The following is a 121,896-nucleotide window of genomic DNA, read 5'->3' as shown; positions in this document are numbered from 1 at the left end:
TCTGTACGCAACTTTGCATGCTCTCTATGTAAGTTTACCAACTCTATAGGCAACTTTGCATGCTCTCTATGTATGTTTACCAACTCTGTACGCAACTTTACATGCTCTCTATGTAAGTTTACCAACTCTGTACGTAACTTTGCATGCTCTCTATGTAAGTTTACCAACTCTGTACGCAACTTTGCATGCTCTCTATGTAAGTTTACCAACTCTATAGGCAACTTTGCATGCTCTCTATGTATGTTTACCAACTCTGTACGCAACTTTACATGCTCTCTATGTAAGTTTACCAACTCTGTACGCAACATTGCATGCTCTCTATGTAAGTTTACCAACTCTGTACGTAACTTTGCATGCTCTCTATGTAAGTTTACCAACTCTGTACGTAACTTTGCATGCTCTCTATGTAAGTTTACCAACTCTGTACGTAACTTTGCATGCTCTCTATGTAAGTTTACCAACTCTGTACGCAACTTTACATGCTCTCTATGTAAGTTTACCAACTCTGTACGCAACATTGCATGCTCTCTATGTAAGTTTACCAACTCTATACGCAACTTTGCATGCTCTCTATGTAAGTTTACCAACTCTGTACGCAACTTTGCATGCTCTCTATGTAAGTTTACCAACTCTATACGCAACTTTGCATGCTCTCTATGTAAGTTTACCAACTCTGAACGCAACTTTGCATGCTCTCTATGTAAGTTTCCCAACTCTGTACGCAACTTTACATGCTCTCTATGTAAGTTTACTAACTCTGTACGTAACTTTGCATGCTCTCTATGTAAGTTTACCAACTCTGTACGCAACTTTACATGCTCTCTATGTAAGTTTACCAACTCTGTACGCAGCTTTGCATGCTCTCTATGAAAGTTTACCAACTCTGTACGCAACTTTGCATGCTCTCTATGAAAGTTTACCAACTCTGTACGTAACTTTGCATGCTCTCTATGTAAGTTTACTAACTCTGTACGTAACTTTACATGCTCTCTATGTAAGTTTACCAACTCTGTACGCAACTTTGCATGCTCTCTATGTAAGTTTACCAACTCTGTACGTAACTTTGCATGCTCTCTATGTAAGTTTACTAACTCTGTACGCAACTTTGCATGCTCTCTATGTAAGTTTACCAACTCTGTACGCAACTTTGCATGCTCACTATGTAAGTTTACCAACGCTGTACGCAACTTTGCCTGCTCACTATTTAAGTTTACCAACTCTGTACGCAACTTTGCATGCTCTCTGTGTAAGTTTACCAACTCTGTACGCAACATTGCATGCTCTCTATGTACGTTTACCAACTATGTACGCAACTTTGCATGCTCTCTATGTAAGTTTCCCAACTCTGTACGCAATTTTCAATGCTCTCTATGTAAGTTTCCCAACTCTGTACGCAACTTTGCATGCTCTCTATGTAAGTTTCCCAACTCTGTACGCAACTTTGCATGCTCTCTATGTAAGTTTACCAACTCTGTACGCAACTTTGCATGCTCTCTATGTAAGTTTACTAACTCTGTACACAACTTTGCATGCTCTCTATGTACGTTTACCAACTCTATACGCAACATTGCATGCTCTCTTTGTATGTTTACCAACTCTGTACGTAACTTTGCATGCTCTCTATGTAAGTTTACCAACTCAGTACGCAACTTTGCATGCTCTCTATGTAAGTTTACCAACTCTGTATGCAACTTGCCATGCTCTCTTTGTATGTTTACCAACTCTGCACAAAACTTTGAATGCTGACTATGTATGTTTACCAACGCTGTACGCAACTTTGCATGCTCTCTATGTAAGTTTACCAACTCTATATGCAACTTTGCATGCTCTCTGTGTAAGTTTACCAACTCTGTACGCAACTTTGCATGCTCTCTATGTAAGTTTACCAACTCTGTACGTAACTTTGCATGCTCTCTATGTAAGTTTACCAACTCTGTATGCAACTTGCCATGCTCTCTTTGTATGTTTACCAACTCTGCACAAAACTTTGAATGCTGACTATGTATGTTTACCAACTCTGTACGCAACTTTGCATGCTCTCTATGTAAGTTTACCAACTCTGTACGCAACTTTGCATGCTCTCTATGTAAGTTTACCAACTCTGTATGTAACTTTGCATGCTCTCTATGTAAGTTTACCAACTCTGTACGCAACTTTGCATGCTATATATGTAAGTTTACCAACTGTGTACACAACGTTGCATGCTCTCTATGTAAGTTTACAAAATCTGTATGCAACTTACCATGCTCTCTATGTATGTTTACAAACTCTGTATGCAACTTGCCATGCTCTCTTTCTATGTTTACCAACTATGCACAAAACTTTGAATGCTGACTATGTATGTTTACCTACTCTGTACGCAACTTTGCATGCTCTCTATGTAAGTTTACCTACTCTGTACGCAACTTTACATGCTCCCTATGTAAGTTTACCAACTCTGTACGCAACTTTGCATGCTCTCTATGTAAGTTTACCAACTCTGTACGCAACTTTGCATGCTCTCTATGTACGTTTCCCAACTCTGTACACAAAATTGCATGCTCTCTATGTAAGTTTACCAACTCTGTACACAACTTTGCATGCTCTCTATGTAAGTTTACCAACTCTGTATGCAACTTTGCATGCTCTCTATGTAAGTTTACCAACTCTGTACGTAACTTTACATGCTGCTCTCTATGTAAGTTTCCCAACTCTGTACACAAAATTGCATGCTCTCTATGTAAGTTTACCAACTCTGTATGCAACTTTGCATGCTCTCTATGTAAGTTTACCAAATCTGTACGCAATTTTCAATGCTCTCTATGTAAGTTTACCAACTCTGTACGTAACTTTGCATGCTCTCTATGTAAGTTTACCAACTCTGTACGCAACTTGCCATGCTCTCTTTGTATGTTTACCTACTCTATACGCAACTTTGCATGCTCTCTATGTAAGTTTACCAACTCTGTACGCAACTTTGCATGCTCTCTATGTAAGTTTACCAACTCTATAGGCAACTTTGCATGCTCTCTATGTATGTTTACCAACTCTGTACGCAACTTTACATGCTCTCTATGTAAGTTTACCAACTCTGTACGTAACTTTGCATGCTCTCTATGTAAGTTTACCAACTCTGTACGCAACTTTGCATGCTCTCTATGTAAGTTTACCAACTCTATAGGCAACTTTGCATGCTCTCTATGTATGTTTACCAACTCTGTACGCAACTTTACATGCTCTCTATGTAAGTTTACCAACTCTGTACGCAACATTGCATGCTCTCTATGTAAGTTTACCAACTCTGTACGTAACTTTGCATGCTCTCTATGTAAGTTTACCAACTCTGTACGCAACATTGCATGCTCTCTATGTAAGTTTACCAACTCTATACGCAACTTTGCATGCTCTCTATGTAAGTTTACCAACTCTGTACGCAACTTTGCATGCTCTCTATGTAAGTTTACCAACTCTATACGCAACTTTGCATGCTCTCTATGTAAGTTTACCAACTCTGAACGCAACTTTGCATGCTCTCTATGTAAGTTTCCCAACTCTGTACGCAACTTTACATGCTCTCTATGTAAGTTTACTAACTCTGTACGTAACTTTGCATGCTCTCTATGTAAGTTTACCAACTCTGTACGCAACTTTACATGCTCTCTATGTAAGTTTACCAACTCTGTACGCAGCTTTGCATGCTCTCTATGAAAGTTTACCAACTCTGTACGCAACTTTGCATGCTCTCTATGAAAGTTTACCAACTCTGTACGCAGCTTTGCATGCTCTCTATGAAAGTTTACCAACTCTATATGCAACTTTGGCTGCTCTCTGTGTAAGTTTACCAACTCTGTACGCAACTTTCAATGCTCTCTATGTATGTTTACCAACTCTGTACGCAACTTTGCATGCTCTCTATGTAAGTTTACCAACTCTGTACGCAGCTTTGAATGCTCTCTATGTAAGTTTACCAACTCTGTACGCAACTTAGCATGCTCTCTATTTAAGTTTACCAACTGTATACGCAACATTGTATGCTCTCTGTGTAAGTTTACCAACTCTGTACGTAACTTTGCATGCTGTCTGCGTGCGTTTACCAAATCTGTACACAACTTTGCATGCTCTCTATGTAAGTTTCCGAACTCTGCACACAACTTTGCATGCTGTCTACGTGAGTTTACCAACTCTGTACACAACTTTGCATGCTCTCTATGTATGTTTACCAACACTGTACGCAACTTTGCATGCTCTCTATGTAAGGTTACTAACTCTGGACACAACTTTCACAAAACTTTGCAGGCTTTTCACATGAATTTACCAACTTTGCACGCAGGTATGGAACCATGCCATATAATTTTACCAACTTTGCCGCAGGTATGGAACCATGCCATATAATTTTACCAACTTTGCATACAAGTATGGAGCCATGCCATATAATTTTACCAACTTTGCACACGAGTATGAAACTAACTTTGCATGCAAGTATGGAGCCATGCAATTAATTTTACCAACTTTGCACGCAAGTATGGAGCCATGCCATATAATTTTACCAACTTTGCACGCAAGTATAGGGCCATGCCATATAATTTTACCAACTTTGCACGCAAGTATGGAGCCATGCCATATAATTTTACCAACTTTGCACACAAGTATGGGGCCATGCCATATAATTTTACCAACTTTGGACACGAGTATGAAGCCATGCCATATAATTTTACCAACTTTGCACGCAAGTATGAAGCCATGCCATATAATTTTACCAACTTTGCACACAAGTATGGGGCCATGCCATACAATTTTACCAACTTTGCACGCAAGTATGGAGCCATGTCATATAATTTTACCAACTTTGGACACGAGCATGAAGCCATGCCATATAATTTTACCAACTTTGCACGCAAGTATGAAGCCATGCCATATAATTTTACCAACTTTGCACACAAGTATGGGGCCATGCCATACAATTTTACCAACTTTGCACGCAAGTATGGAGCCATGTCATTAATTTTACCAACTTTGCACGCAACTATGGAGCCATGCCATATAATTTTACCAACTTTGCACGCAAGTATGAAGCCATGCCATATAATTTTACCAACTTTGCACGCAAGTATGGGGCCATGCCATATAATTTTACCAACTTTGCACACGAGTATGAAGCCATGCCATATAATTTTACCAACTTTGCACGTAAGTATGGGGCCATGCCATATAATTTTACCAACTTTGCACGCAAGTATGGAGCCATGCCATATAATTTTACCAACTTTGCACGTAAGTATGGGGCCATGCCATATAATTTTACCAACTTTGCACGCAAGTATGGAGCCATGCCATATAATTTTACCAACTTTGCACGCAAGTATGAAGCCATGCCATATAATTTTACCAACTTTGCACGCAAGTATGGGCCATGCCATATAATTTTACCAACTTTGCACGCAAGTATGGAGCCATGCCATATAATTTTAGTAACTTTGCACGCAAGTATGAAGCCAGGCCATATAATTTTACTAACTTTGCAGACTTGTCACATAGCAATAAAGACTTTCCTCATAAGATTTTCCATAAAATTTGCAAGTAGCTTTGCAGGCTTTCGAAGTAATTTGACCAACTTTGCATTCAAATCTAAAATTCACTTTGTGCCTTTCTCTGTGTGGCCAAGTCTGTCTTGGTGTTTGCAAAATGTGTATGGAGAGGTGTATGTGGCAGATAGTGTGAATAATTGGCAGTGATAAACTCAGTGAATTGTCTGCATATGCATATTTAATCTGTAAAATTATCCACATAAAGACATTGATAAAAAGGTTTTCAATGGACAGCAGTTACTGCTAAGACCTCTGAAATATAAATTAAAGAGATGCATTTCTTACTCTATACTATCTATTGTAATACATTGTTAATTCTATTGCAGTATGTACATGCTACATTAGTTATTTATATAACATACAATTTATTTGTTTATGTAATTAGTAATTCCTCAGTGTTAGCGTTTGTTATGATATACCATCAATAAATGTTAATCCATTGTACAAGGCCCTGAAACATGTATATTCATACTGCATCACAGACAAAATCCTGAACTATATAATTGATATATAAACAGATATACATGTATTCTTTATGTAAAATGTTTTACTTAAGGTTTACTTAATATTATTCTGCTTTAATTTTCATACATGATTGCCTTGACAACTACCATTACGTACAATTGTTTGCTAATGACGCACCATACTAGTTTGCAATGTATAGCAGTGACCCCCACAGACTACAAATATAGACAATGTTATATTGGATAATTATTACCCCTTCCCCCAAAAAAACAAAACAAACAAGCCATGCATGCATGGCAGTCCCTGTTAGTTATCAAATTTGAGATATTTAGTTTTGTTTATAGTAATATAGCTGGAATATAACCATGTCAGGAATATGATTTTTTTAACATTAAAATGATTGACATTTGTATTTGATCATCAAACAGGTACTTGTCCATATTGAGAGATATTGCTCTGGAACAGCATTCAAAATCAGCCATTTTGAATACATGTATATATATATATATATATCGTACTCGACCGCGTTAGCGCCCAGGGGCCTCAACTCAGAAAATCACGATTTTTTAGGGGTGGGCGCTTACCCGAGCACCCCCCTCGAAAAAGAGTGCAAATGAAAAATGTTATTCATCAAGTGACAGATTACGTCTTTGAGGGAAATCAAATTACGAAATTAGTTGAGTCGTCATTGATTTTCACAATGAAGGAACAGAAATGGTCACAAAAAATATGCACATTTTATTACAATATTAATTACGTACCACCAGAATTTACGAAATTAAAAACATTTGAGTCTGTTGGAACACAGTCGAAGTCAAAATTGTCATATTATCCCCACTGACGAAAGTGTTGGATCGTACGCAAACTCTTGATGAAAATCACTTTCCGCCATGATGCATTTGCAGATTTCACCTGCAGCGGCGTCCTTTGACCTAATGGGTCAAGTTGGTTATTAACCAATCACAATGCTGTGTTGTACTGACGCAATTCTTCGGAAATTCCCGAAGACTTTCCGGTAAAGCAATGCGGAAGTGAATTATCGATGTCGAAGTACGATCTGTTGGAATTGATTTCAGCAAATAAACGACATAGTTTTTCCAAAAAACTAGTAACTAGCCATTTTTGAGAGGTAAACTGAATATAGCATGAAATATTTACCGCATTTTACTTGTATTAACAGGTCATTGTCGAAGCGTAGGTTACGCACGGTTATCGTGTTCTATTCATTCACAACATGTTCGCAGCGATCGATATCCACGCTGTATCATATAAAAACGATTACCAAGATTCGTTACGCAAGACCAAGTTTTAAATTAGTTGCATTTTGAAGGGGTGGGCGATTTGCCGAATGTGACCCCAAATAACGCGGTCGAGTACGGTATATATATAACATGATGTATAACGAATATATAAAATTTGAATATAATCAGTCAAAGCATTTAAGAGTTATGGCTCTAGAAGCCCATTCATTAAAACAAAATGGCCGCCAGACAGCCATTTTGAATCTGATCTGAAAAATAAAATGACGTGCATCAGGAACCCGTAATGTCTAATGTATGTACCAAGTTTGAACGAAATCCGTCCATAAATGCTTGATATTTGATGATTATTTTAGCACAAAAATGGCCACTATTTGGCCATTTTGAATATGATCGTCTATCATTGACATGATGTATAATGAATATATAAAATTTGAAAATTATCAGTGAAAGCAAGTCAGAGATATGGCACGAGAGCCACATTCATTAAAACAAAATGGCCGCCAGTCGACCATTTTGAATCTTATCTGAAAAACAAAATTATTTGTATCAAGGTCCCATAATTTCTAATGTATATACCAAGTTTGAACAAAATCCATCTGTAAACAGCCGAGAAATGCTTTATTTTTAGGATTTTTTAGCACAAAAATGGCCACCATTCGGCCATCTTGAATCAGATCGTGAAACAAATTGACGTGCATATGTATAATATCATGTATGATGTATGTGTAAAGTTTGATTGTGATTGGTTGAGGCATTTCTAAGATACAGGTCCAGACACACGGACAGGCACACACACGCACGGACACACGGAGGTCAAAACATAAGTCCCCGTTTTCGAACTGCGTCCGAACAGAGACTAAAAACATGGCTGAACAATAAAATAGCAATAAATGAGGCAGCATTTGCTAAAAGTGGTTTCTTCAATGAGTGCACTTATGCTGTGTATTAGTTTAAAAAATGCACATTGACTAAATATATTTACAAGCTTTCATCATTGCCATTTGGTAAGAATGAATTATAAAAACAGATATAATAATAATATATAATGAATTCTTCCATAAAAATTATTCTATTTTGATTATGAAAATATAATATTAAAATATGAAACTTTCTCACGCAGTTATTAAAATAAGGGTATTTAAAGTTGGTTTTACAAATTCATTAATAATAAAACATACTGAAAAATACTTTATTTTAGCTGGAATAAATTTTCGCTGAATAGACTTTTTGGGTGTTTTGTAGGGAATTTATTTTCACTGATTTTTGACAAGTTGAATGTAAAATATAGGAACAACGGTATATTCTCGCTGGATTTTATTTTCACTGAATCATTCCTTCTGTGAAAATTAATTCCAAGTGAATATAAGGTATTCTACAGTAAGAGATCAATGATGATCTGGTGTATTTTGATTCAGTACTAATATAGTATGTACACATGGAATGGCGGTAATATTATTATAAGACCATCACAGCTCAACTCATCTCAGCAGGTACAAATCGTTGAATTTTCACGTTAGATAGACATCTGTGAGCAGTATTCATAACTTGACTAAGTTATACATACCAGTTTTCAATCCCTAAATCATACAAAATACAACACATTTATCAATGTAAGCACTTTCATTTTTCATTGGCTTTTAATTTTACTATTCTCACTGAAAAGTAAAATCTACTAAATTAACATTAATAGAATGCAATTAAAATAAACTTGGAATATGCTTGAATTAACAATACACCCGATAGTGCAAATCAATGCTTGGAATATGCTTGAATTAACAATACACCCGATAGTGCAAATCAATGCTTGGAATATGCTTGAATTAACAATACACCCGATAGTGCAAATCAATGCTTGGAATATGCTTGAATTAACAATACACCCGATAGTGCAAATCAATGCTTGGAATATGCTTGAATTAACAATACACCCGATAGTGCAAATCAATGCTTGGAATATGCTTGAATTAACAATACACTCGATAGTGCAAATCAATGCTTGGAATATGCTTGAATTAACAATACACCCGATAGTGCAAATCAATGCTTGGAATATGCTTGAATTAACAATACACCCGATAGTGCAAATCAATGCTTGGAATATGCTTGAATTAACAATACACTCGATAGTGCAAATCAATGCTTGGAATATGCTTGAATTAACAATACACCCGATAGTGCAAATCAATGCTTGGAATATGCTTGAATTAACAATACACCCGATAGTGCAAATCAATGCTTGGAATATGCTTGAATTAACAATACACTCGATAGTGCAAATCAATGCTTGGAATATGCTTGAATTAACAATACACTCGATAGTGCAAATCAATGCTTGGAATATGCTTGAATTAACAATACACCCGATAGTGCAAATCAATGCTTGGAATATGCTTGAATTAACAATACACCCGATAGTGCAAATCAATGCTTGGAATATGCTTGAATTAACAATACACCCGATAGTGCAAATCAATGCTTGGAATCTGCTTGAATTAACAATACACCCGATAGTGCAAATCAATGCTTGGAATATGCTTGAATTAACAATACACCCGATAGTGCAAATCAATGCTTCTATACTACTATACTATACTATACTATATATATACTATACTATACTATAATAGATATATTGTAAAGAATACTCCCACAAACTGAATGTATGCTTCAGTTAATACATTACAAGTCTTGCATGTCACTTAAAAATTATTTAATCCAGTGAGGAACAAGATGCTTTTGAATAACAAATATCTGATAAAAAAAGCCCAGATGTGTACCGAATATCAAAGCAGTGCAAGATGTATAAACTAAGGTACGGATAATATGCTGCCTAGAAGAAAACTAAAAAATTAGATTGTTGTTCCTTATCTAAGTACAAACCTGCTTCCATGCAAAGAAGTGCATACTGGTCAGTTTTCCATAGTTTGGCTCTGCAATATGAATGTTCAATGACTGACTTTGATCAATGAATGCTCCTCTATCTGCAGCCATGATCAAAATATTCTTCTGAGAGATTTCCCACACAGTTCTGTACAGTTTCTTGATATGATCTGGAATTCCATCGATGCTCTGAAAAAAAAAAAAAAAATGGTTGATCCAATTAATATAGAGTAAGCATTTACAAGCAAAATCAAGTTCCAGGAAAGAGACAGGCAAAAAAGAATAAGCAAACAAATGCTGAAAATAAGTAGTTTCTGACAATAGCTCAAATCAATCAATCTTTTTGTCTCCAATTAATGAAAAATCAATGTGGACATTAAAAAAATAGCATACATGTTATATATCAACATTGTGCATTAAATTACTTCCAAGTGGGAAAAGATGGCTGCAGGGTAGCGTCTGGGTTACTGGAGAGTGCCAGTGTTTTGTCAAGTGAGAAATCTCCTACAGCTTTCTGGAACTAAATGCAAATGACAATTTTAACAGTGATAAGATTGAACTATTGAGTAGCATTCATACCTGAATAGAGCCATTGTTAGCAATCAACAAATTCTTCATATCATCATTCCAGAGACCCATCTCAGTCAAGTCTTTCAGTAGATGGTGATTCACAACCTGAAAAGATAATCAGTTAATTCTGAGAAAGTCTTGAATGAAGACAGACTACAGGTGGTCATGGGAAAAGGCTTAGAATACCAGCACAATGGACAGTTTGGCAACAGATTGCTATGAGAAAGGTTTATTAATAACACATCTTATTGAGCTTATTACTTATAATAATCAGTAGTACAAATGTTTTCACATATTTCTATGTCTAAAAAGTGTTTTATTTTCTCTGAATTATAACCCAGAGCGACTAATTATTCCAAAATCAATGTTGGCAGACATTTTTTATAATTAATAAGATTTCAAAGTTTGAAGATGATCGAATAAAAATTTGTTGAGTCATTGCAACTACAAAGTTCATTCCAGAGATGGCAACGAAAACAAGGACAGACATTTTCCCTCCTATATGTTTTTTCTTTTAATGATTATGAGCCAAGGTAAAGAGATGGACAACTGCATGAGTGAGGTCAAATAAAATGGCAGTTACAAACTTGATAACAAAATACAAACCTGAAATTCTTTTGATAAAACCCTTCTTGAATAGATATTGGTTGTATAAGGCTCAACTGATTCATTGTTACCCAGTATCTGTGCAGTTGAAGCTGTTGGCATAGGTGCTAATAATAAACTATTACGTAAACCATGTGTAGCAATGTCTTTCTTCAGTGCATCCCAATCATGTAAATCGGTTGGAGTTACATCCCACATATCGTACTGTAAGATCTGTTGACACAAAATGACATTGTATAAAAGAACGTATTGATTTGTCATCTTATGAACCAGTGCCAAAGTGTTTGTAAAAGTGAGCAATGACAAGTAATCTAAAATATCATAGAATGGTTTCATAATATACTTCACATGAATTCAACAAAGGCCAAACAGATGGAATATCTTTCTAGTAATTGTTTAACAATCAGAAAATAGAATACAAAATCAAAGAAAGCTTAGAAAGAACTCCCGTGTGCTGAGAGTTTTGGAGGCAAGAGACAATGTAACAGACCATCTATGTACCAAGTTTCATTGAAATGTAATTAGAACAAAAAAATAATTATGGAAATAATAGATTTTAACCCAAACTAATCAGGTTTGCACATTGACCTAGAGCATCTATGTACCAAGTTTCATTGAAATGGAATAATTAGTACTGTAGATATCAGTGTGAAAGCTTAAAATTGATTTAATTATGCAAATTAGATAATAATTTACCCCAAAACTAAATCAGGTGTCGGCATAGTCCTACGTGATCCATGTCCCAAGTTTCATTGAAATGTGATGATTCACACTTGATATATCAGTGTAAAAGCTGAATATTAACTAATTATGCAAATTTGGTGATTAATGCACAAATATTCACCCAAAAACTGATCGAGACTCTGCATATGCTAGAGAATTCATGTACCAAGTTTCATTGAAATGTGATGATTAGTTGTCGAGATATCATTGGAAGAACTGAAAATCAACTAATTATGCAAATTAGGTGATTAATATGCACAAATATTTAATCGAAAACAATGGATCTCTGCATAGTCCTAGAGTATCTATGTTCAAAATTTCATTGAAATGTGATGATTACTACTTGAAATATCAAGGGCTGATTATGCAAATTGGTAATTAATATGTACTGATATTACCCTAAAAACATGACATCTATGTACCAAGTTTTATTGAAATTGAGTTATTATGCAAATTAGCTAATTAATAGGCACAGATTTTTACCTAAAATTAATCAAAGCTGTGTGTTAGTTCAGAGCATCTATGTACTAAGTTACATCAAAATCCAATGACTGGTTCTTTAGTTATCAGTGGAACAGTCATGAAACAGCTAAAAATTAGCTAATTATCATGCAAATTAGGTAATTAATATGCGTATATTTTTACCAAAATCTAATCAAATCTGCGCATTGGCCCAGAGCATCTATGTACCAAGTTTCAACGAAATTTGATGAGTGGTTCTTGGGTTAACGGTGGAACAAAAAAAGTTGAAACAGCGATTTTTGTAGTCAATAAACTACAATATTAAATAATAAAAAATGTCAAATGTTCGATGATTTAAAACTCTGAAGCATTATACAATATAAAAATAGACGATATAAAAACAAAGTCATGAAATGACAGTACATTATTAATCATAATATAAAATGTTCCAGAAAACGATACGGAGTCTGTGTGATATTTCCCTGGTTGTTGCACAACAGTGTCGATCGGTTGTTCATATCAAATAATCCGGGAACTGCAAAGACTTTCCATTAACCATAGCAACAGCGTTGTTGATGCAGAAAAATGCTTCAGATTCATCAAGTGCGTGGGTAAAGAGATGGTACCTAAATTCATTTGATATTCTAAACTTGACCCTTGTTTTAAAGCACTGCAGAACATCAGTTCGTGATGCCAGATCTTTAATCTTAACCAATTCGTGTAACATGAATTGATGCCTTCATTGTAATCAGTATGTAACAAGACATGACATGTCATGTCATAGCCCCCGCTCAGAAAAAAATTTAAAAACTTATATTGAACTTAGTTTGTGTCAGAGTGAATTAATTCATTATGAGCTGTATTAAAATTCTGTTCAGAATTGATGTGTTACAATTTTAGGGGGTGGGGTAAAAATTTATTCATTTGGCTTTTCTGAGACAATTTATAACTTGTTAAACATATAATGCGATGTGCACTTGTAAACAATTATTACCTGTCCCTGTACCAACTTTGAACAAAACTGGATGACACGCATCTGAGAACAAGCTGTTAACAGCTAGAAAAAGCTTGTTTTTTTTTAGATTTTTGAGGGAAAAAATGGCCTCCAAGTCGTAAAACTTTATCCAATCAAACAGGTCATGAATGACAATCCTTGGTGTACATTACCTGTGTCAACAACTTTACTTCCCATGTACTTCATGTACAGATCTACATGTAGTTTGTGGCCCTGAATTAGTTTCAATATCTCTAAATAAGGACAAGAGTACTTCTCATATGACAATGATACAAATAAAGTGCAAGAATCCAGAACAATATTATCAAGTTTTTATTATCATACATTAATATTAACAAATCGTGTGAAATTGAACTTTTATGTACAGAGAAACACACATTTATGCTTTGGTTGACAGCACTTCTCAAAAAAAAAAAAGACGACCTGCAAAACTTTATACAATTGTCAGACATGCAGCGAATAGTATGCTTTTGTAATATATGCAGTTTCAGTGGCTTTGCTTTCCGAGAAAAAAATTCTGGCTCTGCACCTGAAAAAAACAAAAAAAACATTTAGTCAAAAGTAAGCAGAGGTTGTAGTATATATGCTCCCATTAGCTGTTAAATTTAATTAAAAAAGATATTTGTGTACTCTTTTCAGTACGAAAACATATTACTTAATATATTTATAACCAGCCAGAAAGAAATTGCAAGTTTTCACTGAGCAATTAGGAATATACATGGACAACAATTGATGCATGTCTAGCAATATACTGTTTGAAAGGCTGCAAGATGTAATGAAGTAGCAAACCAATCACTACTCGAGTCTGACTGGCTGGGAAACTGCACAATACATACAAAAATGTATGCAGATGATATATGAGCAGCTCCACCAAATATAAAAATATTCTTTCCATAGTTATGACTCTAATGTGATCGTACAAGTTTATTGTGATTCTATATGTGTTTGTAATATTATTTAGCTTTATTAAGCATTCTGTTTAGTTGGTTAACTTTACTGTATCTTAATGTAGTTTATTTTATTTTTATACGACCATAGAACAACTCACTGTAGTTTGTTTTAATGTTGAATAAAAATTAAATCAGTCACTGTATAGTGGTGACGTATTGCGCGAAATTGTTGCAAGGACAATACTTTTCTCGATTTGTGTGTCGTCGTGCGTCGATAAAAAATGCATGGAATGGTCGGCAGTATCGATCAAGTTCGTCTAGTGTGACATTCGTGGCTGGCGACAAGATGCCGTATAATCGTTTAAATAGACCTCAAGGAGGAGTGAAAGGCCATAATTTGGTGCTACAATAGACGTCATGAAATGTTGGAAAATTACAGTCTATCAAAAAAACTGTTCACATGACAACAACAAATATTCACGGTACGGTAGCTTACTTGTTTTCGAAGTGTTGTAATTGTTGATTAGTACTCAGTAGTGATTATATTAACGTACAAAAAATAAATTCGTTGAATTGTTATGAAATGCAAGTAAAATTCAACTTAGTTTTATCGTAAGCAAATGTTTTCGGTTACATGTTAATGCTCGATGAGACAATATCCGCCAAGTTATCCATGCCCACGACGCTTGTTTATTGACCAGATAGGTCAAGTCGCTAATCAACCAATCAAAATGCTGGATGGTGCCCATGTGCTCAAATTCAGCGACCTCATGGTGAAAGCAACACGAAAGACCAGATTTACCGATGTTTTAGTGCGATCTTTTGGCTTCGTTTCTCATGGGGAAAAAGGCATGATTTTTTTAATCGGATTTAGAAAAATAAATAAACGTACCGTCCCAAATAAAAATGTGCCGGGTGGAATTTTTCTGTGGAAAAAATAAACGTACCGGTACGTTTATATTGGGACATTTAGCGTTGTGGGCAAGCTCTCCTGAGTAGCGACATATTTTTAACTTCGCCTATTGCGTGATCAGTGGATTACGTAAATAAACCAACACTTTCAATGAGTACATGCCGACCCAACTAAACTTGTTTATGGCTGTTTATGAACAGCGAGGACGCATCTCATAGAACAATAGCTGTGGAAATCATAAACAAATGTAAATGTTGCGGAAATCAAGCATGGCGATAATGATTTTGAGCGAGGCAGAGTCTGGCAAGCATCTCAGAGCAGCATTGCGCCGACACCACCACGACGTTTGAATCCCGGTGAGAGCACTGCAAACCTCTTAAGTCACGAGGTAAACTTTCAATTTACACAATACATAATCAGTTCCTACAACCATAATAAAAAGGCAGTTTTTCTGGCGAAACTCTCGACAGGTTAGCAATAGCGAGACACAAACGATAATACAAAGTGTATAAATACCATAACAAGCACAGTTTCTTACCTTTGAAATTGACGAGACACAATTTTGTCCATAGAAGCGTTGCGCAAATAAAGATACAATTCCGGGATACAATATCCTCACAAAATTGACTGATTTCCACCGAGACGAGAACTGCATAAGCGTCATCAAAACTCGGATTAAACTCGGGTAATTTCGGAAAAAGTCGGATTTTGAAGAGAAAATGTTAAAAATCAAGGAAAAACACAGTGAAACTTTGAAGAATCGAAAAAATAACTTGATGTGCACCATAGCACCATCAATTTCTGTCTCTGTACCAACTCTGAACTGAATTGGATCACACATGAGTGAGAAAAAGCTGGTAACATGAAAATGTGCACACACATTGCACAGACACGACCCAAATTAAACCGGGCGATGTGTATTGGTAATGATATGCCTCCTTGGAAGGCGAAATATATGCCAGGATAGGGGGACTGGACCTTGGTCACACAATGTCAGTCGAGGACACTCAATAAAAATGTGCACCAAATCATTTTTTTCATCACAGAAAATGCATGCATCTGAATTTCTGATTTTAGATTTCAAGTAAAATCCACCAGTTGGGTAAGTGTCATGTAAAAGGTGCCATTGCAAATCGTCGTCTTTTTTGGTGACTGGCGTAATATAGCAGTCACGAAAGTTTGGCTTAATATCTTAATATCCATCCAAACTGTTTCATAAAGAACATTTTCTTTAGAGAGTTTATTGGTAAGTACAAGAAACTTATACAGCTCTCCTCCCTCATCGATCTTCTAGAGGGGATAGTTCAGCAGGATATCATTCCCGTCATTCCTGTACTAAGCAGTAATTAGTGTCACGTGACCCAGTTTTATTTATATGACTGGACTTATTTATTATACCATGCCACTCATAGCACATTTTATTACATCTAGTGCCATAGTGAGAAGGCGTTTAGAATATATGGGCACTAAACCATACAATGTGTCAACATGAAGCCAATTGTGGTTATTATCGAGCAGATTCCCGATTTTAGTAAGACCGGCTTGATGGAAGTGCAACATGTTTAATGGAATATTACGAACATAGTGTATTATAAATGGGTTAAAAAACAAAGGTTCATTACACACGTCATCAATGGTTGATGGCCTACTTTTGATGGACCACATTTTCAGAAGCTCCTGATAAAATACATACATACAGACATACAGACAGACAGGGTAGCTGCAAAGACTCCCTTTTGTGCTTCACACACGGGAATCAATTACTTACTCCTTTACTAACAGGACATCCATCTCCAAATTTATAAGATTCATATACTCCATCTCGTTCAGCCAATTCACAACTGGCTTTCAAGGCACCGTAATATATAGTTTCAAAAATTTGTTTATTCAATAACATTGCTTCATCACTGTCAAAGGGAAACCTCATTAATATAAATGCATCAGCAAGACCCTGAACACCAATACCAATGGGACGATGTCGCATATTGCTATTTCTTGCCTGCAAAAAAAGATTTTATAAACCATGATTGAACAAATCATTAACATGACACAGACATGCAATAGAAAACAAAACTTAAACCAGTCAGTCATTTTAAATTAGAACTTGAATGATGGATAAATAATGTGTTTTTGGCAGATATGCATGATTATTAGCTTTAAAATGCACCTTTTGGATTTATTTAATTGGAATGAGAACAAAAATCTATGGGTGACATTAATTATAACATATTTGTTTTAACATGATCGGACAAAGCATGTCAGAGATATGGTTCAGGATCAGAGTTCATTTGAAATCTGATTATTCCAAAGGGCTTCATGACAAACCAGTACTATCGGTATACTGAGCTACTGCAATGGACACAAACTTAGGCAGAGGTTTCTTCGAACCCGCCTATTCACATAGTTCATACCCACCATAGACTCGAGTCAGTCAAAATGACTATTTTTAACTGTAGGCATTAATCAGCGATTCTGCCAATGACGGAGAGATAAAATTTAGGTCAGGGGAAGCCACATGACCCCAAGATTTTTTTCCCCTTCATCACGAACCACATAACCGAGGCAATGTGGCGGCGCCATCATACCCTGGTATTCACTCTAGTTTCTTTCTCTCCACACCGAGGACTAGACCAACGCTGCGGAAAGAGTGGGGTGGTTGGGGAGACCCGGAGTCTATGGTGGGTATGAACTATGTGAATAGACTGGTTCGGAGAACCCTCTGCCTAAATTCACTACGTTCAGTTATCCACCATAGACTCCAGTCAGTCAAAATGACTGTAGGCAGAGTCAGATGCAGATAGGTGGTGGGTTTTCCCAGCAAACAAAAAATGATGAAAGTCTTTTTTCCCAGTCCGGGGTGATACACTCTACAACTACCACTCATCACCTAGCTAAGACCCCAAAAGAGGGTGGTGTCTTACCTTGCCTGAGCTGTCCCTGGAGAAAAAAGCCAAAAAAGCTGCTACGATGACAGGGTTCGGTGTGCCCGAAAAAGCTAGACCCAAACCCAATTCAGGGGGTAGAGTATGCTTTGGAAGTAAAAACCGAAACAGTTCTGCATGAGGACATAGGCCTAAAAGCGAGACCTGGAAACTTGCCAGGAGAGCTGACAGTAAAGAAATATGTCTGCAAAGAAGCTGAGACCGAATTTTTGCCTATGCGCAGGGACCCTTGTGGTCGTTCGGGCTGGGTCCTACGCAGGAGGGAGGCAGTATGGCGCCCTTTTCCAGCAAACTGTCTAACTCTTGTCCAAAAAATACTGGTACCTCCATCGTCGTGCCTCCTACTCGATGGCTCAGTACACAAAGCATCGGTAGCCGAGCATTAGGACTTTCCACTCATGCCAACACACAACTCACTTTAACCGAGTTTTACTGGACGCACAACCTTGCTGTGAAATACGAGTGATGCAGTCAGTCTCAGCGATTTGCATGGCTCTGGAAAACATCCCAGGCCTCAGAAGTCCAGTGAAAACACATGCCTTCAAGGCAAAAACCCTGAGCCCCGCACGCAGTCATGGCAAAAATAGCATTTCGGATGCGGGTTCTATGCTGGTAAATACTGATTATAACCACTGCACAGTCACCTTGAAAAAAGAGGAGACAAAACCGGCGGCGAGCCTCTGGTGTTACATCTATCCATTTCTAAATACATTGGTGAAACATAACATGAACACGACATGCATGAGGGAAGCGAAATACAGTTGGAAAAGGTGACGCAAAGAAACCAACAACGTGGTTAAATGGCGTCGCCGGGTTTTATTTTCTTTGTTTGAAAAATTATGCACACAAAGGGGGGAAACGACACGGGGTAAAAATAATAAGAAAAATTTATCCTACCAGCCACAGTGTCGGCACAGAAACCTGGACAGGAAAAGGCAGGCTTTCCAGGCAGAGTCGCTAGACTTCATCCCCATCGGTGCAGAGATAAAAAAAGAGTGAATATCAGGGTATGATGGCACCGCCACATTGCCCCGGTTACATGGTTGGTGACATAAGAAAAAAAATCTTGGGGTCATGGGGCTCCCCCTGACCTAGATTTTATCTCTCCATTGGCAGAATCGCTGATTAATGCCTACAGTTCAAAATAGTCAATTTGACTGACCGGAGTCTATGGTTGGTAATTGAACATAGTGAATTGATGTATTTGTCAGCATTTACTTTGATGCAGTTTTGTGAAATATCTCTATGCATATGAATGCAGACTTGTACAAAGTTGGCCATGCACTAGACTATGCATATGAATGCAGACTTGTACAAAGTTGGTCTCACACTAGACTATGCATATGAATGCAGACTTGTACAAAGTTGGCCATGTACTGGACTATGCATATGAATGCAGACTTGTACAAAGTTGGCCATGCACTAAACTATGCATATGAATGCAGACTTGCACAAAGTTGGCCATGTACTGGACTATGCATATGAATGCAGACTTGTACAAAGTTGGCCATGCACTGCACTATGTATATGAATGCAGACTTGCACAAAGTTGGCCATGCACTAAACTATGCATATGAATGCAGACTTGCACAAAGTTGGCCATGTACTGGACTATGCATATGAATGCAGACTTGTACAAAGTTGGCCATGCACTGCACTATGTATATGAATGCAGACTTGCACAAAGTTGGCCATGCACTAAACTATGCATATGAATGCAGACTTGTACAAAGTTGGCCATGCACTAGACTATGCATATGACTGCAGACTTGTACAAAGTTGGCCATGCACTGGACTATGCATATGAATGCAGACTTGTACAAAGTTGGCCATGCACTAGACTATGCATATGAATGCAGACTTGTACAAAGTTGGTCTCACACTAGACTATGCATATGAATGCAGACTTGTACAAAGTTGGCCATGCACTAGACTATGCATATGAATGCAGACTTGTACAAAGTTGGCCATGCACTAGACTATGCATATGAATGCAGACTTGTACAAAGTTGGTCTCACACTAGACTATGCATATGAATGCAGACTTGTACAAAGTTGGCCATGCACTAAACTATGCATATGAATGCAGACTTGCACAAAGTTGGCCATGTACTGGACTATGCATATGAATGCAGACTTGTACAAAGTTGGCCATGCACTAGACTATGCATATGAATGCAGACTTGTACAAAGTTGGCCATGCACTAAACTATGCATATGAATGCAGACTTGCACAAAGTTGGCCATGTACTGGACTATGCATATGAATGCAGACTTGTACAAAGTTGGCCATGCACTGCACTATGTATATGAATGCAGACTTGTACAAAGTTGGTCTCACACTAGACTATGCATATGAATGCAGACTTGTACAAAGTTGGCCATGCACTAAACTATGCATATGAATGCAGGCTTGCACAAAGTTGGCCATGTACTGGACTATGCATATGAATGCAGACTTGTACAAAGTTGGCCATGCACTAGACTATGCATATGACTGCAGACTTGTACAAAGTTGGCCATGCACTGCACTATGCATATGAATGCAGACTTGTACAAAGTTGGTCTCACACTAGACTATGCATATGAATGCAGACTTGTACAAAGTTGGCCATGCACTAAACTATGCATATGAATGCAGACTTGCACAAAGTTGGCCATGTACTGGACTATGCATATGAATGCAGACTTGTACAAAGTTGGCCATGCACTAGACTATGCATATGAATGCAGACTTGTACAAAGTTGGCCATGCACTGCACTATGCATATGAATGCAGACTTGTACCAAGTTGGCCATGCACTATGCATATGAATGCAGACTTGTACAAAGTTGGCCATGCACTAGACTATGCATATGAATGCAGACTTGTACAAAGTTGGCCATGCACTGCACTATGTATATGAATGCAGACTTGTACAAAGTTGGTCTCACACTAGACTATGCATATGAATGCAGACTTGTACAAAGTTGGCCATGCACTAAACTATGCATATGAATGCAGACTTGCACAAAGTTGGCCATGTACTGCACTATGCATATGAATGCAGACTTGTACAAAGTTGGCCATGCACTAGACTATGCATATGACTGCAGACTTGTACAAAGTTGGCCATGCACTGGACTATGCATATGAATGCAGACTTGGACTAAGTTGGCCATGCACTAGACTATGCATATGAATGCAGACTTGTACAAAGTTGGCCATGCACTGCACTATGCATATGAATGCAGACTTGCACCAAGTTGGCCATGCACTATGCATATGAATGCAGACTTGTACAAAGTTGGCCATGCACTAGACTATGCATATGAATGCAGACTTGTACAAAGTTGGCCATGCACTAGACTATGCATATGAATGCAGACTTGTACAAAGTTGGCCATGCACTGGACTATGCATATGAATGCAGACTTGTACAAAGTTGGCCATGCACGAGACGATGCATATGAATGCAGACTTGTACAAAGTTGGCCATGCACTAGACTATGCATATGAATGCAGACTTGTACAAAGTTGGCCATGCACTAGACTATGTATATGAATGCAGACTTGTACAAAGTTGGCCATGCACTATGCATATGAATGCAGACTTGTACAAAGTTGGCCATGCACTAGACTATGTATATGAATGCAGACTTGTACAAAGTTGGCCATGCACTGCACTATGCATATGAATGCAGACTTGTACAAAGTTGGCCATGCACTATGCATATGAATGCAGACTTGTACAAAGTTGGCCATGCACTGCACTATGTATATGAAAGCAGACTTGTACAAAGTTGGCCATGCACTAGACTATGCATATGAATGCAGACTTGTACAAAGTTGGCCATGCACGAGACGATGCATATGAATGCAGACTTGTACAAAGTTGGCCATGCACTAGACTATGTATATGAATGCAGACTTGTACAAAGTTGGCCATGCATTAGACTATGCATATGAATGCAGACTTGTACAAAGTTGGCCATGCACTGGACTATGCATATGAATGCAGACTTGTACAAAGTTGGCCATGTACTAGACTATGCATGTGAATGCAGACTTTACAAAGTTGGCCATGCACTGGACTATGCATATGTATGCAGACTTGTACAAAGTTGGCCATGCACTATGCATATGAATACAGACTTGCACAAAGTTGGCCATGCACTAGACTATGCATATGAATGCAGACTTGTACAAAGTTGGCCATGCACTGGACTATGCATATGAATGCAGACTTGTACAAAGTTGACCATGCACTGGACTATGCATATGAATGCAGACTTGCACAAAGTTGGCCATGCACTGGACTATGCATATGAATGCAGACTTGCACAAAGTTGGCCATGCACTGGACTATGCATATGAATGCAGACTTGCACAAAGTTGGCCATGCACTAGACTATGCATATGAATGCAGACTTGCACAAAGTTGGCCATGCACTGGACTATGCATATGAATGCAGACTTGTACAAAGTTGGCCATGCACTAAACTATGCATATGAATGCAGACTTGCACAAAGTTGGCCATGCACTGGACTATGCATATGAATGCAGACTTGTACAAAGCTGGCCATGCACTAAACTATGCATATGAATGCAGACTTGCACAAAGTTGGCCATGCACTGGACTATGCATATGAATGCAGACTTGCACAAAGTTGGTCTCACACTGGACTATGCATATGAATGCAGACTTGCACAAAGTTGGCCATGCACTAGACTATGCATATGAATGCAGACTTGCACAAAGTTGGCCATGCACTGGACTATGCATATGAATGCAGACTTGCACAAAGTTGGCCATGCACTGGACTATGCATATGAATGCAGACTTGTACAAAGTTGGCCATGCACTAAACTATGCATATGAATGCAGACTTGCACAAAGTTGGCCATGCACTGGACTATGCATATGAATGCAGACTTGCACAAAGTTGGTCTCACACTGGACTATGCATATGAATGCAGACTTGCACAAAGTTGGCCATGCACTAGACTATGCATATGTATGCAGACTTGTACAAAGTTGGCCATGCACTAGACTATGCATATGTATGCAGACTTGTACAAAGTTGGCCATGCACTGGACTATGCATATGAATGCAGACTTGTACAAAGTTGGCCATGCACTAGACTATGCATATGAATGCAGACTTGTACAAAGTTGGCCATGCACTAAACTATGCATATGAATGCAGACTTGTACAAAGTTGGCTATGCACTAGACTATGCATATGTATGCAGACTTGCACAAAGTTGGCCATGCACTAAACTATGCATATGAATGCAGACTTGTACAAAGTTGGCTATGCACTAGACTATGCATATGTATGCAGACTTGCACAAAGTTGGCCATGCACTAGACTATGCATATGAATGCAGACTTTCACAAAGTTGGCCATGCACTAAACTATGCATATGAATGCAGACTTTCACAAAGTTGGCCATGCACTAAACTATGCATATGAATGCAGACTTTCACAAAGTTGGCCATGCACTAAACTATGCATATGAATGCAGACTTTCACAAAGTTGGCTATGCACTGCACTATGCATATGAATACAGACTTGCACAAAGTTGGCCATGCATTAGACTATGCATATGAATGCAGACTTGCACAAAGTTGGCCATGCACTAGACTATGCATATGAATGCAGACTTGTACAAAGTTGGCCATGCACTGGACTATGCATATGAATGCAGACTTGTACAAAGTTGACCATGCACTGGACTATGCATATGAATGCAGACTTGCACAAAGTTGGCCATGCACTAGACTATGCATATGAATGCAGACTTGCACAAAGTTGGCCATGCACTAGACTATGCATATGAATGCAGACTTGTACAAAGTTGGCCATGCACTAGACTATGCATATGAATGCAGACTTGTACAAAGTTGGCCATGCACTGGACTATGCATATGAATGCAGACTTGCACAAAGTTGGCCATGCACTGGACTATGCATATGAATGCAGACTTGCACAAAGTTGGCCATGCACTGGACTATGCATATGAATGCAGACTTGCACAAAGTTGGCCATGCACTAGACTATGCATATGAATGCAGACTTGCACAAAGTTGGCCATGCACTGGACTATGCATATGAATGCAGACTTGTACAAAGTTGGCCATGCACTAAACTATGCATATGAATGCAGACTTGCACAAAGTTGGCCATGCACTGGACTATGCATATGAATGCAGACTTGTACAAAGCTGGCCATGCACTAAACTATGCATATGAATGCAGACTTGCACAAAGTTGGCCATGCACTGGACTATGCATATGAATGCAGACTTGCACAAAGTTGGTCTCACACTGGACTATGCATATGAATGCAGACTTGCACAAAGTTGGCCATGCACTAGACTATGCATATGAATGCAGACTTGCACAAAGTTGGCCATGCACTGGACTATGCATATGAATGCAGACTTGCACAAAGTTGGCCATGCACTGGACTATGCATATGAATGCAGACTTGTACAAAGTTGGCCATGTACTAAACTATGCATATGAATGCAGACTTGCACAAAGTTGGCCATGCACTGGACTATGCATATGAATGCAGACTTGCACAAAGTTGGTCTCACACTGGACTATGCATATGAATGCAGACTTGCACAAAGTTGGCCATGCACTAGACTATGCATATGTATGCAGACTTGTACAAAGTTGGCCATGCACTAGACTATGCATATGTATGCAGACTTGTACAAAGTTGGCCATGCACTGGACTATGCATATGAATGCAGACTTGTACAAAGTTGGCCATGCACTAGACTATGCATATGAATGCAGACTTGTACAAAGTTGGCCATGCACTAAACTATGCATATGAATGCAGACTTGTACAAAGTTGGCTATGCACTAGACTATGCATATGTATGCAGACTTGCACAAAGTTGGCCATGCACTAAACTATGCATATGAATGCAGACTTGTACAAAGTTGGCTATGCACTAGACTATGCATATGTATGCAGACTTGCACAAAGTTGGCCATGCACTAGACTATGCATATGAATGCAGACTTTCACAAAGTTGGCCATGCACTAAACTATGCATATGAATGCAGACTTTCACAAAGTTGGCCATGCACTAAACTATGCATATGAATGCAGACTTTCACAAAGTTGGCTATGCACTAAACTATGCATATGAATGCAGACTTGTACAAAGTTGGCCATGCACTGGACTATGCATATGAATGCAGACTTGTACAAAGTTGGCCATGCACTGGACTATGCATATGATTGCAGACTTGTACAAAGTTGGCCATGCACTATGCATATGAATGCAGACTTGTACAAAGTTGGCCATGCACTGGACTATGCATATGAATGCAGACTTGTACAAAGTTGGCTATGCACGAGACGATGCATATGAATGCAGACTTGTACAAAGTTGGCCATGCACGATGCATATGAATGCAGACTTGTACAAAGTTGGCCATGCACTGCACTATGCATATGAATGCAGACTTGTACAAAGTTGGCCATGCACTAGACTATGCATATGAATGCAGACTTGTACAAAGTTGGCCATGCACTGCACTATGCATATGAATGCAGACTTGTACAAAGTTGGCCATGCACTGCACTATGCATATGAATGCAGACTTGTACAAAGTTGGCCATGCACTAGACTATGCATATGAATGCAGACTTGTACAAAGTTGGCCATGCACTGGACTATGCATATGAATGCAGACTTGTACAAAGTTGGCCATGCACTGGACTATGCATATGAATGCAGACTTGTACAAAGTTGGCCATGCACTAGACTATGCATATGAATGCAGACTTGTACAAAGTTGGCCATGCACTGGACTATGCATATGAATGCAGACTTGTACAAAGTTGGCCATGCACTGGACTATGCATATGAATGCAGACTTGTACAAAGTTGGCCATGCACTGGACTATGCATATGAATGCAGACTTGTACAAAGTTGGCCATGCACTGGACTATGCATATGAATGCAGACTTGTACAAAGTTGGCCATGCACTGGACTATGCATATGAATGCAGACTTGTACAAAGTTGGCCATGCACTGGACTATGCATATGAATGCAGACTTGTACAAAGTTGGCCATGCACTATGCATATGAATGCAGACTTGTACAAAGTTGGCCATGCACTGCACTATGCATATGAATGCAGACTTGTACAAAGTTGGCCATGCACTGGACTATGCATATGAATGCAGACTTGTACAAAGTTGGCCATGCACTGGACTATGCATATGAATGCAGACTTGTACAAAGTTGGCCATGCACTGGACTATGCATATGAATGCAGACTTGTACAAAGTTGGCCATGCACTATGCATATGAATGCAGACTTGTACAAAGTTGGCCATGCACTGCACTATGCATATGAATGCAGACTTGTACAAAGTTGGCCATGCACTGCACTATGCATATGAATGCAGACTTGCACAAAGTTGGCCATGCACTGGACTATGCATATGAATGCAGACTTGTACAAAGCTGGCCATGCACTAAACTATGCATATGAATGCAGACTTGCACAAAGTTGGCCATGCACTGGACTATGCATATGAATGCAGACTTGCACAAAGTTGGTCTCACACTGGACTATGCATATGAATGCAGACTTGCACAAAGTTGGCCATGCACTAGACTATGCATATGAATGCAGACTTGCACAAAGTTGGCCATGCACTGGACTATGCATATGAATGCAGACTTGCACAAAGTTGGCCATGCACTGGACTATGCATATGAATGCAGACTTGTACAAAGTTGGCCATGCACTAAACTATGCATATGAATGCAGACTTGCACAAAGTTGGCCATGCACTGGACTATGCATATGAATGCAGACTTGCACAAAGTTGGTCTCACACTGGACTATGCATATGAATGCAGACTTGCACAAAGTTGGCCATGCACTAGACTATGCATATGTATGCAGACTTGTACAAAGTTGGCCATGCACTAGACTATGCATATGTATGCAGACTTGTACAAAGTTGGCCATGCACTGGACTATGCATATGAATGCAGACTTGTACAAAGTTGGCCATGCACTAGACTATGCATATGAATGCAGACTTGTACAAAGTTGGCTATGCACTAGACTATGCATATGTATGCAGACTTGCACAAAGTTGGCCATGCACTAAACTATGCATATGAATGCAGACTTGTACAAAGTTGGCTATGCACTAGACTATGCATATGTATGCAGACTTGCACAAAGTTGGCCATGCACTAGACTATGCATATGAATGCAGACTTTCACAAAGTTGGCCATGCACTAAACTATGCATATGAATGCAGACTTTCACAAAGTTGGCCATGCACTAAACTATGCATATGAATGCAGACTTTCACAAAGTTGGCTATGCACTAAACTATGCATATGAATGCAGACTTGTACAAAGTTGGCCATGCACTGGACTATGCATATGAATGCAGACTTGTACAAAGTTGGCCATGCACTGGACTATGCATATGATTGCAGACTTGTACAAAGTTGGCCATGCACTATGCATATGAATGCAGACTTGTACAAAGTTGGCCATGCACTGGACTGTGCATATGAATGCAGACTTGTACAAAGTTGGCTATGCACGAGACGATGCATATGAATGCAGACTTGTACAAAGTTGGCCATGCACGATGCATATGAATGCAGACTTGTACAAAGTTGGCCATGCACTGCACTATGCATATGAATGCAGACTTGTACAAAGTTGGCCATGCACTAGACTATGCATATGAATGCAGACTTGTACAAAGTTGGCCATGCACTGCACTATGCATATGAATGCAGACTTGTACAAAGTTGGCCATGCACTAGACTATGCATATGAATGCAGACTTGCACAAAGTTGGCCATGCACTGGACTATGCATATGAATGCAGACTTGCACAAAGTTGGCCATGCACTAGACTATGCATATGAATGCAGACTTGCACAAAGTTGGCCATGCACTAGACTATGCATATGTATGCAGACTTGTACAAAGTTGGCCATGCACTAGACTATGCATATGAATGCAGACTTGTACAAAGTTGGCCATGCACTAGACTATGCATATGAATGCAGACTTGTACAAAGTTGGCCATGCACTAGACTATGCATATGAATGCAGACTTGTACAAAGTTGGCTATGCACTGGACTATGCATATGAATGCAGACTTGTACAAAGTTGGCCATGCACTGCACTATGCATATGAATGCAGACTTGTACAAAGTTGGCCATGCACTATGCATATGAATGCAGACTTGTACAAAGTTGGCCATGCACTAAACTATGTATATGAATGCAGACTTGTACAAAGTTGGCCATGCACTGGACTATGCATATGAATGCAGACTTGTACAAAGTTGGCCATGCACTAGACTATGCATATGAATGCAGACTTGTACAAAGTTGGCTATGCACTGGACTATGCATATGAATGCAGACTTGTACAAAGTTGGCCATGCACTGCACTATGCATATGAATGCAGACTTGTACAAAGTTGGCCATGCACTATGCATATGAATGCAGACTTGTACAAAGTTGGCCATGCACTAAACTATGTATATGAATGCAGACTTGTACAAAGTTGGCCATGCACTGGACTATACATATGAATGCAGACTTGTACAAAGTTGGCCATGCACTATGCATATGAATGCAGACTTGTACAAAGTTGGCCATGCACTAGACTATGCATATGAATGCAGACTTGTACAAAGTTGGCCATGCACTGGACTATGCATATGAATGCAGACTTGTACAAAGTTGGCCATGCACTAGACTATGCATATGAATGCAGACTTGTACAAAGTTGGCCATGCACTGCACTATGCATATGAATGCAGACTTGTACAAAGTTGGCCATGCACTGCACTATGCATATGAATGCAGACTTGTACAAAGTTGGCCATGCACTAGACTATGCATATGAATGCAGACTTGTACAAAGTTGGCCATGCACTGGACTATGCATATGAATGCAGACTTGTACAAAGTTGGCCATGCACTGGACTATGCATATGAATGCAGACTTGTACAAAGTTGGCCATGCACTAGACTATGCATATGAATGCAGACTTGTACAAAGTTGGCCATGCACTGGACTATGCATATGAATGCAGACTTGTACAAAGTTGGCCATGCACTGGACTATGCATATGAATGCAGACTTGTACAAAGTTGGCCATGCACTGGACTATGCATATGAATGCAGACTTGTACAAAGTTGGCCATGCACTGGACTATGCATATGAATGCAGACTTGTACAAAGTTGGCCATGCACTGGACTATGCATATGAATGCAGACTTGTACAAAGTTGGCCATGCACTGGACTATGCATATGAATGCAGACTTGTACAAAGTTGGCCATGCACTATGCATATGAATGCAGACTTGTACAAAGTTGGCCATGCACTGCACTATGCATATGAATGCAGACTTGTACAAAGTTGGCCATGCACTGGACTATGCATATGAATGCAGACTTGTACAAAGTTGGCCATGCACTGGACTATGCATATGAATGCAGACTTGTACAAAGTTGGCCATGCACTGGACTATGCATATGAATGCAGACTTGTACAAAGTTGGCCATGCACTATGCATATGAATGCAGACTTGTACAAAGTTGGCCATGCACTGCACTATGCATGTGAATGCAGACTTGTACAAAGTTGGCCATGCACTGCACTATGCATATGAATGCAGACTTGCACAAAGTTGGCCATGCACTGGACTATGCATATGAATGCAGACTTGTACAAAGCTGGCCATGCACTAAACTATGCATATGAATGCAGACTTGCACAAAGTTGGCCATGCACTGGACTATGCATATGAATGCAGACTTGCACAAAGTTGGTCTCACACTGGACTATGCATATGAATGCAGACTTGCACAAAGTTGGCCATGCACTAGACTATGCATATGAATGCAGACTTGCACAAAGTTGGCCATGCACTGGACTATGCATATGAATGCAGACTTGCACAAAGTTGGCCATGCACTGGACTATGCATATGAATGCAGACTTGTACAAAGTTGGCCATGCACTAAACTATGCATATGAATGCAGACTTGCACAAAGTTGGCCATGCACTGGACTATGCATATGAATGCAGACTTGCACAAAGTTGGTCTCACACTGGACTATGCATATGAATGCAGACTTGCACAAAGTTGGCCATGCACTAGACTATGCATATGTATGCAGACTTGTACAAAGTTGGCCATGCACTAGACTATGCATATGTATGCAGACTTGTACAAAGTTGGCCATGCACTGGACTATGCATATGAATGCAGACTTGTACAAAGTTGGCCATGCACTAGACTATGCATATGAATGCAGACTTGTACAAAGTTGGCTATGCACTAGACTATGCATATGTATGCAGACTTGCACAAAGTTGGCCATGCACTAAACTATGCATATGAATGCAGACTTGAACAAAGTTGGCTATGCACTAGACTATGCATATGTATGCAGACTTGCACAAAGTTGGCCATGCACTAGACTATGCATATGAATGCAGACTTTCACAAAGTTGGCCATGCACTAAACTATGCATATGAATGCAGACTTTCACAAAGTTGGCCATGCACTAAACTATGCATATGAATGCAGACTTTCACAAAGTTGGCTATGCACTAAACTATGCATATGAATGCAGACTTGTACAAAGTTGGCCATGCACTGGACTATGCATATGAATGCAGACTTGTACAAAGTTGGCCATGCACTGGACTATGCATATGATTGCAGACTTGTACAAAGTTGGCCATGCACTATGCATATGAATGCAGACTTGTACAAAGTTGGCCATGCACTGGACTGTGCATATGAATGCAGACTTGTACAAAGTTGGCTATGCACGAGACGATGCATATGAATGCAGACTTGTACAAAGTTGGCCATGCACGATGCATATGAATGCAGACTTGTACAAAGTTGGCCATGCACTGCACTATGCATATGAATGCAGACTTGTACAAAGTTGGCCATGCACTAGACTATGCATATGAATGCAGACTTGTACAAAGTTGGCCATGCACTGCACTATGCATATGAATGCAGACTTGTACAAAGTTGGCCATGCACTAGACTATGCATATGAATGCAGACTTGCACAAAGTTGGCCATGCACTGGACTATGCATATGAATGCAGACTTGCACAAAGTTGGCCATGCACTAGACTATGCATATGAATGCAGACTTGCACAAAGTTGGCCATGCACTAGACTATGCATATGTATGCAGACTTGTACAAAGTTGGCCATGCACTAGACTATGCATATGAATGCAGACTTGTACAAAGTTGGCCATGCACTAGACTATGCATATGAATGCAGACTTGTACAAAGTTGGCCATGCACTAGACTATGCATATGAATGCAGACTTGTACAAAGTTGGCTATGCACTGGACTATGCATATGAATGCAGACTTGTACAAAGTTGGCCATGCACTGCACTATGCATATGAATGCAGACTTGTACAAAGTTGGCCATGCACTATGCATATGAATGCAGACTTGTACAAAGTTGGCCATGCACTAAACTATGTATATGAATGCAGACTTGTACAAAGTTGGCCATGCACTGGACTATGCATATGAATGCAGACTTGTACAAAGTTGGCCATGCACTAGACTATGCATATGAATGCAGACTTGTACAAAGTTGGCTATGCACTGGACTATGCATATGAATGCAGACTTGTACAAAGTTGGCCATGCACTGCACTATGCATATGAATGCAGACTTGTACAAAGTTGGCCATGCACTATGCATATGAATGCAGACTTGTACAAAGTTGGCCATGCACTAAACTATGTATATGAATGCAGACTTGTACAAAGTTGGCCATGCACTGGACTATACATATGAATGCAGACTTGTACAAAGTTGGCCATGCACTATGCATATGAATGCAGACTTGTACAAAGTTGGCCATGCACTAGACTATGCATATGAATGCAGACTTGTACAAAGTTGGCCATGCACTGGACTATGCATATGAATGCAGACTTGTACAAAGTTGGCCATGCACTAGACTATGCATATGAATGCAGACTTGTACAAAGTTGGCCATGCACTGGACTATGCATATGAATGCAGACTTGTACAAAGTCGGACATGCACTAGACTATGTATATGAATGCAGACTTGTACAAAGTTGGCCATGCACTAAACTATGCATATGAATGCAGACTTGTACAAAGTTGGCCATGCACTAAACTATGCATATGAATGCAGACTTGTACAAAGTTGGCCATGCACTAGACTATGCATATGAATGCAGACTTGTACAAAGTTGGCCATGCACTAGACTATGCATATGAATGCAGACTTGTACAAAGTTGGCCATGCACTAAACTATGCATATGAATGCAGACTTGTACAAAGTTGGCCATGCACTAGACTATGCATATGAATGCAGACTTGTACAAAGTTGGCCATGCACTGGACTATGCATATGAATGCAGACTTGTACAAAGTCGGACATGCACTAGACTATGTATATGAATGCAGACTTGTACAAAGTTGGCCATGCACTAAACTATGCATATGAATGCAGACTTGTACAAAGTTGGCCATGCACTAAACTATGCATATGAATGCAGACTTGTACAAAGTTGGCCATGCACTAGACTATGCATATGAATGCAGACTTGTACAAAGTTGGCCATGCACTAGACTATGCATATGAATGCAGACTTGTACAAAGTTGGCCATGCACTAAACTATGCATATGAATGCAGACTTGTACAAAGTTGGCCATGCACTAAACTATGCATATGAATGCAGACTTGTACAAAGTTGGCCATGCACTGGACTATGCATATGAATGCAGACTTGTACAAAGTTGGCCATGCACTAGACTATGCATATGAATGCAGACTTGTACAAAGTTGGCCATGCACTGGACTATGCATATGAATGCAGACTTGTACAAAGTTGGCCATGCACTAGACTATGCATATGAATGCAGACTTGTACAAAGTTGGCCATGCACTAGACTATGCATATGAATGCAGACTTGTACAAAGTTGGCCATGCACTAGACTATGCATATGAATGCAGACTTGTACAAAGTTGGCCATGCACTAGACTATGCATATGAATGCAGACTTGTACAAAGTTGGCCATGCACTAAACTATGCATATGAATGCAGACTTGTACAAAGTTGGCCATGCACTGGACTATGCATATGAATGCAGACTTGTACAAAGTTGGCCATGCACTAGACTATGCATATGAATGCAGACTTGTACAAAGTTGGCCATGCACTGGACTATGCATATGAATGCAGACTTGTACAAAGTTGGCCATGCACTAGACTATGCATATGAATGCAGACTTGTACAAAGTTGGCCATGCACTAGACTATGCATATGAATGCAGACTTGTACAAAGTTGGCCATGCACTAGACTATGCATATGAATGCAGACTTGTACAAAGTTGGCCATGCACTAGACTATGCATATGAATGCAGACTTGTACAAAGTTGGCCATGCACTAGACTATGCATATGAATGCAGACTTGTACAAAGTTGGCCATGCACTAGACTATGCATATGAATGCAGACTTGTACAAAGTTGGCCATGCACTAGACTATGCATATGTATGCAGACTTGTACAAAGTTGGCCATGCACTGCACTATGCATATGAATGCAGACTTGTACAAAGTTGGCCATGCACTAGACTATGCATATGAATGCAGACTTGTACAAAGTTGGCCATGCACTAGACTATGCATATGAATGCAGACTTGTACAAAGTTGGCCATGCACTAGACTATGCATATGAATGCAGACTTGTACAAAGTTGGCCATGCACTAGACTATGCATATGAATGCAGACTTGTACAAAGTTGGCCATGCACTGGACTATGCATATGAATGCAGACTTGTACAAAGTTGGCCATGCACTAGACTATGCATATGAATGCAGACTTGTACAAAGTTGGCCATGCACTAGACTATGCATATGAATGCAGACTTGTACAAAGTTGGGCATGCACTGGACTATGCATATGAATGCAGACTTGTACAAAGTTGGCCATGCACTAGACTATGCATATGAATGCAGACTTGTACAAAGTTGGCCATGCACTGCACTATGCATATGAATGCAGACTTGTACAAAGTTGGCCATGCACTAGACTATGCATATGAATGCAGACTTGTACAAAGTTGGCCATGCACTAGACTATGCATATGTATGCAGACTTGTACAAAGTTGGCCATGCACTAGACTATGCATATGTATGCAGACTTGTACAAAGTTGGCCATGCACTAGACTATGCATATGAATGCAGACTTGTACAAAGTTGGCCATGCACTAGACTATGCATATGAATGCAGACTTGTACAAAGTTGGCCATGCACTAAACTATGCATATGAATGCAGACTTGTACAAAGTTGGCCATGCACTAAACTATGCATATGTATGCAGACTTGTACAAAGTTGGCCATGCACTAGACTATGCATATGAATGCAGACTTGTACAAAGTTGGCCATGCACTAAACTATGCATATGAATGCAGACTTGTACAAAGTTGGCCATGCACTAAACTATGCATATGTATGCAGACTTGTACAAAGTTGGCCATGCACTGGACTATGCATATGAATGCAGACTTGTACAAAGTTGGCCATGCACTAAACTATGCATATGAATGCAGACTTGTACAAAGTTGGCCATGCACTAAACTATGCATATGTATGCAGACTTGTACAAAGTTGGCCATGCACTGGACTATGCATATGAATGCAGACTTGTACAAAGTTGGCCATGCACTGGACTATGCATATGAATGCAGACTTGTACAAAGTTGGCCATGCACTAGACTATGCATATGAATGCAGACTTGTACAAAGTTGGCCATGCACTAGACTATGCATATGAATGCAGACTTGTACAAAGTTGGCCATGCACTGGACTATGCATATGAATGCAGACTTGTACAAAGTTGGCCATGCACTGGACTATGCATATGAATGCAGACTTGTACAAAGTTGGCCATGCACTGGACTATGCATATGAATGCAGACTTGTACAAAGTTGGCCATGCACTAGACTATGCATATGAATGCAGACTTGTACAAAGTTGGCCATGCACTGGACTATGCATATGAATGCAGACTTGTACAAAGTTGGCCATGCACTGGACTATGCATATGAATGCAGACTTGTACAAAGTTGGCCATGCACTAAACTATGCATATGAATGCAGACTTGTACAAAGTTGGCCATGCACTAAACTATGCATATGTATGCAGACTTGTACAAAGTTGGCCATGCACTGGACTATGCATATGAATGCAGACTTGTACAAAGTTGGCCATGCACTAAACTATGCATATGAATGCAGACTTGTACAAAGTTGGCCATGCACTAAACTATGCATATGTATGCAGACTTGTACAAAGTTGGCCATGCACTGGACTATGCATATGAATGCAGACTTGTACAAAGTTGGCCATGCACTGGACTATGCATATGAATGCAGACTTGTACAAAGTTGGCCATGCACTAGACTATGCATATGAATGCAGACTTGTACAAAGTTGGCCATGCACTAGACTATGCATATGAATGCAGACTTGTACAAAGTTGGCCATGCACTGGACTATGCATATGAATGCAGACTTGTACAAAGTTGGCCATGCACTGGACTATGCATATGAATGCAGACTTGTACAAAGTTGGCCATGCACTAGACTATGCATATGAATGCAGACTTGTACAAAGTTGGCCATGCACTGGACTATGCATATGTATGCAGACTTGTACAAAGTTGGCCATGCACTAGACTATGCATATGAATGCAGACTTGTACAAAGTTGGCCATGCACTAGACTATGCATATGAATGCAGACTTGTACAAAGTTGGCCATACACTAGACTATGCATATGAATGCAGACTTGTACAAAGTTGGCCATGCACTGGACTATGCATATGTATGCAGACTTGTACAAAGTTGGCCATGCACTAGACTATGCATATGAATGCAGACTTGTACAAAGTTGGCCATGCACTAGACTATGCATATGAATGCAGACTTGTACAAAGTTGGCCATGCACTAGACTATGCATATGAATGCAGACTTGTACAAAGTTGGCCATGCACTAGACTATGCATATGAATGCAGACTTGTACAAAGTTGGCCATGCACTGGACTATGCATATGAATGCAGACTTGTACAAAGTTGGCCATGCACTGGACTATGCATATGAATGCAGACTTGTACAAAGTTGGCCATGCACTAAACTATGCATATGAATGCAGACTTGTACAAAGTTGGCCATGCACTAGACTATGCATATGAATGCAGACTTGTACAAAGTTGGCCATGCACTAGACTATGCATATGAATGCAGACTTGTACAAAGTTGGCCATGCACTAGACTATGCATATGAATGCAGACTTGTACAAAGTTGGCCATGCACTAGACTATGCATATGAATGCAGACTTGTACAAAGTTGGCCATGCACTAGACTATGCATATGAATGCAGACTTGTACAAAGTTGGCCATGCACTAGACTATGCATATGAATGCAGACTTGTACAAAGTTGGCCATGCACTAGACTATGCATATGAATGCAGACTTGTACAAAGTTGGCCATGCACTAGACTATGCATATGAATGCAGACTTGTACAAAGTTGGCCATGCACTAGACTATGCATATGAATGCAGACTTGTACAAAGTTGGCCATGCACTAGACTATGCATATGAATGCAGACTTGTACAAAGTTGGCCATGCACTAGACTATGCATATGAATGCAGACTTGTACAAAGTTGGCCATGCACTAAACTATGCATATGAATGCAGACTTGTACAAAGTTGGCCATGCACTAAACTATGCATATGAATGCAGACTTGTACAAAGTTGGCCATGCACTAGACTATGCATATGAATGCAGACTTGTACAAAGTTGGCCATGCACTAGACTATGCATATGAATGCAGACTTGTACAAAGTTGGCCATGCACTAGACTATGCATATGAATGCAGACTTGTACAAAGTTGGCCATGCACTAGACTATGCATATGAATGCAGACTTGTACAAAGTTGGCCATGCACTAGACTATGCATATGAATGCAGACTTGTACAAAGTTGGCCATGCACTAGACTATGCATATGAATGCAGACTTGTACAAAGTTGGCCATGCACTAGACTATGCATATGAATGCAGACTTGTACAAAGTTGGCCATGCACTAGACTATGCATATGAATGCAGACTTGTACAAAGTTGGCCATGCACTAGACTATGCATATGAATGCAGACTTGTACAAAGTTGGCCATGCACTAGACTATGCATATGAATGCAGACTTGTACAAAGTTGGCCATGCACTAGACTATGCATATGAATGCAGACTTGTACAAAGTTGGCCATGCACTAAACTATGCATATGAATGCAGACTTGTACAAAGTTGGCCATGCACTAAACTATGCATATGAATGCAGACTTGTACAAAGTTGGCCATGCACTAGACTATGCATATGAATGCAGACTTGTACAAAGTTGGCCATGCACTAGACTATGCATATGAATGCAGACTTGTACAAAGTTGGCCATGCACTAGACTATGCATATGAATGCAGACTTGTACAAAGTTGGCCATGCACTAGACTATGCATATGAATGCAGACTTGTACAAAGTTGGCCATGCACTGGACTATGCATATGAATGCAGACTTGTACAAAGTTGGCTATGCACTGGACTATGCATATGAATGCAGACTTGTACAAAGTTGGCCATGCACAGGACTATGCATATGAATGCAGACTTGTACAAAGTTGGCCATGCACTAAACTATGCATATGAATGCAGACTTGTACAAAGTTGGCCATGCACTAGACTATGCATATGAATGCAGACTTGTACAAAGTTGGCCATGCACTAGACTATGCATATGAATGCAGACTTGTACAAAGTTGGCCATGCACTAGACTATGCATATGAATGCAGACTTGTACAAAGTTGGCCATGCACTAGACTATGCATATGAATGCAGACTTGTACAAAGTTGGCCATGCACTAAACTATGCATATGAATGCAGACTTGTACAAAGTTGGCCATGCACTAAACTATGCATATGAATGCAGACTTGTACAAAGTTGGCCATGCACTAGACTATGCATATGAATGCAGACTTGTACAAAGTTGGCCATGCACTAGACTATGCATATGAATGCAGACTTGTACAAAGTTGGCCATGCACTAGACTATGCATATGAATGCAGACTTGTACAAAGTTGGCCATGCACTAGACTATGCATATGAATGCAGACTTGTACAAAGTTGGCCATGCACTAGACTATGCATATGAATGCAGACTTGTACAAAGTTGGCCATGCACTAGACTATGCATATGAATGCAGACTTGTACAAAGTTGGCCATGCACTAAACTATGCATATGAATGCAGACTTGTACAAAGTTGGCCATGCACTAAACTATGCATATGAATGCAGACTTGTACAAAGTTGGCCATGCACTAGACTATGCATATGAATGCAGACTTGTACAAAGTTGGCCATGCACTAGACTATGCATATGAATGCAGACTTGTACAAAGTTGGCCATGCACTAGACTATGCATATGAATGCAGACTTGTACAAAGTTGGCCATGCACTAGACTATGCATATGAATGCAGACTTGTACAAAGTTGGCCATGCACTAGACTATGCATATGAATGCAGACTTGTACAAAGTTGGCCATGCACTAGACTATGCATATGAATGCAGACTTGTACAAAGTTGGCCATGCACTAGACTATGCATATGAATGCAGACTTGTACAAAGTTGGCCATGCACTAGACTATGCATATGAATGCAGACTTGTACAAAGTTGGCCATGCACTAGACTATGCATATGAATGCAGACTTGTACAAAGTTGGCCATGCACTAGACTATGCATATGAATGCAGACTTGTACAAAGTTGGCCATGCACTAGACTATGCATATGAATGCAGACTTGTACAAAGTTGGCCATGCACTAGACTATGCATATGAATGCAGACTTGTACAAAGTTGGCCATGCACTAGACTATGCATATGAATGCAGACTTGTACAAAGTTGGCCATGCACTAAACTATGCATATGAATGCAGACTTGTACAAAGTTGGCCATGCACTAAACTATGCATATGAATGCAGACTTGTACAAAGTTGGCCATGCACTAGACTATGCATATGAATGCAGACTTGTACAAAGTTGGCCATGCACTAGACTATGCATATGAATGCAGACTTGTACAAAGTTGGCCATGCACTAGACTATGCATATGAATGCAGACTTGTACAAAGTTGGCCATGCACTAGACTATGCATATGAATGCAGACTTGTACAAAGTTGGCCATGCACTAGACTATGCATATGAATGCAGACTTGTACAAAGTTGGCCATGCACTAGACTATGCATATGAATGCAGACTTGTACAAAGTTGGCCATGCACTAGACTATGCATATGAATGCAGACTTGTACAAAGTTGGCCATGCACTAGACTATGCATATGAATGCAGACTTGTACAAAGTTGGCCATGCACTAGACTATGCATATGAATGCAGACTTGTACAAAGTTGGCCATGCACTAGACTATGCATATGAATGCAGACTTGTACAAAGTTGGCCATGCACTAGACTATGCATATGAATGCAGACTTGTACAAAGTTGGCCATGCACTAAACTATGCATATGAATGCAGACTTGTACAAAGTTGGCCATGCACTAAACTATGCATATGAATGCAGACTTGTACAAAGTTGGCCATGCACTAGACTATGCATATGAATGCAGACTTGTACAAAGTTGGCCATGCACTAGACTATGCATATGAATGCAGACTTGTACAAAGTTGGCCATGCACTAGACTATGCATATGAATGCAGACTTGTACAAAGTTGGCCATGCACTAGACTATGCATATGAATGCAGACTTGTACAAAGTTGGCCATGCACTGGACTATGCATATGAATGCAGACTTGTACAAAGTTGGCTATGCACTGGACTATGCATATGAATGCAGACTTGTACAAAGTTGGCCATGCACTAGACTATGCATATGAATGCAGACTTGTACAAAGTTGGCTATGCACTGGACTATGCATATGAATGCAGACTTGTACAAAGTTGGTCTCACACTAGACTATGCATATGAATGCAGACTTGTACAAAGTTGGCCATGCACTAGACTATGCATATGAATGCAGACTTGCACCAAGTTGACCATGCACTAGACTATGCATATGAATGCAGACTTGTACAAAGTTGGCCATGCACTAGACTATGCACAGGGCTGTATAGGTTGGTAACTGGAGTAAAATACTTGCCTCTTTCACTGGATAAAAGTTGACATCAATAATTTTATTCAGATTTCTAACAATAACTCCTGTAACTTGTTCCAGTTTCTTGAAATCATACGTCTTGTCTGGTTTAACAAACATATTCAGAGCAATGGAAGCCAGATTACACACAGCAACCTTTAAGCAATAAAAATTGAGAAATGTCTTTATAGATACTGAAAAAAACCCATGTCTCTTGGCCAAAACTTGGGTACCCAACCTTGAAAATGGGGCTCACATTTTACACTTAGGTGTTTTTCTTAACTTAAAGGTAGTTGGTTACCATTAAAACATAAACAAATCATTTAAAATGCAAGTCATTCATATTTAAATTTTTCTGGAGAAAAAAGATAAATGCAAAATAACTGAAAAAGTTGCCATTTTGGAACATTTTGCATAAGAAACCATGCAAACACATTATTCTATGGATAACTTACACTAATATTCAAAAAGCTCCAATTTTTCATGACAGCTATACGTGTATGTACGCTCATAACACTACATATAATTTTTTGCATTGTCAGCATCCTTTATTCTATGTTTTTGTTAAATTGCCTCAAACACTGTAAATAGAAGTGTGCATGGAATTATGAGAAGAAACGATTTGCATTGCCGTGTGATAACTGTCATGAAGGTGTTTGACAGATCATATTTGATTTCAACTCTGGAAGGACAATTGGAATCTACCAGGTGTGCTTTTATTTGAATAACAAAAAGTGTTTAGGATCTACTGAGTTGCTACGTGACACAGCTACTAGCAAGATCACATTATGATTGGCTCATGTGGAAACCCAGGTGGTGTCACTGAATCTGGGCTATTTATGCCTATAAATTTGACAGACCGAGGACAGTTGGGGTCCATCATTTCTACTGCGTATCTACTGCAATATTGCGATAAGTGATACAGGCTTCAACCATCATTCTGTGAGACTTGCATGAACTGCTTTGCGATCTCCTGCTTTCAGCAGCGCCCTCCAGAATAACAGCGTTCCTCTGCAAGCAAGACTCCTGTATTTCTTCGTTGTTGTGTTGCAGAAGTCATTGACTGTCATCTATTTCTACATCCTGGAACTGTGAGTTATCACCAATGCACACTTCCCTTAGCAATACCCTATTTTAGTGAATTTACTCAATGTATTATTCTGTGCTTAATTTCTTGTAATTATTTTGAGAAGTATTAAAGCCAGGAGCTTTAACTCGATATTTTGGTGTATGTTTATTTCATTTCCAGTACTATAGTCTTGTCGGCACGGTTCTAGAAGCCGTACCTACACACAAATTGGTGACGTCACAAAATAGATGACCTTCACTCGGGGTCGTTTCCTCGGTATATACGAATTGGTATATACAAATTACAATAAAGATACTTTAGACATTACACATAAGGTAACACAAATCACGTGACAATATAATGATAATAACGGTAATAAATCCTAGCTTAACAGTTGAACAGAACAATCATATAGTCAGTCGGGTCACGCCGAGGGTCACGCACTTTGTTGCAAAATGGCCGTGTGGTTGAAACTGGTTCATGGCGTGACGGGTGAGGAAGACATCATTAAACACTCTCAAAATCACAATAAAACGGAGAAGTGGATGCATATTACGGCGTAGCCAATATGGGAAAGAAAAAAAACGCCCAATACAAACGACATGGGTTCGAATCACACTAGATACACACTCACCAGAACCGAAGCAATCAGAAACCAGCAATCGTTTTGGCTTTCCCTTTCAACTCTTCGGAACACTGGAGTAGTTAGAAAATAAACACCAAAAAATAAATGTTGTGGCGTGGTACACAAGTGTGCCATCTAAATAAAAAAAATTAGCTTGAAAAGACAGTGGGTTCGAGTCCCACTCAGAGCTACCGTAAAAACGTAAATCAAATAAACTGAAATCCCACAAACCGTAACAAGAAAACAAAGAACGTCGCAAAAAAATAATAAACCTCACAAAACTTCACCATGCAAAACTGAATGAATAAATAATAAAATAACTTGCATCTTAAACTGGACGACGCGCAATTTGTTCAACAGTTTCCAGATTGTGACAAGAGATAAACAAGACCCAAGTCAAGGTAAGTTTTGTTAAAGTGTCGATGGTGTTCCCTATATTACGAAAACAATTCAGGCAACAGACGAATATCTTCTGTGGTGTTTATTCTCTCAATTTAACAACTTGTAATTGTGGGAATTAATCAAACGCGAGTTATTTACACCAAACTAAGTATTAAATATTTGTTAAGACATTTATTCTCTCAATTTAACAGCTTGTAATTGTGGGAATTAAGGTAGAGATGCAGTTTACCTGACAGGTATTTTAATTAGTTAATTAGGAAACCAAAATGACCTCCCTTGTCCACAAAACTATATATTTTCGAAAAGCTTATTGTATGAATTTTAAAATTTTTTTAGTATTTTTTTTATGGACACTGTAGTTTGAAATACTGTAAAATGACTAATTTTCACTGGGTTTAAATTTCACTGATTTGACATTTCAGGCATATTCAGTGGGTTTTAAATTCACGGTTTTATCATTTAGATAATGTGTTCTATGCTAAATTTTACATATTCACTGGGTTTTAATTAGCGCATTTTCCAGTCAGCGAAATAAGCTAAATTAAAACCCAGTGAATAATTACCCCCTTTACAGTATGCACAAAAATGTGCTTTTTTGGTCAAATGTGATTTAAAAAAAATTAGCTTCTAAACCATGGTTCTGTTTTCTGTCAAAATTGGTTTATGGATACATCTGTTTACTATGAAGAAAGCGCCGTCTTGAAAACTGTCTACCAGTTGTCAATTTTGCAGGGCAGCAGCTCAAATTTCACTACTTCAAGTTTATGCATAAATTAACACCCAGGCTAGTTGTCTATACGATTATGGTAACACTGTTCAATCAAAAACAATGCCCCAACTGCGTTTTGAAGATAAACACATTGTCAATCATTTGTGAAAATTTCAAAACAAAAGGTCAAAGCGTCTAGGAGCTATTTTTTTTTAAAGTTCTGGGATGTGCACTAAAAAGAAGCTGAGATAATTGCTAATTTGCATAAAAATTCACTCAGTAAGAAGTTTGCTAATGCTCATAATTAAAATGGCTGTAACAGTTCCAAATTTAAATGTATTATCGTTTTCGTCATTTCTTTTTTTCACCATGTTTCTTTTTTATTATTTATGTACAGCCCTGCTAAATCTTTCTAAGCATTCAAAAGAGAGAATGTTTGCACCTGTTATCTATATTTTAAAATCGTGTTTTGAGTATGTTCCACTATTCACAATTCCACAAAATTTTAACAGTCTATAGCCAAGACTGTTTGGATAATAAAAAGCAAAAAAATATAATTTCACTGCCAAGTGCCCACAAACATGCATCTCTACCTTAAACAAACATGAGTTGTTTACACCAAAATAAGTATTAAATATAAGTCCATACGTTTATTCTCTCAATTTAACAACTTGTAGTGGTGTAAAATTATTAAATTAGAGTAGTCTGCACCAAAATAAGGCTCAAATATTTGTTAAGACATTTATTCTCTAAATTTAACAACTTGTAATTGTGGGAATTAATCAAACATGAGTTGTTTACACCAAACTGAGTATTAAATATTTGTCCACACATTTATTCTCTCAATTTAACAACTTGTAATTGTGGAAATTAATCAAACGCGAGTTGTTTACACCAAACTAAGTATTAAATATAAGTCCATACGTTTATTCTCTCAATTTAACAACTTGTAATTGTGGGAATTAATCAAACATGAGTTGTTTACACCAAATATTTGTTGAGACATTTATTCTCTCAATGTAACAACTTGTAGTGGTGTAAAATTATTAAATGAGAGTTGTCTGCACCAAAATAAGTCTCAAATATTTGTCCACACATTTATTCTCTCAATTTAACAACTTGTAATTGTGGGAATTAATCAAACATGAGTTGTTTACACCAAAATAAGTATTAAATATTTGTTGAGACATTTATTCTCTCAATTTAACAACTTGTAATTGTGGGAATTAATCAAACATGAGTTGTTTACACCAAACTGAGTATTAAATATTTGTCCACACATTTATTCTCTCAATTTAACAACTTGTAATTGTGGGAATTAATCAAACATGAGTTGTTTACACCAAAATAAGTATTAAATATTAGTTCATACATTTATTCTCTCAATTTAACAACTTGTAATGGTGTAAAGTAATTAAACGAACGTTGTCTACACCAAAATAAATCTCAAATATTTGTCCACACATTTATTGTCACAATTTAACCATTTATTAATAGTGGAAATTACTTAAATGCAACTTGTTTAATCAGTTGACATCAATGCAACTAACCCGCAGACAGTGCACAACAGAGTATCATTGTTGAGCAATTATTAGCAGGAACATGTCTTGGCATTAGGGTTAGGGTCGGGTCAGGTATGGGCAACAGAATTATTAACAGGAACGTGTCTTGGCATTAGGGTTAGGGTCGGGTCAGGTATAGGCAACGGAATTATTAACAGGAACGTGTCTTGGCATTGGGGTTAGGGTCAGGTCAGGTATGGGCAACGGAATTATTAACAGGAACGTGTCTTGGCATTAGGGTTAGGGTCGGGTCAGGTATAGGCAACGGAATTATTAACAGGAACGTGTCTTGGCATTGGGGTTAGGGTCAGGTCAGGTATGGGCAACAGAATTATTAACAGGAACGTGTCTTGGCATTGGGGTTAGGGTCGGGTCAGGTATAGGCAACGGAATTATTAACAGGAACGTGTCTTGGCATTGGGGTTAGGGTCAGGTCAGGTATGGGCAACGGAATTATTAACAGGAACGTGTCTTGGCATTGGGGTTAGGGTCGGGTCAGGTATGGGCAACGGAATTATTAACAGGAACGTGTCTTGGCATTGGGGTTAGGGTCGGGTCAGGTATAGGCAACGGAATTATTAACAGGAACGTGTCTTGGCATTGGGGTTAGGGTCGGGTCAGGTATAGGCAACGGAATTATTAACAGGAACGTGTCTTGGCATTGGGGTTAGGGTCGGGTCAGGTATAGGCAACGGAATTATTAACAGGAACGTGTCTTGGCATTGGGGTTAGGGTCAGGTCAGGTATTGGCAACGGAATTATTAACAGGAACGTGTCTTGGCATTGGGGTTAGGGTCGGGTCAGGTATAGGCAACGGAATTATTAACAGGAACGTGTCTTGGCATTAGGGTTAGGGTCGGGTCAGGTATAGGCAACGGAATTATTAACAGGAACGTGTCTTGGCATTGGGGTTAGGGTCGGGTCAGGTATAGGCAACGGAATTATTAACAGGAACGTGTCTTGGCATTGGGGTTAGGGTCGGGTCAGGTATAGGCAACGGAATTATTAACAGGAACGTGTCTTGGCATTGGGGTTAGGGTCGGGTCAGGTATGGGCAACGGGATTATTAACAGGAATGTGTCTTGGCATTAGGGTTAGGGTCGGGTCAGGTATGGGCAACAGAATTATTAACAGGAACGTGTCTTGGCATTAGGGTTAGGGTCGGGTCAGGTATAGGCAACGGGATTATTAACAGGAATGTGTCTTGGCATTAGGGTTAGGGTCGGGTTAGGTATGGGCAACGGAATTATTAACAGGAACGTGTCTTGGCATTGGGGTTAGGGTCAGGTCAGGTATGGGCAACGGAATTATTAACAGGAACATGTCTTGGCATTGGGGTTAGGGTCAGGTCAGGTATGGGCAACGGAATTATTAACAGGAATGTGTCTTGGCATTAGGGTTAGGGTCGGGTCAGGTATGGGCAACAGAATTATTAACAGGAACGTGTCTTGGCATTAGGGTTAGGGTCGGGTCAGGTATAGGCAACGGGATTATTAACAGGAATGTGTCTTGGCATTAGGGTTAGGGTCGGGTCAGGTATAGGCAATGGAATTATTAACAGGAACGTGTCTTGGCATTAGGGTTAGGATCGGGTTAGGTATGGGCAACGGAATTATTAACAGGAACATGTCTTGGCATTAGGGTTAGGGTCAGGCCAGGTATAGGCAACGAAATTATTAACAGGAACGTGTCTTGGCATTAGGGTTAAGGTCAGGTCAGGTATAGGCAACGAAACTATTAACAGGAACATGTCTTGGCATTATGGTTAGGGTCAGGTCAGGTATTGGCAACGGAATTATTAACAGGAACGTGTCTTGGCATTAAGGTTAGGGTCGGGTCAGGAATGGGCAACGGAATTATTAACAGGAACGTGTCTTGGCATTAGGGTTAGGGTCAGGCCAGGTATAGGCAACGGAATTATTAACAGGAACGTGTCTTGGCATTAAGGTTAGGGTCGGGTCAGGAATGGGCAACGGAATTATTAACAGGAACGTGTCTTGGCATTAGGGTTAGGGTCAGGTCAGGTATAGGCAACGGAATTATTAACAGGAACGTGTCTTGGCATTAGGGTAAGGGTCGGGTCAGGTATGGGCAACGGAATTATTAACAGGAACGTGTCTTGGCATTAGGGTAAGGGTCGGGTCAGGAATGGGCAACGGAATTATTAACAGGAACGTGTCTTGGCATTAGGGTTAGGGTCAGGTCAGGTATAGGCAACGGAATTATTAACAGGAACGTGTCTTGGCATTAGGGTTAGGGTCAGGTCAGGTATAGGCAACGGAATTATTAACAGGAACATGTCTTGGCATTGGGGTTAGGGTCGGGTCAGGTATGGGCAACGGAATTATTAACAGGAACGTGTCTTGGCATTAGGGTTAGGGTCAGGTCAGGTATGGGCAACGGAATTATTAACAGGAACATGTCTTGGCATTGGGGTTAGGGTCAGGTCAGGTATGGGCAACGGAATTATTAACAGGAACATGTCTTGGCATTGGGGTTAGGGTCAGGTCAGGTATGGGCAACGGAATTATTAACAGGAATGTGTCTTGGCATTGGGGTTAGGGTCAGGTCAGGTATAGACAATGGAATTATTAACAGGAACGTGTCTTGGCATTAGGGTTAGGGTCAGGTCAGGTATGGGCAACGGAATTATTAACAGGAACGTGTCTTGGCATTAGGGTTAGGGTCGGGTCAGGTATAGACAATGGAATTATTAACAGGAACGTGTCTTGGCATTAGGGTTAGGGTCAGGTCAGGTATAGGCAACGGAATTATTAACAGGAACGTGTCTTGGCATTAGGGTTAGGGTCGGGTCAGGTATAGACAATGGAATTATTAACAGGAACGTGTCTTGGCATTGGGGTTAGGGTCAGGTCAGGTATAGACAATGGAATTATTAACAGGAACGTGTCTTGGCATTAGGGTTAGGGTCAGGTCAGGTATGGGCAACGGAATTATTAACAGGAACATGTCTTGGCATTGGGGTTAGGGTCAGGTCAGGTATGGGCAACGGAATTATTAACAGGAACATGTCTTGGCATTGGGGTTAGGGTCAGGTCAGGTATGGGCATCGGAATTATTAACAGGAACGTGTCTTGGCATTGGGGTTAGGGTCAGGTCAGGTATAGACAATGGAATTATTAACAGGAACGTGTCTTGGCATTAGGGTAAGGGTCGGGTCAGGTATAGGCAACGGAATTATTAACAGGAACGTGTCTTGGCATTAGGGTTAGGGTTAGGTCAGGTATAGGCAACGGAATTATTAACAGGAACATGTCTTGGCATTGGGGTTAGGGTCAGGTCAGGTATAGACAATGGAATTATTAACAGGAACGTGTCTTGGCATTAGGGTAAGGGTCGGGTCAGGTATAGGCAACGGAATTATTAACAGGAACGTGTCTTGGCATTAGGGTAAGGGTCGGGTCAGGTATAGGCAACGGAATTATTAACAGGAACGTGTCTTGGCATTGGGGTTAGGGTCGGGTCAGGTATGGGCAACGGAATTATTAACAGGAACATGTCTTGGCATTGGGGTTAGGGTCGGGTCAGGTATAGGCAACGGAATTATTAACAGGAACGTGTCTTGGCATTGGGGTTAGGGTCAGGTCAGGTATGGGCAACGGAATTATTAACAGGAACGTGTCTTGGCATTGGGGTTAGGGTCAGGTCAGGTATGGGCAACGGAATTATTAACAGGAACGCGTCTTGGCATTAGGGTTAGGGTGGGGTCAGGTATGGCAACGGAATTATTAACAGGAACATGTCTTGGCATTGGGGTTAGGGTCGGGTCAGGTATGGGCAACGGAATTATTAACAGGAACGTGTCTTGGCATTAGGGTTAGGGTCAGGTCAGGTATGGGCAACAGAATTATTAACAGGAACATGTCTTGGCATTGGGGTTAGGGTCGGGTCAGGTATGGGCAACGGAATTATTAACAGGAACGTGTCTTGGCATTGGGGTTAGGGTCAGGTCAGGTATAGACAATGGAATTATTAACAGGAACGTGTCTTGGCATTAGGGTTAGGGTCGGGTCAGGTATGGGCAACGGAATTATTAACAGGAACGTGTCTTGGCATTGGGGTTAGGGTCAGGTCAGGTATGGGCAACGGAATTATTAACAGGAACGTGTCTTGGCATTAGGGTTAAGGTCGGGTCAGGTATGGGCAACGGAATTATTAACAGGAACGTGTCTTGGCATTGGGGTTAGGGTCAGGTCAGGTATGGGCAACGGAATTATTAACAGGAACGTGTCTTGGCATTGGGGTTAGGGTCGGGTCAGGTATAGACAATGGAATTATTAACAGGAACGTGTCTTGGCATTAGGGTTAGGGTCAGGTCAGGTATGGGCAACGGAATTATTAACAGGAACGTGTCTTGGCATTGGGGTTAGGGTCGGGTCAGGTATAGACAATGGAATTATTAACAGGAACGTGTCTTGGCATTAGGGTTAGGGTCAGGTCAGGTATGGGCAACGGAATTATTAACAGGAACGTGTCTTGGCATTGGGGTTAGGGTCGGGTCAGGTATAGACAATGGAATTATTAACAGGAACATGTCTTGGCATTAGGGTTAAGGTCGGGTCAGGTATGGGCAACGGAATTATTAACAGGAACGTGTCTTGGCATTGGGGTTAGGGTCAGGTCAGGTATGGGCAACGGAATTATTAACAGGAACGTGTCTTGGCATTGGGGTTAGGGTCGGGTCAGGTATAGACAATGGAATTATTAACAGGAACATGTCTTGGCATTAGGGTTAGGGTCAGGTCAGGTATGGGCAACGGAATTATTAACAGGAACAGCTGCAGGTCACGTGCAACAACAACAGACACGAGGGCTAATGCTGCCCTCTAAATGGGTCCCTTCTTTTGTATTGATCCCCTACTAATACCCTTTCGAATCCCCCTTTCTAACTCTCCCCCCCAAAATAATATATCGCCCCTTTTAGAATGTATTGACCCACAAATTAATGAATATTCATGAGCACAGAAACTGCTACGTCATGAATAAATTAGCATAATTTTTAAAAATTTGCATAAAGTGTAGGTACGTCTTCTAGAGTCCTGCAGTCTTGTCTACCCCATTCTAGCAGTGAAAAAAACCCCTGTCCAGTGCGAGTTCTGTGGGTGTCCCTCTCAATTGTGATAAGCAGGTCACTATAACAAATACTACATATAATTTTTTGCATTGGTCACCAAACAAAATTTTGAGATATGGGTCACTATAACAAATACTACATATAATTTTTTGCATTGGTCACCAAACAAAATTTTGAGATATGATGAAATGTTTCTGCTATAGGAACCAATTATAAACTACTCAAAAACACGCATTTTTTTATCAATTTTTGAGGTCGTTTTGTAGAAAATATAGTTTAGGGACCCTATATTTTTATTTCAGAATTTTGAAAAATAAAGTAACCCAACCCCTCATGCTCGATTTCAAGATTTTCTATTTCTTAATGGTAGCAAACTAACATAAATGTAAAATAACTGCCCAGTTGATTTAAAATTCATGGTTGGATCAAAGTGTGCAGCTCGATGAATGACATAACTATATAAAACATGCTGTGGTCTTTTCAGCCTAGTTTCTCACAGTATGTTAGAATATTAAATATGACTATACCCCTGAACATGCAAGGTGTCTAACCAATATATTTACTCCTAATTGCTTTAATTATGCTGCAGCAAGAAGAGACAAACAAATTTGACTAACCTCATCTGGAGAACTGAATTCCACAATCTCAGTACAAAGGTTACTGCATTTTATTGTTCCTAAATTCTGATGGTTGGATTTTCTGTTACAAGCATCTTTATACAGCATGTATGGTGTACCAGTTTCTGTCTGTGCTTCAATGATACGCTTCCACAGTTCTTGTGCTTTAATTGTATTTCTACAACAGTTATCACTCTCATATCTGTGAGAAAAAAAAGAAATATATAATAATAATACATATACATTATAAAGAAAGGATATTAAATTATTATTTCAACTTTGAGTTGGTCGCAAACACAAAATAAAACTGTGTAGAAACAGGAGACCCAAAACCCCAATTGAAGAAAAATTCAAGTTTCTAGAGGATGAAATCCACTTTCCATCCTCTTGTGAATTCAGCAATAATCTTCTGAATTATAATAGCACTGATAGAACACATCATGAATAAAACTTCAATTAATTTACTCAGACATGTTATTTCCAGATAAGTTCACAGGCACTCAGTATTACAAGACATAAATGTCACAGTCCCCGTTAATTAATTATAAAAAACTCATGTTAAAATAATACATGGAACATCTGCAAACAAATGAATTAATATGTACTCTATATGGGTGCAACTCATCATAAAGTGATTTCCCTTAATCTAGTTATACTGATAACTGAAAACTTTCATTGACCCCCTTCCAAAATCTCAGAGTACACAAGTGCAACCTAACTATGTCTGCATTCATAAATCTGAGTAAACCTTGATGTACCTTTAATAACAACTTGACTTCTTTGTTAATTCAGGTCTTTGTTGATTATCAGGACCTAGGTTTGTTTCATTATCACCACTATAATTCCCATCAAAATGTAGCCCTGACATGCCTCAACTGATTCAGATCAAGGTCATGACCAGATCATAACATCACTAAAAAAAAATAGCATTACAATCTAATCTTAGACTAATTATTTACTCTGAGCATGCTCAGTTGCTCTGTCAGTGCAGTAGGGAAAGGTAATTTTGGATGAAAAGATTTTGAAAAAGACCCACATTTTCAGATCTGGAAAAAAAAATTATGTTTTTCGAAATAAAAAGTTTTTATTATTTTAAACAGTACATAATATGTAATAATAATTTTAAATTCATGATTATAAGGCATGCTGTATCGTCATACTTTTTGTGAATATTTTCTGTAACACAAATTCTTAGTCTTTTTTATGTATAGTGCAAACTGAGTTTCTGTTTCATTTAGCTAGGTTCGAATACATTAGGTAAAAACTTGTAAATCAGAAATCAGGAATTTCTGAATCTGAATTTAACAGAATCAACTATTCAGAGCATGCTCAGTTGCTCTGGCAGTGTAGTAGAGAGAGGTAATTTTGGATGAAAATCATGAAAAAGACCCACTTAGGATTTAAGATCTGGAGAAAAAAAATTACGTGCATATGTAACACAGACTTGTTCATCAACCGGCCAAGTTTCATTGACATCTACTTCACAGTCCCTGAGAAAATGTGCGAGATAACTTGAAAATTAGAAAGAAAGTAAATCTAGTACTAATTATCCCTGGTTACTGCGTTGTATGAATCAATTCGTAAACCATCCTTAACTCCCTGGGGAGCACAGACACAGCTGCTCAAAACACCTCAGAGATAAGCACACACATAGCAATTACTGTTCTACAGGGTAGGCAGTTACTCCTGCATAGAAAGAAACACAAACATAAAGTGTCTTGCCCAAAGACACAACATTATGAACTGGCAAGATTCAAACCCTCTGATTGAGAGAGAGGTATAGCCATTGTACCACAATGCCTTCTTGTTTTAGCAGCGGAACATTTCTTGTATCACAACTGAAATTCTATATCTTATTCTTACTTCAGATAGAGGTCTTCAAATTCTTTCCCCCAGACTTCATCAAGACCAGGACATTCATTCGGACACATCAATGTCCAATCTTGGTTGGTTTCAACACGTTTCATGAATAGATCAGGAATCCACAGAGCATAGTCTAAGTTATGAGCTCTTAATTCTTCCTTTCCTGATTGTTTCTTAGCATCCAAATAATCACAGATATCCGCATGCCACGGTTCTATGTACACTGTAACTCTGCCATGGATCTGTTGACGGATACACAACAATCAAATATGTACTGATATTCCATGAAACACATTCTACAAAGATTCAAAGATGAGTACATGCTTACATTAACATGACTTACCTGTCTACCATCACTGTCTACACCAATGTGTACATGACATACCATTACATCAACATATAACTTACCTGTCTACCACCACTGTCTACACCAGTGTGTACATGACATACCATTACATCAACATATAACTTACCTGTCTACCACCACTGTCTACACCAGTGTGTACATGACATACCATTACATCAACATATAACTTACCTCTCTACCACCACTGTCTACACCAGTGTGTACATGACATACCATTACATCAACATATAACTTACCTCTCTACCACCACTGTCTACACCAGTGTGTACATGACATACCATTACATCAACATATAACTTACCTCTCTACCACCACTGTCTACACCAGTGTATACATGACATACTATTACATTAACATACAGACCCGCCAGAAAGTATTTAAGCACCTGTCATTTGATCGTTTTCGTAACTAAAAATAACAATTCCGGGTAACATGATGTGTTGACTTTAAAATATACTAAATTCAAGAAGAACTAGTGCATTTTAGTCAAAATAAAATGGTTGATTTGTATTTAGTTTTTTTGTATGTAGACGTTTTTTCAGTGAGCGAAAATCCCAATGGTTAACTCTATGGGAGCGCGCTCATTTGCATATCATTTGCATCTCATTAAAACTTTGCGCCATAAAACATGTGCAATAGTCATGTCCTTTCTCATGCAAATTTGAACCAATTGGGAAGCTGAAATTATTTCAACACGCGCTTCTGGGCAGGAATACCTGTCTGTTATAGTTCATGAATATTCCTATCGAGGTCATAGTGTCAGATACGTAATTTTTATTTACAAACATTGAGCCATGCCGAAAGTTAGGGAATTGTCAGAATTTACTAAAGGGAACATTGAAGCACTGTATACAGAAGGAGTTTCTAATATGGAAATAGCAAGAAGACAGGGAATTTTTGAAGGCTCCATACATTTCAACCTGCGAAAACTTCGTCTGCGAGGTAGTATGGGCAATTGTTGTCGATCAGGTCGACCAAGGCGTACAACGCAACGCGAAGACCGGCTACTCATCAGGTCTAGTTTAGCGAATCGGTTTCACACCGCCAGTGATTTGCGTGCCAATTTTAATCAACTTACTGGGAAAAGATTGAGTTTGAGCACTATAAAATCAAGGCTATATAAGAATGGTAATCTTCGCGGCTGTGTTGCTAAAAAGAAACCAAAACTACAACCTCGACACAATGCAGCGCGGTTGCAATTTGCCAGACAACACATCGACTGATCTCAGGCACAGTGGGCTCAACTTATCTGGTCAGACGAATCCAATTTTACGGTGTTTCGTAGCCGTGGAAGACTATTTGTACGTCGGAGACCAGGTGAAGAGTACGACCTGAAATGCATTAAATCTACAATAAAATTTGGTGGTGGTAGCGTCATGGTGTGGGGATGTTTTTCGGCTACCGGCTTAGGGTCGCTAGTCCGTGTACCGATGACCATGAACCGATGGAAATATTTGGATATCCTGCAAAATGAAATGATACCGCCGACACTAAGACTCGTTGGACCCAAGTTTCATTTCCAACAGGATAATGCCCCCATTCACACAGCATTGGCAGTGAGGGATATCCTAAATAATCCACAAGAGTACGGATATCTTTTCGTCAACTTACCACTTTGAATTGGCCTGCACAGTCTCCAGATTTGAATCCTATTGAAAACCTTTGGGAGTTGATCGATTTAGAGGTGCATTCCTGACCAGTCGCTAACATCGAGGATTTATTCGCGAGTATAATGGAAGCTTGGGGACAGTTCCAGGTGAACATGTGTCGGAAATTCGTCGGTACCATGCCAAAACGGCTTAGAGAAGTCATCCAGCGAAGAGGTGGACACGCGCATTATTGACAATCGCCGCGTTCTATTTCTTCATGAATATTCATGAGCTTGCGTTTACACGGTATTCTCCGTAGAGAATTCAAACGTTTTTTCACTGTTTCGTTCAGACTGCCGTTTTTATCCAATCTTGCATGACAATGAAAATTTGGTTGTTTTTATTGTGTGTAAAAACGCATATTTTATTAGATATAAAAATATATTTATTCAAACCGTTATTGAGTTTATTTTGTATGATATCGTAGGTAGTAACTGCGTGTAGTGTGGTGTGTAAATACTTTCTGGCGGGTCTGTATAACTTACCTGTCTAGCACCACTGTCTACACCAGTGTGTACATGACATACTGTTAACATTAACATATAACTTACCTGTCTACCACTACTGTCTACACCAGTGTGTACATGACATAATGTTAACATTAACATATAACTTACCTGTCTACCACTACTGTCTACATGACATACCATTATATTAACATATAACTTACCTGTCTACCACCACTGTCTACATGACATACCATTATATTAACATATAACTTACCTGTCTACCACCACTGTCTACACCACTGTCTACATGACATACCATTGCGTTAAAGATGCGCAAATTCTGAATGATACTCTTCGCATCGCTATTCGTCTATAAACATAAAAGGAGGATATAAATATTCATGCATGACAATTTTGTTCTAATTGATTGTACACATATTTTGCCCTGAATGTGGCAGATGATGGGTTAAAGTCACATAACATATAAGAACACTGAATTTAACAGAGGTTAACAAATCTGTTAAAATTCTGCTATAAAATGAGTAAGCAAACAAATGCAACCTACCCCTGATATATAACTACCTAAAGCTCTAATATTCTGTACACCTAGTCCAATGTTTCCGCTGTGTTTACAAATCAATGCACATCGTTTCACAGTGTCATATATTTCAGTGACACTGTCTGATACAGGAAGGCAAAATGAACTGAAATAAAAAAGATTGAGGAATTCTGATATAAAATATACCGCTAAACAAATATAACAATTCAAACAACTCTATCCCAACCAGATCATTTATAAATATAGGGGACTACTTCAAACACCAATCTATTTTGAGTTTGGTCAATATTTCTCAATCAGTCACATTTGATATTCCAGATTTCTGGTTACTGGACTATTTGAAAGTTTAGTGAAATACAAAATTGTTCAAAGCCTCTGTTAGTCTGTCTGTACGCCAGAAATCATATTTCAGAACTTACTGAACGGATTTCATTCATTCATTGCATGTGCTTAGTACTATATGTGGGACATATGCACATGCAACTATTCATAAAAAAATTGTACATACATTATAAATGTTCATGACAATTTAAATTAACTTAGTCTGGTTGGAAATAAATTCATATTTCCTCCTGAGATGCCTAATTTAAAACTCATACAACAGATTACAACTAAATATGTGTAAATAACTAAAAATCCAAGTTGTATATTTTCAAATATACGATGTATGTTAATCACATGGCACATCTTCATGTTTGAATTGTGCTTTGTTCTCATTAAATTGTACAGTGCCTTAATTTTCTGCCATGAAAACATTGTGTAATTGGGTAATAAAATCAAAGAAAGCTTAGAAAGAACTCCTGTGTGCTGAGAGTATTGAAGACACATTAAAAATTAATTCAAAATTACTTGTACATGAGATATTGATGGAAAAGCTGAAAGCTAATTATGTAAATCAGGTAACTAATATGAACAGAACAGAACAAAAAAATTATGAATTATTATGCTAATTAGAGAATTAATATTAATCAAAATTAATCAGGCCTGTCTATTGTCCTAGAGCATTTATGTACCAAATTTTATTCAAATGTGATGATCAGTAATTGAGATATCGGTGTTAATTAATTATGTTAATTAGGTGATTAATAAGCTTAAATATTTACCAAAAACTAATTGAGTTTCTGCGTTCTCTTTAAAAGTTTCATTAAAATCCAATTTGTGGTTCTTTATATATCAGTGGAACATTATGCAAATTAGGTAATTAATATCCAATTAAAACTAATCAGGTGTCTGCATAATCCTAGAAGATCTATGTAGCAAGTTTCATTGAAATATGATGATTACTACTTGATATATCAAAAGCTGAAAATTCATTAATTATGCAAATTAGGTAATTAATATGTACTCATATTACCCTAAAAACTATCAGATCTGTGCAGTGTCCTATGACATCTATGTACCAAGTGTCATTGAAATGTGATGATTACTACTTGAAATATCAAAAGCTGAAAATTAATTAATTATGCAAATTAGGTAATTATTATGTACTGATATTACCCTAAAAACTATCAGGTCTGTGCAGTGTCCTATGACATCTATGTACCAAATTTCATTGAAATGTGATTACGACTCGAAATATCAAAAGCTGAAAATTAATTAATTATGCAAATTAGGTAATTATTATGTACTCATATTACCCTAAAAACTATCAGGTCTGTGCAGTGTCCTATGACATCTATGTACTAAGTGTCATTGAAATGTGATGATTACTACTTGAAATATCAAAAGCTGAAAATTAATTAATTATGCAAATTAGGTAATTACTCATATTACCCTAAAAATTATCAGGTCTGTGCAGTGTCCTATGACATTTATGTACCAAGTGTCATTGAAATGTGATGATTACTACTTGAAATATCAAAAGCTGAAAATTAATTAATTATGCAAATTAGCTAATTAATATATACTGATATTACCCTAAAAACTATCAGGTTTGTGCAGTGTCCTATGACATCTATGTACCAAGTTTTATTGAAATGTGATGATTAGTACTTGAGATATCAGTGGAAAAGCCGAAAATTGATTAATCATTATGAAAATTAGGTAATTAATATTGCACAGATTTTTACCCAAACTAATCAAATATGCCCATTAGTTTGGAGCATCTGTGTGCTAATTTCATCAAAATCCAATGAGTGGTTCTGTAGATATCAGTGGAACAGTCATGGAACAGCTAAAAATCAGCTAATTATCATGCAAATTAGGTAATTAATATGCATGGATTTTTACCAAAACCTAATCAAATCTGTGCATTGGCTCAGAGCATCAAAAACACACACATACACACACACACACACACACACTAACTGCAAAGACTCCCTTTTTGTGCTTCGCACACGGGAGTCAAAAAGCTGGCACATACTATTATTCACTGGTGACATGTAATTTACTTGAGTTTGGATACAAAGAAGTAGCAAATATAAAGTTTGTGACCATATATTCACTATCAATTACTGACCAGACACTACAAAATCATTCAGAAACAATTTACCTGGTCACATGAGTTACCTGCCATGGTGACATGAGCCATAAGTCATAAGTATATGACAGATAAAATTAAAATGTTACTGACCTTGCAAGTTGTGGTTTACATGTACCAGCATTGATCAATGTACTTGGAGCATGCAGGAACCAATTATCTGACATTAGTTGGTATGTCTGTAAACAAAATGAATGTAAACAATTAAACAAACCAATTTACAGGTAAACCACACCAGACAATCATTACTCTATAGCGATGGACATTGTTGCCATACTAGGCCACCGGCCCATCACAATCTCAAGTTTACATTTCTTGAAAACAATAATAATACATAAATACACAAGCCATGCATGGCACAGTCCCCGTTATTTATCAAATTTAAGATATATAGTTTTGTTTATAGTAATATAGCTGGAATATAACCATGTCAGGTATATGATTTTTTAACATTAAAATGATTGACATTTGTATCTGATCGTCAAACAAGTACTTGTCCATATTGAGAGATATTGCTCTGGAACAGCATTCAAAATCAGCTATTTTGAATACATGTATATATATAACATGATGTATAACGAATATATAAAATTTGAACATAATTTGAAGCCCAATCATTAAAACAAAATGGCTGCCAGTCAGCAATTTTAAATCCAATCTGAATCAAAGAAAGCTTAGAAAGAATTCCCATGTGCTGAGAGTATTGGAGACACATTAAATATAATTTGAAATTACTTAGCTGAAAACTAATTATGCAAATCAGAAAATTAACATGAACAGATTTGATTGTAAAACTAATGAGGTCTGCGCAATGTAACAAAAACTCTATGTACCAAGTTTAATTGAAATGCGATTAGAACCAAAAAATTATGAATTATTATGCTAATTAGAGAAATAATATGAACAGAGTGTTACCCCAAACTAATTAGGTTTGTACATTGTCCTAGAGCATCTTTGTACTCAGTTTCATTAAAATGAAAATTAGTACTTTAGATATCAGTGTGAAAGCTTATAATTGGTTAATTATGCAAATTGGGTAATTAATATGTACAGATTTTAACCCACAATTATCCAGGTTTGTCTATTGTCCTACAGCATCCATGTATAAACATTCATTGATATGTGATGATTAGTACCTGAGATATCAGTGTGAAAGTTGGAAATTGGTTAATTATGCAAATTAGGTGATTAATATGCAAAAATATTTACCAAAAACTAATTGGGTCTCTGCATAATTCTAGATTCATTGAAATGTGATGACTAGTACTTAAGATATCAGTAGAAAAGCTGAAAATTAATTATGCAAATTAGGTAATTAATATGCACAATTATTTACCCTGAAACTAATCAGGTCTCTGCATAGTCCTAAAGGATCTATGTACCTAGTTTCATTGAAATGCGATGATTAGTACTTGAGATACCTGTGGAAAAGCTGAAAATTAACTAATTATGCAAATTAGGTGATTAATATGCACAAATATTTATCCGAAACAATCAATCTCTGCATAGTCCTTGAGTATGTAAGTACCAAGTTTCATTGAAATGTAATGCTCACTACTTATATCAAAAGCTGAAAATTAATTAATTATGCAAATTAGGTAATTATATGTACTGATATTACCATAAAAACTATCAGGTCTGTGCAGTGTCATATGACATCTATGTACCAAGTTTCATTGAAATGTGATGATTAGTACTTGAGATATCAGTGGAAAAACCGAAAATTGACTAATCATTATGCAAATTAGGTAATTAGTATCCACGGATTATTACCAAAAACTAATCAAAACCTAGCATTAGTTCAGAGCAACTATGTACCAAGTTTCATCAAAATCCAATGAGTGGTTGTTTAGATATCAGTGGAACAGTCATGGAACCACTAAAAAATAGCTAATTATCATGCAAATTAGGTAATTAATATGAACGGATTTTTACCAAAAACTAATCAAATCTGCGCATATGTTCAGAGCATCTATGTACCAAGTTTCATCAAAATCCAATGAGTGGTTCTTTAGATATCAGTGGAACAGTCATAGAAACAGCTAAAAATTAGCTAATTATCATGCAAATTAGGTAATTAACGAGCATGGATTTTTACCGAAACCTAATCAAATCTGCGCATTGGCCCAGAGCATCTATGCACCAAGTTTCATCAAAAACCGATGTATGGTTCTTGAGATAGCAGTGGAACAGTCGGACACACATACACACACACACACACACATACCCACACACACACACCCACCCACCCACACACACACACACACACACACACATACAGAGACACTAACTGCAAAGACTCCCATTTTGTGCTTCGCACATGGGAGTCAAAAATAAAATGACGAGCATCAGGAACCCGTAATGTCTAATTTATGTAACAAGTTTGAACAAAATCCAACCATAAATGCTTGATATTTGATGATTTTTCAGCACAAAAATGACCACCATTCGGCCATTTTGAATAGGATAGTTAAACCAATATATCTGTTTATCTGTGACATGATGTATAATGAATATTTAAAATTTGAAAATATTATCAGTCAAAACAAGTCGAAGATATGGGTCTAGAAGCCCATTCATTAAAACAAAATGGCCGCCAGACAGCCATTTTGAATCCGATCTGAAAAATAAATGATGTGCATCAGGAACCTGTAATGTCTAATATATGTACCAAGTTTGAACGAAATCCACCCATAAATGCCAGAAATGCTTGATATTTGATGATTGTTTAGCACAAAAAAGGTCACCATTTGGCCATTTTGAATAGGATCGTCAAACCAATATATCTGTCTATCTATGACATGATATATAATGAATATTTAAAATTTGAACATAATCAGTGAAAGCAGTACAGTGGTGGATCTAGCAAAATGTTTTGGGGGGGGGGGTCCAAGCTTTGGTTAAGATATACAGAGTGTAAATTGCAGTGAAGTTATGCGTAATCCAGATCATATGAATCGTCATGCGTTTGGGGGGGCATGGCGCCCCTCCAACCCCCGGATCTGCCACTGATATGGCACGAGAACCACATTCCTTAATACAAATCTTATCTGAAAAACAAAATTATTTGCATCAAGGTCCCATAATGTCTAATGTATATACCAAATTTGAACAAAATCCATCTGTAAACAGCTGAGAAATGGTTGATTTTTAGGATTTTTAAGCACAAAAATGGCCGCCATTCGGCCATCTTGAATCAGATCGTGAAATAAATTGACGTGCATATGTATAATATCATGTATGATGTATGTGTGAAGTTTGATTGTGATTGGTCCAGGCATTTGTAAGATAAAGGTCCGGACGCACACACGCACGGACACACGGAGGTCAAAACATAAGTCCCCGTTTTCGGACTGCATCCGAACGGGGACTAATAAATTAACTGTAATATATAAAATACTGTCAATCAAGAGGTTATTAATTTTATGAAAATGTGGTGTCCCTGGTCATGTAATGAATGACCAACATGGTAATAGCTCATCTCTGTAGGCCTGGTAAATGGGGCATTTGAAAATTAGGTGTAATCTTCAATTATTCCGCTATTGCATAATACACATTTCCTTTCAAAATGATCAATATTATGCATACGGCCAGATTCTATTGCTAATTTGTGACTCGAGCAACAAAGCTTTGAAACCGATTTTCACACTTATACTGATAATATATTTTTAAATAGTATAGTGTTGTTTTACCTGGCAGAACAAATTTAGGTGGCTCATAGTTGAGCATTCTTCCCACCATTTCTGTTGCCACATGTCCCTAATTCTTTGCGCAAAAATTTGCAAGGAATGCAATTTCATTTCCCACCCCTTGATTGATCCACACTATCCCAAATCCATACCTATTCAAAATATCTTGAATATGCGTTACCCAGTTAACTTTACCACGTTTGTCTTCCCGTACTAAAAGATAAGATTGCTTAGCAATCCTATTTTCTTCCATACATAATAATTTTAACCACCATTTGATACATTTAATATATGTAGTAGTAAAAACTGGGTAACGTTATAGTTCACCTAATGTTTTCATATGTTAACATTATGGAGAGCTTTACTTGCTTGGTCTGATAATGTTTCTGTAGCTTTGTGCCAAACATTCCTACTGGAGAAAACGATACCTAAATACTTATAATAATAAGGGTCCACTTCTAAAATTAGGCCATTATATGACCATTTCTCAGTTTTCTTAACAATACCCCCATTTATGAAAACAATGATTTTGGTTTTTGATAGATTAACCTTCATTTCCTATTTTTCATTAAATAGACTGAGGACGTTTAGCAGTCTCTGTAGACCTGTTACAGTATCAGAAAATAACACAATATCATCTGCATAAAACAGAATAATAAACAGGTCTTTCAATTCCTGTGTTATTTGAATACCCATGTGAACAGCGTTTTCAAGCATTACTTGCAATTCATTTATAAACATAGCAAAAGCTAGGGGCTTAATACACAGCCTTGCCTGACCCCTACTGGACAACTGAACTGTTCTGTGTCATATATTCCCACTCTAGCACATGCTTTAACATCAGCGTATATACTATTAATACACAGCCTTGCCTGACCCCTACTGGACAACTGAACTGTTCTGTGTCATATATTCCCACTCTAACACATGCTTTAACATCAGCGTATATACTCTTAATACACAGCCTTGCCTGACCCCTACTGGACAACTGAACTGTTCTGTGTCATATATTCCCACTCTAACACATGCTTTAACATCAGCGTATATACTCTTAATACACAGCCTTGCCTGACCCCTACTGGACAACTGAACTGTTCTGTGTCATATATTCCCACTCTAGCACATGCTTTAACATCAGCGTATATACTCTTAATACACAGCCTTGCCTGACCCCTACTGGACAACTGAACTGTTCTGTGTCATATATTCCCACTCTAACACATGCTTTAACATCAGCGTATATACTCTTAATACACAGCCTTGCCTGACCCCTACTGGACAACTGAACTGTTCTGTGTCATATATTCCCACTCTAACACATGCTTTAACATCAGCGTATATACTCTTAATACACAGCCTTGCCTGACCCCTACTGGACAACTGAACTGTTCTGTGTCATATATTCCCACTCTAACACATGCTTTAACATCAGCGTATATACTCTTAATACACAGCCTTGCCTGACCCCTACTGGACAACTGAACTGTTATGTGTCATATATTCCCACTCTAACACATGCTTTAACATCAGCGTATATACTCTTAATACACAGCCTTGCCTGACCCCTACTGGACAACTGAACTGTTCTGTGTCATATATTCCCACTCTAACACATGCTTTAACATCAGCGTATATACTCTTAATACACAGCCTTGCCTGACCCCTACTGGACAACTGAACTGTTCTGTGTCATATATTCCCACTCTAACACATGCTTTAACATCAGCGTATATACTCTTAATACACAGCCTTGCCTGACCTTTACTGGACAACTGAACTGTTCTGTGTCATATATTCCCACTCTAGCACATGCTTTAACATCAGCGTATATACTCTTAATACACAGCCTTGCCTGACCCCTACTGGACAACTGAACTGTTCTGTGTCATATATTCCCACTCTAGCACATGCTTTAACATCAGCGTATATACTCTTAATACACAGCCTTGCCTGACCCCTACTGGACAACTGAACTGTTCTGTGTCATATATTCCCACTCTAGCACATGCTTTAACATCAGCGTATATACTCTTAATACACAGCCTTGCCTGACCCCTACTGGACAACTGAACTGTTCTGTGTCATATATTCCCACTCTAGCACATGCTTTAACATCAGCGTATATACTCTTAATACACAGCCTTGCCTGACCCCTACTGGACAACTGAACTGTTCTGTGTCATATATTCCCACTCTAACACATGCTTTAACATCAGCGTATATACTCTTAATACACAGCCTTGCCTGACCCCTACTGGACAACTGAACTGTTCTGTGTCATATATTCCCACTCTAACACATGCTTTAACATCAGCGTATATACTCTTAATACACAGCCTTGCCTGACCCCTACTGGACAACTGAACTGTTCTGTGTCATATATTCCCACTCTAACACATGCTTTAACATCAGCGTATATACTCTTAATACACAGCCTTGCCTGACCCCTACTGGACAACTGAACTGTTCTGTGTCATATATTCCCACTCTAACACATGCTTTAACATCAGCGTATATACTCTTAATACACAGCCTTGCCTGACCCCTACTGGACAACTGAACTGTTCTGTGTCATATATTCCCACTCTAACACATGCTTTAACATCAGCGTATATACTCTTAATACACAGCCTTGCCTGACCCCTACTGGACAACTGAACTGTTCTGTGTCATATATTCCCACTCTAACACATGCTTTAACATCAGCGTATATACTCTTAATACACAGCCTTGCCTGACCCCTACTGGACAACTGAACTGTTCTGTGTTCTGTTTAGTTATCTGGAAAAAGATATTTTACAATTTTCATCCAAAGGTGATGTTCTTCTCATAGGGGATTTCAATGCTAGAATTGGTAGCCTTGATGATAGAATTGATGATAGCAGAAATATGCATCTACCCTTACCATCCTACTATATTAATGACAATTTTGGCAACAGAAATACTATGGATGTTAATTCATCATGCTGTATTAACAAATTTGTTAAAAAATTAATTCAGTTGTGTATTGATTGCAACCTCATCATTCTGAATGGTAGAACTATTGGTGACTCTACAGGAAAATACACATGTCACACTCCCCGGGGTAGCAGTACAATCGATTACGGGATAACTTCAAAGAATTTATGCGACTCGTTACAATGTTTTAAAGTAGCCGATTTGTCTCATTTATCAGACCACTGTGCTTTAACTTTATCTATGAAGACTAATATTAACATGTGTCTAAATGAAAATAATAAAAGCAATGATAAATTAGATCCTTTACCATCAAAATATATGTGGAATGACCAGGCTAAGGACAATTATCAAACAAACCTTGAAAAGTTAAATAATAATGAAATTAAGAATTTTATGAGCAAACCTTATAGCATTTATGAGTCAGAAACTGCAGTCACAGATTTTGAAAATTTAATTACAAATATTGCAGACAAATGTCTAAAGAAAATTACTCCTAAACTTAAAAAAAATAAACGCAAAAGTAAACAAAAAAATTGGTTTGACCAGGATTGTTGGTCCCTTCGTAAGGAGTTAAGGAGCCTATCACGTTTATTACAAAAGTATCCTCAAGATCCATATATCCGAGGGAAATTCTTTCAAACCCGTAAACAGTATAAAAAACTAATCAAACATAAAAGTAATCAGAAAATGATTGCACAACTCAAAGAATTGGAAAATTCTAAATCAGACACATCTAAATTTTGGAAGATTCTTCGTGATATGAATGGCGAGAACCCCAGTAATAATAATGGGAATGTTCAACCTGGTGATTGGTTGGTTTACTTTAAGAACCTACTTAATACTGATAGCAGTACATCAAACTCTGAGATTGCGAATGAACTGGAGAATAGTGAAAAGAGTGCAAGTAGCAACCCCTATTTAGACAGACCAATCTTAAAAAATGAAATAACTAAAGCCATTAGACTTCTTAAAAGTAACAAGGCTTCGGCAGAAGATAGAATTTGCAATGAATTGTTAAAATACGGTGAACATCACTTATTAGATGCAATACATAAACTCTTTAATATTGTTTATAGTTCAAATAACTATCCACATTCTTGGAGCACTGGCCTGTTGGTACCAATCCACAAATCTGGGTCGAAAAATAACCCTGCCAACTACAGGGGAATTGCCATCTCTAGCTGTCTTGGCAAGTTATTCAATAGTATTCTAAATATTAGGCTGACATCATTTTTAGACTCTAATAACATTCTTTCCGGTCGACAGTTCGGATTCAGGCATGATTGTCGAACTACAGACAATCTTTTCATACTAAAAACCCTGGTAAATAAATATCTCTACAGTGGTAAGTCAGAGTGCGCCAATAAACAAAATAACACAAATATTAAAAAATCAAAAAAATTATATGCCTGCTTTATTGACCTTAGAAAGGCCTTTGACAGTGTCTGGCATGATGGTCTATTCAAAAAATTAATCAAATATGGTATAACTGGAAAAATGTATAAAACTATCAAAAACATGTACAGTAAAGTAAAATATAAAGTTAAATGTAAAGAAGGCTTAACAAAACAATTTCAGTCCAATATTGGTGTTAAACAGGGATGTAATCTTAGTCCAACTCAACAACGATGATAATGTGATACTTTCTAAAACTAAACAGGGATTACAGACATGTCTTGATAGTTTGGCATTGTATACTAAAATGTGGAAGCTCTCTGTCAACACTGACAAAACCAAAATTTTAATTTTCAATAAATCAAACAGACGTTTGAATAATGATACATTTTTTCTTGGAGGTATCGAACTTGATACAGTTAAATCTTATAACTATCTGGGATTAGTCATTAGTGCCAATGGTAAATTTAAGGATGGCCTAAAAAACCTTAAACGTAAGGCTCAAAAAGCTCTGTTTTCAATGAAAGCAAAGCTTGGCTCAATACAAAACATAAGTATAAAAGTTTCAATTTCCCTTTTTGACAAACTCATCAGACCTATCCTCATTTATGGTTGTGATGTTTGGGGTGATGAGTTCTCCACTAAATCACCTATTGAAGACGTTCAATTAAGTTATTGTCGGTATCTACTGGGGGTGTCACAACACATACCAATTATGGCCATGTATAGCGAGTTAGGCAGATACCCCCTAGACGTATTTATAAAAATACAAATAATTAAATATTACAGTCGGGCCATGAATTCTAATAATGCGTTACTCAAGGAAGCTTTTGTGGTTAACCAAAGCATTAAAAGTAAATGGTATCTAGAAGTGACATCATTATTAAACAATATCCAACAATATCATTCAGTTAACAACTGTGATAAATTAACCTCGGCACAAATGAAACAAATTGATTTGGGCATCAAGGATTTATTTCTAACAAGATGGAAAGGTGAGGTCTATAATGATAACCGCACCAAAGCAAATGAGAAAAACAAATTAAGAACATATCGGCTAATCAAATCAGATTTAAAACTTGAGCCATATTTAGTCAAGCTAAAAAACTTTGAACTGCGTAGTGTGCTTACCAAATTTCGTCTTAGTGACCATAGTCTCAAAATTGAAATGGGTCGTCATAAAAAAATCCCACTAAACAACAGGGTTTGTGACATGTGAAACAAAGGTCTAATTGAGGATGAAATGCATTTTCTGCTGGAATGCAACAAATATAATGAGTTGCGGGCCAAACTGTTCAATAAAGCTAAGGATACGATCCCAGCATTTGAAAATAAACCTGCAGAGAAAAAATTCATGGAATTGTTACAGAATGAAAACATTATTATACCAGTAGCACAGTTCATAAGTAAAAGCTTTGAAGTCAGGAAGCAGGGTCTTACTTGACATCTTAATGCCTGCTGTCAATTTTGTAATTTTATATTAGATTGTATTTTAGAGATTTTGTATTATTTAGTAATTTAGTGATTGTATTTGTTATTTAGTATATTGTGTTTTTGTTTTGTTTTTTTATATATATATTTCTCCTTGTACTTTGTGACCATTTTCTTTCCCTCCGGGGATTGTGTAAGAGTCAATAAGTAAATAAATAAACAAGCCCTGGACAACTGAACTGTTCTGTGTCATATATTCCCACTCTAACACATGCTTTAACATCAGCGTATATACTCTTAATACACAGCCTTGCCTGACCCCTACTGGACAACTGAACTGTTCTGTGTCATATATTCCCACTCTAACACATGCTTTAACATCAGCGTATATACTCTTAATACACAGCCTTGCCTGACCCCTACTGGACAACTGAACTGTTCTGTGTCATATATTCCCACTCTAGCACATGCTTTAACATCAGCGTATATACTCTTAATACACAGCCTTGCCTGACCCCTACTGGACAACTGAACTGTTCGGTGTCATATATTCCCACTCTAGCACATGCTTTAACATCAGCGTATATACTCTTAATACACAGCCTTGCCTGACCCCTACTGGACAACTGAACTGTTCTGTGTCATATATTCCCACTCTAGCACATGCTTTAACATCAGCGTATATACTCTTAATACACAGCCTTGCCTGACCCCTACTGGACAACTGAACTGTTCTGTGTCATATATTCCCACTCTAACACATGCTTTAACATCAGCGTATATACTCTTAATACACAGCCTTGCCTGACCCCTACTGGACAACTGAACTGTTCTGTGTCATATATTCCCACTCTAACACATGCTTTAACATCAGCGTATATACTCTTAATACACAGCCTTGCCTGACCCCTACTGGACAACTGAACTGTTCTGTGTCATATATTCCCACTCTAACACATGCTTTAACATCAGCGTATATACTCTTAATACACAGCCTTGCCTGACCCCTACTGGACAACTGAACTGTTCTGTGTCATATATTCCCACTCTAACACATGCTTTAACATCAGCGTATATACTCTTAATACACAGCCTTGCCTGACCCCTACTGGACAACTGAACTGTTCTGTGTCATATATTCCCACTCTAACACATGCTTTAACATCAGCGTATATACTCTTAATACACAGCCTTGCCTGACCCCTACTGGACAACTGAACTGTTCTGTGTCATATATTCCCACTCTAACACATGCTTTAACATCAGCGTATATACTCTTAATACACAGCCTTGCCTGACCCCTACTGGACAACTGAACTGTTCTGTGTCATATATTCCCACTCTAGCACATGCTTTAACATCAGCGTATATACTCTTAATACACAGCCTTGCCTGACCCCTACTGGACAACTGAACTGTTCTGTGTCATATATTCCCACTCTAACACATGCTTTAACATCAGCGTATATACTCTTAATACACAGCCTTGCCTGACCCCTACTGGACAACTGAACTGTTCTGTGTCATATATTCCCACTCTAACACATGCTTTAACATCAGCGTATATACTCTTAATACACAGCCTTGCCTGACCCCTACTGGACAACTGAACTGTTCTGTGTCATATATTCCCACTCTAACACATGCTTTAACATCAGCGTATATACTCTTAATACACAGCCTTGCCTGACCCCTACTGGACAACTGAACTGTTCTGTGTCATATATTCCCACTCTAACACATGCTTTAACATCAGCGTATATACTCTTAATACACAGCCTTGCCTGACCCCTACTGGACAACTGAACTGTTCTGTGTCATATATTCCCACTCTAACACATGCTTTAACATCAGCGTATATACTCTTAATACACAGCCTTGCCTGACCCCTACTGGACAACTGAACTGTTCTGTGTCATATATTCCCACTCTAACACATGCTTTAACATCAGCGTATATACTCTTAATTACACAGCCTTGCCTGACCCCTACTGGACAACTGAACTGTTCTGTGTCATATATTCCCACTCTAACACATGCTTTAACATCAGCGTATATACTCTTAATACACAGCCTTGCCTGACCCCTACTGGACAACTGAACTGTTCTGTGTCATATATTCCCACTCTAACACATGCTTTAACATCAGCGTATATACTATTAATCGTTGTAAGCATTTTATCTCGTATACCATTTTCTAGCAACGACACAAACAAGGGGTGGTTAACGGTGTCAAACGCTTTTACGAAATCCACAAAAAACACAATAAAATCTGCCACCTTTTCCCCCAAATATTTTTGAATGATCACGTACAGGGTGAAAACATTAGTCATGGTGGAAAATTCTTTCCTGAATCCAGCTTGACATTCCGACAATTTATTATCCACCGCCCACCCAATATACAAGTCGTTCATTCATTACAATAGTGAACACTTTACTAAATTGTTGCACAGTGGAAAATGTTGGGCAGTGGTTGATACAGGGTGGAGGTAAATGACAGGCAGTGGATTGTGGGCATTGTTGAGCTTTGAAGATGTACGTGTTATCTCAACTGAACAAGATTCGAGTAAGAAGCCATACAATGTATAAACAAGCAGCCTATCGGCTGAGATAGCTCCGCTATTAGCAATGCACATTTGACAGTTAAAGAACTGAAGACATCATTAGAAAATGAACAATATGAATAGTATCAAAGCAATCGGACTTACAGTTTTTAAAAAAGAAGTCGAAAATATCACTTTTTACCAAAAATTACAAAAATATTCACCAAAATAAATAGAGAATTGAAGATATCATCACAAAACAAACAAATCTGAGAGAGGTCCACATGTAGTACCTATATATGTAATATCAAAGCAATCGGACTTACAGTTTTCAACAAGAAGTCGAAAATATCACTTTTTACCAAAAATGACAAAAATATTCACCAAAATTAGAGAACTAAAGATATCATCACAAAATGAACAAATCTGAGAAAGGTCTACATGTAATATCTATATATGTAATATCAAAGCAATTGAACTATTGGTTTTTAACAAGAAGTCGAAAATATCACTTTTTACCAAAAATTACAAAAATATTTACCAAAATTAGAGAATTGAAGATATCATCACGAAATGAACAAATCTGAGAGAGGTCCACATGTAGTACCTATATGTGTAGTATCAAATCAATTGGACTTGCAGTTTTTAACAAGAAGTCGAAAATATCACTTTTTACCAAAAATGACAAAAATATTCACCAAAATTAGAGAACTAAAGATATCATCACAAAATGAACAAATCTGAGAAAGGTCTACATGTAGTATCTATATATGTAATATCAAAGCAATTGAACTATTGGTTTTTAACAAGAAGTCGAAAATATCACTTTTTACCAAAAATTACAAAAATATTTACCAAAATTAGAGAATTGAAGATATCATCACGAAATGAACAAATCTGAGAGAGGTCCACATGTAGTACCTATATGTGTAGTATCAAATCAATCGGACTTGCGGTTTTTAACAAGAAGTCGAAAATATCACTTTTTACCAAAAATGACAAAAATATTCACCAAAATTAGAGAATTGAAGATATCATCACGAAATGAACAAATCTGAGAGAGGTCCACATGTAGTACCTATATGTGTAGTATCAAATCAATTGGACTTGCAGTTTTTAACAAGAAGTCGAAAATATCACTTTTTACCAAAAATGACAAAAATATTCACCAAAATTAGAGAATTGAAGATATCAACATGAAATGAACAAACTTAAGAGAGGTCTACCCAAGGTACATATACACCAAGTATCAAAGCATTCAGGCTTGTAGTTTTCAAGAAGAAGTCGTAAAAGTAAAACATTGACACGGACGACGGACAATCACTCATATGATAAGCTCCGCTCGACAAAGTCGACAGCGGAGCTAAAAAATGAAATGGAAAGTCCTGTATGTATGTCATACAACCTTTGAACTTGGATCAGCGTATGCTATCAGAATGTGTGCAAGCACATTGTTCCTCTTACAGTTACCAAGCCAACAGTAAACATCAAAGTATATTAAAACCTTTACCAGTATATTCTAGCTCAAGCCAGATATGACTAGTTATGGGTAACTATACTGATATGAAATACAAATTTGTTCTTACCTCAATAGCGCCTTCAATATCGCTGTGATGAATTCCAACAGAGACTCTCATTAACATGTGTTGAGGACGTTCAGCAACTTTACCATTTATTTTCAACAAATATGACCTTTCAAGAGTCTATGCATATACAAATATGACCAGTAATATACATTTAGGTTTGACTATGATAACACACAGTACAGACGCTTTTTCCAATTTTTCCCTTGCATTCATTGTTATGTAAGCAGTGTCTTCATGTACATATTATTTAGTTATTGATATATATTATCACTTGCCAGTGTGTTTACTATAAAATGGGTCACTAACCGGACTAGTTCAGTAGAACTATTTCAGTGATCCCCACCACAAATTCCTTTTTTTTAATAGTAATGTAGTAATGTAAGACTGACTTTGTAATTGTTTGTTTGTGGTGAAATAAATTCAATTCAATATAACCACAGAATGTTGTTCAAAACATGAAACACATCAAATATGGAAATCCATGCATATTTCGACCCTAACCACTGTGGCTTTTCAGTGATATTTTGTGAATTCAAATGTAATTCATTGCTGTAAAGCCCTTATTGCAAAATAATTTGAATCCCACAATTGTTTTAAAAAATGACAGTACATGTACATGTATACATGCCGATATTTTAGTGTTTTGCTTTAAGCATCTTTATGTGATAATTAATCACATTACATAATGACAGTGATTGATTTTTTTCTGAATCATTAAACCAACTTTGCAGGAATTCTGAAACACCATTGTGCAGCCCGCTAGATTGCGACCATTTTGGTCGCCATGGTGATTAAATTTAATGAATGGTGATATAAAATAATATGTAGGTTGGCAAAAGTTTCTGTTCCATGAAACATACTTTACAGCCTGTCAGCTCTTGGTGCCTCAATTCAAAACTTTGCACATGTGCATTTTATTATCTGCCATATTTAATTTTTTTCGTAAATGTGTTCGTAAATAATCAATATTTTCAGTACTCACCATTAAACCAAAGTAATTCAAGTTGTTATCTTTGCTGTTGTCAATAACCGAATTCAGTCGCTGAAATAAGAAAATAAATCAAGTCAGGCCAAGGTTTGTTACAGCAAAAAATTACACCTGAACTTCATAATATACCAGTAAAAATGCCAGTAATGCCCTATCAAAATACCAGTAATGCCCTATCAAAATACCATTAATGCCCTATCAAAATACCAGTAATGCCCTATCAAAATACCAGTAATGCCCTGTCAAAATACCAGTAATGTCCTGGCAAATACCAGTAATGCCCCATCAAAATACCAGTAATATCCTGGCAAATACCAGTAATGCCCTATCAAAATACCAGTAATGCACTATCAAAATACCATTAATGTCCTATAAAAATACCAATAATGTCCAATCAATCACCAGTAATGCCCTATAAAAATACCAGTAATGCCCTATCAAAATACCAGTAATGCCCTATCAAAATACCAGTACTGCCCTATAAAAATCCAGTAATGACCTATCAAATTCCAGTAATGCCCTATCAAATTCCAGTAATGCCCTATCAAATTCCAGTAATGCCCTTATCAAAATCCAGTAATGCCCTATCAAAATACCAGTAATGCCCTATCAAAATACCAGTAATGCCCTGTCAAAATACCAGTAATGCACTATCAAAATACCAGTAATGCCCTATCAAAATACCATTAATGTCCTATAAAAATACCAATAATGTCCAATCAATCACCAGTAATGCCCTATAAAAATACCAGTAATGCCCTATAAAAAATACCAGTACTGCCCTATAAAAATCCAGTAATGCCCTATCAAATTCCACTAATGTCCTTATCAAAATACCAGTAATGCCCTATAAAAATACCAGTAATGCCCTAGCAAAATCCAGGTAATGCTCTATCAAAAATTAAGACAAAATTAAAAGACAACCAGATATTTCTAGAAATACTAACGAAATGAGAAATTTTATGAAAGAACTGGTTATTGTGCACGTCAGGCTGTTTCTGTTATTGTCCTTTATTATTTTCAAAACATGAATATTGGCTTTATCAAACATTTGTTTGATTGATTGATGCACACTATATCACCACACTAGATATCAAAATAGCATACCCTTATCTTATGAATTTATATTAATCATTTTTGAAAGGATCATTTTTTTGCATCTGAATGATGTGAAATAGTGTACACAAGTCAGTTCAGCAACTACGGGTGGTAGACAGCAATTCATAACTGATAACATTTTGTTTTTCAAATGTAGGAAACACTATGGATGATAGAGAACTCAAGTAAGCAATACAGTGACAAACCTGTGAGAATTGTTTGTTAAGATCTTGCTAATAAAGAAGTCTTTTCTGACGAATTTGTTGAAATCTCAAAGTCAGTTTTGCAAATCAGTTACAATATCATATTTTATCAACATTACCTGTGCATTATTTGAGATTATATCATAGATTTCTTTAGAAATAAGAGGAGTATGTTTCAGACTTCTTGGGTTGATGTACCTGTACAAGTCGTCAACTACATCTGAAAATATAACATGGATATGGAATGTTTATTACCCTCATAAATGATAGTTCATTTGATTGGCTAATACATGATCACATGATTGTTGATAACTAGTTATCTTGGACATAGAGCTGATATTGGACTCTTGTATCTCATCATTGCGATGATAGCTTCAGACATCATAGCATCCTAAACTAAATATCAGATGAAAACAATATGGTTACTGAATTCATACCCCCAAGTACAATCCTGTAGGTACAGTCCTCCTACCACTAATCATTCCCCTGATCATTCGGCCATCACAGTCCTGACAAGTCGTATAGACCGGGGATTAAACACTATGTGAAGGGCTGCATCGGGCGATTTAAGAGGCATTCAGCTTTGCATCTAAAAAATAAGCATGTTGATATGTTTAACTATTCAAAATAACAACTGGAAGCAAAATTACAGAAGATTTCCCACTAGGGTCGATCAAATCAACATTTTCCAACGTCAACAGAAAATATACGCCGCCATCTTGTTCTTGACGTATTTATAAACAAAACGTTGTTTTGTTGCATTAATGCTTCAATAAATGACACAAGACACAAGGTTTTGGCAAAAGTGGAAGGGGGAGCGAATTGCAGACGCAGGCGTCGCAGCGAACAGCTCCATGATGCGACTCGCCTGTGAATTGCATCATGACGCCGAGCGCGTGGTACCTGGTTGCAACCTTCCACCAGCAGAGACTGTACAGGCGGGCGTCATGGCTGGCGTCCCCCTGGCGGGAGCCTGCAGATAGACTCACAACCCCAGGGGGATGGACAGCGTGGGTACCCGTGTAAAGTCTGCTTGGTCTGTGGTGGAAACCCCCTTTCCTGTTTATTGCTAAGGTTGTTCATGAGCAGATAAACATGAGTTACACTTGAGTGAGATCGGTAATGGTATAGAAATTGGTATATAGAGACCTTTGCATGAATGGGTGGGTGGGAGGTCTGCTGAGACGATGTGTATCGTACGGTGCGGCAAAATGAACTGATGCTTGAAGAGGATGCGAGCACGGATAAGCGAATGAACAGTCTGGTGTTAATTAATGTAAATCCGACTGAAGGACGAAATGTGAGCAAATATTGCATGAAGTACAATGTGGCATGGGAGGTGTCAAAATATGAAAGGGGGATGTCAGCTTGGTCAATGCATGTCATAATTGAGCATTAACACAGATTATAAATTATATTCATAATCATACTATTAATGCTTCAATAAATGACACAAGACACAAGGTTTTGGCAAAAGTGGAAGGGGGAGCGAATTGCAGACGCAGGCGTCGCAGCGAACAGCTCCATGATGCGACTCGCCTGTGAATTGCATCATGACGCCGAGCGCGTGGTACCTGGTTGCAACCTTCCACCAGCAGAGACTGTACAGGCGGGCGTCATGGCTGGCGTCCCCCTGGCGGGAGCCTGCAGATAGACTCACAACCCCAGGGGGATGGACAGCGTGGGTACCCGTGTAAAGTCTGCTTGGTCTGTGGTGGAAACCCCCAAATTAAAGGCAGGATGATGTGTTACAAAGTCTATCGCGATAGGATAAAACAAAGCATGGTTAGACCGATGAAACATTAAACTAAATACACTGCAAATACATGCAACGAAAACGAAATGAAATCTCAAGACAAATGTTGAAATTACAGTTAAGGAAGAGCAAGTGACAAGTGACCCGGAACTGAGCGGATGATGCTGGGGGGTGTGCGAATGTACGTCTGGTAGGCGTCGCTGCGCCACCTGCCCAGTGCCTTGATCAACCAGTCCGGAAGATTTGCGTCGACAGCTGTCGTGGCTGCACCACTGCGGAAACTGTGAGTAGTGTAACGGTTAACATCTGGTACAGATGCGCGAGTGAGAAGGTCTCGAACGTGGTTGCTAACAGCTTGCCGCGTGAGGAAATTACTGTTGGCGAACTGGAATGCGGGTAGGTGAGCGACGGAACTATGTAGTGCTTTGTACGCCTGGTATGCCTGCACGGCGCAGACCGATGACTGTGAGGGTGCGATGATGATGTTACATCCCCGGCGGAATGGGTCTGTCTTAGACGCCTTGAGCGCAATGACGAGGTCTGTGTTGCACGTGATGTCTGCCGTCAGTAAAGTGCGTTGTGGATCGAAGGTCATTGACGTGGGTGCGACAAATTCACTGACTCTCAAGAAGCCGAAGAACGCCAGTGTAAAGGCAGACCACAACATAGCTTTGTCATGGTCGCAAATAGTGGGATGGTTTGCGACGGTGTTCTTAAGCATTCGCATTAGTGCAATGGTGATTGGGAGTTTTACACGATTTGGCACGCCGTGATGTCTTTTAATGCCTTGCATAGTGAAGTGAAGCAGGAGGTCGTCGCATATTGATGAGGTGAAGCCAGCTTCGATGTGTGCACGGATGATAGCTGCGAGGTAAACTTTTAGCGTGCCATAGGTAAGTGACGATGTTGCGAGATGTGTCATAAACAGAATCGTTGAGCGTTGCGTTAGTGGATAAGGATTCATTCCATACATGCGACAGAAGAGAAGATAGCGAGTTTGTCCCGCATGATATGTCCGTCGTGTACCTGGTGCAATGCTCAGGTTGATGTAGTGGCAGGCTTGTTGTGTGAGGTTGACGGGACTACGTCGCACATCGGAGCCGTTAAGAGGGTGCACAGGTCCGGAGTTTTGGTTGGGACCCTGTCTGCCTGAGGTGCCAGTCGTTGAAACCGCAATATCTGTTGGCGAGAGAGAGAGTCAGCGATATCGTTATTAAACCCTGAGATATGTGAGATCATGACGTGAAAGTTATTAGATGCTGCAGTGAAGAACAGCAGTCGGACAAGTTGCATGATCCGTGGACATGATGAGGAGCCTTTTTTCCATATTTGAACAACTGATATGTTATCGCAGTGAAACCGTATTCGAAGACCATACCACAAGTGGCCCCAAATTAAGGAAGATAGTAGAATTGGTAGAAGTTCCTTGCAGGCAATAGAGTATAAAGGGTCATTTGTAATGAATGTAGGCCAGGTGTTTGCGAACCAATGACCCTTGTAGAATGCCCCGTAGCCAAGTGTTGCTGAGGCGTCTGTAAACAGTTCGAATTCTGGGGACGGTATCCAGTTTGGGTTGAGGAGGGATGCTGTGCCGTTCCAAGATGGCAAGAAGTCACACCACCATTGAACGTCGTGCCAGAATTCGTCAGTGAGTGTTATGACTTGAGAAAGACTGGTGGCTGTCATGCTGATATCAATCATGCGCCTCAGGAAGATGCGGCCGGCTGGTATGCACTTACATGCGAAACTGAGGCATCCAATGAGGGAGAGCAATTCACGTTTCGAGCATGTATGGCGGGTCAACCAGCTTGGCAGCTTGACAAGTAGATCCGCAAGCTTGTCCTTAGGTAGTCTAATAACCATGTTGACAGTGTCAAGCTCCACCCCTAGAAAGGTGATGACAGAGCAGGGACCCTCAACCTTTTCTGTAGCAATGGGTACCCCCAAGTGGTGACAACTTTGCAGCATAACATCCATATTGTGCTGGCAGGCGTTAGTGTTTGCCGGTCCAACTGTCAGGAAATCGTCTAGGTAGTGTAGAAAATCCGTATTCCTTGCGCGATGACTAACGATCCAGTGAATGGCATCAGCAATGCGGTTGAAGAGGTATGGTGCTGAGCGAAGCCCAAATGGCAGCACACGGTCGAAGAAATAGCATCCTTCCCAAAAAAACCCGAGCAGGTGCCAGTCTTCCTTCCGAACTGGGCATAAGCGAAATGCGTGTTTAACATCGATTTTTGCGAGTAAGGAGCCATGGCCATGCTTGTGAATGAAGGCTACAGCATCATCGATGCGTGAGTAGACCAATGAATGATCTTCTTTTGAGATATTGTCATTGACGCTGTCAAGTGTAGGTTGGGAGAGATCCATGATAATGCGAAAACCCCCACTTTTCTTAGGCCGTAGGCCAAGAGAATTACAGACAAAGTTTTTGAGGGGAGGACGTTTAAATGGTCCGATAGTGTGACCAAGTTTGAGTTCTTTTTGGATTGATTCTGTGATGATAGAGGGGTTGATGCGAGCAGACTTGGCATTGCGTGTAGATCTTGGGTAGTGCTTGCCGCGAAATCCAAGGTTAGCCCCATGAGAAATGTCAAATAAAATGGCTGCTACGAATGATTTGTCCGGGTGATCGTGCAGTTCTTGCGCAAAGGAATCGAGCTTAAGAGGTGTGCTTGGGTGCATATTTTCGACCACGTGAGCTGGCATGATCATTGGCGTGAAAGGGTCGTGGTGTGTAGCCACGAAAAAGCTGGTTTTTCGTCTCGGTATCGCGGTGGCTAGTGGCAGTGTGGCCTGCAGAGTGGCAAGACGAACAAATGTGGAGACGATTATACCGGCATGGAGTTTCGCAGCGATCTTGATTGAAATTACGGCACACTGTATTGTTATAATTGTCAGCAGATTCGTTCACCCATGTATAAGGATTCCTGCTTCGTTGGCATTCCTGTTTGGTATGACCTTTCTGATGACAGTCAGGACATGTTGGAATGAGCAGATGGAGTTTTTGTTGACAGAATTTGTAGTCAAGTTGGTTGTTAGGCAAACTCCAGTTCCGTAGGCCAGGGTAACGTGAGTAATCCAGACGGAATTCTTTGTCATAGGTGACCCATGCTTCTGGCTTGAACTCAAGAGCTCGGCTGGCGATGTGACGTACGGTGCGGCAAAATGAACTGATGCTTGAAGAGGATGCGAGCACGGATAAGCGAATGAACAGTCTGGTGTTAATTAATGTAAATCCGACTGAAGGACGAAATGTGAGCAAATATTGCATGAAGTACAATGTGGCATGGGAGGTGTCAAAATATGAAAGGGGGATGTCAGCTTGGTCAATGCATGTCATAATTGAGCATTAACACAGATTATAAATTATATTCATAATCATACTATAAAACTGTGCTGTAGGTCCATTTTTCGGTCACAAGAAAGGTATTTATGAACGGCATATCTTTGAAGCCGAGTGTCAAATCCCTGGTCAATACGACTTCTCAGGACTGTGGGGACCGAATGATCGGGGGAATGATCAGTGGTAAGAGGCCAACCTAAAGAGCAGTATTCAGGGCTACTGCGTTCAATGCACACTTTTATTCATTGGTAACAGAGGTCAATTTTAGCCTACCTACCAAGCATTATCATCCAAAAGTAGATGTTGTAGACCTAACCCTTCATTTTTGTCTCAATAACAGACACTTGGAGAGAATAATTTAATGAGTCAATAATGCTTGACAATGACCTCGGCCAAAGCCACTTCACACTTCACTTTAAAGTCAAATGAGTAACCTGTGATATCAGATTTATTAAATGACTATATACATGTACATGTAGAATTTTCACATTGTTAATAATTTTACCTAAATTATAAGTATTAAATTCCATGTGCAATCTTCACATACCTCCTGAGAATGACAAGTGGTACACTGGGGAATATGTTTAGTTATAAGTTAGGCGAATTAGAAATGGTGACGATATACAAGCACAGGACAGGCGAGGTCAGCCAAAGCACCTAAGCATTTCAAATCTAGATTGAAGATACTCTACAACGAACAGACAACTATGTTTATGCTTGTTGCCAAGTACACAAGATTACACACAGTTACACTGAAATAAATAACATTCTCACCGCTGAATGTTTCCTTTGTTTCCTGGTATAATTTAGTGATAGCCTCTTTCAGAGCTGATTCTGAATCTAAAACACCTTGGATTGTTACCATAGCAGCAACTGGATCAGTCTCATCAGGCATTATAGTTGTCATAGTTACACTGATTTATTGACTCTGAAAGAATCCATAAAAATTAGAATTATTAATAAAGCACAGACTATTTTATTTATATCATTTGAAAAGATAAAATCATTTTCAGAAAGTTGTCAAAAGTTTCATATAATTTTACAATTTGTCAAACAAATTAGTATGAATACCATAGAATGATCATGGTTACCTGCTGCAATATAACTATATATAGTAAATGTATGAATAATGTAGTTAGGGACGACGTCAAAAGATCGATGTCAGATAAAAAACTAAATTCTTTTAGTTTTTTCCCCAAACCCCCCACCCGCACTGATAAATATTAATCATGGCGTCAGACTGCATTCACCATTGAATTCAAATTGATAATCTGACAGTAGTATGGCTTAGCAGTTGGTTGTAATAATGAAGTGGAATATGCGCATTCGCAAACTACTATTCTGGGTTTTGCGCATACTCTGCCCTGAAATATTCACACTCGGACCAAACCATTTTCTCGTCTTGGATGTTGTTGTTTTTTTTCATTTTCTGTTATTTTTGTCTATGATTGGATAGAAAAAAAACAATCTACAAATACTTCAAGGTTTTTTTGACTTCATTAAAAAATAAAATCGTTTTTGTAGGATGGAAACTTTTTGAGGTCAAACCGCACCCCTCCCCTACCCCCAAACTAAAGCAAATAAGTTTTTTATCCGACATCGATCTTTTGATGTCATCCCTTACTTGTACTATATATATTACTTGTACTAATCAAAATAATATTCTGTGAACAAATAATTTGGAATCCATGCACAGTGTAAATTGGGCATCAGTGAGGGAAATACGCACACACTCATGGGAAACAAGAGCTTCAATGCCAATGAGCTCCTCCCAAGTAATAATGACAGTGATAATAATAATTGTGTTTACTTGTTCTATGTGGGGGTTTGAATAAAACTTATACAAATTCAAAATGGTTGTTTGATTTCCAATTGACAAATCAGCAAAGATATTGTGACAACATGCAAGTTTAATTAATGCGTTAATTCAATGTCATCTAATCAAAAAAAATCTTTTGTACGTAACATAAATTTCAGAGGTGTGTCTATGGTCAAAGTGTGTAATATTTCAATGTTTCAGTCGACAACAAATGTAATTATGAGGTTATTATATGATTCTCATATTGGCTAACACACTTGTTGACATTTGACATGCATGCACATGATCAGTGAAGATAAAATAAAGGTGTTGTTTGCTATTTCTGTTATCTGTTCATTTTAATAAAACAACTTAGGGGGAATGTTATCACAGCAGATTGCAAGCTAGTTCTGATCAGTGAGTGACATTTATTGTCACTCATCCACATGCTGGCTGCAAAAAAATATTAAATAAACGATGTCACAGTGCAATGGTCTGTAGAAGCACTTCAAATATGGTATTACACAATCCATCTCTAATGTGAAGTATTTTCCACTAAGACTAGTCTGAGATGCATGTCCTAGTTTATTTGTCTATAGAATATCAGAATTCAGATTTAACTTTTAGCTGAGTTAAATTACACAAGATTGAAAATGTTTCTGAGTTACCTACAATAGAACTTTAATAACAATTTTAGGGTTGGCAGTACAAATTTGGGTAGGTCAAGTTATAGGAATCACACAATTTTTTTCTTGGCTAGTAGGCCTTTGAATAGATGTACATGTACCCTGCTTTGCTGAAAATGGGCTTGTTAAATGTAAAATACTGTAAAAGGATTAATTATTCACTGGGCTTTAATTTTGCTTATTTCACTGACTGGAAAATGTGCTAAATTAAAACCCAGTGAATATGTAAAATTTAGCATAGAACACATTATCTAAATGATGAAACTGTGAATTTAAAACCCACTGAATATGCCTGAAACGGTAAATCAGTGAAATTTAAACCCAGTGAAAATTAGTCATTTTACAGTAAATTATGAAGTTCATTTTATGTCAAGAAAGAATGCTATCAACATTGATCATGTGAACAAATAAACAATTGATTTGTTTGATGTGATAGAAGAGCAGGGCATGAAGTATATTAAAGAACGTAACTGGAGAACACTGCTGTCATTTCATTTTAGCTATATATAGAAAAGCCAGAAAAGAAATGTTTTACAAAGATTCCTCCTGATGAGCATGTTAGATATTTGAATGCACCAATATATACCCCTAAACACTTATGGTAACGTGCCCAGCCAAAATATTTACCCTTAATTACTAAAAATTAATTACTAATTACTAATTTTTTTCTTCAATGTTGTGTACAGTACCTGATGTTCAGAATACTCGTGAATTGTAAGGTTTTCAAAGAAATAAAATTAGAGATTGGAAAGAATTATTATTTTTATTATTGTATCCCTAGTCTACATAAGAACTTTTATATTGACATTAAGGTAATAAAATAGATCCTTAAAATGGAAAATATGTTGATTTCACAGCTGCAGAGTTTCATAACTTGATTTTTTTAGAGAAAAATAGCTAGGAAAAACAGAAGAAAAAGAATAATAAATAGTACTGATCAATTTATTTGTATGTTCAGCACATAGAAATAACTGTGGTTCAGAAGCAGTTACAATAAAACAACTGTGTTGTACTTTGCCCTTCTTTTTACAACACAGGGGTGGACCATTAGGTAATAATGGAAAAAAATTCTGCAGTGATCAATAAAAAAAATCAGCTTGCCTATTTCTTACGGAAAAAATATTACAGAGAAAGTAAAAATATTTCAGCGAAATCATCATTAAAAAAAATATCACAAAACTAAATAAAGGAGTTTTTAATGCCCACTCTAACCCAATAAAAACGTACACGTACATATCGCCATAGTCATTGTATGGAGCAGTTTTCAAAATGGTATGGTATGGATGATACAGCCGGTTAATACTTACTACGAGTAATAAATGGTATGGTAAGGATGATACAGCCGGTTAATATTTACTATGAGTAATAAATGGTATGGTATGGATGATACAGCCGGTTAATACTTACTACGAGTAATAAATGGTATGGTATGGATGATACAGCCGGTTAATACTTACTACGAGTAATAAATGGTATGGTATGGAAGATACAGCCGGTTAATATTTACTACGAGTAATAAACTCTCGCAGAAAGAAGATGGCGGGAATTTCAAATATTAATTTAACATATATTGTCTGTGAATAGGCGTCCAGCAGATAGAAATCCAACAATGTAGTGTAGTGTAAGTGAAAAATATTTGAATTTTAACTTTGAATAAAGTGAGAATTTAACGAAAACTGCTGTTTCGTTCCGACCAGTCCGACATAAATGACCACGGTCTTCTCTGAGACAGTCGAGAACAACAAAGCCCTGATCATTCAAGGCGGGGAATTACTTCGCTTTTGCAGCGAGACAAAACAGCAGAAATACTCGAGTAAGTTTACTTACCAGTCGCAGATAATAACTAATAATATACGATGGACACCAATATCGCTAACGAACCATCTAAATAACTATTCTTATGATCATACTAGTAAACCGTTTCCTCGAACCCCTCTAATAATTCTGGTAGCCAATGACTGTCAGGTCAAACCGTCGGTCAAACCAGGTCAAAGTTTTAAACTGGCGCCCTCTATCAGGTTTGTTTGAGAATAGCATACTTACTCGTACATCAAATCAAATAAATAGGTATTCACTGCCGGCCATTAATAAGTTCTTTTTAGTTATCCATGCGTTAATTATCAATTAATTTTTTTCACCGGTATTAGTCTGAGCATATTCACTTAGTTTTAAATTCAAAAATATTTTAATTTTACATGTTCAAGTGGATGGATTCAAAATATAATCGAAAATGTGAAATTTAGTGAAATATATAGTATTGTCAGTTTTATGACATCATGTATATCAAGTGTAAATAAGCACTGCGTCACCAAATGGTCACTGCGCATATTCGTAGTGCATTAATATCACTTTCAACACTCATTAAATTGAAATGTTTCAACAATGTATATACATCGTGTATCCTCGGGGGCGTAGCTACGTCACAGACGTTCCACGTTGCTTTGCTAAGACGTATACACTGAACCGAGGTATGTGTGAGGCTCGAAATCAGTACTCTGCGCCACCGGAATGCGCCACCGGAATGCGCCACCGGAACGCGCCACCGGAACGCGCCACCGGAATGCGCCACCGCATTTCCCAAAATAAGCAATGTGCGCCATCTACACAGCTGCTGATTGAAAACGTAATTATAGCGTTATCATATGAAACGTAATTATGATATAATTATTTACGTAATTATACTGTTATTTATTGTTATGGTAAAAATACGTTTTTTGAAAACGTCATTATGACATTTACAACTATAATTATGCAACGTATTTTAGAGACGTCATAAAAACCATCTGAAAAATCATGACATCGAAACATTTTCTAATTACATCATTATAACGTAATTTTCTACAATGTATTTATTATGTTATTAAATATCAGTATTGGACTATCATTAAATAATTTCCTATCAATGTTTTTATATAACGTATTTATATTATTTTTATTTCAAACGTTATGATAACGTAATAAAACGAGGCTCAATATGGACTATTTTAAAACAATGATAATGCAATTTTATATACTGCTATTATACTGGTCCAAAACAGAAACGTTATTACAGCATAATTTTATTACGTATTAAGTATTAGTGTTTTGTAATGACTTGCCATTTTCAAAATTAAAGTATATTGAAATCATGTTTTATTTCATAATTCTAAAATTCTAAAACGTTATTATAACGTATTTTATTAGCAGCTATTCACTGTGTTGTGTAGACACATAAGTTTTAAGAGAACCAAGTCAAGTCAATCACACTTACATGTATATTATATTTTAAAGATGTAATTGTTAAATAATATTATTATTTTTCTTATGAAAACGTTATTATAGCCTAATTTAATTGCGGATAAATACTAGTACTGTTTTTATCTTTGCACCCCTATACAAAAAATGGTATGGACCATAAGCTCAGTACTGAGCATGCTCAATCCGCTGGCTTTCCCGCAACGATAAAGCTTGTGGATATAACTGTTGCCGGCGTTATCTCCATTCTTCGCACAGTAAGTGGTTAAATAGTTGTATAATCTATACAAGTTGTTCTCTAATATTAATATATATGATTCAGACAAAGATTTTACTCAGAAAACTATGATTATTCAAGCTTATCAATCAGAAAGATGGTTGCTACGCAGGCAGAGACCGGCCATTTTGAACTTGCTGGCAAATTTGAATTTTGTTCTCTCCTGTGTTGGTGGTTCGGGGACAAATTGTATTTAAATGAACTTACTTTCGTAACATTTCTTGCTTTGTTTGTGTTTCAGAATAATGTTGTTGGAAAAGGAAATTAAATGATAATATGTCTGAGTGTTGTTGCTTGTTGCCGGAAAATCAAGATTTTGTTTTTTTAATTACACAAGTATACAACTCGTATTTTAGTATTCCGTCCCAATTATATTACAATGTAATTTTGTGTGTAAATGGCGATATTGTATTGTTAAATAAAGTACGTATATTACTATCATATCAGTTTATTTTTAATAACGGTATACAACGTATTTTATGCATCACTGAAAAACGTAATTATGGCATTATGACAATTTACGTAAATAAATCACATGAAAAGGACTATTTTTCTGTTATAAAATACCATTCTTATGTTTTTGACTCCCATGTGCGAAGCACAAAATGGGAGTCTTTGCAGTTAGTGTGTCTGTATGTGTGTGTGTGTATGTGTGTCCGACTGTTCCACTGCTATCTCAAGAACCATACATCGGTTTTTGATGAAACTTGGTGCATAGATGCTCTGGGCCAATGCGCAGATTTGATTAGGTTTTGGTAAAAATCCATGCTCGTTAATTACCTAATTTGCATGATAATTAGCTAATTTTTAGCTGTTCTATGACTTCCACTGATATCTAAAGAACCACTCATTGGATTTTGATGAAACTTGGTACATAGATGCTCTGAACATATGCGCAGATTTGATTAATTTTTGGTAAAAATCCGTGCATATTAATTACCTAATTTGCATGATAATTAGCTATTTTTTAGTGGTTCCATGACTGTTCCACTGATATCTAAACAACCACTCATTGGATTTTGATGAAACTTGGTACATAGATGCTCTGAACTAATGCTAGGTTTTGATTAGTTTTTGGTAATAATCCGTGGATACTAATTACCTAATTTGCATAATGATTAGTCAATTTTCGGTTTTTCCACTGATATCTCAAGTACTAATCATCACATTTCAATGGAACTTGGTACATAGATGTCATAGGACACTGCACAGACCTGATAGTTTTTATGGTAATATCAGTACATATTAATTACCTAATTTGCATAATTAATTAATTTTCAGCATTTGATATAAGTAGTTAGCATTACATTTCAATGAAACTTGGTACTTACATACTCAAGGACTATGCAGAGATTGATTGTTTTCGATAAATATTTGTGCATATTAATCACCTAAATTGCATAATTAGTTAATTTTCAGCTTTTCCACGGGTATCTCAAGTACTAATCATCGCATTTCAATGAAACTTGGTACATAGATCCTTTAGGACTATGCAGAGACCTGATTAGTTTTAGGGTAAATAATTGTGCATATTAATTACCTAATTTGCATAATTAATTTTCAGCTTTTCTACTGATATCTAAAGTACTAATCATCACATTTCAATGAATCTAGAATTATGCAGACCCAATTAGTTTCCGGTAAATATTTGTGCATATTAATCACCTAATTTGCATAATTAACCAACTTTCACACTGATATCTCAGGTACTATACATCACATATCAATGAATGTACATGGATGCTGTAGGACAATAGACAGACCTGAATAATTGTGGGTTAAAATCTGTACATATTAATTACCTAATTTGCATAATTAACCAATTTTAAGCTTTCACACTGATATCTAAAGTACCGTAAAAACTCCAAAATTTCGACCGGTTTTAAATAATTGATGTTAGAAATGTGACGTGTTTTTAGAGTCAAAATTAAGGTGCATTTTCGGACGGTCGAATTTTTCAGAATAGAAATCAGCAAATGAAAAAATGGGGATGATAGACAGTGTGCTTCATTAGTTTTTAAAAAAATGCAATGTCCGTCAATTGACGTAAACTTCCTCATGTTTCACGGTAAAAGCAAAGGTCGTGGCCGAGTTGTAACTCAAAATCTAAACAAAGTCATCAATCAGTGAGTATTATGACAAGCAAAACAAAACATCAAGACGCGGAGAAGAGGTCAGCACAAAACTAATAGGTCAAAAGACAAAGCTGTCTCGCACTACCTAGGAAAACTTGCGAATGTTCGAAGTACAGGTACCCATTGGACAAAAGATACATGGAAGTTTAGCAAACTATCTCCCCGACCCAGTGCAATGTATCCGGTTAGAATCAAAGCTCACGTGTCCCTTATTTGAGGGACCAAATTCTGCCGTAAATTCGCCCTTGGATTAAAAAATAAAATGGAATTTAAGAAAATAAAATGGGACTTTTAAGGTGTATTTTGGCGTCATTTTTCGGACATTTCAATCAATCCTGCCGGCTAAAATAGAGTAAGTTTTACCGTAGTCATTGACGTCTGTCTATTCAAGAGTACACGTGTATGATTTTTATCGTGACTAGCGTGAGCGGGTAAGCTTCCTTTCGAGAATGAGCTGTTATCACTGTGAACAATGTTAAATTATTCTTCAGATGACCAGTTTATTTTTTAAAAACAACTAATTTTTTTATTTAAAAAAAATCATGCCGTTTTCGCATCAAAATCCAAGCCAAAATATCGTACTACAACATCAATCTCTTCCGCATTGCGTTCAATAACATTAACATATTTAAATAAGCTATGGTAATTTGAACACGTTGGCATCATCCAGCTTTTTGATTGGTTAATTAGCGATTTGACCTATTTGACCTAAGAGAACATGGCGGATATCCTACAGCATCAAACGTTTATACGAGACCGGAATCATTCGCTTACGATGAAACTAAGTTGACTTTTATTTGTATTTCATAACCATTCAACAAATTTATTTTGTGTACATTATTATAATCACTACTGAGTACAGTAATAATCAACAATTCAGAAACGCAGCATGCCGAGATTTTTGTGTTCGTTTTTATTTGAAACTTCGTTTATTTAGAATATATTTTCGTTACCAATAAAATAAAAATCTCTCAGTCAATCAGAAACCCGGATTCATGCCTTCGAGGAAGGTCCCGTTTGAACGCTCACATCGGTTTTTTTTTCGTTTGGGGGAAAACTAAAACTGGTCGCAATTTTCGAATAAGAATGAGTCGGCAATTTTTAGTGGAGTCGAAAATTTGGAGGTAAATAAAACACCGAAACCCGGCAAATAAATAGGTGGACGAATTTTTAGAGGAGTCGAAATTTTGGAGTTTTCACGGTACTAATTATTCCATTTCAATGAAACGTACCCAGGGAAGATACATATGTGGCATTTAAAAATAACAGTATTATAACGTTATAAAATTACGTTATAATAACGTTTTAAAAAACGTTATTAGTATGATATTGCAAAGCATAATTATGCTATTTTTTTTGTAAATGTCATTATAACATAATTATTTACATTGTAAATGCATCATTTATTAATGTTATAAAGTTGGACTCATTTTTTTGGTTATTATAACGTTTTTTAAAAATGTAATTTTGATCTATCTTATAACGCTATAATTACGTTTTCGATCAGCAGCTGTGTAGCGTTCTGGCGTTCGTGTAGGCACCTCACGGTGTTAAGGGACGGTGGTTTAGGTTTGTGTGGCGAACGACAATCACCCAACGACCGACGCTCACAACTTGGATCCCAACATTTACAAAAAGCAATATTATAGTTATATAACTTTTCAGATGTTTTTAATTCACTATTTTTTCAATATTCTTCTAAAATTCAACCACTATATTTCCCTAAAAATCAAATAATACCGGTTTTATGTATTTCCGTATTAAACCTGTAGTCAATTCATGTTCCAGGGCCACTTGGTTTAGCAGTGCATTATCAGCCAATATACCATGGATTGCATATGCAAATTTTGTGTTTGGACCAATCAAATCAATGGATTAACACCAGCAATATACTGGTATAATATAATGTTATATAACATTTCTGGGAAATAAGTACGAAGCTATTGGAAACAAGTAAATTAAAGTAATCGGCTAGCAAATTTCCAAAGGGGTAGCGCATGGAATAAAATAAAAGATCTTTTTTTTTAGCTCCATGGGTAGCGTAATATTGAGTCGGACATATTGATACGCAAATGAATAATCTGTGAAACAAACAGGGCGGAGACTAACTATTGTAATCGGCTAGCTATAATTAGGCAAATTTCCAAAGGGGTAGCGCATGGAGCTTAAAAAAGATCTTTTTTCTAGCTCCGTGGTTAGCGTAATATTGAGTCGGACATATTGATACGCAAATGAATAATCTGTGAAACAAACAGGGCGGAGACTAACTATTGTAATCGGCTAGCTATAATTAGGCAAATTTCCAAAGGGGTAGCGCATGGAGCTAAAATAAAAGATCTTTTTTTTAGCTCCATGGGTAACGTAATATTGAGTCGGACATATTGATACGCAAATGAATAATCTGTGAAACAAACAGGGCGGAGATTAACTATTGTAATCGGCTAGCTATAATTAGGCAAATTTCCAAAGGGGTAGCGCATGGAGCTAAAATAAAAGATCTTTTTTTTAGCTCCATGGGTAACGTAATATTGAGTCGGACATATTGATACGCAAATGAATAATCTGTGAAACAAACAGGGCGGAGACTACTATTTAACCACTGTAATCGGCTAGCTATAATTAGGCAAATTTCCAAAGGGGTAGCGCATGGAGATAAAATAAAAGATCTTTTTTTTAGCTCCATGGGTAGCGTAATATTGAGTCGGACATATTGATACGCAAATGAATAATCTGTGAAACAAACAGGGCGGAGACTAACCACTGTAATCGGCTAGCTATAATTAGGCGAATTTCCAAAGGGGTAGCGCATGGAACTTAAAAAAGATCTTTTTTCTAGCTCCATGGTTAGCGTAAAATAATCGGTACTCACTAAAACGAAGGACCGCGAAGGACCGAAGGACCCAACCGAAGGACCGAAGGAATTAAACGGGTGTAATGACTATAAAACCTGATACAAATTACGTTGTTATACGTTGCATTTGTACACAAATTATGCAGTAGCGATTACATTTACAAACATACCTTGATAAATACATTACATGAAAAATATAAAAGCGAAGGACCACAATTATATTATAAATATGAGCGAAGGACCTCGTTTTTATTGGAAATATGAGCGAATGACCGTGATTACGTGGCTAATATGAGCGAAGGACCACGAATATATTATGAATATAAGCGAAGGACCGTGATTACGTGACAAATATGAGCGAAGGACCATGAGTACGTTATAAATATGAATGAAGGACCATGTTTATATTATAAATATGAGCGACGGGCCACGTTTGTATTATAAATATAAGCGAAGGACCACGATTACGTGATAAATATGAGCGAAGGACCACGTTTATATTATAAATAAGAGCGAAGGACCACGTTTATATTATTAGTATGAGCGAAGGACAACGTTTATATTATAAATAAGAGCGAAGGACCACGATTATATTATAAATATGAGCGAAGGACCGTGATTACGTGACAAATATGAGCGAAGGACCACGTTTATATCATAAATATGAGCGAAGGACCACGATTACGTGATAAATATGAGCGAAGGACCACGTTTATATTATAAATAAGAGCGAAGGACCACGTTTATATTATTAGTATGAGCGAAGGACAACGTTTATATTATAAATATGAGCGAAGGACCATGAGTACGTGATAAATATGAGCGAAGAACCACGTTTATCTTATAAATATGAGCGAAGGACCACGTTTATATTATAAATATGAGCGAAGGACCATGATTACGTGACACGTATGAGCGAAGGACCACGTGTATATTATAAATATGAGCGAAGGTGCATGTTTATATTATAAATATGAGCGAAGGATCACGTCTATATTATAAATATGAGCAAAGGACCACGTTCGTATTATAAATATGAGTGAAGGACCATGATTACGTGACAAGTATGAGCGAAGGACCACGTGTATAATATAAATATGAGCGAAGGACCACGTTTATATTATAAATATGAGCAAAAGACCACGTTTATATTATAAATATGAGCGAAGGACCACGTTCGTATTATAAATATGAGCGAAGGACCATGAGTACGTTATAAATATGAGCAAAGGACCACGTTTATATTATAAATATGAGAGAAGGACCACGTTTATATAATACATATGAGCCGGCGAAGGACCACGTTTATATTATAAATATGAGCAAAGGACCACGTTTATATTATAAATATGAGCGAAGGACCACGTGTATATTATAAATATGAGCGAAGGACCATGTTTATATTATAAATATGAGCAAAGGACCACGTTTATATTATAAATATGAGCAAAGGACCACGTGTATATTATAAATATGAGCGAAGGACCATGTTTATATTATAAATATGAGCGAAGGACCACGTTTATATTATAAATATGAGCAAAGGACCACGTTCGTATTATAAATATGAGTGAAGGACCATGATTACGTGACAAATATGAGCGAAGGACCACGTGTATAATATAAATATGAGCGAAGGACCACGTTTATATTATAAATATGAGCAAAGGACCACGTTTATATTATAAATATGAGCGAAGGACCTCGTTTTTATTGGAAATATGAGCGAATGACCGTGATTACGTGGCTAATATGAGCGAAGGACCACGAATATATTATGAATATAAGCGAAGGACCGTGATTACGTGACAAATATGAGCGAAGGACCATGAGTACGTTATAAATATGAATGAAGGACCATGTTTATATTATAAATATGAGCGACGGGCCACGTTTGTATTATAAATATAAGCGAAGGACCACGATTACGTGATAAATATGAGCGAAGGACCACGTTTATATTATAAATAAGAGCGAAGGACCACGTTTATATTATTAGTATGAGCGAAGGACAACGTTTATATTATAAATAAGAGCGAAGGACCACGATTATATTATAAATATGAGCGAAGGACCGTGATTACGTGACAAATATGAGCGAAGGACCACGTTTATATCATAAATATGAGCGAAGGACCACGATTACGTGATAAATATGAGCGAAGGACCACGTTTATATTATAAATAAGAGCGAAGGACCACGTTTATATTATTAGTATGAGCGAAGGACAACGTTTATATTATAAATATGAGCGAAGGACCATGAGTACGTGATAAATATGAGCGAAGAACCACGTTTATCTTATAAATATGAGCGAAGGACCACGTTTATATTATAAATATGAGCGAAGGACCATGATTACGTGACACATATGAGCGAAGGACCACGTGTATATTATAAATATGAGCGAAGGTGCATGTTTATATTATAAATATGAGCGAAGGATCACGTCTATATTATAAATATGAGCAAATGACCACGTTCGTATTATAAATATGAGTGAAGGACCATGATTACGTGACAAGTATGAGCGAAGGACCACGTGTATAATATAAATATGAGCGAAGGACCACGTTTATATTATAAATATGAGCAAAAGACCACGTTTATATTATAAATATGAGCGAAGGACCACGTTCGTATTATAAATATGAGCGAAGGACCATGAGTACGTTATAAATATGAGCAAAGGACCACGTTTATATTATAAATATGAGAGAAGGACCACGTTTATATAATACATATGAGGCGGCGAAGGACCACGTTTATATTATAAATATGAGCAAAGGACCACGTTTATATTATAAATATGAGCAAAGGACCACGTGTATATTATAAATATGAGCGAAGGACCATGTTTATATTATAAATATGAGCGAAGGACCACGTTTATATTATAAATATGAGCAAAGGACCACGTTCGTATTATAAATATGAGTGAAGGACCATGATTACGTGACAAATATGAGCGAAGGACCACGTGTATAATATAAATATGAGCGAAGGACCACGTTTATATTATAAATATGAGCAAAGGACCACGTTTATATTATAAATATGAGCAAAGGACCACGTTCGTATTATAAATATGAGCGAAGGACCACGAGTACGTTATAAATATGAGCAAAGGACCACGTTTATATTATAAATATGAGCGAAGGACCACGTTTATATAATACATATGAGCCGGCGAAGGACCACGTTTATATTATAAATATGAGCAAAGGACCACGTTTATATTATAAATATGAGCGAAGGACTATGTTTATATTATAAATATGAGCGAAGGACCATGAGTACGTTATAAATATGAGCAAAGGACCACGTTTATATTATACATATGAGCGAAGGAGCACGTTTATATTATAAATATGAGCGAAGGACCACGTTTATATAATACATATGAGCCGGCAAAGGACCACGTTTATATTATAAATATGAGCAAAGGACCACGTTTATATTATAAATATTAGCGAAGGACCACGTGTATATTATGAATATGAGCGAAGGACCATGTTTATATTATAAATATGAGCGAAGGACCACGTTTATATTATAAATATGAGCAAAGGACCACGTTCGTATTATAAATATGAGTGAAGGACCATGATTACGTGACAAATATGAGCGAAGGACCACGTGTATATTATAAATATGAGCGAAAGACCATGTTTATATTATAAATATGAGCGAAGGACCACGTTTATATTATAAATAAGAGCGAAGGACCACGATTACGTGATAAATATGAGCGAAGGACCACATTTATATTATAAATATGAGCAAAGGACCACGTTTATATTATAAATATGAGCGAAGGACCACGTTTATATTATAAATATGAGCGAAGGACCACGTTTATATTATAAATATGAGCGAAGGACCACGTTTATATTATAAATATGAGCGAAGGATCACGTCTATATCATAAATTTGAGCGAAGAACCACGTTTATATTATAAATATGAGCGAAGGATCATGATTAGGTGATAAATATGAGCGAAGGACCACGTTTATATTATAAATATGAGCGAAGGACCACGTTTATATTATAAATAAGAGCGAAGGACCACGTTTATATTATAAATAAGAGCGAAGGACCACGTTTACATTATAAATAAGAGCGAAGGACCACGTTTATATTATAAATATGAGCGAAGGACCACGTTTATATCATAAATATGAGCGAAGGACCACGTTTATATTACAAATAAGAGCGAAGGACCACGATTATATTATAAATATGAGCGAAGGACCGTGATCATGTGACAAATATGAGCGAAGGACCACGTTTATATCATAAATATGAGCGAAGGACCACGATTACGTGATAAATATGAGCGAAGGACCACGTTTATATTATAAATAAGAGCGAAGGACCACGTTTATATTATTAGTATGAGCGAAGGACAACGTTTATATTATAAATATGAGCGAAGGACCATGAGTACGTGATAAATATGAGCGAAGAACAACGTTTATCTTATAAATATGAGCGAAGAACCACATTTATATTATAAATATGAGCAAAGGACCACGTTTATATTATAAATATGAGCGAAGGACCACGTTTATATTATAAATATGAGCGAAGGACCACGTTTATGTTATAAATATGAGCAAAAGACCACGTTTATATTATAAATATGAGCAAAGGACCACGTTCGTATTATAAATATGAGCGAAGGACCATGAGTACGTTATAAATATGAGCAAAGGACCACGTTTATATTATAAATATGAGCGAAGGACCACGTTTATATTATAAATATGAGCGAAGGACCACGTTTATGTTATAAATATGAGCAAAAGACCACGTTTATATTATAAATATGAGCAAAGGACCACGTTCGTATTATAAATATGAGCGAAGGACCATGAGTACGTTATAAATATGAGCAAAGGACCACGTTTATATTATAAATATGAGCGAAGGACCACGTTTATATAATACATATGAGCCGGCGAAGGACCACGTTTATATTATAAATATGAGCAAAGGACCACGTGTATATTATAAATATGAGCGCAGGACCATGTTTATATTATAAATATGAGCGAAGGACCACGTTTATATTATAAATATGAGCAAAGGACCACGTTCCTATTATAAATATGAGTGAAGGACCATGATTACGTGACAAATATGAGCGAAGGACCACGTGTATAATATAAATATGAGCGAAGGACCACGTTTATATTATAAATATGAGCAAAGGACCACGTTTATATTATAAATATGAGCAAAGGACCACGTTCGTATTATAAATATGAGCGAAGGACCACGAGTACGTTATAAATATGAGCAAAGGACCACGTTTATATTATAAATATGAGCAAAAGACCACGTTTATATTATAAATATGAGCGAAGGACCACGTTTATATTAGAAATATGAGCGAAGGACCATGAGTACGTTATAAATATGAGCAAAGAACCACGTTTATATTATACATATGAGCGAAGGAGCACGTTTATATTATAAATATGAGCAAAGGACCACGTTTATATTATAAATATGAGCGAAGGACCACGTTTATATTATAAACATGAGCGAAGGACCACGTTTATATTATAAATATGAGCGAAGGACCACGTTTATATTATAAATAAGAGCGAAAGACCACGATTACGTGATAAATATGAGCGAAGGACCACATTTATATTATAAATATGAGCAAAGGACCACGTTTATATTATAAATATGAGCGAAGGACCACGTTTATATTATAAATATGAGCGAAGGACCACGTTTATATTATAAATATGAGCGAAGGACCACGTTTATATTATAAATATGAGCGAAGGACCATGATTAGGTGATAAATATGAGCGAAAGACCACGTTTATATTATAAATATGAGCGAAGGACCACGTTTATATTATAAATAAGAGCGAAGGACCACGTTTATATTATAAATAAGAGCGAAGGACCAGGTTTATATTATAAATATGAGCGAAGGACCACGTTTATATCATAAATATGAGCGAAGGACCACGTTTATATTATAAATAAGAGCGAAGGACCACGATTATATTATAAATATGAGCGAAGGACCACGTTTATATTATAAATATGAGCGAAGGACCACGTTTATATTATAAATAAGAGTGAAGGACCAGGTTTATATTATAAATATGAGCGAAGGACCACGTTTATATCATAAATATGAGCGAAGGACCACGTTTATATTATAAATATGAGCGAAGGACCACGTTTATATTATAAATATGAGCGAAGGACCACGTTTATATTATAAATATGAGCGAAGGACCACGTTTATATTATAAATAAGAGCGAAGGACCAGGTTTATATTATAAATATGAGCGAAGGACCACGTTTATATCATAAATATGAGCGAAGGACCACGTTTATATTATAAATATGAGCGAAGGACCACGTTTATATTATAAATAAGAGCGAAGGACCAGGTTTATATTATAAATATGAGCGAAGGACCACGTTTATATCATAAATATGAGCGAAGGACCACGTTTATATTATAAATAAGAGCGAAGGACCACGATTATATTATAAATATGAGCGAAGGACCGTGATTACGTGACAAATATGAGCGAAGGACCACGTTTATATCATAAATATGAGCGAAGGACCACGATTACGTGATAAATATGAGCGAAGGACCACGTTTATATTATAAATAAGAGCGAAGGACCACGTTTATATTATTAGTATGAGCGAAGGACAACGTTTATATTATAAATATGAGCGAAGGACCATGAGTACGTGATAAATATGAGCGAAGAACCACGTTTATCTTATAAATATGAGCGAAGAACCACGTTTATCTTATAAATATGAGCGAAGGACGACGTTTATATTATAAATATGAGCGAAGGACCATGATTACGTGACAAATATGAGCGAAGGACCACGTGTATATTATAAATATGAGCGAAGGACCATGTTTATATTATAAATATGAGCGAAGTACCACGTTTATATTATAAATATGAGCTAAGGACCACGTTCGTATTATAAATATGAGTGAAGGACCATGATTACGTGACAAATATGAGCGAAGGACCACGTGTATAATATAAATATGAGCGAAGGACCACGTTTATATTATAAATATGAGCAAAAGACCACGTTTATATTATAAATATGAGCAAAAGACCACGTTTATATTATAAATATGAGCAAAGGACCACGTTTATATTATACATATGAGCGAAGGAGCACGTTTATATTATAAATATGAGCAAAGGACCACGTTTATATTATAAATATGAGCGAAGGACCACGTTTATATTATAAACATGAGCGAAGGACCACGTTTATATTATAAATATGAGTGAAGGACCACGTTTATATTATAAATAAGAGCGAAAGACCACGATTACGTGATAAATATGAGCGAAGGACCACATTTATATTATAAATATGAGCAAAGGACCACGTTTATATTATAAATATGAGCGAAGGACGACGTTTATATTATAAATATGAGCGAAGGACCACATTTATATTATAAATATGAGCGAAGGACCACGTTTATATTATAAATATGAGCGAAGGACCACGTTTATATCATAAATATGCGCGAAGGACCACGTTTATATTATAAATATGAGCGAAGGACCATGATTAGGTGATAAATATGAGCGAAGTACCACGTTTATATTATAAATATGAGCAAAGGACCACGTTCGTATTATAAATATGAGTGAAGGACCATGATTACGTGACAAATATGAGCGAAGGACCACGTGTATAATATAAATATGAGCGAAGGACCACGTTTATATTATAAATATGAGCGAAGGACCACGTTTATATTATAAACATGAGCGAAGGACCACGTTTATATTATAAATATGAGCGAAGGACCACGTTTATATTATAAATAAGAGCGAAGGACCACGATTACGTGATAAATATGAGCGAAGGACCACATTTATATTATAAATATGAGCAAAGGACCACGTTTATATTATAAATATGAGCGAAGGACCACGTTTATATTATAAATATGAGCGAAGGACCACGTTTATATCATAAATATGAGCGAAGGACCACGTTTATATTATAAATATGAGCGAAGGACCATGATTAGGTGATAAATATGAGCGAAGGACCACGTTTATATTATAAATATGAGCGAAGGACCACGTTTATATTATAAGTAAGAGCGAAGGACCACGTTTATATTATAAATAAGAGCGAAGGACCACGTTTATATTATAAATAAGAGCGAAGGACCAGGTTTATATTATAAATATGAGCGAAGGACCACGTTTATATCATAAATATGAGCGAAGGACCACGTTTATATTATAAATAAGAGCGAAGGACCACGTTTATATCATAAATATGAGCGAAGGACCACGATTACGTGATAAATATGAGCGAAGGACCACGTTTATATTATAAATAAGAGCGAAGGACCACGTTTATATTATTAGTATGAGCGAAGGACAACGTTTATATTATAAATATGAGCGAAGGACCATGAGTACGTGATAAATATGAGCGAAGAACCACGTTTATCTTATAAATATGAGCGAAGAACCACGTTTATCTTATAAATATGAGCGAAGGACCACGTTTATATTATAAATATGAGCGAAGGACCATGATTACGTGACAAATATGAGCGAAGGACCACGTGTATATTATAAATATGAGCGAAGGACCATGTCTATATTATAAATATGAGCGAAGGACCACGTTTATATTATAAATATGAGCAAAGGACCACGTTCGTATTATAAATATGAGTGAAGGACCATGATTACGTGACAAATATGTGCGAAGGACCACGTGTATAATATAAATATGAGCGAAGGACCACGTTTATATTATAAATATGAGCAAAAGACCACGTTTATATTATAAATATGAGCAAAGGACCACGTTCGTATTATAAATATGAGCGAAGGGCCATGAGTACGTTATAAATATGAGCAAAGGACCACGTTTATATTATAAATATGAGCGAAGGACCACGTTTATATAATACATATGAGCCGGCGAAGGACCACGTTTATATTATAAATATAAGCAAAGGACGACGTTTATACTATAAATATGAGCGAAGGACCACGTGTATATTATGAATATGAGCGAAGGACCATGTTTATATTACAAATATGAGCGAAGGACCACGTTTATATTATAAATATGAGCAAAGGACCACGTTCGTATTATAAATATGAGTGAAGGACCATGATTACGTGACAAATATGAGCGAAGGACCACGTGTATATTATAAATATGAGCGAAGGATCACGTTTATATTATAAATATGAGCGAAGTACCACGTTTATATTATAAATATGAGCAAAGGACCACGTTCGTATTATAAATATGAGTGAAGGACCATGATTACGTGACAAATATGAGCGAAGGACCACGTGTATAATATAAATATGAGCGAAGGACCACGTTTATATTATAAATATGAGCGAAGGACCACGTTTATATTATAAACATGAGCGAAGGACCACGTTTATATTATAAATATGAGCGAAGGACCACGTTTATATTATAAATAAGAGCGAAGGACCACGATTACGTGATAAATATGAGCGAAGGACCACATTTATATTATAAATATGAGCAAAGGACCACGTTTATATTATAAATATGAGCGAAGGACCACGTTTATATTATAAATATGAGCGAAGGACCACGTTTATATCATAAATATGAGCGAAGGACCACGTTTATATTATAAATATGAGCGAAGGACCATGATTAGGTGATAAATATGAGCGAAGGACCACGTTTATATTATAAATATGAGCGAAGGACCACGTTTATATTATAAGTAAGAGCGAAGGACCACGTTTATATTATAAATAAGAGCGAAGGACCACGTTTATATTATAAATAAGAGCGAAGGACCAGGTTTATATTATAAATATGAGCGAAGGACCACGTTTATATCATAAATATGAGCGAAGGACCACGTTTATATTATAAATAAGAGCGAAGGACCACGTTTATATCATAAATATGAGCGAAGGACCACGATTACGTGATAAATATGAGCGAAGGACCACGTTTATATTATAAATAAGAGCGAAGGACCACGTTTATATTATTAGTATGAGCGAAGGACAACGTTTATATTATAAATATGAGCGAAGGACCATGAGTACGTGATAAATATGAGCGAAGAACCACGTTTATCTTATAAATATGAGCGAAGAACCACGTTTATCTTATAAATATGAGCGAAGGACCACGTTTATATTATAAATATGAGCGAAGGACCATGATTACGTGACAAATATGAGCGAAGGACCACGTGTATATTATAAATATGAGCGAAGGACCATGTCTATATTATAAATATGAGCGAAGGACCACGTTTATATTATAAATATGAGCAAAGGACCACGTTCGTATTATAAATATGAGTGAAGGACCATGATTACGTGACAAATATGTGCGAAGGACCACGTGTATAATATAAATATGAGCGAAGGACCACGTTTATATTATAAATATGAGCAAAAGACCACGTTTATATTATAAATATGAGCAAAGGACCACGTTCGTATTATAAATATGAGCGAAGGGCCATGAGTACGTTATAAATATGAGCAAAGGACCACGTTTATATTATAAATATGAGCGAAGGACCACGTTTATATAATACATATGAGCCGGCGAAGGACCACGTTTATATTATAAATATAAGCAAAGGACGACGTTTATACTATAAATATGAGCGAAGGACCACGTGTATATTATGAATATGAGCGAAGGACCATGTTTATATTACAAATATGAGCGAAGGACCACGTTTATATTATAAATATGAGCAAAGGACCACGTTCGTATTATAAATATGAGTGAAGGACCATGATTACGTGACAAATATGAGCGAAGGACCACGTGTATATTATAAATATGAGCGAAGGATCACGTTTATATTATAAATAAGAGCGAAGGACCACGTTTATATTATAAATAAGAGCGAAGGACCACGTTTATATTATACATAAGAGCGAAGGACCAGGTTTATATTATAAATATGAGCGAAGGACCACGTTTATATCATAAATATGAGCGAAGGACCACGTTTATATTATAAATAAGAGCGAAGGACCACGATTATATTATAAATATGAGCGAAGGACCACGTTTATATCATAAATATGAGCGAAGGACCACGATTACGTGATAAATATGAGCGAAGGACCACGTTTATATTATAAATAAGAGCGAAGGACCACGTTTATATTATTAGTATGAGCGAAGGACAACGTTTATATTATAAATATGAGCGAAGGACCATGAGTACGTGATAAATATGAGCGAAGAACCACGTTTATCTTATAAATATGAGCGAAGAACCACGTTTATCTTATAAATATGAGCGAAGGACCACATTTATATTATAAATATGAGCGAAGGACCATGATTACGTGACAAATATGAGCGAAGGACCACGTGTATATTATAAATATGAGCGAAGGACCATGTTTATATTATAAATATGAGCGAAGGACCACGTTTATATTATAAATATGAGCAAAGGACCACGTTCGTATTATAAATATGAGTGAAGGACCATGATTACGTGACAAATATGAGCGAAGGACCACGTGTATAATATAAATATGAGCGAAGGACCACGTTTATATTATAAATATGAGCAAAAGATCACGTTTATATTATAAATATGAGCGAAGGACCACGTTTATATTATAAATATGAGTGAAGGACCATGAGTACGTTATAAATATGAGCAAAGGACCACGTTTATATTATACATATGAGCGAAGGAGCACGTTTATATTATAAATATGAGCAAAGGACCACGTTTATTTTATAAATATGAGCGAAGGACCACGTTTATATTATAAACGTGAGCGAAGAACCACGTTTATATTATAAATATGAGCGAAGGACCACGTTTATATTATAAATAAGAGCGAAAGACCACGATTACGTGATAAATATGAGCGAAGGACCACATTTATATTATAAATATGAGCAAAGGACCACGTTTATATTATAAATATGAGCGAAGGACCACGTTTATATTATAAATATGAGCGAAGGACCACGTTTATGTTATAAATATGAGCAAAAGACCACGTTTATATTATAAATATGAGCAAAGGACCACGTTCGTATTATAAATATGAGCGAAGGACCATGAGTACGTTATAAATATGAGCAAAGGACCACGTTTATATTATAAATATGAGCGAAGGACCACGTTTATATAATACATAAGAGCCGGCGAAGGACCACGTTTATATTATAAATATGAGCAAAGGACCACGTGTATATTATAAATATGAGCGCAGGACCATGTTTATATTATAAATATGAGCGAAGGACCACGTTTATATTATAAATATGAGCAAAGGACCACGTTCCTATTATAAATATGAGTGAAGGACCATGATTACGTGACAAATATGAGCGAAGGACCACGTGTATAATATAAATATGAGCGAAGGACCACGTTTATATTATAAATATGAGCAAAGGACCACGTTTATATTATAAATATGAGCAAAGGACCACGTTCGTATTATAAATATGAGCGAAGGACCACGAGTACGTTATAAATATGAGCAAAGGACCACGTTTATATTATAAATATGAGCAAAAGACCACGTTTATATTATAAATATGAGCGAAGGACCACGTTTATATTAGAAATATGAGCGAAGGACCATGAGTACGTTATAAATATGAGCAAAGAACCACGTTTATATTATACATATGAGCGAAGGAGCACGTTTATATTATAAATATGAGCAAAGGACCACGTTTATATTATAAATATGAGCGAAGGACCACGTTTATATTATAAACATGAGCGAAGGACCACGTTTATATTATAAATATGAGCGAAGGACCACGTTTATATTATAAATAAGAGCGAAAGACCACGATTACGTGATAAATATGAGCGAAGGACCACATTTATATTATAAATATGAGCAAAGGACCACGTTTATATAATACATATGAGCCGGCGAAGGACCACGTTTATATTATAAATATGAGCAAAGGACCACGTTTATATTATAAATATTAGCGAAGGACCACGTGTATATTATGAATATGAGCGAAGGACCATGTTTATATTATAAATATGAGCGAAGGACCACGTTTATATTATAAATATGAGCGAAGGACCACGTTTATATAATACATAAGAGCCGGCGAAGGACCACGTTTATATTATAAATATGAGCAAAGGACCACGTGTATATTATAAATATGAGCGCAGGACCATGTTTATATTATAAATATGAGCGAAGGACCACGTTTATATTATAAATATGAGCAAAGGACCACGTTCCTATTATAAATATGAGTGAAGGACCATGATTACGTGACAAATATGAGCGAAGGACCACGTGTATAATATAAATATGAGCGAAGGACCACGTTTATATTATAAATATGAGCAAAGGACCACGTTTATATTATAAATATGAGCAAAGGACCACGTTCGTATTATAAATATGAGCGAAGGACCACGAGTACGTTATAAATATGAGCAAAGGACCACGTTTATATTATAAATATGAGCAAAAGACCACGTTTATATTATAAATATGAGCGAAGGACCACGTTTATATTAGAAATATGAGCGAAGGACCATGAGTACGTTATAAATATGAGCAAAGAACCACGTTTATATTATAAATATGAGCGAAGGACCATGATTACGTGACAAATATGAGCGAAGGACCACGTGTATATTATAAATATGAGCGAAGGAGCACGTTTATATTATAAATATGAGCAAAGGACCACGTTTATATTATAAATATGAGCGAAGGACCACGTTTATATTATAAACATGAGCGAAGGACCACGTTTATATTATAAATATGAGCGAAGGACCACGTTTATATTATAAATAAGAGCGAAAGACCACGATTACGTGATAAATATGAGCGAAGGACCACATTTATATTATAAATATGAGCAAAGGACCACGTTTATATTATAAATATGAGCGAAGGACCACGTTTATATTATAAATATGAGCGAAGGACCACGTTTATATTATAAATATGAGCGAAGGACCACGTTTATATTATAAATATGAGCGAAGGACCACGTTTATATTATAAATATGAGCGAAGGACCATGATTAGGTGATAAATATGAGCGAAAGACCACGTTTATATTATAAATATGAGCGAAGGACCACGTTTATATTATAAATAAGAGCGAAGGACCACGTTTATATTATAAATAAGAGCGAAGGACCAGGTTTATATTATAAATATGAGCGAAGGGCCACGTTTATATCATAAATATGAGCGAAGGACCACGTTTATATTATAAATAAGAGCGAAGGACCACGATTATATTATAAATATGAGCGAAGGACCACGTTTATATTATAAATATGAGCGAAGGACCACGTTTATATTATAAATAAGAGTGAAGGACGACGTTTATATTATAAATATGAGCGAAGGACCACGTTTATATCATAAATATGAGCGAAGGACCACGTTTATATTATAAATATGAGCGAAGGACCACGTTTATATTATAAACGTGAGCGAAGAACCACGTTTATATTATAAATATGAGCGAAGGACCACGTTTATATTATAAATAAGAGCGAAAGACCACGATTACGTGATAAATATGAGCGAAGGACCACATTTATATTATAAATATGAGCAAAGGACCACGTTTATATTATAAATATGAGCGAAGGACCACGTTTATATTATAAATATGAGCGAAGGACCACGTTTATGTTATAAATATGAGCAAAAGACCACGTTTATATTATAAATATGAGCAAAGGACCACGTTCGTATTATAAATATGAGCGAAGGACCATGAGTACGTTATAAATATGAGCAAAGGACCACGTTTATATTATAAATATGAGCGAAGGACCACGTTTATATAATACATAAGAGCCGGCGAAGGACCACGTTTATATTATAAATATGAGCAAAGGACCACGTGTATATTATAAATATGAGCGCAGGACCATGTTTATATTATAAATATGAGCGAAGGACCACGTTTATATTATAAATATGAGCAAAGGACCACGTTCCTATTATAAATATGAGTGAAGGACCATGATTACGTGACAAATATGAGCGAAGGACCACGTGTATAATATAAATATGAGCGAAGGACCACGTTTATATTATAAATATGAGCAAAGGACCACGTTTATATTATAAATATGAGCAAAGGACCACGTTCGTATTATAAATATGAGCGAAGGACCACGAGTACGTTATAAATATGAGCAAAGGACCACGTTTATATTATAAATATGAGCAAAAGACCACGTTTATATTATAAATATGAGCGAAGGACCACGTTTATATTAGAAATATGAGCGAAGGACCATGAGTACGTTATAAATATGAGCAAAGAACCACGTTTATATTATACATATGAGCGAAGGAGCACGTTTATATTATAAATATGAGCAAAGGACCACGTTTATATTATAAATATGAGCGAAGGACCACGTTTATATTATAAACATGAGCGAAGGACCACGTTTATATTATAAATATGAGCGAAGGACCACGTTTATATTATAAATAAGAGCGAAAGACCACGATTACGTGATAAATATGAGCGAAGGACCACATTTATATTATAAATATGAGCAAAGGACCACGTTTATATAATACATATGAGCCGGCGAAGGACCACGTTTATATTATAAATATGAGCAAAGGACCACGTTTATATTATAAATATTAGCGAAGGACCACGTGTATATTATGAATATGAGCGAAGGACCATGTTTATATTATAAATATGAGCGAAGGACCACGTTTATATTATAAATATGAGCGAAGGACCACGTTTATATAATACATAAGAGCCGGCGAAGGACCACGTTTATATTATAAATATGAGCAAAGGACCACGTGTATATTATAAATATGAGCGCAGGACCATGTTTATATTATAAATATGAGCGAAGGACCACGTTTATATTATAAATATGAGCAAAGGACCACGTTCCTATTATAAATATGAGTGAAGGACCATGATTACGTGACAAATATGAGCGAAGGACCACGTGTATAATATAAATATGAGCGAAGGACCACGTTTATATTATAAATATGAGCAAAGGACCACGTTTATATTATAAATATGAGCAAAGGACCACGTTCGTATTATAAATATGAGCGAAGGACCACGAGTACGTTATAAATATGAGCAAAGGACCACGTTTATATTATAAATATGAGCAAAAGACCACGTTTATATTATAAATATGAGCGAAGGACCACGTTTATATTAGAAATATGAGCGAAGGACCATGAGTACGTTATAAATATGAGCAAAGAACCACGTTTATATTATAAATATGAGCGAAGGACCATGATTACGTGACAAATATGAGCGAAGGACCACGTGTATATTATAAATATGAGCGAAGGAGCACGTTTATATTATAAATATGAGCAAAGGACCACGTTTATATTATAAATATGAGCGAAGGACCACGTTTATATTATAAACATGAGCGAAGGACCACGTTTATATTATAAATATGAGCGAAGGACCACGTTTATATTATAAATAAGAGCGAAAGACCACGATTACGTGATAAATATGAGCGAAGGACCACATTTATATTATAAATATGAGCAAAGGACCACGTTTATATTATAAATATGAGCGAAGGACCACGTTTATATTATAAATATGAGCGAAGGACCACGTTTATATTATAAATATGAGCGAAGGACCACGTTTATATTATAAATATGAGCGAAGGACCACGTTTATATTATAAATATGAGCGAAGGACCATGATTAGGTGATAAATATGAGCGAAAGACCACGTTTATATTATAAATATGAGCGAAGGACCACGTTTATATTATAAATAAGAGCGAAGGACCACGTTTATATTATAAATAAGAGCGAAGGACCAGGTTTATATTATAAATATGAGCGAAGGACCACGTTTATATCATAAATATGAGCGAAGGACCACGTTTATATTATAAATAAGAGCGAAGGACCACGATTATATTATAAATATGAGCGAAGGACCACGTTTATATTATAAATATGAGCGAAGGACCACGTTTATATTATAAATAAGAGTGAAGGACGACGTTTATATTATAAATATGAGCGAAGGACCACGTTTATATCATAAATATGAGCGAAGGACCACGTTTATATTATAAATATGAGCGAAGGACCACGTTTATATTATAAATATGAGCGAAGGACCACGTTTATATTATAAATATGAGCGAAGGACCACGTTTATATTATAAATAAGAGCGAAGGACCAGGTTTATATTATAAATATGAGCGAAGGACCACGTTTATATCATAAATATGAGCGAAGGACCACGTTTATATTATAAATATGAGCGAAGGACCACGTTTATATTATAAATAAGAGCGAAGGACCAGGTTTATATTATAAATATGAGCGAAGGACCACGTTTATATCATAAATATGAGCGAAGGACCACGTTTATATTATAAATAAGAGCGAAGGACCACGATTATATTATAAATATGAGCGAAGGACCGTGATTACGTGACAAATATGAGCGAAGGACCACGTTTATATCATAAATATGAGCGAAGGACCACGATTACGTGATAAATATGAGCGAAGGACCACGTTTATATTATAAATAAGAGCGAAGGACCACGTTTATATTATTAGTATGAGCGAAGGACAACGTTTATATTATAAATATGAGCGAAGGACCATGAGTACGTGATAAATATGAGCGAAGAACCACGTTTATCTTATAAATATGAGCGAAGAACCACGTTTATCTTATAAATATGAGCGAAGGACGACGTTTATATTATAAATATGAGCGAAGGACCATGATTACGTGACAAATATGAGCGAAGGACCACGTGTATATTATAAATATGAGCGAAGGACCATGTTTATATTATAAATATGAGCGAAGTACCACGTTTATATTATAAATATGAGCAAAGGACCACGTTCGTATTATAAATATGAGTGAAGGACCATGATTACGTGACAAATATGAGCGAAGGACCACGTGTATAATATAAATATGAGCGAAGGACCACGTTTATATTATAAATATGAGCAAAAGACCACGTTTATATTATAAATATGAGCAAAAGACCACGTTTATATTATAAATATGAGCAAAGGACCACGTTTATATTATACATATGAGCGAAGGAGCACGTTTATATTATAAATATGAGCAAAGGACCACGTTTATATTATAAATATGAGCGAAGGACCACGTTTATATTATAAACATGAGCGAAGGACCACGTTTATATTATAAATATGAGTGAAGGACCACGTTTATATTATAAATAAGAGCGAAAGACCACGATTACGTGATAAATATGAGCGAAGGACCACATTTATATTATAAATATGAGCAAAGGACCACGTTTATATTATAAATATGAGCGAAGGACGACGTTTATATTATAAATATGAGCGAAGGACCACATTTATATTATAAATATGAGCGAAGGACCACGTTTATATTATAAATATGAGCGAAGGACCACGTTTATATCATAAATATGCGCGAAGGACCACGTTTATATTATAAATATGAGCGAAGGACCATGATTAGGTGATAAATATGAGCGAAGTACCACGTTTATATTATAAATATGAGCAAAGGACCACGTTCGTATTATAAATATGAGTGAAGGACCATGATTACGTGACAAATATGAGCGAAGGACCACGTGTATAATATAAATATGAGCGAAGGACCACGTTTATATTATAAATATGAGCGAAGGACCACGTTTATATTATAAACATGAGCGAAGGACCACGTTTATATTATAAATATGAGCGAAGGACCACGTTTATATTATAAATAAGAGCGAAGGACCACGATTACGTGATAAATATGAGCGAAGGACCACATTTATATTATAAATATGAGCAAAGGACCACGTTTATATTATAAATATGAGCGAAGGACCACGTTTATATTATAAATATGAGCGAAGGACCACGTTTATATCATAAATATGAGCGAAGGACCACGTTTATATTATAAATATGAGCGAAGGACCATGATTAGGTGATAAATATGAGCGAAGGACCACGTTTATATTATAAATATGAGCGAAGGACCACGTTTATATTATAAGTAAGAGCGAAGGACCACGTTTATATTATAAATAAGAGCGAAGGACCACGTTTATATTATAAATAAGAGCGAAGGACCAGGTTTATATTATAAATATGAGCGAAGGACCACGTTTATATCATAAATATGAGCGAAGGACCACGTTTATATTATAAATAAGAGCGAAGGACCACGTTTATATCATAAATATGAGCGAAGGACCACGATTACGTGATAAATATGAGCGAAGGACCACGTTTATATTATAAATAAGAGCGAAGGACCACGTTTATATTATTAGTATGAGCGAAGGACAACGTTTATATTATAAATATGAGCGAAGGACCATGAGTACGTGATAAATATGAGCGAAGAACCACGTTTATCTTATAAATATGAGCGAAGAACCACGTTTATCTTATAAATATGAGCGAAGGACCACGTTTATATTATAAATATGAGCGAAGGACCATGATTACGTGACAAATATGAGCGAAGGACCACGTGTATATTATAAATATGAGCGAAGGACCATGTCTATATTATAAATATGAGCGAAGGACCACGTTTATATTATAAATATGAGCAAAGGACCACGTTCGTATTATAAATATGAGTGAAGGACCATGATTACGTGACAAATATGAGCGAAGGACCACGTGTATAATATAAATATGAGCGAAGGACCACGTTTATATTATAAATATGAGCAAAAGACCACGTTTATATTATAAATATGAGCAAAGGACCACGTTCGTATTATAAATATGAGCGAAGGGCCATGAGTACGTTATAAATATGAGCAAAGGACCACGTTTATATTATAAATATGAGCAAAAGACCACGTTTATATTATAAATATGAGCGAAGGACCACGTTTATATTAGAAATATGAGCGAAGGACCATGAGTACGTTATAAATATGAGCAAAGAACCACGTTTATATTATAAATATGAGCGAAGGACCACGTTTATATTATAAATAAGAGTGAAGGACGACGTTTATATTATAAATATGAGCGAAGGACCACGTTTATATCATAAATATGAGCGAAGGACCACGTTTATATTATAAATATGAGCGAAGGACCACGTTTATATTATAAATATGAGCGAAGGACCACGTTTATATTATAAATATGAGCGAAGGACCACGTTTATATTATAAATAAGAGCGAAGGACCAGGTTTATATTATAAATATGAGCGAAGGACCACGTTTATATCATAAATATGAGCGAAGGACCACGTTTATATTATAAATATGAGCGAAGGACCACGTTTATATTATAAATAAGAGCGAAGGACCAGGTTTATATTATAAATATGAGCGAAGGACCACGTTTATATCATAAATATGAGCGAAGGACCACGTTTATATTATAAATAAGAGCGAAGGACCACGATTATATTATAAATATGAGCGAAGGACCGTGATTACGTGACAAATATGAGCGAAGGACCACGTTTATATCATAAATATGAGCGAAGGACCACGATTACGTGATAAATATGAGCGAAGGACCACGTTTATATTATAAATAAGAGCGAAGGACCACGTTTATATTATTAGTATGAGCGAAGGACAACGTTTATATTATAAATATGAGCGAAGGACCATGAGTACGTGATAAATATGAGCGAATAACCACGTTTATCTTATAAATATGAGCGAAGAACCACGTTTATCTTATAAATATGAGCGAAGGACGACGTTTATATTATAAATATGAGCGAAGGACCATGATTACGTGACAAATATGAGCGAAGGACCACGTGTATATTATAAATATGAGCGAAGGACCATGTTTATATTATAAATATGAGCGAAGTACCACGTTTATATTATAAATATGAGCAAAGGACCACGTTCGTATTATAAATATGAGTGAAGGACCATGATTACGTGACAAATATGAGCGAAGGACCACGTGTATAATATAAATATGAGCGAAGGACCACGTTTATATTATAAATATGAGCAAAAGACCACGTTTATATTATAAATATGAGCAAAAGACCACGTTTATATTATAAATATGAGCAAAGGACCACGTTTATATTATACATATGAGCGAAGGAGCACGTTTATATTATAAATATGAGCAAAGGACCACGTTTATATTATAAATATGAGCGAAGGACCACGTTTATATTATAAACATGAGCGAAGGACCACGTTTATATTATAAATATGAGTGAAGGACCACGTTTATATTATAAATAAGAGCGAAAGACCACGATTACGTGATAAATATGAGCGAAGGACCACATTTATATTATAAATATGAGCAAAGGACCACGTTTATATTATAAATATGAGCGAAGGACGACGTTTATATTATAAATATGAGCGAAGGACCACATTTATATTATAAATATGAGCGAAGGACCACGTTTATATTATAAATATGAGCGAAGGACCACGTTTATATCATAAATATGCGCGAAGGACCACGTTTATATTATAAATATGAGCGAAGGACCATGATTAGGTGATAAATATGAGCGAAGTACCACGTTTATATTATAAATATGAGCAAAGGACCACGTTCGTATTATAAATATGAGTGAAGGACCATGATTACGTGACAAATATGAGCGAAGGACCACGTGTATAATATAAATATGAGCGAAGGACCACGTTTATATTATAAATATGAGCGAAGGACCACGTTTATATTATAAACATGAGCGAAGGACCACGTTTATATTATAAATATGAGCGAAGGACCACGTTTATATTATAAATAAGAGCGAAGGACCACGATTACGTGATAAATATGAGCGAAGGACCACATTTATATTATAAATATGAGCAAAGGACCACGTTTATATTATAAATATGAGCGAAGGACCACGTTTATATTATAAATATGAGCGAAGGACCACGTTTATATCATAAATATGAGCGAAGGACCACGTTTATATTATAAATATGAGCGAAGGACCATGATTAGGTGATAAATATGAGCGAAGGACCACGTTTATATTATAAATATGAGCGAAGGACCACGTTTATATTATAAGTAAGAGCGAAGGACCACGTTTATATTATAAATAAGAGCGAAGGACCACGTTTATATTATAAATAAGAGCGAAGGACCAGGTTTATATTATAAATATGAGCGAAGGACCACGTTTATATCATAAATATGAGCGAAGGACCACGTTTATATTATAAATAAGAGCGAAGGACCACGTTTATATCATAAATATGAGCGAAGGACCACGATTACGTGATAAATATGAGCGAAGGACCACGTTTATATTATAAATAAGAGCGAAGGACCACGTTTATATTATTAGTATGAGCGAAGGACAACGTTTATATTATAAATATGAGCGAAGGACCATGAGTACGTGATAAATATGAGCGAAGAACCACGTTTATCTTATAAATATGAGCGAAGAACCACGTTTATCTTATAAATATGAGCGAAGGACCACGTTTATATTATAAATATGAGCGAAGGACCATGATTACGTGACAAATATGAGCGAAGGACCACGTGTATATTATAAATATGAGCGAAGGACCATGTCTATATTATAAATATGAGCGAAGGACCACGTTTATATTATAAATATGAGCAAAGGACCACGTTCGTATTATAAATATGAGTGAAGGACCATGATTACGTGACAAATATGAGCGAAGGACCACGTGTATAATATAAATATGAGCGAAGGACCACGTTTATATTATAAATATGAGCAAAAGACCACGTTTATATTATAAATATGAGCAAAGGACCACGTTCGTATTATAAATATGAGCGAAGGGCCATGAGTACGTTATAAATATGAGCAAAGGACCACGTTTATATTATAAATATAAGCAAAGGACGACGTTTATACTATAAATATGAGCGAAGGACCACGTGTATATTATGAATATGAGCGAAGGACCATGTTTATATTACAAATATGAGCGAAGGACCACGTTTATATTATAAATATGAGCAAAGGACCACGTTCGTATTATAAATATGAGTGAAGGACCATGATTACGTGACAAATATGAGCGAAGGACCACGTGTATATTATAAATATGAGCGAAGGACCACGTTTATATTATAAATAAGAGCGAAGGACCACGTTTATATTATAAATAAGAGCGAAGGACCACGTTTATATTATACATAAGAGCGAAGGACCAGGTTTATATTATAAATATGAGCGAAGGACCACGTTTATATCATAAATATGAGCGAAGGACCACGTTTATATTATAAATAAGAGCGAAGGACCACGATTATATTATAAATATGAGCGAAGGACCACGTTTATATCATAAATATGAGCGAAGGACCACGATTACGTGATAAATATGAGCGAAGGACCACGTTTATATTATAAATAAGAGCGAAGGACCACGTTTATATTATTAGTATGAGCGAAGTACAACGTTTATATTATAAATATGAGCGAAGGACCATGAGTACGTGATAAATATGAGCGAAGAACCACGTTTATCTTATAAATATGAGCGAAGAACCACGTTTATCTTATAAATATGAGCGAAGGACCACGTTTATATTATAAATATGAGCGAAGGACCATGATTACGTGACAAATATGAGCGAAGGACCACGTGTATATTATAAATATGAGCGAAGGACCATGTTTATATTATAAATATGAGCGAAGGACCACGTTTATATTATAAATATGAGCAAAGGACCACGTTCGTATTATAAATATGAGTGAAGGACCATGATTACGTGACAAATATGAGCGAAGGACCACGTGTATAATATAAATATGAGCGAAGGACCACGTTTATATTATAAATATGAGCAAAAGATCACGTTTATATTATAAATATGAGCGAAGGACCACGTTTATATTATAAATATGAGTGAAGGACCATGAGTACGTTATAAATATGAGCAAAGGACCACGTTTATATTATACATATGAGCGAAGGAGCACGTTTATATTATAAATATGAGCAAAGGACCACGTTTATTTTATAAATATGAGCGAAGGACCACGTTTATATTATAAACATGAGCGAAGAACCACGTTTATATTATAAATATGAGAGAAGGACCACGTTTATATTATAAATAAGAGCGAAAGACCACGATTACGTGATAAATATGAGCGAAGGACCACATTTATATTATAAATATGAGCAAAGGACCACGTTTATATTATAAATATGAGCGAAGGACCACGTTTATATTATAAATATGAGCGAAGGACCACGTTTATGTTATAAATATGAGCAAAAGACCACGTTTATATTATAAATATGAGCAAAGGACCACGTTCGTATTATAAATATGAGCGAAGGACCATGAGTACGTTATAAATATGAGCAAAGGACCACGTTTATATTATAAATATGAGCGAAGGACCACGTTTATATAATACATAAGAGCCGGCGAAGGACCACGTTTATATTATAAATATGAGCAAAGGACCACGTGTATATTATAAATATGAGCGCAGGACCATGTTTATATTATAAATATGAGCGAAGGACCACGTTTATATTATAAATATGAGCAAAGGACCACGTTCCTATTATAAATATGAGTGAAGGACCATGATTACGTGACAAATATGAGCGAAGGACCACGTGTATAATATAAATATGAGCGAAGGACCACGTTTATATTATAAATATGAGCAAAGGACCACGTTTATATTATAAATATGAGCAAAGGACCACGTTCGTATTATAAATATGAGCGAAGGACCACGATTACGTGATAAATATGAGCGAAGGACCACATTTATATTATAAATATGAGCAAAGGACCACGTTTATATTATAAATATGAGCGAAGGACCACGTTTATATTATAAATATGAGCGAAGGACCACGTTTATATTATAAATATGAGCGAAGGACCACGTTTATATTATAAATATGAGCGAAGGATCACGTCTATATCATAAATATGAGCGAAGAACCACGTTTATATTATAAATATGAGCGAAGGACCATGATTAGGTGATAAATATGAGCGAAGGACCACGTTTATATTATAAATATGAGCGAAGGACCACGTTTATATTATAAATAAGAGCGAAGGACCACGTTTATATTATAAATAAGAGCGAAGGACCACGTTTACATTATAAATAAGAGCGAAGGACCACGTTTATATTATAAATATGAGCGAAGGACCACGTTTATATCATAAATATGAGCGAAGGACCACGTTTATATTACAAATAAGAGCGAAGGACCACGATTATATTATAAATATGAGCGAAGGACCGTGATTATGTGACAAATATGAGCGAAGGACCACGTTTATATCATAAATATGAGCGAAGGACCACGATTACGTGATAAATATGAGCGAAGGACCACGTTTATATTATAAATAAGAGCGAAGGACCACGTTTATATTATTAGTATGAGCGAAGGACAACGTTTATATTATAAATATGAGCGAAGGACCATGAGTACGTGATAAATATGAGCGAAGAACCACGTTTATCTTATAAATATGAGCGAAGAACCACGTTTATCTTATAAATATGAGCGAAGGAACACGTTTATATTATAAATATGAGCGAAGGACCATGATTACGTGACAAATATGAGCGAAGGATCACATGTATATTATAAATATGAGCGAAGGACCATGTTTATATTATAAATATGAGCGAAGGACCAGGTTTATATTATAAATATGAGCGAAGGACCACGTTTATATCATAAATATGAGCGAAGGACCACGTTTGTATTATAAATAAGAGCGAAGGACCACGATTATATTATAAATATGAGCGAAGGACCGTGATTACGTGACAAATATGAGCGAAGGACCACGTTTATATCATAAATATGAGCGAAGGACCACGATTACGTGATAAATATGAGCGAAGGACCACGTTTATATTATAAATAAGAGCGAAGGACCACGTTCATATTATTAGTATGAGCGAAGGACAACGTTTATATTATAAATATGAGCGAAGGACCATGAGTACGTGATAAATATGAGCGAAGAACAACGTTTATCTTATAAATATGAGCGAAGAACCACGTTTATCTTATAAATATGAGCGAAGGACGACGTTTATATTATAAATATGAGCGAAGGACCATGATTACGTGACAAATATGAGCGAAGGACCACGTGTATATTATAAATATGAGCGAAGGACCATGTTTATATTATAAATATGAGCGAAGTACCACGTTTATATTATAAATATGAGCAAAGGACCACGTTCGTATTATAAATATGAGTGAAGGACCATGATTACGTGACAAATATGAGCGAAGGACCACGTGTATAATATAAATATGAGCGAAGGACCACGTTTATATTATAAATATGAGCAAAAGACCACGTTTATATTATAAATATGAGCAAAAGACCACGTTTATATTATAAATATGAGCAAAGGACCACGTTTATATTATACATATGAGCGAAGGAGCACGTTTATATTATAAATATGAGCAAAGGACCACGTTTATATTATAAATATGAGCGAAGGACCACGTTTATATTATAAACATGAGCGAAGGACCACGTTTATATTATAAATATGAGCGAAGGACCACGTTTATATTATAAATAAGAGCGAAGGACCATGATTACGTGACAAATATGAGCGAAGGACCACGTGTATATTATAAATATGAGCGAAGGACCATGTCTATATTATAAATATGAGCGAAGGACCACGTTTATATTATAAATATGAGCAAAGGACCACATTCGTATTATAAATATGAGTGAAGGACCATGATTACGTGACAAATATGAGCGAAGGACCACGTGTATAATATAAATATGAGCGAAGGACCACGTTTATATTATAAATATGAGCAAAAGACCACGTTTATATTATAAATATGAGCAAAGGACCACGTTCGTATTATAAATATGAGCGAAGGGCCATGAGTACGTTATAAATATGAGCAAAGGACCACGTTTATATTATAAATATGAGCGAAGGACCACGTTTATATAATACATATGAGCCGGCGAAGGACCACGTTTATATTATAAATATGAGCAAAGGACCACGTTTATACTATAAATATGAGCGAAGGACCACGTGTATGTTATGAATATGAGCGAAGGACCATGTTTATATTACAAATATGAGCGAAGAACCACGTTTATATTATAAATATGAGCGAAGTACCACGTTTATATTATAAATATGAGCAAAGGACCACGTTCGTATTATAAATATGAGTGAAGGACCATGATTACGTGACAAATATGAGCGAAGGACCACGTGTATATTATAAATATGAGCAAAGGACCACGTTCGTATTATAAATATGAGTGAAGGACCATGATTACGTGACAAATATGAGCGAAGGACCACGTGTATATTATAAATATGAGCGAAGGACCACGTTTATATTATAAATAAGAGCGAAGGACCACGTTTATATTATAAATAAGAGCGAAGGACCACGTTTATATTATAAATAAGAGCGAAGGACCAGGTTTATATTATAAATATGAGCGAAGGACCACGTTTATATCATAAATATGAGCGAAGGACCACGTTTATATTATAAATAAGAGCGAAGGACCACGATTATATTATAAATATGAGCGAAGGACCACGTTTATATCATAAATATGAGCGAATGACCACGATTACGTGATAAATATGAGCGAAGGACCACGTTTATATTATAAATAAGAGCGAAGGACCACGTTTATATTATTAGTATGAGCGAAGGACAACGTTTATATTATAAATATGAGCGAAGGACCATGAGTACGTGATAAATATGAGCGAAGAACCACGTTTATCTTATAAATATGAGCGAAGAACCACGTTTATCTTATAAATATGAGCGAAGGACCACGTTTATATTATAAATATGAGCGAAGGACCATGATTACGTGACAAATATGAGCGAAGGACCACGTGTATATTATAAATATGAGCGAAGGACCGTGTTTATATTATAAATATGAGCGAAGGACCACGTTTATATTATAAATATGAGCAAAGGACCACGTTCGTATTATAAATATGAGTGAAGGACCATGATTACGTGACAAATATGAGCGAAGGACCACGTGTATAATATAAATATGAGCGAAGGACCACGGTTATATTATAAATATGAGCAAAAGATCACGTTTATATTATAAATATGAGCAAAGGACCACGTTCGTATTATAAATATGAGCGAAGGACCACGAGTACGTTATAAATATGAGCAAAGGACCACGTTTATATTATAAATATGAGCGAAGGACCACGTTTATATAATACATATGAGCCGGCGAAGGACCACGTTTATATTATAAATATGAGCAAAGGACCACGTTTATATTATAAATATTAGCGAAGGACCACGTGTATATTATGAATATGAGCGAAGGACCATGTTTATATTATAAATATGAGCGAAGGATCACGTTTATATTATAAATATGAGAAAAGGACCACGTTCGTATTATAAATATGAGTGAAGGACCATGATTACGTGACAAATATGAGCGAAGGACCACGTGTATATTATAAATATGAGCGAAGGACCATGTTTATATTATAAATATGAGCGAAGGACCACGTTTATATTATAAATAAGAGCGAAGGACCACGATTACGTGATAAATATGAGCGAAGGACCACATTTATATTATAAATATGAGCAAAGGACCACGTTTATATTATAAATATGAGCGAAGGACCACGTTTATATTATAAATATGAGCGAAGGACCACGTTTATATTATAAATATGAGCGAAGGACCATGATTAGGTGATAAATATGAGCGAAGGACCACGTTTATATTATAAATATGAGCGAAGGACCACGTTTATATTATAAATAAGAGCGAAGGACCACGTTTATATTATAAATAAGAGCGAAGGACCACGTTTATATTATAAATAAGAGCGAAGGACCAGGTTTATATTATAAATATGAGCGAAGGACCACGTTTATATCATAAATATGAGCGTAGGACCACGTTTATATTATAAATAAGAGCGAAGGACCAAGTTTATATCATAAATATGAGCGAAGGACCACGATTACGTGATAAATATGAGCGAAGGACCACGTTTATATTATAAATAAGAGCGAAGGACCACGTTTATATTATTAGTATGAGCGAAGGACAACGTTTATATTATAAATATGAGCGAAGGACCATGAGTACGTGATAAATATGAGCGAAGAACCACGTTTATCTTATAAATATGAGCGAAGAACCACGTTTATCTTATAAATATGAGCGAAGGACCACGTTTATATTATAAATATGAGCGAAGGACCATGATTACGTGACAAATATGAGCGAAGGACCACGTGTATATTATAAATATGAGCGAAGGACCATGTCTATATTATAAATATGAGCGAAGGACCACGTTTATATTATTAATATGAGCAAAGAACCACGTTCGTATTATAAATATGAGTAAAGGACCATGATTACGTGACAAATATGAGCGAAGGACCACGTGTATAATATAAATATGAGCGAAGGACCACGTTTATATTATAAATATGAGCAAAAGACCACGTTTATATTATAAATATGAGCAAAGGACCACGTTCGTATTATAAATATGAGCGAAGGGCCATGAGTACGTTATAAATATGAGCAAAGGACCACGTTTATATTATAAATATGAGCGAAGGACCACGTTTATATAATACATATGAGCCGGCGAAGGACCACGTTTATATTATAAATATGAGCAAAGGACCACGTTTATACTATAAATATGAGCGAAGGACCACGTGTATATTATGAATATGAGCGAAGGACCATGTTTATATTACAAATATGAGCGAAGGACCACGTTTATATTATAAATATGAGCAAAGGACCACGTTCGTATTATAAATATGAGTGAAGGACCATGATTACGTGACAAATATGAGCGAAGGACCACGTGTATATTATAAATATGAGCGAAGGACCACGTTTATATTATAAATAAGAGCGAAGGACCACGTTTATATTATAAATAAGAGCGAAGGACCACGTTTATATTATAAATAAGAGCGAAGGACCAGGTTTATATTATAAATATGAGCGAAGGACCACGTTTATATCATAAATATGAGCGAAGGACCACGTTTATATTATAAATAAGAGCGAAGGACCACGATTATATTATAAATATGAGCGAAAGACCGTGATTACGTGACAAATATGAGCGAAGGACCACGTTTATATCATAAATATGAGCGAAGGACCACGATTACGTGATAAATATGAGCGAAGGACCACGTTTATATTATAAATAAGAGCGAAGGACCACGTTTATATTATTAGTATGAGCGAAGGACAACGTTTATATTATAAATATGAGCGAAGGACCATGAGTACGTGATAAATATGAGCGAAGAACCACGTTTATCTTATAAATATGAGCGAAGAACCATGTTTATCTTATAAATATGAGCGAAGGACCACGTTTATATTATAAATATGAGCGAAGGACCATGATTACGTGACAAATATGAGCGAAGGACCACGTGTATATTATAAATATGAGCGAAGGACCATGTCTATATTATAAATATGAGCGAAGGACCACGTTTATATTATAAATATGAGCAAAGGACCACGTTCGTATTATAAATATGAGTGAAGGACCATGATTACGTGACAAATATGAGCGAAGGACCACGTGTATAATATAAATATGAGCAAAGGACCACGTTTATATTATAAATATGAGCAAAAGACCACGTTTATATTATAAATATGAGCAAAGGACAACGTTCGTATTATAAATATGAGCGAAGGGCCATGAGTACGTTATAAATATGAGCAAAGGACCACGTTTATATTATAAATATGAGCGAAGGACCACGTTTATATAATACATATGAGCCGGCGAAGGACCACGTTTATATTATAAATATGAGCAAAGGACCACGTTTATACTATAAATATGAGCGAAGGACCACGTGTATATTATGAATATGAGCGAAGGACCATGTTTATATTACAAATATGAGCGAAGGACCACGTTTATATTATAAATATGAGCAAAGGACCACGTTCGTATTATAAATATGAGTGAAGGACCATGATTACGTGACAAATATGAGCGAAGGACCACGTGTATATTATAAATATGAGCGAAGGACCACGTTTATATTATAAATAAGAGCGAAGGACCACGTTTATATTATAAATAAGAGCGAAGGACCACGTTTATATTATAAATAACAGCGAAGGACCAGGTTTATATTATAAATATGAGCGAAGGACCACGTTTATATCATAAATATGAGCGAAGGACCACGTTTATATTATAAATAAGAGCGAAGGACCACGATTATATTATAAATATGAGCGAAGGACCGTGATTACGTGACAAATATGAGCGAAGGACCACGTTTATATCATAAATATGAGCGAAGGACCACGATTACGTGATAAATATGAGCGAAGGACCACGTTTATATTATAAATAAGAGCGAAGGACCACGTTTATATTATTAGTATGAGCGAAGGACAACGTTTATATTATAAATATGAGCGAAGGACCATGCGTACGTGATAAATATGAGCGAAGGACCACGTTTATCTTATAAATATGAGCGAAGAACCACGTTTATCTTATAAATATGAGCGAAGGACCACGTTTATATGATAAATATGAGCGAAGGACCATGATTACGTGACAAATATGAGCGAAGGACCACGTGTATATTATAAATATGAGCGAAGGACCATGTTTATATTATAAATATGAG

General features: G+C 36.9%; 1 protein-coding gene and 2 long non-coding RNA genes across 3 annotated transcripts; 1 reads left to right on the top strand and 2 right to left on the bottom strand.

Moving 5' to 3' along the window:
* Window positions 1-8,437: 8,437 nt before the first annotated feature.
* LOC102808296 (ribonucleoside-diphosphate reductase large subunit-like) lies at window positions 8,438-83,543 on the bottom strand. The gene is made up of 16 exons (XM_085498428.1): window positions 83,425-83,543; window positions 79,888-80,041; window positions 74,131-74,231; window positions 72,705-72,764; window positions 71,723-71,839; window positions 58,214-58,299; window positions 55,648-55,786; window positions 55,357-55,452; window positions 52,618-52,859; window positions 50,755-50,956; window positions 40,682-40,831; window positions 17,119-17,349; window positions 11,348-11,560; window positions 10,751-10,846; window positions 10,172-10,360; window positions 8,438-8,868 (listed from the first exon to the last, which is right to left on the bottom strand). Exons 2-16 carry the CDS (start codon window positions 80,018-80,020, stop codon window positions 8,830-8,832), a joined length of 2,094 nt encoding a protein of 697 aa, XP_085354554.1. The 5' UTR covers window positions 80,021-80,041; window positions 83,425-83,543; the 3' UTR covers window positions 8,438-8,829.
* On the bottom strand, window positions 13,847-15,992 carry LOC146747405 (uncharacterized). Its single transcript, XR_014929228.1, has 2 exons — window positions 15,889-15,992; window positions 13,847-14,076 (listed from the first exon to the last, which is right to left on the bottom strand). It is a non-coding gene; the product is annotated as an uncharacterized LOC146747405 (long non-coding RNA).
* Window positions 83,544-85,012: 1,469 nt separating the features above from the next.
* Window positions 85,013-85,549, top strand: LOC146747404 (uncharacterized). Its single transcript, XR_014929227.1, has 2 exons — window positions 85,013-85,088; window positions 85,350-85,549. It is a non-coding gene; the product is annotated as an uncharacterized LOC146747404 (long non-coding RNA).
* The last annotated feature ends 36,347 nt before the right edge of the window (window positions 85,550-121,896 follow it).

This window comes from Saccoglossus kowalevskii, chromosome 4, assembly GCF_978046115.1.
Source record: "Saccoglossus kowalevskii chromosome 4, keSacKowa6.1, whole genome shotgun sequence".
Taxonomy (NCBI): Eukaryota; Metazoa; Hemichordata; class Enteropneusta; family Harrimaniidae; genus Saccoglossus; species Saccoglossus kowalevskii.
This window is presented reverse-complemented; position numbering and strand designations above follow the sequence as displayed.

Coding starts and splice junctions, on each gene's coding strand:
- LOC102808296 (XM_085498428.1), bottom strand. CDS start 80,020: ATGACAACTATAATGCCTGATGAGACTGATCCAGTTGCTGCTATGGTA. Junction 52,860..55,356: donor TAGACAGTGGTGGTAGACAG/GTAAGTTATATG, acceptor ATCCGTCAACAG/ATCCATGGCAGAGTTACAGT. Junction 11,561..17,118: donor GATGTCCTGTTAGTAAAGGA/GTAAGTAATTGA, acceptor TTGTGTCAACAG/ATCTTACAGTACGATATGTG.